Source organism: Drosophila pseudoobscura, chromosome 4 (genome assembly GCF_009870125.1).
Source record: "Drosophila pseudoobscura strain MV-25-SWS-2005 chromosome 4, UCI_Dpse_MV25, whole genome shotgun sequence".
NCBI lineage: Eukaryota > Metazoa > Arthropoda > Insecta > Diptera > Drosophilidae > Drosophila > Drosophila pseudoobscura.
In genome coordinates, this window is record NC_046681.1 from 3987264 (window position 1) to 4131132 (window position 143869).

The 143869-nt window shown below is 45.8% G+C and overlaps 5 protein-coding genes across 8 annotated transcripts in view; 1 reads left to right on the top strand and 4 right to left on the bottom strand.

Annotated features, from left to right (window-relative positions):
- The first annotated feature begins 2203 nt into the window (after positions 1 to 2203).
- Positions 2204 to 65244, top strand: LOC4816659 (mucin-17). 3 transcript variants are annotated; one of them, XM_033380003.1, is made up of 9 exons: positions 2204 to 2475; positions 3198 to 3816; positions 3893 to 4155; positions 4250 to 5491; positions 61476 to 62030; positions 62184 to 62399; positions 63274 to 63708; positions 64172 to 64385; positions 64452 to 65244. In XM_033380003.1, the coding sequence occupies exons 2-9, from the start codon at positions 3387 to 3389 to the stop codon at positions 64913 to 64915; spliced, it is 3819 nt and encodes a 1272-aa protein (XP_033235894.1). In that variant the 5' UTR covers positions 2204 to 2475; positions 3198 to 3386; the 3' UTR covers positions 64916 to 65244. The 3 variants fall into 3 exon arrangements, with proteins under 3 accessions (XP_033235894.1, XP_033235895.1, XP_033235896.1); XM_033380004.1 differs by having other exon boundaries at positions 62184 to 62384; XM_033380005.1 differs by lacking the exons at positions 2204 to 2475; positions 3198 to 3816; positions 3893 to 4155; positions 4250 to 5491 and adding an exon at positions 37284 to 38022.
- On the bottom strand, positions 7151 to 8509 carry LOC4816460 (WAS/WASL-interacting protein family member 3). The gene is made up of 2 exons (XM_001356172.4): positions 8373 to 8509; positions 7151 to 8310 (listed from the first exon to the last, which is right to left on the bottom strand). Exons 1-2 carry the CDS (start codon positions 8427 to 8429, stop codon positions 7240 to 7242), a joined length of 1128 nt encoding a protein of 375 aa, XP_001356208.4. The 5' UTR covers positions 8430 to 8509; the 3' UTR covers positions 7151 to 7239.
- A 7436-nt stretch (positions 65245 to 72680) lies between the features above and the next one.
- On the bottom strand, positions 72681 to 74642 carry LOC117184162 (cell wall protein DAN4). The gene is made up of 2 exons (XM_033380638.1): positions 74538 to 74642; positions 72681 to 74481 (listed from the first exon to the last, which is right to left on the bottom strand). The coding sequence occupies exons 1-2, from the start codon at positions 74538 to 74540 to the stop codon at positions 72727 to 72729; spliced, it is 1758 nt and encodes a 585-aa protein (XP_033236529.1). The 5' UTR covers positions 74541 to 74642; the 3' UTR covers positions 72681 to 72726.
- A 1063-nt stretch (positions 74643 to 75705) lies between these two features.
- On the bottom strand, positions 75706 to 94919 carry LOC4816476 (uncharacterized). The gene is made up of 6 exons (XM_001356170.4): positions 94215 to 94919; positions 79715 to 80171; positions 77005 to 79370; positions 76815 to 76952; positions 76543 to 76750; positions 75706 to 76475 (listed from the first exon to the last, which is right to left on the bottom strand). Exons 1-6 carry the CDS (start codon positions 94314 to 94316, stop codon positions 76165 to 76167), a joined length of 3582 nt encoding a protein of 1193 aa, XP_001356206.3. The 5' UTR covers positions 94317 to 94919; the 3' UTR covers positions 75706 to 76164.
- Positions 94920 to 100444: 5525 nt separating this feature from the next.
- Dyrk2 (Dual-specificity tyrosine phosphorylation-regulated kinase 2) overlaps positions 100445 to 143869 on the bottom strand; it is a 55769-nt gene continuing 12344 nt past the window's right edge. Inside the window, exons 2-10 of one of the 2 annotated variants that reach the window (XM_033379382.1) lie at positions 143382 to 143448; positions 137316 to 137355; positions 114702 to 114917; positions 113970 to 114333; positions 113327 to 113499; positions 112977 to 113254; positions 105149 to 105287; positions 104910 to 105081; positions 100445 to 103466 (exon numbers count right to left, since the gene is read on the bottom strand). In XM_033379382.1, coding sequence (XP_033235273.1) covers positions 102424 to 103466; positions 104910 to 105081; positions 105149 to 105287; positions 112977 to 113254; positions 113327 to 113499; positions 113970 to 114333; positions 114702 to 114725 — 2193 coding nt within the window. In that variant the 5' untranslated portion in view covers positions 114726 to 114917; positions 137316 to 137355; positions 143382 to 143448 and the 3' untranslated portion in view covers positions 100445 to 102423. The remainder of the gene's footprint in view (positions 103467 to 104909; positions 105082 to 105148; positions 105288 to 112976; positions 113255 to 113326; positions 113500 to 113969; positions 114334 to 114701; positions 114918 to 137315; positions 137356 to 143381; positions 143449 to 143869) is intronic. The other variant, XM_001356169.4, reaches the window with a different exon arrangement.

Here is a 143869-nt window from a genome sequence, read left to right on the forward strand (position 1 = left end):
CGCTGGAGTTCTGGGCTCGAATCTGTTGAAATTTTGATGTGAAAGTTCAACAAAACGGTCAAGGGATTTCTTATAAAAGTTCCATGTCCTGCCACAGATGCGGATGCTGATGCTGAGATCGAGCGTGAGAAAGTTTTCTTCGCCTACCGGCCCCGGACCCGGGGACGAACGAAACTTGTTTGTATTTAATGTCCTGCCGCAGATGCTGCACTGTTGGTCCTCCTCCTTGCGGATGGAACCAGGCGCACTCCTTGGATCAACTACTCAGCCGACGAGTCGATTTATTCATGCTATTTGGCCAGTTGCTTAATTGCTAACCAAATGCCAAATGCCACGGAGCAGCTCCATTCCCATTCGAATTCCAGCAAGCCAGGCGACCAAACATTAGCTCACGAAATGGCCAAAAGCCATCCATTGTTTGTCTATAAGTTGCTTCGGTAATTGTCCTCGAAGGGAGTCACCGTTTAGCTTCATCTGGCTGCCGATGAGTGGCCATGGCCTCACCGCCGAGTATTAGCTTAGATATTCCATTAGGACATCGATTACTCAGACATGCATTGATTTTTTTACAAGTGACTGCCAATTTCAATGCATAAGCGATGAGAGCACGTCCACTAATGAGCTGCTGGACGGTCACACATTTGTGGAGAGAGTTGGAGGAGTTAACAGCCGAATCGGTCACTAAGGCAGCTAAGTTTCTATTAAATGTAACAGTGGTTTAGCTCATTGCCTCGATTTGGAATTAACTTTTATCTATGTATATTTTATATATTTTCAATGATATCCCATGGAACTATGACATTCCGCTCTAGGAACTAGAAGCTAGAGAGGACACTTCGGAAAAGCAATGGGTTGTCGTTTGTTTTATATTCAGTTTTATTCCTAGGAAATTCAATGAAACTATTAAACACTATTATTATTACTACCAAATTATTTGTTACCCGTTAAAACTACTGTTTGTTATTTTTAGCTACATCTTGCAGAAAATCCATGAATCTTAAAGGTCTCCAGATGGAGGTATAGAGATAGAGGTGTTCTTAATGAACGAATAATTCAGAAAAATGACAGGCGACAGTTGCCCATTTTGGCGGGCTAAAATCAACCAGTTTTTTGTAGTTTCGGCAGCTTTTCGGGTCGGGTCCAGTAATTAAGCTGAACTCTCGGACTTCGGGATCTCAGATACTGAGATGCAGGGAGAAGTCACAGGAAAGGAGGCAGGGAAGGGGCGGCACAGCAAACACTCAGGAAAAGCCGGTTCTGGGACAGTGATAGCCAATAGCGAGACAAGATACTTTTGGACAATACCAAGATAAGCAACAATGCAATGAAATTCAAAAGAATTCAAACTAACCCTTAAATAGATAATAGAACCACCACCACCTAAGACAATCCAATCCAATCCAGGAGTCCCAGACGCGAATATAAATATGTGAAACTTTTTAATGCCTGCTTTTGGGCAGATTTGCTTAATTTACTATTAGCGAGGACTACTTTTTATCTAATCTCGTTTACAACCAAACACATTTGGACAGACGAAGCTATTTCCTGCTTTTCCTTTTTACTGAAGAGATGTACACAACTCGTATTTTCCAACAACACTTTTATTGTGCGGCGCAACGTGTTACGCTAAGCCCCAGAACTAAGCTAACAAAACAATGCATACTTCAAGGCGAAAAGGCGCAACAGGCGGCCGTTTGGGATGGGTTGACAGGGGAGAGCCGGCATCTAAACGTCATCATCGTGTTCTACTGAGCGCGGGCGTGCGAGAAATATGAGCGAAAATGTTTTGCCGCCAAGCCGGCTCTCGCGCGCTCCGGAGCAGCCGGAAAATATGCTACGTAAAAATGCAAAACATCCGTGGCCCGAGTTAGGGGTGGCTCTGGCCCAGGCGTCGGGTTGGACAAAGCTGCTCGACATTCGTCGGGTTGGTTGCCCTTCGATTGCGCCACATATTGAGGTAGGCACTTGGATATTTGCTCGACCGATTTTTGAGATACTCGTACCACAAGATACATGCTAAAAGCCAGTTCCCGTTCCCTACCCTTTTTGGCAGTCTGACCCTGTCCTCCGTTGACTTGGCCGTGCAAAGTTCAAAGATGCCCGAAGATGCAACCGGTTTGTATCTGGCAGCCTGTCTTCGACTGGACCTCAAGTCGTTCCGTTCTCGCTTGGTCAGCAGCATCCATCCTTTCGAGACGTGTTCGGGAGGACCACGATCACTTGGGCCCTCAGTTTAGTTTGAACTTTCATTCGGTCGCGTCGCGTTCGCTGTTGTTGAGTTGATCCTTTTCGGCTTTGGTTATTTGTTGAGCCGATAAGTTTCGACTTTTGTTTTTCGTTTTTGTGGGATTTCTGTTAAATTTGATATTGTTAAACCATCATTTTCGTTAACTCTTTGTTAAAACGCTTTCGTTACAAGCAAATTCGATTTAGGCTGATGTTGTGTGGAGACTCAAATACAAAACTACATCAGAAGTACGGTGACAAGTGACTAATACAAGTACAATATAAAATACAAATCTTAAGAGTGTGCAACTGTTCCATAAAGTGCTGTATACTCCAGGTTTATTGATGTGCTGTCTAATATATTGGCAGATTAAATATTTTACAAGACTATAATAACTATAATGTGTTTTTACACTCCCAAAGCTTGGTCAGATTTTTGCAGCACACAGAGAAATCGCCTCCGTCCTCACAAAGGGACCGATTCGATTCGTAAATCGATGGTTTCCATACATAGTATAGAGTCCAATTTTGTTTGCCATTGGAAAATTGAAAAAATATCTATTTAAAGAACACCTTTATTTAGTAGCATCATAAAATGTCCAACATTATCTTAAATTTTTATTTTTTAATCAGTTTATATATATTTTTTATAAATTCGTTTGAAAGTTGTAACTGCAAACAATTCATCAGACGATTAGCACCATAATGGATTTTACATATTTTTTATTTTGAATAGAAAGAAAATACACATAAAACCATGCTGCAAGTTACATTTGGATGCCACGCAGTTTACAAATTCAAGCTAAACTCATCTTTACTTTTGGCAATACAAAGAAAAGTCCTTTCATAGTTATTTGAACAAATTACGAATGGTATCAATGGATTAAACTGGACTGCTCGCCTTTGACGAATGTGTTTCTAAGCCGAAATGGAAATGATTTAAAATTTATTTGTGACCTTCTCCCTTTCAGAACCCCCACGAAATCCCACTAAACGAAGAATAGAACACAACTTAGCAGAGCCCAACTTCAAAAATTCTAATTACACTTCCCTGCTTACCCATCCTGACCCAATGCTATCCATTATCTCTTGGCCTTTGATCTGATTGTGCGAGTCTTGCCAAAATATTTATTAGTTTTGATTAAGCTAGTCCGCTGTGCATGCCGATCATGGAAAAGTCTAATGGAAGTCGCAAGCACAGCCTAGACCAGCTCGAGCCTCCTCCGCCTCCGCCTCAGTCCCAGCCGCAGTCTTCGGTGGCCTCGCCGATGCCTGCCTTGGTGGAGAACTGGAGTGGAAAGCGGAAGCTCTATGCCATCGATGAGCGCGAAGAGAGCTCGCCGGTGACTGTGGGCGAGGTGGAGGCGGAGACGGCCTATGATGCGGATGTGGACGAGTTGGAGCAGCCCGTGGGTCAGCGTGAGATCATCTACGAGCTGTTCCAGCCCTGGGCCCTCTCCACCTACGGCGATCAGGCAAAGACCAAGACGATAACGCTGCGCAAGAAGGCGCGCATTCTCAAGGCGCTGGAAGGCAAGGAGCACAGTCGCCCGGATAGCTCAAAATTTCGCTTCTGGGTGAAGACAAAGGGTAAGAATCGAAAGAGCTACTTTCTGCGAAAAATCCACAGTTGACCCACTTCCTTTTTGTTTGCTTTTGTAAGCAGGTTTCACCACAAATCGTCCCGACGGCTATGAAGAGGCTGCCGGCAGTCGACGACGCCTGAAGCCTCTTCCCATTTCCGCAGTTCTCTCGGACAATCCTGGCGATGTGGATCTTTTCGCCGCATCGACCAGCAAGGGATTCGGTCGTCGGATCTACCGCAAGGTGGCCTGTGTAGAGGAGTTCTTCGACATCATCTATAACGTGCACATGGAGCTGGGCGGACGCAGTGGGATGCATGCTGGCCAAAAGCGCACCTACCGAATTGTGAGTGTAGTGTATGGGAAGAACACAATTCTGAAATCGGAGAACTTATAATGATTAGCCAACTAAAACACTTCGCTTCTGTTCCTCCCCCCAGATAACGGAGACCTACGCTTTCCTGCCCCGCGAGGCGGTCACCCGCTTCCTTACCATCTGCCCCGAGTGCAAGAAGAACCTCAGACCCTCCTCGCCGACGGGGGGATGCAAGGACTCAGAGCTGGCCGGCAATGAGAGCTCCTCGGAAGTGGAGAACTATCTGAATTATTCATCGCACACGGAGAGCTCCTTGGAGGCGGGACCCACGGCCAAGCGGCGGCGCCACTCAAGTGCCGATCTCAAGGGTTCAGTGCCCGTGGCCGGGGTGGGCGTTGGCGCCGCTGCCAGCAGTGCCAGTGCCACACAACTCGATGTTCTCGGAGCCCCTCCACCCAGTCCCACCGCGATACAACCCCGCGCCCTGGCGGCTGTCGAGACCACTCCGGTTAGCGTGCCCAAGATACGGGTCAAGACACAGTTGCAGCGTCCGTTGAGTCCACCGGGGGGAGTTCCAATCACAGGGCCAGGTGTTTCGGCTTCTGAGCTGCCCACCCCCAACCAGGGACAGCCCCAGAGCTTCAACATGCAGCTTCTCAAGTCGCGGGATAATCTCCTCAAGTACTACGACTTTATGCGACGCTTCTATGCCGGTGGCTCGGTGCTTCATGAACCGGTCCTAGCGCCGCCCCTCTACGGCAGCAGCCTACTGCAAAGCCTCAGCTATCCAACCACCAACACGACAAGCAGCACTACTACACCAACCCCTTCTACTACCCCTGCTCCTATCTCTACCCCTACCCCTAACCCTACCACTAGCCTTACCACAAGCCCAGCAACCACCGCAGCACAGAGCAAGAGCTCGGCACCTCCCAGGGCTTCCTCCCCAGTGCCGACGACGACTCCGTCCGCTTCCTTTACCACCTTCAAGACCTCCCCAGATAGTTTGTCTCGGGCACGCTCACCGATACCGATGGCCTCGGTAGCCACGCCTTCCGATCCCCAAGTGTCCCATACGCCGATCAATTTAACGAAATCTCTATTTTGCAGCCCGAAGAACGGGAGTCCTGCCTCGACCTCGACACCAGTTGCCGTGCAGGCCCCGCTCAAGTTGGAGCTACCCAGTCCGCCCAGGTCGCTGCCAGAGCTTCGCATTCCCCAGATACGTGGCATGCCGCATGTGGAGCTGTCCTTGCCGCTGCCTCCACTCGACTTGGAACGATTGAAGCCCATTACCTCCACGTACTTGCAGTTGACACGCAGCATGGGACTGAGCGACGAAGATGCCTTGCGCTTTGATAACCTGGTGAGTAAAGACTTCAAGTACTCGCTGTAGACCTAAGAGATGAAACAGCAACCGTCTTTGGGAATTACCTCCAACATACGAGTATTCTTCATAACGTTTCCGTCCCATTTAATATTGCAAAGAGAAGCATTTCGGTTTGAGGGAGTTGATCTCAAATCATGTTGGATGTTCTCATTATTATATTATAAAACTTCAAACTTATATTATAAAACTATCTACCCTTCTATATTTTCAATAAAATGTCCTCTATTAGAATAATAATGACATGTTTACAATTTGATAGTTTTCGTTTTTTGACGATAAAAACTATTTGTTATGACCAAACATTGCCGATTCCGGCAACAAATCACATATTATTATTCTATCCAATTTGATATATATTTTATTTTATACAGTATTAAATTTGAATGCCTTTGGCGATTTACAACGTTTATTAATAACTTATATTAAAACTGCAAAAATTACAAAAAATTCCAAAAAAGGAAAAAGGAAAAAGAAAAAACAAATATAACATGCTTTTTAGTTGCACAAAAAACAATCATGCAAATGCAAAACAAAAGTGATGCACACGAAATGCACAAATTTTTCAAATATTTATTCCCTTTGTAATTGTTTTTATGCTTTGTTGAATTTGCCAACGCTTTTAATTAGTTCCGACTACCGTCGGGCCGGGCTTTGCTTCATTTTCCATTCAATTGTACCGCCTACACTAGACTTAAGACACCCACCTATTGCGAATCTCACACTTTTGATTTACAAACAATTTTTTACTAATCTAGTTTCTCTTTTCTCTGACATGCTTGGCTTATAAATGTAACGCAACTAATGCAATGCTAACGAGCGAAAGAGACACTGACAGCGAGAGAGTTCTGTCAGATCAACAATCACTACTCTGAAAAAACACAACAACCACAACCACCTCTGCAACACCAACACGCACCCGTTTCGGCCACACCAATGCTTTATGCACAAAATTATGCAATATTTTTTGTTTGTTAATAATTTGCTTTGAAATTCAAATTGAATTTCTCGTTCCGTTTCGTTTCGCTTTTATTTTTATAATTTTTGATCTCTTTATGCTTGAATTATTTTTGCTGCAATTTATGTATATGTTTTCCGCTTTAATTATGTTGTTAACATGCCTAATCTATTAATTTGTATTATTATTTTTATTTTAATACTATTTTAGTTGAATTTTGATTATTGAAATTATATTTTTTCTTTCGTTCGATTCTTTACAGCTCAGTTGCTAGCGCAAGACAAAAGAAATTGTTTGTAATAAACTAGATTAACAAAACCATTCCATCTATGCTTTTTAATGACTTTGGCAAGGAATCTAAACAATGCAAATTATTTAGTATGCTTATTTAGGAATAATAATTATTAGCTTGCCTGCAATTCTGAATATTTTAGAGCTCTTTGTAGTTGCCTAACTTTAAAGATGCGAGACGCGTTACAGGTAAGATATTATAATAAGCTTGAAAATGCTTGATATTCTTATATTCATCATTAAAGCACAATATTAAATAATTTACACCGACACAGATTGACATTGACCCTTACTTACTTCCCTCGCCATCATTAATCACCGTGTTAGTTGAAGTGGAGGTCAGTTGCTGGCCCACTAAATATTCCCGCAAAGCCCCTACTGATAAGCACTTTCATTTGTATTATTATTTATTAATTTATGCTCAATGTATTTCCGCGAAGACATACTTCTCATTAAGTTAATCGGTCTCAAAATTAGGTCACTTGGTGGGCTGAGGCTCCTGGCGGATTTGCTCCTCCTCTCTGACAGTGCTAAGGACAAATCTGGCACTCAGGACGCGTCCATCCTTATCCACAATGGTCTTGACCACTTCTCCATTCTGGGCTAATATATCCGACGGGCTGAGATTCACCTTCGATAGGTAGTCCTCGATCGACTTGTCCCCTTCTTGTGGAGCATTCGCCGTTGGTCGTCTGGTGGGCAATGGAGGCGGAATGCTCTCATCTGTATTCCCATCTATTCTGGGGGTCGTCCTCTGCTGCAAAAAATCGTCGAGAGGTGGAAGAGGCGTGGTCGTTAACATGTCCAGCCCGAAGCTAGGAGCCAGTGCGGGTAGAGGTGTAGTCGAACGGGGACTAGGCATTGCAGGAAGGGGAAAGCCCAATGAAGGCCGATTGGGATTGGGTGGCGGTGCTTGTCCCGGGAAGGGTTGGTGGGGCAGGACTGGGAGAGAAGCAGGAACGGCGGGCCTGGGTGCTGCTGAATTTGGAAACTGCGACTCGAATAGATTAGTTCCCGGATGCAGCGGGCCGCTGTAGAAGCTGGACACACTCGTGACGGTCCGTCCTTGATCATCCGTCTCGGTCTTGGTGGTGGTGCGTGGCGTTACCCCGGGTGGCAAATTGAATGATGGCCAATGAGCTGGCCACTGGGGAAAACCGTTTGAGCTTCCGAAGCTGCCGAAGGTGCTGCCAAAGCCATTGCTCAATGAAAATCCGAAGTCCGTGCCAAGATTCGGGCTAAACTGTTGGCTCAGTCGATTGGGTAGTAGCTCCCAGTCCTCATTGGGCTTAGCCGCGTCTACATTCGCCTCCAGTCTTGCCGGGCGAGTCTCCCTCGTTGTAGTTCGCGAGATGCTCGTTCCGTCCGCCGACAGCTCGAAGGTCACTGAGAACATCTGACCCTCAGCGTCCGGCTTAGTGATAACCACCGGCTGCTTAGTGCGCCACAGCTCTCCCATAGTCACGTCATCGATTTGCAGCGCCCTGGCCTGTTCCATTAACCACTGGCTGGGTCCCTCGGCACTGGGATACGCTGTTGCTGTTCCCATCTGCGAAAACAAGTATATGACGTCATTTGTGGGCTTACTACAAGGCAAGTCGTCTGACCTACCACGCAACAGAGCAGCAGCAAGCTGGCGATGCTGGCCTGTAGTCTAGCGACCCTCATTCTCGATATTTGCGAGTCACTTGTGAACACTTTGGCGGTCTGAACTGCACTGAGCTGAGCTCCGTAGAAGTGTCTGATAATTACGCCTAAGTTGGCTAATCAGACTCGTATATACATCTGTATATATGATGTACGGGCATGCACGTAATACATATTCATTATTAGCTTAAAGGTTATCGCTCTGTGTGGTGGGGTTTGTAAGCAAATTGGGATTTTACAATCAGAATGGGAATACTTTCAATATTTTATTTAGTGTAAAAGCTCACCTGCAAAAACGCATATAACGAGTATTGAATTATTGCATAATTATCGTTACATTTCTGATTAGTATATCTTTTAAAAGCCACCAACGATTTCTCATATTTATTCTATATTATGGCCTTGTCTCAACGGTTCTCAACAACGGCCTGGCCGTCTAAATATAGACAAATATAAAAAGTTATATATACAGTTGAAAACTAAACACACTGATTGACCCAACCGTCACTTCACGAAGGCAAATGCTAGCAAGCTTTTATGCAAATGAAATAGCTCTTAGGGAAAAGAAGGGAATTTTCTGTCACACCAAACTGAGAATCCTCCACCTATTTTGAGCATTATTTGAAAGATGATACAGAATTGATCCAAGCAGCTTATATAATTTTGATATCATATTGTTAGTTCTTTAGGCGGGAGCGGTTCCCCTATTTTATGGCCGACAAGCCACACCAGGAACGCCAGCATCAGCATAACTGCCTCTAAAGGTTAGGCACTAAAAATAAAATCTGTCAAAAAATAACGAAAATAATATGGTACCCAAAAACGGGAGAACGACAAACACGTTATGATGAGACGACAGAAATAAAAATTTACCCGTACCCGGTGATGTGCCTCTTGGCTGCTCCGAGTGTGTGTGTGGGCTTGGGTGTGGCCTGAACGGGTGACCAGAAAGAGACTGAGAACTGAGGATATGGAAGATGCTGCCCCAGCGATAGGGGCAGGGAGCTAGCCTGGAATTGGTGTCGTGGTCCGGCAACGATCCCCAAAGGGTGCAACAGCAGGACCGGACTCCGGGCAATGCCATGCAGGATTTACGCTAAAAAGACGCCATAAACTTTGAATGCCAACAGAGAGCAGGAAAAAGGGACCAAAATTGGAATTTGATAGACGCCTGGGCTCTAGTCCTGGTTCTGGTCCTCGTCCTGGTCCCGGTCTTCGTCCGGCAACGTGTATTGGAAGGAGTACGGGTACGGCACGGGTTCGTGTCCGTTCACGTCTCCTTCCCATCCTGTTTCCGAGTTCAGAGGCCGTTGCACGCTTGCCTCTCGCCCTGTCCCAAGTATTGACGACTTTTTAAAAGGGTCGAACCAACGTCGACGCTGTCAAGGATAAAGACGGAGGGCTATAGAGGGACTATAGACGATAGACGAGGACGATGCAAACAAGGCTTAGAGGATGGGGATGAGGGCCAAGGGCTGCGTTGGCGCGTGCTATAAACCAACCGATTTGAACGCTTTCGAGGTGAGTCGAGCCGAAGGTGTCTGTGTTTGCGAGGAAGTATATGAGAGGGTGGGGGTGTGGGCGGTATGGGGCATAGAGCAGGAGCGAGTCTGGGGGTGGGACCACCCAAAGTTATAAAACTTTACAGTTAACTAGGCTTGGCAATCAAGCTAAAAGCAAAGGCGTCGTCCTCATCCGTGCATCCGTATCCCGCTTTCGCTGCTTCTGTTCGGTGTCGCGCGTCTCGTCTGGCGCCATCTAGCGACAGTCGTCGGTCTGCGTCTCCTTTCGGAGAGCCAGCCCCCAAAAATAGGGATGACAAGCCCAAGCCCCAAATGCGTCCGAGCACCTCTAAATGTGAGCGGGTCAACTGCCACTTGACCGTATGTGTGTGTGCCTGTGTCTGCCCTCTGTCCCAGGTGGGTGAGTCGGTGCGCGGGCTACCCTTAGACCCAGCTCTTGTCGCGACCCCCACTTCAGTGCCTTGGCTTGCCCAATGCGCCGTCTGTATATCCAAATCGGTTTCCATTGCCTTTTGTTTCAGCCATTTTGTATGGACATTTCACCAGTCTAGCAGATATGGAAGATATTGTCTTTGGACGTTTGAAATTTTTAAAAGAGTTTCTTACCCTCAGGCGAAGGGATCATATCGATGGGGATGTGAAATCTGGGGTGATATTTGTATTCAAATATATTGAAAATAGCTATGAAATTAGTTTAAAACGATAATAATAAACACCGGTTTATCTAAACAGTACTTCGTAATCCCATATTTCATTCGTCTTCAATTGATCTCTCTTCAGATCTTCTGATATTCCATTAAAATTAAGTCTTTAAATTTCCAATCCACCCCGACATTTCTGTGAGACGCATTCTTATGTTTAGGTACTTCTTTAAAAAGAGAATTCATAGCCAGCAGCGGACCGCACCCCTAGAAGAAGAACCACGACCGGTCCCGGTCCCGAGAACAGCCCTTCTCCTTGTCCCTGCCCAAATCGTAGCCAGAAGAAAGCCAGAGTGGTGGGTCGATGGGCGGTCGACGGAGTTTTAGTGCCTCTGGAACATGGGTCGGGCACTTCTTCATTAATTTTCATGGCGGCACAAGAACAATGCCCCGCCTGTCCCCGCCCCGCCCTGCCCCACGTGGAGAACAGAAATGTTGGAGCGAAAAAAAGTTTCGCCGGCTCGGACCAAGTTGTGGGTGTGTTTTGTGCAAATGAGTGAAGGTGGAGACGCTGTCCTCCTTCTTGTCCTCGTTCCGTCGCTGTGATCCAGAGTGTGTGTCTCTCTATCTCTATCTAGCGTTCTCTCTCTATCTCTCTTCCTCTCGTTGTATCTGTGTGAGTGTGGCTTGATTACTTTCTGTTTTAGGGTACCGTCCCAACCCTCCTTCTCGGCTGCCTTTCAGAAAGGGACTTCTGAGGCAAAAACGCATTTTTATGTTTGCTCGCCCGCCCGCCCAGCCAGCGGTCCTTATTCTCTCCCCCTTTTTTTTATCGCAAGCAGGATGCGAATCCCTTTTTTTGCCTAGCTACCCGGCCACACCCCCCGTGGCAGTCACGAGGATGGGGCAGGGAGAGGGCAAGGCGACTGAGACCAGAGACGCTGCCAGGCAGAGAAAATCGTCCCAACCTCAACCAGCCTTCGATGGAAAAAATTGCAAGTTTTGCTGGGGAAAAAGCCAAGACAACGTCTTGGAGTCACTTTGACATGGCCATGGCCAGGGACAGACCGGTAACCACTGGCCCAGACCCAGACCCAGCTTCTTCTCTTTTTCTTTCCCCCTGGGCTGCTCTAATGAATTCCCATCCAGGCAACTGGGCAGCATCTCCGGTGCAGAGAGCAGAGACGAGAGAGAAAAAACAATTAAAGTGGGATTTTGGTGGGGTGAAGATGGAGTTGGAGACGGTCCCGTAGCCGGAGGTGGAGATGGAGTCGAAGGTGGAGATGGCGATGGCCCAGGCAGACGCACCCATAATCATAATTGCGCGCCCGAAACTTGTCGATTCATCTCCCGACCACCCCCACTCCCCACCCCTTGGCAACCCCTTGCTGTCTTCTAATTCTCAATCCCCCTTCGCTTAATTGTTCACTGGGCTTCCAGCTTGTTTCCTTTTCAGATATCTTTACCCCGTTCCCCCTTTTTTCCTCTTCTCTTTTATTCTGAATTTTTTTTCTTCAAAATTTTCACTCGCCTGTATTTTGTCAATTTGCTTGGAGTTTTTCCTCATTTCTACATCTTTTTTCTTCAGCTTCTTGTGACCATTCTTGCACGATTTTTGTGTTTGCTGATGAGCTCTGAAAGTTGCCGAACAAGGTGGCAATTACTTATTTTGGCATTCGCCGAGACTTGTGTTTTAATTACTAGCGAGATTCGAATAGGTCCGGCGACTTTGGATAGGATTTGGGGGGATTTTATTTTGAAGCCGTCACATTTTCCCCTTGGATCTAGAAGATGGCTTTTTTTATTGAGTGTTGCCGGAGATCGTCCTTTGATTTTGAAGGAGCTGGAAGTTGGAGATACTTTTTTTTCGACTCTTTTTTTTTTGCAGTACAATGAACTCTTCGGTATTTCTGAGTGATACTTTGTAACGTAAGATTTTAATTGGTTTTTTTATATATTTTTGTTGACCATAGACTATGGTAAATACTCGTATTAAGGAACGTTTCAGTAGGGATAAAAGGCATATTTATATGTGACTTATTTGGTGGTTAGTTTTAGGATATCTCATGAATTTAAAATGCTTTAGGGGTCAAAATGTTCACAGTTTGGTTTAAGAACAGCTTCTGCTCCATCACTTAAACACAGTCCAGACAATTTCTTTCTCCAATCAATACTCCATCCATTCCAATAAACAATTTGACTTCAATTACCGAAACACTAAAAGAAGTACAAAACATGAGCAAAAAGGAAGAAAATTGCATTTCTGCCAATGGAGCTTCCGTTGAATGCAACAGCAGCAAACAGCAGGCAACAAGCAACACGATGTTGAGCGATGATGTTGATGACGAATAAACAAAAGATTAACCCCAGACAACAGCAAACAGAACTGATCAAAGAGTGTCCCAGAGAGAGCCAGGAGGGGGGTGGGGCACAGAGTCGGTAGAAAAAAAGAGTGGAACAATCAAATAATGAATTCCTTTGGCAAACGACAAATTGATAAATTAAACGCCACTTATGGCAGCAATCAAACAGAGCTGTTTATGTGTGTGCGTCTGTGTATGGGTTTCTCTACAAGTGTCTGTGTCAGCCGGAAGAAAGTGCAAAAAGAAATCAAAATAGCGGCAAGGACACGCAGGACAACAACAGGAGGAGAAACAGCCGCAAAGTGCACGCAAATTGAGGCAGCAATAAAAAACAGCATAAACAAGCGACGCCAACAAATAAAAGCAAAAATAAAAGTCAAAGGACTCTCTCCCTCTCTCTTACAAGCACTGCCACACTTGTATATACAACACACACACGCACGCATACACATGTACATGTACACGGTCATATACAGGCCAGACGAAAAAAATAGAAGCAAAACAATTAACGTCCTTGACGAAAATGTATTTTTATTTCATTTTATTTTGCGCTGCCATCGAAAAAAGCTAAAAAGAACATGCTGAAAAGTTGAGCCGTGTGCGGAATAATAAAAGTGCAAAAAATAAAAGCAGGCGACCAAGAAAATTATCCCCATGGAGGGGGCAGACAGGAGGTGGGAGAGACTGCTGAAGATACACAAAAGAAAGCAGGAAAAAAGTGGAAAGCGTAAAGTGTAAAGTAGAGGCAAAACAAACAAATAAGCAAACAAAACGAAGTTGAGAGCGAGACGAGAACGTCGTCGGGCTCTGGCAAAGAGAAGATGAAAAGCATAACCGGAAGGCGGATGATGGCAAGGCTTGGGGGCAGCACGCGCACAGACACAGACACGACGCACACACAGACACCCGGACACATGAAAAGCGGAAAGAAATGCGAAGGCAAAAGTGTTTGAAGCAACAAATAAAAAACAAGCAAGAAAGACAAACTAGAAAGCGAGCAGCAAAAAGAGACCTCAATGACAATGGAATCAACAGGGGCAGCGGCGGCAGCAACAGACACAACAACCTGTTGAGTCGCCCAAACACATTCATACGAAATCATGCTCAAAGAGAGAGAGAGAGAGTGAGAGAGAGAGAAAGAGAGAGTCCTGCAAGTCAAGCGGAAATGCAAATAAACAAACACGAGGCGCACACGAGAAACGAGGCCGAGGCAGTGGAACGATGAGTAGGAGAGACGAAAACCCGCGACAACGACAACGACAACGACAACGACAACGACGACGGTGACGAGGATGTCGAGCGGCCTTTCCATTGTAATGGTTACTTGCTCTCTCCGCCAAACACACATACACACACACGCACACACATACACGCATACACTCTCGGCTCTCGGTTGTATGACTTTGAATAACATTATGGAGGATACCGACTTTCAGCACGTTTTTTCCGATTTTGTTTGACCAAAAATACAGCAACAAAACAACTACGAAACGAAACGAAACAAAATAAAGTAAACGAAAGCCAAACAACAATAATTGAAAGCAACAGAAACAGCAAAAGCAGCAAAAAGGATACGATACGGCATCGAACGGGCGAAAGTTTCCAAAGGAATTTACGACTTTTGGCGAAATCAATTCAAAAGTGGAACAGCCATCATAGAGCAGGTCCTGCCAGCAAAGATACTCCTTTTGCCCTTTTTATTTGCATATTTGACGGGGGGAGCCGGGATTTACACATTATTATTTTTTCTGGTTTCTCGTTTGGTTAGTGGAATTTTTTTTTGATTTATCATTCGAGTCAGTTTTGCGGTCGAGCCAGGAGTTGTTTTTGTACTCGTAATTGATATGACCAATTGATTGGATTGTAATTGCTTTTTATTGGATGGAATCTTTAGGGAGAGGGCAAACGATGAGCCGCGGAAAGCAGGACCCTGATTCAAAGGGTCTTCGGCAGGTTAATGAAGTTCGAGCCATGAGAGGGATGTCAAAGAAAGATGCAAATCTCACACTCATCAAAACTATCACAATAATCTCGCACAACCTTTGGGCTTTCGCTGTCATCTCAATTACCGCATTTTAAATCAAAGGAAACTGCATAGATGTTGCTTAATTTAGAGGCCTACAAATGGTTCATAGCGGTTTCACCTTATACGTATGATCCTTACTACGGACAGACATTAGATATTTCATTTTCCTCAACAATTTCATTTATTTGTACTGGACGAAGCGAAGCTCTCATTTCCATTGGCAATAGGCAAAAGGGATTCCCCCAAAGACCCCACACAAACATACGAAAATACCAAGAACTTGAATTATATTTTGCAACTAATTTAGAAGCTGAACGCATACCACTCTTATACTCAAGCAGGCTTTCTCCATCTCTCTCTCTCTCCCTCTGTTTCTCTGCTTCTTTATCCTTTTCTGGCCTAGACATTTTGAAGAAAATGCATTGATTATGCATGCGTGAAGCCCAAAACTCAACTGTGAATGCACACATACCCAAACCCATACCCACACCCTGACCATGGAATGGACCCTTTCCCGGCTCTGATCTTACGACGTTCCTGCACGCCCACTCAACCTCAGAAGGAGGGGAGGCTTTCAAGTAAAAAGATAAGACAGAACGACTACAGACATGCTACTTTCTCTCGCTCTTTCTCTTTCGCTGTCTCTGTCTCCGTCTTTGTTTCTATCTCTGTTCCTCTCGGCATCCTATCCCTCGATTTCCGACCTTCTGGAGCTGGCCAAATGTCGTAAGATTTACTCAGACCCCAAAAAGCTTTCAGCTCGCTTACAACACTAGCTCCAGCTGGTATGCAGAATTTTCTTCAAAATTTTGCACTTCTAAGGTCCTTTTGTGCGTGCGTCCTGTGCAAATTAAAAGCATTTATATATATATATGTGAGCTACCTCCTGGGAGAAATTACCCCAGACTCAGTCCCTCCTCTACCTCTTCCTCTTCCTGGCCTCTCAGCCCCAGCAACACTCGCACACACCCCCGAAACGAATTATGCACAAACGACGTTCGTCCAACATTGCTTATACGTAACGTTGCCACAGCTCCTGCTCCGTTCGGCTCCCGTGCAGTTGCTGCTGTGTGTGTGTGTTGATTAGATTTTCTTGCAAGAAAACTGACCAAAGAGTTTCCCATACATCAGTTGACCACACACACAAACACACACAAGCACCCACACCCACAGATGCAACCTCCCAGCACCCAATCTACCCACACCTAAGCGCACACAAATACACATCCATCTTCGGCTACATAGGAAACCAGAGAGATTGAAAGACAGAAAGAGAGAAAGCGAGAGGTTTCTACTTTTACTTGTAAGAATTTTTGGACTCGTGCATGTGTATGCTTGTATTTTAAGAAGCTGACCACACTCTCACATACACACCCTCCCACGCATACGAGCATGCATCACACACACACACACACACACTGGCGAACCACATGCAGCTGCAACAGCTTCCGTTTCCTGCCCCTCCTGGCGACCGAAAAGTTTTCGTTGTGCTTTCTTGGACTTTGCCTAATGCACATTTTTGCATTTTGCTCTAGACAGAGCCAGCATGCAAACTGCCAGAGCGAGAGGGTTTAATTTGGAAATTTCTTATTAGTGACCCCCTCCGCAGCCCCCAGAGGGAGTAAGCGAGAGAGTGAAGGCGTCCTCGAGTGTGTGCATGCGAGTGTTAGAGCGAGCCAGGCATAGCTTCGAAGAAAGTGCAGCAAAGTTTCGGGCGCCAAGTGCCTGGCCAGGCATAATGTTTGAAGAATGGGCAGGCCATGGGATCCCAGGGAAGCACACAGGCGTGTGTATCAATTGCTGCCTGGGCACCAATTCGCATTCTTTTTTTTTGGGGGGAATTTGCGGGTTATTTTTAAGGTTTAATAGCAATAGCAATTGTAATTCCGATCAGAATTATACGTTCTTCTTTGAATACATTTAGATATGTTGTTTGTTTAGTTGTTCTTGATTTTGTTCGTTGGCACCTTTCTTAAATAGATACATAATTAGTGATATAATGGATTAATTTCACAAAAATGTGATCCAGCTATCTCATTACATTCTTTGCCATTTATTTAGTTTATTACGATTCAAGGCATTCCCTCAGACGAATTATCAAAAATTGGCAGATATATCTATCTCACATATTTAAGTTGCTAATGCTAATGCTATAACAACGTATTCAAATATTGTGCAAGTATATATTTATATACATAATTGGGAAAAAATATTTGTCAAAATATAGATTAATCGAAAATTTAGAATGAAAGCCAGAAAGCACCTATCAAAGAGCAAAGTAAATTGCTCATTTATGTATAAAGGATGCCACACCCCGAGCGCCCAATGAGCTGCCTTTATTTAGTTGCAACAAGAAAATGCAATTTCTTAAGACATTTGCCAGTTCCACTGCGTTTCATAGACCATCAACCTCCAGACTCCTCCCAATATCTCATCACCCGTTCAGGCCAAACAGGGTGAGATATACATAAGGAACGAGATAGATAGATAGATAGATAGATAGATAGAGAGATGGAGATAGAGAGAAAGAGAGATGGAAAAATCTCACGTGTGTGTTGGTCGAAAATTTTAATCAAAATTTATCTTAAGAAAAATGAAAATGCCCCTTAAGCCTTTTGGTGTATTTAAGTGTATGTGTTTTGTGGGTGGGTATGTGTGTAGGTGCGTAAGTGGTGCGTTTGCTAGAGCGAGATGTCGGCTGGAGCAACAAGGCCTACAAATCGATAACATTGCATACTTTTAGGCCTCAAGACGTGGGTATCTCAAGGTATTGGGCTCCGGACCACTTCTCTAGCAGACTTTTCCATAATAATAATTATAACAAGACAATGTTCAGGCTGGACTCGAGTCGTTTCGAAGTTGTCGGAGAGTCGGACTAAGAGAGTCGGGACATCCGAGGGCTTATTTTTCAAGGGGCCACTGCCACTGCTCCGTCTCACTCTGTGGCTAGGGCTCTGAAGCTGCAACAGGATGGGATGGCATCAGGATGAGATTTGTGTTTGAGCTGAACTGAAATAATTATGAAAGGGGCTCGGAACGATAATAGAGTTGGAAGGCAGCTTCTTGAGTAATCTCCATAGGTGTCGCCGCCTGCCAAGGGGCCCATTGTCACCCTCAGTCCTCCCACCAGGTCGCATCGATTGTCTGATTGGGACAGGCGCTGGCCCTGGCTCTATCCCTCCCCTCAAATAGTGTGTAACTCACACCTGTCCGACAATGGCACGGCCGCTCCCACAGAGGAATGGATAAAGGGTTGCCCTGTATAGGGATGGGTTTCGTACTACGTTCAGGGTTCGGTTCTGTTCTGGTTCTGGTTCTGTGCGTGTCGCCTTTGTTCTGCGATGATGCATCGTCGTCATTATGATTTTCTATATATTGTGTGTGTATGTGTGCCTGCGTGTGCGTGGTGTGGGAGAGAGGGTATCCGATGTGGAAAGAGAGTAGTGAGCGGGTAGCGGGGGAGTCCATGTGTGCGAATCGTGTGTTTGTGTTTGTATATAATTTTCCACATATAAATATGCACATGGGCCTCTGTCTCCTCCACGCATCGACAGAACATCCGTTCCAGCCTTCACAGTCTCTGCCTCTCTGTCTCCCTGACTCCCTGTCTCTCGCCGTCTCTTTTCCACTCCCCCGCTGATTGAGCGTGTCTGTGTGTGTAAGCAATTATGTGTGCTTTATGTTTGTGCACTCGATTTTTTTGTTGTTGCTGCTTAATGTTTTTATTGCATTTCTGTGTACAGGTTTTTAGCGCTGGTCCGCTGTCAACATATGCCTATACGGCTATTCAATTAAACGCATTAACTTGATTTTCAATTAACTTTCAATATGACCGCAACAGGAAATTTTCCGTTTGGCTATACGCTCTTATACGCAATTCGCGAGCCTATCATGCTTATGTGATATTAGGTCTGTGGGTCTCAGAGCATGTCTTCCTCTTTGAAACTCCCAATTGAATTCATTCCAATTAGAATATCTGTGGAATATTTCCAGAGTATGTAACACAAAGTAATCCCCCAAGCTCAGAGTACTCAGAGGCTTCCTTCGTCGTATTACCATTTGTTTCACAAATGACTTGGCACAAACTACATCCGAACATCCGCACATACGAGTATATCAAAGAACTTTGGAAAGCACAACACAACCCTACCCTTCTGTGGGCCACCCCCTGACTGTTCCCACCACCAAAAGCAGAGAACTTTCACTGATTTTCTGGCATTATTTCCATCAAATGCTCAAATGTTTTACTTAGAAGCGAAACACAATTAACTGAAATTAAACTAGGCACAATTTCTGTTGAAAACCACCCTTTTGGAGAGTGCCAGTGTTCCGTCCCGTCCCTCTACCATTAGCTTCAACCCTACCCCTGGCTTGTTCCTTGAGGATTTTACCTGCATCTTGGTCTCTTTGCTGCTGGGAACCCTCTCAAACCCTTTTCGCCACACTTTTTAATCACTTTGTCACCCCTTTGGCGAGAGATTCGGTGCCGAACCCTTTTCAGCCAACTGTCCTAACCCATCCGAAGCCAACCGAATCCCGGCTAGACCCAGACCCAGACCCAGACCCAAAGCCAGGGCAGCCCAAATGCAAATCAGACACATTTTCCAACCCAAAATGAGAAATTCCGAGCCCGACATGAATAAAAATGCGATGTTTTCTGGCAGTACTCACTTTTTTTTACCCTCCCACCCCCAGTACATCTCTGTTCCTGTCCCTGTCTTTTGGCCTTTGAAAAGTAAAATTTATTTTTGATTAGGAACACCCCGGACAGTATAGAGAGCTGGGTTCTGCTTCGGCATGGCAGTTTGTGCTCATCATTATCATCATCATCAGGCTTCATCGCACGAAATTACGAGAATCAACTGGGAGTCGAAGTCCACCCCTTCCTTTTTTCGTTCGTTGAGTAAGTTGGCGGCCCGAAGATTTTGTGCCTGGTTGTCATGACGGCCTGGCAGTGGGGCCTCCCAATCACCTCATCATCATCCCCTAGCCATCAGCCAGAGCCATGTGCCGTAAGCCTCCGTGCTAAGAGTAAACCGAGCTCGCGTCACCAGTCTCGTTAGCACCGCCAGAAGGGAGGGACATCTTTGTATTATTTTCAACATTTAATTTGTTGCCTGAGACGACGAAGATGTAGAGGGAGGATTGGGGAGGGGAGTGGGGATACGGCTGAGGACAGAGTAGGACGTCACCATAGCATGGTACCACTGGCCCGCCCTATCGTCTTTGCTACTTTGTTTCGCATTTTCGTGCCCAAAAATGAAAAAAAAAATTGTCAGGGAGGGAAGTGAGAGGTGGAGGGAGTCCCCAGAACCACATTCATGCCCGAACCCACATCCTTACCCTCACCATTACCCACGATCCGTCTGCTGCTGAGTATGTGTGTTCCCAATTTTGGACGCTCGTTTGCGCTTATGTAATAACCTCGAATCTAATTACTTTTTGACAATATCGAAGGGGTGTTGGTGCTGGGGCTCCACCCACGCCCAACCCCCAAATGCCTTCTGGGTCAGGGGATTTTTTCTTCCCCTTCGGCTTCTTTAATTCCATCCTTATTGAATGGAAAGCGGGAGTGGGACTCGGAGAGGGTGAGGTCTAAGGAGCATAATTGAAGAACTCTACATGGGAGAACTAACATAATATTGCTTTTGACACTGGATTCCGGTGAGTAAGTGGAGATGTGATCTGCTTGAGTTTGGTTGGGGGAAAGTTTCGATTTCGATTCGAGTTTCATTTTTGGCTTTTAAGCGAAAGTTGATGATGGATTGTTTGGGGCATCTATAGAGTGTAAAGAATCGTACAAGAAATAAACCTTTTGCGAAGGGGTTCCACAGATAACCTGTAAGGGTGGGACTTTCTTCTTCCATCTTCGTTTGTATCACTCCATTCTCCGTCCGTTCATTTACCGTTTTATGCTTTATTCACAATTTCACTGGCTTTTGTAGCTATAATTTTAGCATCGTCTTTGCCATTTTGGCAACTCAGCTCCAAGGTGACTGCTTTTCCTTTGGTTGTGTTCCGGGTTTGCCACTCCTTTCAAACTCTTTTTCTCTCGCCCGAAAACCCTCGTATTATGCAAAGCAGCTGCAGTGGCAGCGGGGGCCGCAGCAGAAGGAAGCACTTGATGAGAAGACCTGACAGAGGGGGGAGCAATGGGAGGGCGGACGGAGCCCGAAATCGGAATGAAAAACATGACGGACGTAGAAGGGTGGGTTTAGCACCAGCCCCAGCCCACTTTTAGGCCTAAAAGCAAACTTTTTTTTGTGTCGACCCCGGAGAAAAAGTTATGAAATATAGAAAGAAAGTTGAAGAAATGGGGTGGGAACTTGGGACTGGGATTGGGTGCTTAGAGGTGAGCCATGCGGCATATCCTTCATTAAATCGAAGAACAAACGAAGCAGACGAGCAGAGACGAAGCAGCATGGCGTCCAGGACCCAAGCCCAAGGAATAAGAGGTACGGTCTGGGGCACACATGTACCAGGTCCAATAACCCCTCTCCGGTCTGTCCCTGTACCCGTCTCCGTTTCCATCTCTATCCCCAGCCGGATTTCTTTCAGTTTAGTTTCCCATTTCTTTGCTTTTCCTTGCCCACACTTCTACTTCTGCCACCAACACCAGCTTTCGACTCCGGCGATGTGTGCCGATGTTAGCGACCCTCTTCAAATGTGTTGCCTCGGCCTGGCATGCGACGGGAACAGGGAACAGGGCAAAGAAAGGGACAGGGACGAAGAAGAGGACGTTGTGGATGTCGACTGACCTGACCCCCCCACAGACCGATACTCACTCACCCCAGGGCAGCAGCAACGTTTCAAATTCAACGACGACGACAATGATGATGAGGATAGGGATGGGGTGGTGTAACGATGTCGAAAAAAAAACTTTTTCTTGGCATTTGTTGAGCAGGAAACGACGAGGGGATGGGGTGGCGTTAGCGCCGTAATGGGGGCTGGGGTTGGCAGGAGGGTTCTCGACAAAAAGGCGGTGTGCCAGGGCTAGACGAGTGCTGCTCTGCTCTGTTCTGCTCTGCTCTGATGTGTGCGCCTGTAGTTGGGTTGGGCCAGGCCCTGGGCTCGCCCTTGTTCACTCTGCGAAGGGAACAGGATTGGAAGAAGGCCCTGACTGACGAGTCCCGCGTTTTCATTTTGTATCTGTATCTGTGTATGTGTGTGTTTTCTTTTCCTTTTTTTATATTTTGTGTGCAAGGGGGGGGGGGGAATGAGGTGGAGGTGGAGGTGGATGTGGAGCTGGAGGTTTTATTTAGGCAAGGCCGCAAGGATATGCCAGGGGACCCACAGGGGCTGGGTCCGGACAGGCATGTGTTAGTTTGAGTTAGACCCTTGGCTTGGATCGTTCGCTGGGGGTTCGCTGGGGGTTCACTGCGGTAACCATGTCGCCTGATAAGACACAATGGACATATCAAATTGTGGCTTAGCTCCATGTGTGAGTGCCGGCAACGGGAATGGGGAACAGGAAGGGGGGCTACACTTTAGGGCGCGGCATCCAGCTTAGGGTCCACAGGGGTCTAGGGACTGGGGACTGGGGACTGGGGACTGTGGACTGGCAAGTAAAAATATAAATGGAATTTATGTGCGACTCCCCGCCCCGGCCCACCCTCCAATTGGCTCAGGCGAATCGCTTTTGCTTTATGTGGGAACCCCGAACTGAGTCAGAAGCTCTGGCTTTAAAAACCTGTCCCGATTCGAAATGCTTTATGTACGGGTATATCAAATACAACTTTGACCAAACCAAAGCAGGGAGAGAGGTGATGGGAGATGGGGTGGTGCCTCCCCGATCCATCAACTGTCAGTCGGGGGACGCGAACTGCCGTGGAAAGCATAATGCGCGTTACATGAAATGAGTTTTGATGGGCGGCTCGGGTCCGGGGGCCGCCATGCCCATCGGCGCTGACTAACATAGTTATCCCATATGTATATGTCGGGGCCCTATCCCATTCCCCACTCTCTCTCTCTCGTTGTTCTCGCTCTCAGTGGATGTGTGTGCAACGAGGGACAATTTAATGGCCTAGGGTTATTTGGGAATAGGTTGGAAACAAAGCGCTGGTCAAACACTGCAACGAGCCCCGACAGCGGCCTGGGAGCGGGCCTGGAAGTGGAAGTGCGACTGGGAGTGGCAGTGGGCTCTAGGAGCGGGCGGAAGACCAGGCACCGGGCACAAAAATATCCAAAGCCAAAGAGGAGCTAGCTAAAAAACGAGGAGGAACGTTGTGAGTTGCTGCGGACACCGCAACTCTACGGTTATACCCGATACTAAGTCAGTATGGCTCTCCTCCGGCAGACGCCGCTAATATTTAACGACACGACAAAGAGTGCGTGCGAGAGAGACAGAAAATCAGTCTGAGCGTGACGTCGGGCGCTGCGTAGCCACTGAAAATTGATTTGTTCCTTTTGGCTATAAAAATGATCTGATCTGATCCAGATTCAGCAATCTGATAGATATGGTCATTATCTATGATTCTGCGTTTTTAGTTTTCTCAAATCTGCAATATTGTGGATGCAACAGATTTTCGTCCTTTGTGGGGGCGGAAGGGGGTGGGGTGAAATTCTGAGATATACGTTTTATAGTGACATCTTAAAGGAGTGTGTGTACCAAATTTGGTTACTCTAGCCTTAATAGTCTCTGAGATTTGTGGTTGCCTCAGATTTTCGTCCTTTGCGGGGGCGGAAGGGGGTGTGGCGAAATTTGGACAGGAAACGGTCAAGGTCCGATATCACAGGAGTGTGGATACCAAATTTGGTTGCTCTGGCTTTTATAGGTTCTGAGATCCTTGAACTCATATTTTGCAATTGGCAAAACCGACCATGAAACCTGTGTGTTAGAGTGAGACAGAGCGAGAAAGAGTGAAATTGTTTTCGTGATTCTGGCTGTAATAATTATACGATCTGGTTCAGATTTTGCACTCTAGAAGATATAGGCATCTTCTACGATTCTGCGTTTTTAGTTTTCTCGTATCGTTGAAATTGTGGATGCCACAGATTTTCGCCCTTTGTGGGGGCGGAAGTGGGCGGGGCAAAGTTTTGAAATATTTTTGGAGCAGTGACATATCACAGAAGTCTGGATCCAAAACATCGTTGCTCTAGCTCTTATAGTCTTTGAGCATTAGGCGCTGAAGGGGACGGACAGACGGACAGACGGACAGACGGACAGACGGACGGACGGACAGACGGACAGACAGACATGGCTCAATCGACTCGGCTATTGATGCTGATCAAGAATATATATACTTTATGGGGTCGGAAACGATTCCTTCTGGACGTTACACACATCCACTTTCACCACAAATCTAATATACCCCAATACTCATTTTGAGTATCGGGTATAAAAAAGGACAGGGGGAAAATATACGTTGCAGCACAAAGAGCAAATGGTAAAAATTAATGCAACAGAGAGAGTGTGAAGCGAGCAAGGGGAGAGGACAGGACCGTTGGCCAGAAGCCAGGGTAGACACAGAAGGGAATCGATAGGGACGCGCTGCCTGTAGCACCGCTTAGCCTTCAACTCTCTCTCTCTCTCTCTTGGCGGCTGTGGGGAGACTTTTCTTTACCCACACCCAAGACTAAACCACCCACACCCAACTCCACCCACACCGTCGAGAACTCCCCGACCGCAGCTCTGAATTATGCCAAGGGGAGTCCGGTAACGAAGTACTATGGAAAAGCAATGGATTTGATAGCGTAAAAAGTGGCCAAATAATTTATATAAGATTCAAATAAAGTACTTTATTAAATCTCGATGCCAACAATGGACGATATTGATCTGAAGGCTTTGAAGGACTGTTGTTGTTTTGCTTCCGATATTTTAAAGATATTTATGTGTGTGTGTGTTTTTTGTGACTGTGAAATTTTTGATCATTAAGAACATCAATTGAATCCATTTGTGTGTGTTACAGGGACATTGGGCATTCAAACAAATATATCAAGAAACATGCAAAATAGTAGAGCAGAAAGCAGAGACGAACGAATCCTACCAGATAACGAAAATGTGCGTGTGAGCATGTCGCAATTGAGTGAATCTTATTTACAAAATGCAAAAGATGAAATAAAACAACAAGGCGAACTAAAACGGACAAAAGCCATGTGACGGATATAATTTCAGACAACATTTAGTTACGCTTGGCTTTGCTATGAGCTAAATGTTGTATATTCCGCTCATCCGAAATGTCATGCGCTCAAATTCAAAGATTTGTCATATGGAGTGTGTTGCCCTTCAGGAAAAGTAAAACTACCTGGAAATGCGACGGCTTGCTTATCGGTACGGGTTCAAGTTCAAACCTGTTGCTGAAGTCCGTTTGCACATTCATTTCACATTCATTTAGGAAGCATGGATAGACATCGTTTGGAGCAACTAAAATAGTTCACAAGACTATGGCATATGATGCATAGAAGACATTAAAAGACATTGACCTGTCTCTCCCCAATGAGCGATAATTATTTCAGTAGCGTTTTGTTTACAATCATTGGGAGGAAAGACGTAAGTGAAACAGTTCCCACTGTTCGCACTGGGTGCACACCCACACCAAATCCCAGCCCGACTCACTCCTAAGCAACCACTCTCGTCCACCCACCCTTTTATGACGATTATTTTTATACCCTTTTCCCCCAGCCGACCCACTCCGAGAGGCACGGGCCGAGTAGCGACCCCAACCCTAAGGAACTTTTCCTGCTGCCGAAATTTCAGCCAGTGCTTTCTCCCCTCACACCGCGATGAACCCACTCTGCCCCACCTCCAACCACCAACCGACCACCCCGCTTTCCCCATCACCCTTGGAACATTTTCCAAGCTTAGCGCAATGGAAAAGGATTTTTGGTCTTTATTGCACGTCAGACTTTGGACCGCTCGCAGGACTTCTTCTTCGTTTCCGTCACCGTCTCTGTCCTTCTCCCCCCGTCCTTTCGTCCTGAGTTGTTGGGCAGGGGTACCGACTATGATGCTTGATGCTCGTTCCTCGTCTTCGTCCTTGTACTCCTACTCCTACTCTCTCCCACAGCTCCTGGCCATAATGCTGCAGCAGCAAGAAAAAATTTAACGTTTATTGCTTGCGCCAATGAGCTGGTTCTCCTTCTCCTCTACTCTCCTTTGCTGTACCCTCTTTCTGGCTCTGCCACTACTCCAAATTCCACTCCCGCTTCTGTTCTTTCCTTCTGCTTAGTCCATTCGACATCATGTTGGGCGCCAAGCTGTCCCCGTCCGTCTCCAGCGCGACCACGGCGATATCCTCAGCACTCTGGCGTTGCTTTTGGGGTTTTTCTTTGACTCCCTTTTCGCCCTCTCGGCTCTGGCTTGGTTCTGCTCTTGCTCCTGGTTCTGGCGCTGGTTCTGTCTCTGCTCTGGGAACCGCCATCTTGTTGTTTTGCTGAAATGCGAAGGACATTTGATGTAATGATGCCTGGAGGCAGCCAGCAGTGTCTGTGTGGGTGTGGGTGTGTTCGAGGGTGTTTGAGGGATCAGCAGTGAGGTCCTGCTTCCTTTTCTGCAGGAGCACCCCCGAGTCGCCTGCGCCTTTTGTTTGAGTTCACTTAAGTTCAACGCTTGGGCCCGGGTCCGGGTCCGAGTCCACAGTTCCCCGCTTTCACTCCGCTGCCACCAAACCCCATTCTACTCCGAAGTTTTGCTGCTGCTTTCATTATCCTTTTGGCGTATCCTTACCACTCGGGGGCCCCTGACTCATGTGGGCGTCTTGAGAAGCCGTCGCCAAGGCCCAGGAAAAAAAGGCAAAGGAATCCAGAGAGTAAAGAGAGATGGAGAGAGCAAAGAGGACTTAGAAGAAGGGAAAGATGGCAGAGGACGAAAGGAGGAGAAAAAATAAGATGAATTACTTCTTTTGGCCACAGCGCCAATGACCAAACCGGACAAACACCCCACTTCCTAAAGCAGCCCAGCCACCACCTTGGAACACTCCACCAGATCTAAGGACCCCTTTCCCGGACCCAACCGAAAAACAGGACAGCACAGGACAGGACAGGACTCGGACCACGAACAGGGCCCTGGCCCTGGCCGGTCATCAATTTTCGTTCTGGGCGGGAAAGGGCAAGAAGCATTCCAAGAAAGCTGTCCGTTTCGTTTTTCGAATGGATGGAGTTACTTGGCCCGGGGAGAAGGACGTTTTGGTTTCGAAGACGGGAAAGTGGTCAAAGTCCTAGGCAACCGATGTCCAGTGTCCTGCGAGCATCAGCAGCAGTCGCTGTGAGATTAGATTTGATGGGTTTTAGGTGCCCCAGCGCATGTGTCCCGTCCCGTAATGTCCCATCCTGTCCGGATCTCGCCAGTCCCTTTCCATCTCCCATTGGTCCGTCGCCCTACCCTGCTAGGAGATTTTCGAAGGATATGTCTTACGTTATTATGTGCTAGGTTTTTTTTTTTTTTTTTTTGCGTTACTCCCTTGCCCTTGCCCTAGGCATTGCATACTTATATGTCATTTCGGTCGCTTTTTGTTGATTCCCAAGTTGTTGGCTTAAAGAATGTGATAGGAAGTTGTATGTATCGAGCTTGAACCGAAAAAAAACGGATAAGAGATGAAACTGTACTGACTTAAAATATAAAAAGAAAATTAATCGAAAGTAGAAGGCTGCTCTGAAGGCTAATGAACTCTACCAAATAGATCGCACCTCTAAGGATCTCATGTGTAAACTGAGCTTAGTGAATCAGCTTTAATTGAAATATTTGTGTGGTGCTCCTTGCCCACTTATCCTTGCTGTCCCTGCCAACTGTCCACAGCACAGAACGTAAATATTAATTTATAATTTTCAGCATTTCGCTTTCCGCTCAACTGAATTCCACGGCCCACAGCCGGGATAGGCTTCTTAGCCGTCCTGGCCAGCATATGCATGAGTTGACCATTTGCCGAAGTATTTCTGTCTAATGTGCATGCATAAGCACATACCGAAATGACGAAAATCGGGCAGCTCTTTTTACTTCTCATCGACAGTTGCAAGTTTAATGCTGCCCCTGCCCCAGCCTTAGCCCCAGCCTCAGCCCCAAACTTAGTAGAAACCGTATTCATCATGCAATCGGACAAGGGACATCGGACATATACTACACTGTATACCACAGGATATGCTCGGCACAATCAATGGCCAACCAATCAAAAGTTGAACACAATTAGTCTAAATGGTTTTTGCCTGGTCTAAGCGTTGCCAGGGTGAGGTCTACTTAAGAGACGAACTTTAATAAACATATATTAAAATTTTAGTTATTTATGTAAATCTCAAGCGAGTTGACAAAAGGCAACGGCAAAGGCAAAGACAAATGCAAATTTCAAATTGCAAAATATATTTCCTATATTATGTACTCAAGATACGAGATATTCCTCCCCTCTCAAACTCCGTGACATTCGTCTTGGAAAACGAAATACCTTGCACATAGGCTCAACCAAGCCCAAACCTTTTGCAATTATTCACATATTTGAACAAAATTTTAAGAAAATGCAGCAGCAACAAATTTCCGAAGCCCAAAGACGTCGCAATGCCAGTCTTGTGTGAGTGCAAGCGAGAAGGTGAGCCAGAGAGACCAGAGAGGCCGGAGCGAGCAGTGCGGAATGCTCTGGGAAAATCTTAAGAAAATCCACAAGAAAATGGAAGATGCAGTTGCAGTTGCAGTGGCAGTTGCACTAGGCAGAAGCCTGTAAGGAGTGTTTGTGGGCAGGGGCTTACCGAGAGGGCAACCGTGCGTATGCGTAATGTGTTGGACGGCGCCTAAAACTATCCAAAAGTCGGCCTTATACTGTGATGGTGTGTGCTGGGTATGACTGTGTGTGTGTGAGAGCTGTCCGAAGTGCACTGCCGAAAATGCAGACGAAGAACCCGGCATGCACTTTGCGGGGTTGCAGGGTGTGGACATGGTGCCGGTTTGGTTTCTGTTTACTTGACATTAAGTGCATGGAAAACTTATTATTGCAGGCTCCTGACAAGCACAAAATGCAACAACACCCACATTTGTATATATATAGCCGTACAAGGGGGGTATATAAAAAGATTCGGCCTGCCAGTAGGCCCAAGGATTTGCTTTCCAAAAGGAGTTTTCGGGTTTGGGTTATTGCGTTTTGTAGGAGTAAGTGCAGCTCTCTCTCTCTATCTCTCTCTCGTTCTCTCTCTCTCCGTCTTTCTTCTTCTCGGTACTGGGAGTTTCATTAAATTTTAAGACGCTTGTGAGCCGACTTGGGTTTTTTGTTGTACATAAGTAGAAAGCAATAGGCGTACATGGCCATGTATTGGCCAAGGAAAAGGCCCAAGAAAACTCACACTTTGGTTTTGGTCGGGCGTCATAAATTGCCAGAGTTCGGCTTAGTTGAAAATCTGAGCATGCCCAGGGAGGACAGATGCGGGGGAGGGGTTGTGTTACGAATGCACTTTGTTAGGGCTTGGTGGGGTGCGCTCCTAAGGGGGTTGCACTGGCAGTTGTCCTAGGCCATCCTCCCTCCTATTCAGGCTTTCTCTTGTAGCAACCTCTCGAATGTGCAGTCAACGCAACTGCATCTGCTGTCGTTGTGCTGTGTCCTGTGTCCTCTTCCCCTGTCGTCTTTAATGCATTATTTTGTGTGGCAACACTCAGCGGTAATAACCTCAAGATAAACCCACCACCACCTGCACCTGCACCCCGCAACACATCGCATTGGCTTCGGAAAATGAAGGGCCCGACTCGAAGAAGAGGTCGAGAAGGGTGTGTGAGATGCGATGAGTGTGCGAAGTTGAGAATGTCCTCTGTGTCCTGGCATTTTCGGGCTAGCCTGTGTCTGTGCTCCCCACCTCCCCGTGGGCATCCTGCGACTGGACTTGATTAAAACTGATTGAAGCAAATAAATGGAATTGGATTTTTATAATCACTGACGGCTCTTAAGAGTTACACTTCCAATGAAATTGAGCAAACATTATCCGTGAAAGATTTCTAATTACTCCTTGAGACTGTGCTTGCAATACTCTCCAGGATTTCCGATCAAGATTAATGATAGATTAACAAAAATTCAGCCAAGAATATTCCGTATCCTTGTTGGAGCCCCTATAAATGGATACTTGCATTGATTCATTTTTTTCAGTACCGTTTTTTACGAGTATGTCTTTCAATTCGCTTCTTTTCTGCAACCAACCAACAACCAATACCTTTTACAACTTGCAACTCGAGACCACACCCACATTTGAGTTTAGTGATTAACTAAATATTTCCATCGTATAAATGAGTAAATATATGTGCATATAGTTCATATCCCGGTGTATATATTCTGTATTTCAGCCAGAAACTCCACTGCTCCACTGTTTAGCCTACCTCAACAAACCGGGCCGTAGAGCTCCAACAAGGTATGCCCACAAAAAACAAACAAGAGCAGCCAATGGAACACAAGCGGGCCATCATACCACAATCATAACCATAACCGTCGTCTAAGCGGGGGCTCTACCGGGGGACTCCCCTCCATACATCCCTCTCCAATCCGTTATCCTTTGGTCCCTGTTCCCTGCCCCCTATACCCTGCACCATGCCTGGACAAAGCCCATTGGCAATTTTTGGTCGACGCGTCAAAGCAGAAAAAACATCGTCGGGCACAATAAAAGTTTTGTAGGGGTCGCCGTCGCCACTGCCTACATAGAGGGATTGCAGTTGGAGTGGGTCCTGGGATTGTCTGCCTATGCGTTTGACTTTTTTCTATAGCCTCACCTCCAGCATGGCGCAAAATATTTCGATCAGGCGTAAAATGTGCGCAAAATTCAAACAGCATTTCCACGTTTTTTCACGTCCCAGCGCGGCCCTGCCTGAGCAAATACCCCAAAAACGGTGGGAGGGGGCTTACCCCATTTTTTGTGCATGTGTATGTGTCTATATTTTATTATTTATTATGACCACACACACACACACCTACACCCCGACACACATGTATCGTGTAGTTTGATGTTGTAGTTGTCGCTGCATTTGGTGACGCGCACAAAAAAAAAGGAAAAGTACAAAATGCGTTCGGACCTCTGTCCGCCCCGCGAAACAAATGCGAAAAAACACTAAAAATAAATTCCAATAAAATTTGTGTTATATACAAAAATGTTGGGCCTGTGTGAGTGCGAGGGGGGGGGGGGGGGGGGGGGGCATTGCATTTTAGTTTGCTGCTCCAGTGAAGCCGCCAAAAGGGATGGAGATCGGTCTTCGGCGGAACCAGTTCGGGATGCGAACAGATGGAACTTTCGGTGCATCTAACGTATTGTCCCAATTGGTGAATTCCCTTTAACGTTCGTAAATTTGACGAGCGAATATTGAAAATGTAATGATTGAGCTAGATACATATATTACATATAATTATCGTTTCTTATTTGAAGCTATCATGATACAAGTGCAGAGTACAATATCGTTAAGTCATTTTATTCCTTTTATATTCCTTGGAATAATATTTTAAAGTCGCTTGCATTCAGAATAAGTATTAGTTTATTTCAACCATTCATAATCCAGATGAAGAGATGTGTTATACATTAAAGATATACTTTTCATCAAAGCTTCTGCAACACATTCATATTTTTGAGCTAGCAAATTAATTGTCCGGGTCACAGCTGTCATCCAATACAAACTCGGTATAAATGAACTAGTTCTATTCTCAGCTATTTTACTGTGCCAGTCAATGGCAGCATTGCATTCCTGGTCGGGCCGACCCGCGTCAATCCTTTTTCGGGGGGCTTAAGTGGCAGATTTTTAATTGAATTGGCTGCAGTTGCTGTTGCTGCTGCTGCTGCTGCTGCATTTTGGCCCCATGGCTCCTCTCACCTCGCTAGCCACATTTTTTTAGCATATTACTAACCATTTGTTTTTTGCATTAGTTTTTTGCCAGCAGCAGTCGGCTGGGAGAGGCAGGGGAGCGAGCGAACAAACAAATCATTTGACATTTTATACATATTCCATTATATATGTATCTGATGCAGATGGATATACATATGTATATATCATATATGTATAGAGATATGTACCCATGTAGCCGCTGGTGGCCGCCTACCACGCCCACCAAATAGAAAAATAGAGGCGACTGCGCATTTAGCATTTTACGCTGCTTTTTTTTTTTTATGCGGAGCTGCGCATTTTTGCAATTTATATAAATATTTTATATATTATTTATTTTACACATAAAATATTTTTTTAGCCAGCTTTTTTTATTGTCCGCTTTCATTTCGTGCGCTTTATAAATATTGCATTAATTTTGCTTTTTCTGCTCCTGTTTCTCTGGGTTTTTTTCTGCTCGTTTTTATTATTATTATTTTATGCATTTTTGATGAAATAGTTTTTGGATTTTGTGCAACTAATTTTATGGAAATTTTTTTTTTGTTTATTTTTTGTTATTTGACAGCAATAAAAGTGTGGGAAGGGAAGGGTGAGCATCGGAGGTAAAATCGCTTGAATTTATGCGGTAGCCAGTAGCTGATAGTTTTAAAAGATTTACGGCATTTACGAGGCGATCCTGGCATCGGGTTTATTATTTTATAAATGCGTTTTGATTTGTTCCTCCCTTCCTCACTATTCCTACCCGCATATTGGGGAGGCGTAGTAAGGGATGGTGGCTTGGGTGACAATCAATTACCTGCTCGCTTATTCGATTGCCATATTTCTCTTTCAATTTCAATCAACTTTATTGTCATTCAATATAATTCAAAGCAAACAATCCTTTTTTTATATATTTTATTAATTCATAATTGCTCAATGTTCGGGGCGCGGGACCTGGCAGCACAAAAAACATAAAAGATAATATGTTTTGCATAATCAAATCTATTGGATGGATATGGAAATATTAGTTTTGATGGATACTCCCCAAATTGCCTTTGTTTGTTGTAATTTTCTCTGATTTATAGAGAAGTTTCAGCTTTTGAATTTTAAAAACGTGGTTGTAATTGGACTGTTCAAAGCTGTTCAAGACTGTTGGAATGCAATAACCATTTCAAAGGTCGCCAAAAAACGCTAAATTTCAGAAAGAACAAATTCTACCCTTCCCGCAGATAGTATGGGATTGATCCGACCAGGACTGCACTATCCTATGTATTCATGTGTGCACTGCGTGGAGTAAAAAGTAAAATTTCATATCGCTTATAACAGTTTATCCACTGGAAGTCCTTTCAATACTTTTTGTATCATACTCGTACCTTCTCGAAGTCTGATTTATTACCAGGAACAATCTTTAACATCCAACGCAGACCGCGATCTCTCTCCTTTGCAATCATGAGAGATGGGAAAAACTCTATAATTACCGGGTATAAAAACAAGTTCCAAATTAAATGGTTTCATTAGAAACCTAAGCTTACAGTCTTATTCCCGGCGCACCTGTCGATGCGAAGCTGCCAACGGTGGCTATTTAATTAGCTCGATTACAAGCCGATTTGAAGCAAGGTCACTTGACTTTCCACGGAATGCACATACGCACAAGCATATGCATGTACAAATGTCTATGTGCTTATATTAATAGCTTTGACGCCCAATCCATTGAACAATGAGACAATGGGAGAATAATCAAATTTAACCTATTTACACGCAAAGGCTTGATCCACTTCACCACAGTCCATGCGATGGCGGCGAGCGGCGAGCGGCCTTTAATTATGCATTAGCCAAATGGTCCGTTCAACGAAACACTTTGACTTTCCAAAATCACAGACGCAGACACAAGGATACCTAATGCATGCACGATTATGTGCACTTCCTACGAGTAGAAAGGGAAATGGCTATGTCTCTAAGTTGAAACTTGTTCAACTTAGTTGAGAATGTGGCCACCGCGTCAATCTGGTTGGCTCCATCATAGGCTTATACCCTTTATATCGTGGAGTCCAGCTCTGGAGCCTATTCTTTATGTTGTCGCCGGCAAAATCAAGTATTTTCGATATTTTTATATTCTTGGTCAGCATAAACCTGTCTGTCGATTACTATTAGAGCTTAGGGATGTATACCAGTTATTCCATAAGTTCAGTACTAGATCTAGTTGGTAAAACAGAGGGTATCTGTTAGTCGGATTACTCGACCACGAGGAGGATATGCCGATGCCGTCTTCAGGATTGTTGTTGCAGGAACGTGTTGAATGCTGTGAGCGAGTTGAGGCGACAACGACAAACATCATGATAGCCATAATAACTATAATAATCATCAGTCGTTCGCAGGGTGGGGTCTTTGGGTCGTGGCCACAAATGCTAAACAATGGCGATGCGATGGCTGTCCTTCGGTGTGGCTGGGCTTCCAAATTGAAGGCGACAGTTTTGCGGAGGGCGCACCCGAACTCGTGCTCGAACTCGAGCGTAATCACCAAGAGGCCGTTGAGGGATTTGAAAAGTGAAAATCATGCTGTTAGAGTGTTAAAGATGATTAGCCTCACCATGGGGGGCAAGCACTCTTAATAACATGACTCCCTCCTGCCCCTGAACAGAATTTTGTGGTTCCTCTCCTTAATTGTATCTAACATTTTTGATTGCCCCTACTTGAAAGTCCCCTCCGGCAAAAAACCAACCACATCCGCTCTAATTCCAGTACCTCAAACCACGTGCCCTTCCATCTCTCATCGCCCGTCACTTATCCCCCTCTGTCATACCACATTCTCCCTTTCGTTCCCCCTTCTTTTCGCTGTCTGTCCTTTGCCACAGCTATTTCGGTCAGAATGGTGTGACGTAGAAGCAACCGAAAGTAGAAAAGAGGAAAAAAGTAGCAGCGAATAACCGAAAAAATGAAAAGAACCGTTGTAGACAATCATCAAATAACTGACAGTCCAATCGACGCTTGAAAGAGTTTCCCCCGCGCTTCGCACTTCGCACGTCGAACTTAGGCAATCCCCCTCCCCCTCCCCCTCCCACTCCGCCTGAACTGTTCCCAGTTTTTCCTTATGTTGTTGTGTTTTTCCCTCGAAAATTCCAAGAAGGGTGATAAAAGCTGCTGGTTTTATGTATGTGTGTGTGTGTGTGTGTAGAGGATAAGAGAAGAATAAGGGTGAAGGTTTGCATGTAAGCTCAATATTTATTATGGAATTTCGACTGTTGCAGAAAAAAGAGAACAGTATATTTGAAAATTTTCACAAAAAAAAATGATCACGGCTTCTGGAATAGGGACTGTTGAAAATCAGTTCTTAAGTTTTTTGGTGTACGGTGGGATAAATTCCCTCCAGGATCTATTTTAAAATTCTGGCGATATTATTTATTTCCATCCCAGACGAAACAGCCATGAGATTTAAATATTTCTGCCATTTCAAAATAAAAATATTTTTTTTAAATATATAAATTAAATGTTTTTATATTCAAACTATATTCATTTAGTTATTAAACATTTTAATGTGAATTATATTCAATGTGATTAAATGTGAGACTCATGAAAAATAAGTTTTAACACATTCACCGTTATTTAAATCAAAGTAAATTCGATTTAATTTAAGTATGTTTGTTTACAAAAACTGAATATTTAATTTCAATTTGGATGGTTTTTCTTTTTACTATGGCATTTTTCTCTCAGTAGATCCAATATCGATAACATATATAAATTATAATACCTCTACTTGATTCTCTACACATCCATTTCTTTTAAAACCTATCCCTCTTTTGCTGTATCCAGTCCGAACCTCTAGAATCGGATCATAGCATAGCTCTCCATAAGAGGGACGGACTTGTTCACCTCTCCTAGCTGGTATAATCCCTTCTTCCCACTTCTTCAGCATTGCTTTCATTTGAGAAAAATTAAGAAGACAGCTCGAAGTAAAATCGAAAGAAAACCGCACACTGCTCTACTAATAAAATATACGTTTACCGCTGCCCCACCCCATCGGGAACTGCGAGATGGAATCAGTCAAATTTTATGATCGGCCATGGCCGGGAGACAGGAGCCGAAAGAAGAAGAGCTTTCCAAAACGTTGAAATAGCGACGGCAATGACGTTGACGCTTGCGACGGCTGCTCCGGATCTCTTCTTTCTCTCTCGCTCTCTTCGACATCAAGACCCAAACGCCACCCAACCACGCAAAGGTAGCCATCGCTCTTGACCCTTTTTCACCCAAACCAAAACCCACAAGACCCGGACCCCAACCCGAATGAGAAACAGACCCCCGCCGCTTTTTACCCTTTTATTCTTTTCAAAAACTTTACGCTGTCCATGCCCACACGGTCCACCTCCCACATGGTCCACCTCCCACCACGTTTCAGTCAAGCAGACAAGCGACAACAACGTTGTCCACTTTCGCACCCCTCCGCCCACACCCAGGATCGCATCGAACCCAAGAGCGAGCGAGAGCCAGCATAGAGCAGCACAGAGGGGACGACCGAGAGAGAGAGAGAGAGAAGGAGAGAGAGAGAGAGAGAGAGAGAAGAGCAACAACGTAGCCGGCTCATATATTTTTCTCATTTATTTTTCCCGACTCCGGTCCACAGGCCCGCACCCACTCCATCAGAACCCACGCTCCTGCCGACCGACCAGCCTTCTATATTTTTTGTGCGTTTTTCATATCCGAAACGCCGACAACGTCCCCCGCCCCCGCCCCCGCCCTCGCCCCATCCACCAATCCACCCATCCTCTAACCACCCATCCATTCCCATACCCCCTTTACGACACCCTCCCCCCCCAACCACCCGCTCTCTACAATGATGGCGATCCAGCCGGCCTTTTTTGCGCCATGCCGGCGAAAGAAAGACAAAAGCAACAGCAACAGCAACAAACGGTCCTCGAGCCCCTCCCCACCCTCTCGCCCACCCACTCATTTACTTACTCTCACTCACTCACATTCTCAACTCTCCCCTCCCCTACACCCCAACGGGGACGCTCGCTGGTTGTTGTTGCATTTTTGTCGGCGTCGCGTGCACACAAAAAAAGAGCCAAACCGAAACGAAAGAGCGAGAAACAAAAAAGGAGAAAAAAGCAACAAAAATAATTGCCGACCCAACCCCACTACCTACTACCCACTACCCACTACCCCTGCCCTTCCCGCCCCATTCCATTCACAAAACTCCGGCTCTCAGCTGTTTGTCAACTCATCTGCCGCGCCGCCATCCGGCTGGATGCCAGCTCCTGGCAGGGAGCCAGCCCCAACCCCTGGCGCTTGGTTCGTTGACGCCGAGCGAGCGTCGCGTTATCGGCGTTTCTCTGTTTTTGTACTCATATCCCTCGCTCTCGCTGGCGTGGGCACAGAGATGGAGAGAGAGGGCCATGCCCACTGCCCCTGCCACTGCTACTGCCCGCCTGGACACATTGTGTTGAATACTTTTTGGCGCTCGCCTTTCACACGCACGTTCGACGGCGTCCCACATTCCCGCTGGCGGCCACTGCGCAGGCGCTGCCACCTAGCGCCTCTCACTCGCTAGCGCTCTCACTCGACGCCGCAGTCGACGTCGCTGCCGGCAGCCAGCGAGGCCCAAAACCCATCTGTCTGTCTCTGTTTTGGTCAGTCAGCAGTTGGCTTTCGTCGTGTTTGGTTCACCCCTGGTGGAAGCGCTCTGAGCCGAGTACAAAAAAAAAAAAACAGAAAGCAAAAATCCAATCCAAAACCGTTGGGAAATACAAAGAATCAAAAAAAAAAATCACAGTAAACTCAAACAGGAACCGCCCTCCCGCCCAACAACTCTCGAATTTCGAAAACCACCCGATAAAAAGTGTGCCAAATATTAACAGTGTACCGCTTGTTGCATTCGTCGCGCCAAACCGCGCGCTCACTGGATACTCATACTCATACTCGCATAGATATTGACGAGGTCTCGTCAGCTGTTGTCAGTTGTTGTGCAAGAAAAAGAAGAAAAACCCGCCAAAAAGCCGAGAAATCCGTTCCGGTCATTGGGAACTCAAGCGGAAGTTACAAGTGTGTTTAGTGCTAAAGATCCAATCGAAACCAGTTGCCTGAACAGCAGCTTTGACATCGTCGCATTTTGGCACCGTTTCCGCCTGTTCAACGCCTTTGTCTTTGGCCGAATTCCTTATCCGACGCCGGCGTTAAAAAAATCTGCCAAAATTCCGAAGAATCCGAGAAAAACACCAAAAACATCGACACGTACCGCATCGGCAACCGGTGGCGGTGGCGGAGGTGCTGGCGGAGGCACCACCACCAGCACGAAAATGGCATCTAAAAGAAAAGCCTCGGTGTTGCTGCACAAGGTGAGTTTTCTTATGAAGGATGCGGGAAATGCGTTCTGTGAATAGGGATTCATATTCAAAGGATCTCTTCAATCAAGTGTATTCAAAAGGTTTTCCATCCCTTGTGCAAGGCAATGCAATTGAACTCTTTCGTTTTGTATATGAGAGTGAATCCGAAGTGGAAAATGTGTGAAATGAATTAAGGCAATTAAATAAGTTCTGGAACTTGTAAAAGTAACTTTCTTTGACTGCACAAATCATCTAATTAAACCTTTCCTAATGATTAATTCGTGAATGAAGTTTAATGCATTAGGATCTCAATTGTTCAGTAAAAATCATACGTTTTGACTGAAATGCTACTTATTTACTCTGTTGCATGTTCGGCATAAGCACACTCCCTTTAATTCCTACGAATTAAACCTATCATATAGCCCCAATATCTCCCCCTATAATCCGCACCCGGCCAGCACTTAGACCTGCCTGGGAGTCCTACGAAAGCATTTTCTCCCGCTCTCAACAAAACCTATATGAAATCAATTTTCCCCTTCCACTGAGCCAACCATCCTTTGCCTGCACCCTTCCCATGACACACCGCAGACCAGACACATTTACCCAGCCGCAGAATAAACAGTTCGAAAAAATACAAGGATACATCCGCGGGGAGAGAGTGTAAAAAGGAACGGAAGAGCCGTAGACAGTGGCAAAAATATTGCTAATACGCCGCGTAGGCAGCACTCGCAGAAGAAGACCTGCTCATAATGCCTTTTCGGATAAAAAGGCGCCTAGGTGGTTCTCAGAGGGTGATGGAATACACAGGGCGAAGAAGATGTAGAGATGGCATAGGAAGAGGCACCCTAATGATATACGTCGGTACGGTGACTCTGTCTGAGTGTGGGCCTGCTCCGTGTCTGTGCGGGCTCCTTGGTATATAGAAGCGCGAATTGAGGCTGGGGCAAGACTTGGCTAAGGGTGCGTGTGTCTCTGTCTACTCAGGGGTAAGGGCGGAGGCGGTGGCGGTGGCGGTGGCAACGGGTGTCTGGCTTAGGAGAAGGGCACGACTGGGGGGCTAGCCGCCGAAAATGAAACGAAGCGTACACCCACACACACACACAGACACACACACACCAAGAGCAACACTCACCGTAACAGCCCCATCCTCCTCATCAACCTCATACCCATGCCCATACCCATACCACCCCTAGCGAAGGGCGCACATTTGCTCTGCACGGTAATTCATCAAATGACGAAGATGAAGGCGAAGTGGAAGAGGGCGATGGCGATGGCAACGGCTACGGAAAGTGGGTGCGACAGTGGGGGAAACTTGGGCGCTAGCATTGCCGCCACAAAAGAAGTTGCTTCTTGGTCCCAACCGCACCCCAACCCCAAGACATTCACACCCCACGCCCACGCCCACGCCCACTCCCACTCCCACACGCACACAGGCAAAGACACAAAGAGAGTCCAGAGACTGACCAGCACTCCCCTAAAGTTGCTCTCTATGTGTACATCTGTGTCTGTGTGTGCGTTTGTGGTAGGGTGTTTGTCCTAATGCTGTTGAAGAGGGTAACTTGGACTTGGTATCTGGGCTCCTCAAAGATCCCTGAAGAAGAGAGTTCTATTTGTGCAGCATACTTCTATAATTTGAAAGACAAGCTACTGAAGATTGTGTAAAAATTTGTCATTTTTGAAACATATGAAATTATATCAACATCATTACATTTCCAACAGTCATTTCGAAGAGCATCCAAACTTCACTTGACACCAAAAAAATTTCTCATTTCTTACTTGTTTATGGGGTGGTCTAATCCTCCATCGCAGCTCGACAGCACCCCCATAACCGGGGCGAGCCCCCAAGCCCACCGTCAAAGCAACAAAAGCATTGACTTTCGTATATAGTCAGCGGCATTTGTATATAAATAGTTGAACCACCATGTATGTGCTCACGTTTGTCAAAGGAAACCTCACTCCACCTCCAGCATCAACCCTTTGTGGGTGGGTCAAGATTTACGCTTAAGCGCACATAAGCCGCCACAGGACATCCTCGTGTGTGGGGCAGGCGCCCAGGGCCAGCGTCTTTGTGTTTAATTTGAGTCTCAAAATTCTCCATGTGTGTGGGCCGAAACTTAAAGATTTTGTAGAAAGTTCGAAGCCTCCACGGACGCCCATTCCGGGCATAAATTGTTATGCCGCTCAGCTGTAATCAAACATGATTTGGTATCGGGTGCCGGCAAAGCCAGGACTAGAGTCAGAGTAAGAATGGGAGTCAGTCATCGGCCCATCATCGGAGGAAGGAACGTTCCAGGTTTGGGTCCGGGCCTCGTCACCGTTACACATCTCAGCATTAGTGTCGCAGGCAGACAACGTGCCAAGCGAATCGAAGCAGACGACGGCCCTGGATGGGAGGGGAGGGAGAATGAGAATCTGAACTAGAACCAGTCAATGTCGTCAACAACAGGCGGCGGGGGAGATGGAGATTCAGCTGGAGCTCTAGCAGAGGATATGGCAGCACCACGGGATGGAGCAACTTTTCGCCACGACGGAGACGTCTTTCGACTGTCTTGACTGGGGCTTGGCTCTCTACCTCGGTTAGATGTTACGGAAAATTGCTTACGGTTTTTTGCGGACAGACACACACACACACACAGCGACACACACGGGCGCACATGTGGAGTGGGTGGTACACACATGAATGGAGAATGGAATGGAGGCGGTGTTATGGTGGGGCAGGGAGTGGTTATATGGCTGCGTCGCATCATACAAACAGACAAGTTAGACAGCCCAAGACCCTCATCTGCTCATCCATTGCTCGAAAATAGAAATAGATGACAAGAACACCAAAGACGACATGGCAGAGGGGGGACAGGACATTGGGTGGATGATCTAGGCGGTGCACGGAGTGGCGGTAGGGCGCCAGCAATGGGACGGAGTAGGCGAAATGGGAGTCGAGTCGGTTGCAGCAACGACTTTGGCTAAGGGCAAGCGACAATCACGACGGGTTATGCTCGAACACTGAGCACTTGTCAGTGGAAAATCGTGGAGTATTGAAATCCGTTTATACTAACATACCTTTTTACATTATCTTTTACTGATCAATGAGGTGCATCGATCTATTTCCGATGAGTAATATGGACTACAAAAGATAAAGACAATGGAGCATATTTTGTGTATTATTTTATTTATAGACTATCGACAGCATTCAATCGTATGCGATAGGCAGCTTTAAATTATCGATTCTACATCGATACTTATATTTTCTTGTACTAAGCATTTATGTCAGTGCCTTGGTTCCTCAGTGTACCAATTGCTCACACCCAACGTTTGCGCCCACCCACCAAGAGAAGTAACAACCATCAGGACTGAGTGCCCCTCCCCGAACACTTCTTCCCGCAACAAAACCCCAAAACGGGAAAAAAAGAACCCGAGAATACCACCCACCTAAGGCCTTGACGTACGGGGAAACCCGGTAACCTTTTCACCCACCCATCATCACACACACACTCACACACACACTCACACACACACAGAACCACCCACACCCACAGCAAAACCAACACCAACAGGGCCGCACAAGCAATCTGCCAACTCAACTCCATCTTGGCCTGGCCAAAAAAGAGACGAAGACTGGCGCAGGCACAGGCAGAGGTTGAGGTGGAGGCGTTGATGGAGGTGGATGCAGAAGGAAATGAAGAAGGCAACGATGTATTTCAGCTTCAGCCACAATCAAAGTCGCTTCAGAGAATGGGCTGGTGCCTAGTGGCTTGAGGCTGGAGGAGGAGCTGCTGCCAGACTTGGCTCATCCCCAACCCGGGGCACACACAGAGATAGAGAAGAGATAGAAAGAGAACTGAGAGATGGGGGACAGAGAAACGAATCCCACTCACACACATACAGGCACAAAAGGATGCCCCGACAAGCGACGCCGCCGCCTTCAATCTACTAACACACACACATACACACATCCGAGCACACTGACACACAGGGACAGAATCTGAAGCACAAAAACAATGCCGAAAGTTTCTACACAAGCGCCTCGACCTCACCTTCATGTGCCAGCTTTCCTTCTCCTTCTTCTTTTGCCTCTACCCATTTGCCCTTACTCCCCTCAGTGTCTCCGTGTTGCCGAGCCAAAGACAATCGCCCCCATATATGCCCCAAATTTTGTGCTACACTTTTGGTAGGCACAAGCCTCAGACCCACCCTTGCCATGCCTCTCCAACCCCTAACCCTCTCATGTCCCCATGTGTGTGTGCGTCTTCGACTTTGGCTTAGTATTTTTGGTTAATTTTCTTGCAGTTTTAGGTTACGTTTTTGGCTTTTACCACTGATGTCTGCTCGTGCTCCTGATCCGCCTCCCCCATCCATCCAAACATCTACCCCTCGGGCCTTTCACTTGGGAAAGACGTTTGCTTAAAAGCCACCACACTACATACACACACTCTCCCGCACACCCCACTCGTATTTAGTTAGTTTGTGATGCTTTTTAGTGCCGGGGACTCGAGACCCGAGACATCTTAAAGGGGTGCCGGCACACACACACACTCCCACATGAAGTCCCCCTACCTCCTGTCGCCGCCAGGCAGCATACAAATGAAACCCACATCATGTTGTAGCATGGTCCTGGTCCTGAACTAGCTCGACATCCACCTCTCCCCGTCACAGCCTCAACCCCAGTCCCAGCCCCCTCTCCAATCTTCTGCTTACCCTTCATTATTTTCCATTTTGCTCCGGCTGCTGCTGCTCCTGTTCCTGCTTCTGGCTTTGGTTCTGGCTTGGGATCTGGCTGTGGCTGCTGATGAGCTAAGCCAACATCTACAAATTTTTATGCTCCCGTACCCCCGTGCCATCTTTGTGCAGTGTTTCATCAGCCACATTTTACATTTATTACTTGGGACAAAGTCTCCTAGCTCCCACCAAAGGGGGGTCTCCTTCTGCTTTTAATGAAAATGAGCGAATGCTTTTTGCCAGAGTCCAGCAAAGGCACCACGATTGATGTGTAGATGGAACACACTTAAAGCCTCTCTGCCTCCTGCCGCCGCTGCTTCCGATTCTGGCCCTCCCCTCCAGGCACAACTGTCGCTGGTAATAACCTTTAGCCAAGTCCTCCCCACGACTTCGCCCACTCGAGTGCTCAAAACGCCAAAACGAAACGATTCATCTTCTCGTGCTTTCGAGCGACACCCAATCCAAGACCCAGAACCCACCCAAAGTACCAGCCCCAGTCCCAGCCACAGCACAGAACCGTTGGACAGGCAACTTTCCGCTTAGCCAAAGCGTTCGTCTTCATTGTATTTTCCTTCTTTCCTTCTTGGGGGAGCTTTGGACTCGTATTTTTTGCTTGGCAAGATTTCGGCTGCCAGTTTTATACTTTGGGAATGGACAGGGGATTGCTTTCGCCTGCTCCTTGGCTGACTCACAACGATGCCGACGGTCCGCTCCTCCTGTCTCCACTTACAGTCCCTGTCCCTGGGCATCTGTGCCAGCTGGAGAAAGACGACAGGGAAGAGTAGGATGGAATGGAAAAAAAGGTTTCCGGTTGCGCCAATGTTCCTTGCTTCCTCTTCGGTCCCTCCTCGGACACAAGAAACTCAAACACAAATTAGAGAACTCTGCAGGGCTGCCAGCTCGAGTCGAGGACTCGGGGGTAAAAGTTTCGAGGCACAAAATATTGGAAAAAAATTTATGCATAGTCCGCCGTAATGAATAAATGAGGAAACGGCAAATGGAAGAAGATGGAAGGATGGAGGGTGGGAAGAAGGAAAGGATATTAGGGTACTTCCTTAAGCTTCAGTCGACTTTAAAATAGTGGCTCCATCTCTGGCGCTTCCTTTCTGGCTGGGGTAATCATATCAACCCTCGTCTAGCCGCTTGAAATAGACAATTAAGCCTTGCTCCGGCACACAGGTCACACCTACAACTACTATCTGGAGGAAGCCTACGAACGAAATTAGCTCGCGAGTGCCAGTACTCAGAGGTCCCCCTTCTCTGTCTCAGTCCCAGTCCCATTCGTAGTCCCATCCCCCCACCCCGCCTTCACAACTGCTAATGAAATACGCCACGTAGCGTGCGCCGGCAACTTTCTCCGGATGGTAGCTCCGATGGTAGCTCCGAGGGGCTCCGAGACACCGCTTCTCTCGGGCCCCCCTATTGAATTACTCAAGCCTCACAGTCGCAGTCGTTGCCGTGGTGCTTGTCCCAGGCCCTGGCCCGGGCACGGGCACAAGTCAGCAACATTTCTGCTGCGGACCACCGCTCAACGAGAACGCTGTCTTGTACCCTTTCAACGCCCTCATACTCATTCTCCTGCAGGCAGTCCTCCACTGTCCTCCTTCGGAACAGCCCACACGGTCCCCGGCCCAGGGAAGCACTCCGAAAAAAAGAGAGCAGAAAGTCCTATCCTGCAGGGGCTTTTATGAGAACGTGCGCTTTATTTTCCACTACGAAGACGTCGAAGAAGGCAGCTCTAAGTTGGACACCATGGACGGACGTCTAAGATTGGGAATGAGGATTGGGGCACAATGTGCTCTGCACAGTGGGCTGAATCGAGAGTACCGTGGGCTTTGTAGCTGTTCTCTCGTATACATCTATCTGAATGTAGGAAGGCTCCTCGGTCCATCCGAAGCTAACTGGGCGCGAAAAAAAAAAAAAAAAAAAATGTGATATGTGATGAAATGATATGATTTTTGATTGTATCATTCAGGAACATCTTATTTAGATGTATCTTGTCCATTGTCCAGCAGGGGTGAAGGTTCCTTCATTGCTCTGCCCTGTCTTTGATGCTTTCTGCTGACTCAGTTTTTTATTCGCCAGCCACTCCCTTTGGCTACCCTTAGTCGTCTGCCGCTTTGCTTGCTTTGGCAGTGCAATTTTTATACAAAAATTTCTTGCTCATCCGCCAGGCCCCCCCTCCACCGCCTCATACTTACCCGCCATCGCCAGTATCTATCCCCTTTTGTACATAAACTTGGGGGTGTGGGGTCTGAGGTGTGGGGTGTGGGGGAGTGGAACCCTCTTTCTCCGCGAGCACACAGCTGGAGTGGAGGGAGTCTCTTGGCTGCGGAAGAAGAGACTACAGCGGACTAGTTCACGCGAACGTTGTCCGCCAGGCTGCCTCCGTCCGCCCCTCATGCCTTCACTGCTGGCTCCGTCTGTGCTCTGACTGTACTCAACGTCGTCGTCGCCGGCGTCCTTGCTCATCAAGCTCCTTTTTCCGTGCCCCCCTCTCCAACTCCACGATGCCACACTCTTGGCCGTGGCCTCCCCTCGCATTCCCGCCCCCTGGTGCCTTTGGACGTTTGTCCATTTTAAGTTCGAGCTCTGCCCGTGGCACTCATCCAGCGACGAGTCCTTCAGCAGCCCCAGACCGAGACCGCTTTTCCATACCGCCCCCTACTCTGAACCGCCCCAGCCCATGCCATCCTATCCACTGTGCCATCCACACCCCTCCACAGCACCATTTGGCCCATTGCCGGTCGGTCCCTCATTTATTTTGTACCCACGCTGGCAGCAAAGTTTGTCTTGCGTTTCGTTTGGGTTTCCATTTTTTAGATTATTCCTTGCGCTTGCTGCCCAATGCTTCTTTTTTCCGCTCTCTCTCCCACACTATCTCTCTCTCTCTCTCTCTCTCTCTCTCTCTCTCTGGTAGTCTCTCTAGCTGGAGCTAACGAGCATGTTACTCCTTGCCTTCCCAATTCCACTCCTACTCCCATTCTCCAGCCATCATTCCTTTCGCTTTTATTATTATGCTTTGGCGCACATTCCAGGGGCAAAAAAATAAGAGGAAAATGGAACCTGCACCCCTAGCTGTCCGGTCCCTTCCCAGGCGTTGCCACGGCTACCATTCTGAGGGGAGAAGTGCGGGGGACGGAGCTGCTGAACGATGGACGATTTCTGGGCAAAAGTTGCAGTTGTCCGAGTCACAGGGCTCTGGCTCTGGCTCTGGCCATATAAAATAATAACAACTAACTAAAAATCCGTTCGCTTTAGCTGCAAAATCCTTTTGTTTTCCATTCCATCCCCCCACCCACAGCCATTCCCCGATCCGCCACACAGCCCCACCCCTCCACCCATCAACCAAAAGCTCTCTGTGCATAAAAAACAGAAAAAACTAGTCGCAAAAAAATAGAGAAATTGTTTGCCCCGCTCAAATTCAATGCAAAAGTTTCGCCTCGCCGTCTAGCTACCCACATAAATTTCTACCCCCCCTGCAACGCCAACCCCAGCGCCTTACCCACCCCTACATGGGCTTGCGAGCCCCCCCACAACCCGTTCCAATGGACAAGGCACTTTTTTGAGGCAGGGGTCGAAAGTTTATCAGCGCGTTTGTCTGCTGCCATCGCCGCACCAGTTCCAGTTACCCCAAAAAAACCCCCAACGCCCCGCAGCCCAAGCCCATGCTCGACCGCTTGTTTGTCTTACTTTTGACCTCTATAAGCGCGGTGCCGGAGGCCAGTGGAGGAGGAGTGAGGGCCGAGAAGACCCGATAATGATGAATGGGAGGGCAGATGAATGCAGTTCCTAACGGGAGCTCTGAGATGGCCCATGAAATGATGGAGAGCTCTGCGGGGATGGGAATGGGAGTAATCGTGTTATCATGGTAGATCGTGTATCATGTATACTCGTATCTTTCTGTAACTGAACTATCCTTAAATGTAGTTGATGTTCTTTTCTTCTGTATCAGAGTATGTTGGAAAACCCCTTCCCAATCATTGCATAGCAGTGGAATCCAGTTTGCATGACCTTAAAGATTCTCCTGTTCATGGATAATGATGTATTCCCACAATAAATATTACTTTAATACTGTTGCATATTTAGATGTACTCTAAACATATCCTTGACAATTATTGTTCTACTAGTAAACCATAAGTAGTAGCGTTACAAAGTTAGTTTTTTAATGTAGAAGACTTGCTTCTAGAACTACTTTCTAATTATTCCCGTTTCTCCGTTCTCTTTGCAGGTAAGGAAAAAACAAAACGGTTTACTTCTGTAAAAATGTAAGACATGTTTCCCTGGTTTGTTGCAAGTGAGTTTCGAGTGCGAAACTCTGGGCCCATTGTCTGGGCCGGTTTTGATAAGCCCTGGAACCGTGCACCGTTTTGGTGCATTTGGTGCAACAATTTCTCCATAATGTTGCAGCTGGGGGCAACTCCATGGCGATGAAAATGAAGTTTTGCTGCCACGCGCCGCACAAAACGAAATGAAAAATGTTCTCTTACCTTAAGCAGCTTAAAATTAATTTACATGGCCGAAGAGGGAGGCCTGCAGTGGGAGCAGGGGCTTAGGTCTGAAAGTGGGGCTGGGAGATTGGGGGAGTGGGAGAAAAAACTTCAGTGCAGTGGCATAGAATTATACATTTGCCGGCGGAAGTTGAAAGTGGCAGCCACGGCCCTCACCGCCTCACCCACACATCCATCCGACACACTCTCGCAGTAAGGACGGGTATGGGGGTGCACCGTGCAGTCTAACCCCAAAACCCAACCCGAACCCCAACCCCAACCCCAACCCCCGCCCAGCCCCGACCAAGCACTTAATAATACGGTTTATTAGCGACATAAGCACATCCGACGCTGCCTCGCCCGCCGCCGCTGCCGTTGCCGTTGCAGACATTTTAATTGGTAGGCGAGTGCATGGGTAACATAAAAATTATAGTCCTGCGGTGGCAGGGTGGCCCTGCTAGTGCTAGTCCTTCGGCCAGGGGTGTGTCCCTATAAACAGTGACAGACAACAGCCAGGAGTAAGGGCATAGGCAGGGGCATGCCGCAGGGGCAGTTGCAGCAGCCTCCAAGGCTGGGGCAATTGAAAAGTAGGATATACACTTCAATCATTGGCTGCCTGCCTTTGTCTCTGCCAAAGGATCGCCAAGTGGAAGGGGAGAGAGTACGGGCATGTGGTGAGGGGAGCAGGGGAGAGCTCACCATTGCCACAAATTAAAAACTGCTGCGTTTTTTAATCAAAGCAGCATTAGGAGGCAGCCACGACTTTGCGGATGTGCCGGTGAAAGGGGTGCCGCCCAGCACTGTGCAACATCAACTTTGCAACCGGGAAATGTTTGGAGAAATTCTATTTCAATTCTATTCTCATATGAGTCCTGCTCCCTCACTGGATTCCAAAATTTAGTTGGAATAGAACTCGACTTCTAATTACCATCCCCACATTGTAATAGATTAGATAAAGGAAAGGTATCCCCAGCGATAATATTCCATAGGAGCACACCAAGTAAATGACAGATCTCCAATTCACTTGAGTGGTAAATGATAAACACATAGAACATAGACAAAGAAATATAACATTTTCCTAATAGTACTATCAGGTACTATTCCATTACGAAGTTTTAATGCTAAAAAATAGATACACTATCTATTTATATGTAGCCCTGCGTCTCAGAGCCATATTGCTCCCCTGGGGATCTTCAGTTTCGTGCTTTTAGACACGTTACCTTTCTGATTGAACGTTGATAACTATAAGGATTTAGTTCTCCAAATATATGAATACCTTTTCTTTCTCTTAGAAAGTACACTCAGATTCGAGTGTAAGTAGTTTCGGTTGGTCTTAAATGCAAAGTTCTGTGAATACAGAGGGTCTTTGGGCAGAGCGCTCCTACAGCAACTGTTAAAATGATTCAGAAATTGTTGCCTTAGTGGTTGCACCAGCTTAGCGCTTGCCCTTCGTTGCAAGTCTCTCGAAACAGTTCCCGACGCTTACTCTGGAACCCCTTTCATCGCGTTATAGCCGTCGCCGTTGGTGCTCGTGGTGCTCGTACTTAAATAAGGAGTTGGGTAAAGGGTGGCAGACGTACGAATTTTCCACATCCCTAAATCGCTAATCTGCTACGCATTTTTACCGTGCCACACACTCCGGAAGAACGGAGAAACGAAGAGAAATCTACTTCCCTTACCCTTACCAACGACCCTCCAACTTTTCTGCCTTTTTGTAATAATTTCATCCCCTTCCAACCATCGGGTGGGAGGTCTTTTTTCCGCTCTTTTTTTTGCACCCAGGCGCAAATCGGTAACTTTGAGCTGTAAAGTTTGGTGGAGCCCAAGAGGGTTTCGGGATGTGCTAGGCTTTGGGCATGGGTCCGAGACCGGGTCCGGGTCCGTGCTTGGGTCTGGGTCTGGTTGTGGGTCCGGGCTTCCTTCTACACATATGTGCGAGGGTGCGATAAGGCGGCTGCAGAGAAATTGAAATTGTTTCCATTTGTGAAGGTTGCCGCTGCTAGACGACGTCGAGGACGTCGCGGCTAGGTGTGCAAAACTCCCAGCAGGGAATGGCGGTGGGGATGGGACCGGCAAGGAGATGGAGGACACGCGAAGGTTGTAAAACCGCCAAAGCCGCCGCTGGTGGAAATTTCGTGTTGCCAACTTTCAGGCGCTGGGGCACAGCTCAAGTGCGCTTCGGGGATGCAGCGCGTGTGGAAGGAACCTCTTCGTTGAGGAGAAGAGTAGAGTGTAGTGGAGACTGGAAAAAAGGAAGCTTTGCTTCCTGCCTTGGCTAGAAGGCGTTGCTGATTATGATGGCGCCGACCATCGACTACAGCCCCGAAGAGGAGTTTGGGTTATTTCTCGCAGACAGGCGGCACTGTGGAGATGCTCTTCGAGCTAGTCTTTTAATCACCAAAATATAGAGAGACAAAAGAACTGCATGAACATCATCAGTATTGGGAAAAGGCTTGATTGAATGCCAGAATAAAGCTAAGAAATTCGACTTGGCCTCCGTTTAGACGAAACACCAAAACAACTATTACTTTCTACTCTCTTCAAAGGATTTTGAATGGATAAATGCTTTCATTTTCGACGAGCAAATGCTCGTGTAAACCTTTCTACTAAATGAATTCTCATTTGGAAAGTAACCTAGCCCCTTCCGGATACTAGCTGCTATCTAGCTCTCCGCACCCTGAAGGGCCAGCTAACCCAAAACTCTCTTTCAAATTAAGTCTCAGACCTAGCACCCAAGCCCCGAACCCCGGAACGGAACCCTTTTGCAGCTTCTGCCCTCCTTTCTATCGATGGTGGGAGCCAAAAAAATAAAAAACTTTTTTATTTCGCTGGCTACAGCCAGAATATTTGTTGTATTATCTGCTGCCTGGGGGGTGACAAAGGAAGGGAAGGACGGGGTTTGGAAACTGGCCGTAAAGGACGCCCGTTTTTACGAAAAATATCACCAGACAAACGAAAAAAAGGAAAAATAAGAGCCAAAAGAGAGGGAGGGGACTGAAAACCCACGTGAACTCCTGCCAACAAAACGTTTGCCGCATCTTTTGGGATTTCTTGCCTCGTTTAAAAATCATTCAAGCAGCAGACACCACCAAACCCAATCCAGTTGGCCCCGGCCCCGGCACCTGCCCCTGCCGCTTCCCCGGCCCCCATCTTCCAGCCGTCTATTCTATCCCACAGTCTCGCCCAGGTCCGCCCACATTCAGACAGTGGCCCAAATTGTGTCAAAAGCATTTGCGAGTGGTTGGCTGGGGGCGAGGGCAGGATGGGTCCATTGGTTCCACCTTCGTGAAGCGTTTGCTTGGGCTCCGCGTTCATTTTTATGTTTTTCCGGAGGCCCCATTTGAAAAGCCACCTCCCTCCCCATCCCCTCCTGATGCCAAAATACGATCCGTGCCCCGCATCCACCGAAACTTTGACGCCTAACGTAAGAGGCAGCAAATAATTCATCATTCTGCCTTCAGACTTCGGAGCATTTCCTCTGCCAAAATCTGGGGCCTTGGAGTTTGGAATGCCACGCAGCATTTGCTTCGGTGTCTGAGAAGAGAACCCTCTTCCACCTTCCACCTTCCGCCTTCCCAGACATCACCTCCTTGGATGCTTGGCCCAAAGCGTCAAAGAAGAAAATATTATTTGGAACGGTTTATCATCAATTTTATGTGCGATTTTTCCTTTCTTCTTTTTGTTTGCGCTTTCCTTTTACTGCTTCCCCCCACTATCCAATCCCATCCCACTAAGTTTTCCGGGAAATGAGTCCTGTCCCGTCCCGGCTCTCATACCCTAGTTTTTGGGGAGGATGGAGAAGGCCACTGAGCCACTATGACTGTCTTTGCGAGTGAAAATCAACTGAAATTCGATTTGATTATGATTTGTTTCGATTGAAGGCAGTGCCTGAGATGAGGGCACGATGGGGGAACTCTACTTCGAGGACTCCTCTCCCCACCGATTGCAATGAGAATCGTGATGGCTGACTGCCAGTAGAAGTTGAATTTGATTTCTCACATTGCTTGGCACTGCCGGGGATACCGGATGGGCTGGGAAAGACGGCAGGAGAGACGAGTTGCGACTCTGCTCGGCGCTTTAATGGGTTTCCCTAACAAGGTTTTCTTTTAATGGGGAATGCTGCTGGGGGCTCTATTCCCCAGACAGAAAATCTACGTATAGGTTATTGAAGGTTCAAAAAAACATACAACTTTACACATACAGGTTACGTTTTATACTATGTATATTAGCCAGTAGTTATATTAATTCTCCAAAAAGGTTTCTGTGTAAAAAAACTCAGCACTTTCAACCTCATAAACATCTGTTTGTCTCCCACTGACTGAGCTCTCAATGGAATCTCCCGAACATTGATTTATTTTAGGAATGCGTCAGATCGATAGTATACAAATGCCTATAATTTCCAATTGAGTTTTAAAGTATGGGCAGAGTATTTGACAATTTTCCCAATTTTAAAGATTTCTTGGCGATATATGACATTGAAACCCTACTTTCTTTGAACTTTCATTTGTTGACATCCCTTGTTTAGCTAAGGACTTTATATTTCAAATATAGTTCGCTTTAATATTAAAATCTTTCAATTCATGAACTCAAAATTGCATACATTCGTACAAACGATAAACGATATATTTGTTTTCGCAGCATATTATTTTTTTCAATCTGCCTCGTGTTTTTTCTGGCATTATATGGGCGTCGCGTTCTATTCTTTAGTTTTTTATAAATACATTTATTGCTACATGCATGTCATGCCTGGTACTGTCAAAGACAGCGAACCGCATCAATCAGCGTCCAGTCCGGCAGCAGCGGATATTTTTTATACATTTATCCACACACATATTTGTGTATATAATATTTTATTTGAACTCTTTGTTTATTTGGAATTTTGTTTAATTTGGCATTTGTATTTGTTATGATTTTTTGGCAGCGCAGCAACGTTTTTAGTTTGTTTTAATGCATATTTCATGCGTTCAATATTTAATGGTGCTGCACAGAGCTCCCTTCTGCTTCTATTCCATTGTACGCGTACAGTTGGTTACATAAGTCCCTGTACAGCGTGCACATTATTTTTTATCCCGGCCACGCCACGCAGCGGAAAAGGATTCCGCACGAGAATGAAATCAAAATGAATTAAAAAGGTAAAATGCTCAGTGGGGGAAAAAAATATTAAATGCCTGGCCAGGCGATTCTTTTTCTGGCATTTGCATATTCAAATAATTTTTTATAAAATATATACACACTCACAAACGTATAGCCAGGTGCACGTAAATAATCAAAAAAAAAGCCAGGATTCTGGGAGAGAAGAGAGAGTGCAGCATAGAAAAATCAGGACCTGCATTAATATACAACGAACCGACCGACTAGTCCTACCGACTATCCGAGCTATTTTGATGATATTCTGGAATAAAATCGAAGCCAAAAATTCTATTTCAATCAATTTTTCCAGCATAGTTTGCCTATGCAAAAAAAAAAGATTGTCAATACAAATTTTCTATGAATTAAAGCTTCAACACTCGTTCTAATCACCATGATCTTTAAGGACTAACTTCATGAGCCCAAGCTAATATTAGGAATGTCTACGACCTCCCCCTCCATTACACTAATAAGCGCAAAATGGGTCACACACACACTGCCCTGGATTTGTCTTGAGCCAACCCTCGCACAGGACTTAGGGGCAGTCGATCGGATGCCGCTCCCTCGACTCCCACTCCGTGTGCAGTGACTCATTCCTTGACTGCCGCTTGGCTTTCCCTCACACCTGAAGTGGCAAAGCCCTGGCATCTCGTATGCCCAAAACGATGCTCTTGGCTGCCAACACACACGGCGTATGCGTAATGTGCGTGCGTGGAGGAACTACGAGGGAGCTCAGGTTCTGCCATAGATTTCAGTTAAATGCAGTGCCGCCGTGCTGTCGTCAGCAGCATCCTGCTCATCGCCATCGTTCTCATCCTCGACATCATCATCATCATCGCCGATGCCATCTTCATCAACTTCATGATGAGAATTCATATGCAAATCCAAAACGCAAATAAGCATCGGAACTTGCGCTCTCGGCTCTCGGCTCCCTGCGTGAGGCAGCAACTTGTGCCGGCTTAGTTCTAGGCCTCAAAGAATGCCAACTGGTTTGGCAGATGAGGCATGCAACAGGGTGCGCCCACACAGGCGAGGCGGCGCATGGCGAGGCACAAAGGGCTTCAAAGTAGCTCAGCAAACAATAAGCGGCAGTTAATGTACTTTTCATAGACCCAATAGAACAAAGCTGTTCGAGTGGCAAAAGGCACCGTAAGCGTTTTTAGTGATAATGTGGACTGTTAGGGTATCGTATACCAATTATTTACGATATCTTCAGCCGAAGAAGAACAATTTATTGAATCCAATGAAGTATCATCAATTTTCAGTAGAAACATATACATATATGTATATGTAGCTCACAGCTAATCCAATCCTCATTACAATATTAATCACTTATCCCCAACGTTAATTGGGAATACCATGTTTTTTTTCTAAGGCATACAAAATTCGGGTTTTTAACTGTAGACGGTTTAAACTAAAGGCACATTTTATTCTTATTGTAATCCTTGTTTCTTCTGGAAATCACATATTTTTCAAATAATTTGTAAATAATGTGTTCGACAATTCGGACTCCATCAATCGGAGCAGAAAACTTCCATTATCGCCCTGATTACAGCCAAAAAACAAAAACCAATGCAGCCTATTTACAGGGGGGAAACATTTGCCTACTTTCAGGCGATTTCACGCTGCCCTTTCCCTATTCATCCATCCATTGTCCTGTCCCACCGAGGGGCAGACGGCTTGGCTTGTTCAGCTAATGCATTGACTAACGGGGCCCATCATGTGTGCGGCACAGAGGCTGGGAAGAGGGAGAAAAAAAGGAGTGGGATACAGAGGGTGAAAGAGTGATTTGTAGGGGTTGCAAAAAAAAGAGCGCGGGCGCACGGAAATGTGTTCGGTGGGCGGCGGCAAAAACCAAAAATAAAATGCAATTTTTGTTTGCTGTCCAAAAAGGGGTGTAGAAATTATTGCGAGTGCTGGGCGGTATGACGGTACGAGTAGTTAGTAGGTAGTATAATGGTAGTAGGATAGTAGTAAGTGGGGTGGCTGGGTGGCCGAGTGGGTGGCATTAACTGGGCAACAGCCCGTTGCCCCTACGCAGCACCACCATGCAGCGTGCGTGCGTTTTCGTGTGGGCCGTGCGGCATTAATTGTGATGTCTGGCGTGGTCGGGATTCAGGCTGATGAGTAAGTAGATTTCCTTGTATGAGCATTCCAGCCTGCATTTTTTCAACCCATACCCCTACCCCAACCCCTACCCATGCCAGCGTCAGATTGTTGTTGCAACTACGCCTACTTTGGGGGAAGAGGTTGAATTGATGGCACGGCCGCCTCATTGATAATAATGCCCCTCGCTCGCTGCATTCGCTGCCTCGCTCTTTGTCGGGCCACGTTCTTTTTTCTCCTTTATATGTATATTTTCGTATGCGTAATATTTTTACACACGGACACGGACATGGAGTGGCTCTGCTGCTGCCGCTGTCCAGTGAGAGCCGAGCCGAGCCAGCCGAGCGCCGTGTTGCACGGTGCGTGCCGCGTGTCCGGAGCAGAGCGCGAAAAAAGGACCAAAAAAGCTCCGCCTTTAAAAATATGTGCGCACCAATTGCCATTTGTGTCTGTGTTTTTCTCTTTTTTACTCTCGCATCGGGCACGCATCCTGCAATCGTTGATCAGCACGGTTCTGCCCCTGCCCCTGGCCCATACAGAGCTCCAACCCCAGCTCCAGTCCCCATCCACCTAGGTGTTTGTTGTAAATAGGAAATACAAAAAATAAGGGAAAAAGTTGGGAAGGCCGTTGAACAAATGGCAAGTGCAAAAAGCGTTAAAAATCGCTGCAGAGCCAGATGAAGACTTCCCCACCGACCTGCCCCTTCTAGCCGCTGTTGTTCGTTTACTGGTCCATATGGGGCATCCCCGAGCATATGCGGGGTATTCTTTACATACTTGTAGGCGTCCTCTTTTTATTTTATTTACGCACCTCTGTGCCAGATTGAGGAGTATGGGGCATGCCGCCGAGGTGTTGCCAATTCAGGGCATGGGAGAGCATGGGGGTCAGGCGATGTGGTTAAGTGGCGAAAGAGAGAGACAGACCATAAGAGCGGAAGAGAGACAGAAAAAGAGCGAGAGAGGGGCATATGTGGTTGCGGTTGCTGAAGGAAACGGGCATCAATGTCTGACAATATTATGTTTCAATTTCGGAACGTGATGCGGGGAGAGTCATATAGGGGGCACGGACACGGGCAGGGGCACGGCCAAGAGGATAAATTACAAATGAGCCGCGACAAAGGACAGAGTAGAGCAGCGGTCCTTTTGGGTCTTTCATTGCGAGAAATTTGACTTTCTGATCGAACAATAAAAAAGTTTTCCCCAGGGAAGGAGAAAATAAAACCTAAAAAAAGGGGAGTAAATTAATAATAAGGAGCATAGTTTTTTGAATGCAGAAAAGATAAATATTCAATTCACAGCAGAATATTTATTAAATCTTCTACCAGTCAGACTCAAGATAGAGTCATCAAATGGAAAGAGCATGACTTAAACATTAGCCTATCATATTCCTAAGCTTCGTTTAACTTTCTCATTTTGTTAGCTACTTAAAAAAATTCCCGCCAGACCTAACTTCCACCCATGGAAACAACGGAAAAAAGGATAAAACAGTCATATTTATTCGCCCCGTTCTTGCCACATCATAAACTAATCAGTCCAGACAAGGAGCGGTAGCGGTCCTTTCAGCGACTAGCTTCGCGATGGTCAACAAAATGTTGCATACTTTATGGCGCTCTGAAAATAAAATTCGCGTGCTGCATAAAAAGCAAACCGCTAACGCTTCCCCGTTCCGCTCCGCATGTCTGACGGCGTGTTGTTTTTGTGCGATTGAGTGGCATGTACCGTTAGTTACAGTGGCATCGAAATGTATGTAACAGGCGAAACGATTACACGCCCCCCTCCCACCCAAAATCGGTCGCAGGTCTGAGCCTGAGTGTGTGTGCGCGCGATGTGAGTAACTTTGACCCGTTTTGTGGCCAGCAGTAGGTGTAGGCAGGGGGCCGTTCCTCAAAAAAAAGAGAATCAGGTGCGGAGTGAGAGAGGGAGTGAGTTTTCCTTTTTTATTTTCATTAAATAATGCTGCCTACCGTCGGGTGGCAAATGGAAAACCAAAACATCATCAATGCTATCAAATACGAAGGGCGGAAGAGCGGCCTGACTAAGGGCTGTGCTTGGATGTAGCGCACAGCCTCACTCCCCCATGAACACACCCACTCCCACTTCCACACGCCCAGCAACATTCACATAGAGCCGTTCCCTAAGCCTTGATGCCATTTCATGTTCCGTTTGTTGTTGGCTGCAAAATGCAGTTGATGATACCCTTTCAAAGGGTATCTCTGAAGAAGGATATGCTAAATGTTTCATATATTTTCGAGAACGAATAGTTGTGTCATCAGGATTCCCATTGCTTATGCTGTATGCTCACCGGAGGAATCATTTCAATTCATATTTCCTGCAAAGAATGGCACCCATTAATATTTGTTTTCCAATTTTAAAGGGCATGCCAGAGAATTCCTTCTCAAACATAGCATTTCTCCTTGCCCTGTTCTGCATTTTTTGTTGCCAATTGTTGTTGCACTTTTGTTCATTTCTCGCGGAAAAGGCAATGCATAAAAATAAGTACAGTCCACTCCCCACTCCTCATTCCCAACATCCCTTACCCTGTAGCTGCACCTGCACCAGCACCTACGTACGCATTCGCTTTTTAGTTGCAACAAACATCGGCAACAACAGCAAAGTTTCGACTGGCCACTCGTGCTACCCTCCACACCCCTCGCTACTGTGCGTATGGTGCAAAAAATAAAATAGAAATTTCAGCGGAAACGCTAAAATTTTATAATAGCGCACACGGGGCGTATGACTGTTGCCAGTTGCCAGTTGCCATGGCCAGCGGCGGCTTCAGCTGCAGCTACAGCACAAACTGACGATGGTGGAACATTTAGGTGGAAAATATGCAGATGATGAAAGAACAATGGAGTGCCACATTTACTGGGAAAATAAAAAAAAGATGCTCACCGGGGAAGATATCGGCAAGGATCAAGGATTTGGATTTAGGTGAAAAAAGCTCCATTGGGGTAATGCTAACGCAACCATTTCCCAGCTCTTGCCGTTCTTATGGTTCTCATCAGTTCAATGACAATAGTGATAACCATCAGGGATGGGATCTATAAATCTATGCACAGCTTACCTAGCCATAATCCCCATTTTGGACCATCGCACTAAGCCTGTTATTACCTGATTCATCACACGCCCTTTGGTGAGCCTTTTTCGAGCGCCGAACATATATATATCATGCCCACGCACTCCCCACAAGTACCAGAGTCATATACAAATCCTATGTAAATAGATACCAGGCACAAATATCACCTATGTATATCCCTTTCAATATTTCATATATACGCTCTTATTTGCTGAGAGCTATACCACCCGAGCACACCACTGCCCCCTGTCCCCAGGCTAAAGCCGTGACTGGTAACTAATTTGACACTACCCCGTCGGGTCCAACCCATACCCAAACTGATTCTACAGATTTTTTCTATGTTTCAATTTATTTTTTTCACTGGAACATGTCCCCCACCCAGACGCAGTGTATGGGAAAGGCTGCAACGCCACCCAAAAAATTCAACATCCATTTTGTCCCGTTCTCTTTTGTAATTGCTTTGACCAGCGCGGTGCAGCGTGAATGTAATTTTTTTAGGGGGCTGTTTTTCTATATATTCTATAGTTGTGCATGCATTTAGTGCATGCGAGGGATGATGCCAGTGGAAAATGCATTGGAAATGTCCCTTTTCTGTGGTAGAGGAAAGTGTCTGGATTCCACTGGAATGCTAGTAGAAATTCGACGTAATGTGTGGGACAGTGCTCTACCAGTGACCAGGTGCAAGACTTAAGGTTACCCCAGGGCTATCCTACTCTCCTCCGTCTGTCCTTGCAGTGTCTCTTTCTCCTATCGCAATTTACCTGCAATCCACAATCTACGGACACAACTCCCCAGTCAACTTTCTAATCAAATGGAGAAAACCAAATGGCAATTTGTAGCAGCTCAAGACAACTCCTCAGCTCCTGTGGCGGCGTCTTTCAGTTTCTTTTAGCCAAGCCCCTTGGCCAGTGGTAGTGGCAGTCAGCATTGGCTATTGAAAAGACAACCACATGAATAAGAGGAAAACGTACAAATTTTCCATTAATTAAAACGATACAAGGCAAAGATGGAGATGGAAATGGAGATGGAGGGAGACAGTTACTGGACGGAGTCCAGTGGACAAAGACATTTTTGTGAGTCCAAAGCTGAGACGCAACCGGAACTACTCCGTCGGGAGTCTTTCGGTTTTAACATGGGGTCTGGGGATGTGTGTTGCTCTCGAGCTTCACTCCCGCTCCCGCTGCTAGTATCGTCTCAGCTCCTTTTGCATGAGTTAAGCTCGGGGCTCATCCAGGGCAACCTTGACTTTGCCCGCAGCTGCCATGGGGGGAAGGTCCTTGCTTTGCGAATAATTTGTTCTGAGGCTGACAGCAGAGCAGCCCACAAGGCGTATGAGTAACACCTGCAAGGCAGAGCAGCTCTCACACCCACCCGAATGCATGGGGTTATAAATCCTAGCATTTATTTCCATTTGCCACAACATTTTCTCGACTCGACTCGTTTCGTCTCGTCTCCGAAATGGGGAAAGTTGCTTTTGAAGTCTCACACAAATTTGTAACCCTTTTGCGGCAGTGGGCCTGAAAGTATTAGAGGAGGGCCGTGAAGGAGTATGGTGTAGGTGGGGAGTCTCTCTGAATGTCAGAAATATGCGGGCTTGTGGCATCTTACAAGTAAAGGCTTTGGCATCAGGACAGGAGCAGGAGCAGGATCGGGAGGAGGAGAATGGAGTTCAATGCAAAAGGCAACCCAAAACTAACAAACGTGAGGTGATGGGATGGAGGATGAACATGTGCCTGCCGCAGCTCCTTCCCGTGCCCCTGCCGGTGACTGCGCCTAAAAGCAGACTCGACTCTGACTTCGACGGCGTCTGGGGCACACCACTACAATGCCAACAGCCTCTAAGCACACGCATAATGAATTACCACCGAGCCAGGAATCGTCCTTCTCTGTCTCCTTTCCGCCTGGGCTTGTGCTTGTGCTTGTGGCTGAGCTAGTGCCTCTGCTTCTGCTTCTACCAACTGCCGATGACATATTTCTCCAGACGAGGCTGCATCTCCATCCCCTCCACAAAAGCTGCGCCTAAAAGGCAGCTAAGAAAATTTGCGTTTAACTCATAAGTGCGTGAAAGGGTTGCCGTTGCCAGACCCCAGACCCCGACTCTAGCAGCCCCCATCCCCATCCCCATTCCCATCCCAAGCCCAGAGTAGAGTCCCAAGTCTCAGCCAAGCAACATCCTTTGCCATGGTGCTGCCTCTGTTCCCTGTCAAGGAAATTGTAGTTTAAATGAAATGGAAGTTGCTTTTATCAACGGGGTAGGAGGAAGGTTGCGGGGGCTTAAGGTCTCGGATTGGGGCTGTCTTGGGGTTGAGGATTGGGGAAGGGGAAGGCAGGTGGGGTTAGTATGTGTGAGCTTTCTTAGAAGTTCGCTTTCTGTGTGTGCCATGTGTGTGCTTGTGTGTGTGTGTGGTTGTCGTATATAAATTAAAATGCCTAAACATATGCATTAGTTTTTGTCTCGCTCCCACTCTCTCCCCAATATCAAGCAGTCCTTGGCTTGGCTATGTGCAGGGGTTTGGGGTAGCTCCAAAGTTTTTGTGGTTACGACATTGGTTTTCGGGGGAGGTGGATGCTTGAGACAGGCCCAGAAAGGGTATGGGCGGGTGGCAACTGTCAGTCTCGAGTCTCGACTCTCGAGTCTCCAGCCCCGAGTCTCGGGCTCGAGCTGTGGCCTGACAACTTAGTCTAATGAGAATTCAAATTCGAAACCCAGCTACGCAATCGTGCTGAAGAAATTAAAAGAAATTGCACATGATGTGTTACGACAAGTGCTCTCTCTCTCTCTCTCTCTCTGTCTTTCTCTGAGTGTGGCTGTATGTGTGTGTCTACTGAACAGCACAATATATAGGTGTGTGTGTGTACGAGAAATAGAACAAATATTTGATTCACTCTCCGAGTGAGGAGGGAACCCTGGCAGCAGACTCAAAAATATTTGCTCAAATTCGGGTCCAGGCCCGCTCCCAAAGAAGTTCAAAAGTGCAATGAAATTTTATGAGGCCTGATGCAAGCGACCTCGGTAAGTTGTCATATGAAAATTAACTTATAAATAAACTGGAACTCAACTCCGAGAGAGTACAGTTGTCGAAGAAAGGTTGTGGATGTCTATCCCCAAGCCCTTTCCTTCCTCGGAAACCCTCCACAAATCATTCTCTCGAGCTGACCTCCCATACGGCCCCCAGAGATTCTGCAAATTAATGTTAATTAAGAGCTGGTGCCGATGCTATGCTTTTCCTTCCTGTCCCAGACCATTCTACATTTCAGGGAAAAAGAAAGCTGCCTCAATCTCGACGGCCATCCGCACGGAACGCAGCTTCATTTGCGATTGTAGTCCGAGCCCCCCTCCCTCTCCCAACCCACCTAACCAGTGTCCTTCAACCACAAGCCAAAGGAGTGTGCGGGAAAAAAACCTGGGCTTTGCCGGTGCCGGACGACTAACGTCTTGGGCCAGCTAGCGAAATGTTTCATTAGAGGCAAGTTAGCCGCAAATGGCAGGGACACCACCCAGCAGCAGCAGCCCCTTGCCGGACCTTGCCAGATCTTGCCCCATCCCTCGACTAATTTACAGTACACAAAAGGCAGGCAGTGAAAAAAGGCAACCCCAATATTGGACAGCAAAGGAAAAAGGAAAGGAGACAGAAAACAACTGGCCCCCTGCCTGAAGATGAAAGTCCAGAAAACTTTCCCTCAATGCTGGGTTGGATTGGGTCTTGGTCTGGGTCTGGTCTGGGCCTGGGCCTGGGTTTTGGTTGGGTTGCCCGACTCCGAAAGCTTTCTTTGACGTTTCTTCTTTTTCCGCATTCTTTTGAATGGTCTAACGAACTTCAAACTGGTTCTTCTTCTAATCATTGGGATTTGGCATATCGAACGCAGTCCCAAAACTTTGTGCGGTCTCTCGAAAGTTCCCCAAAAAACGAACTTCCACTCATCTTTCTCTTCCCATCTTTTCGTTCCCACAGGAAACCATACCAGCAACACCGGCCACGAACACCGACACAACCAGCACGGTGGTCGGTGTGGGCGGCGGCGTCGGCGCAGGTCTCGCTGGAGGAGGAGCAGGTGGCGGTGGAGGCCTCCTTGGCACCGGCGGGATCCTCGGCGAAGTCGTCAGCGGCCTGGGCGGAGGAGGCGGCAGCGAGTCGGAGGCCTATGCGGGCCTAATGAAGGACGCAGACAAGCTGAAGCTGATGCTCCTGGCCTGGAACTACCAGAACTCGACGGCGGTGCGTAACGGGACCGAAGGGCCAGACCTCAGTGTTGTGGGTGGGCTGTGGGCCCAGTACCAGAACGCGCTCGCCCAGAATGCGGCTGCAGCCGCGGCGGCCAGTGCCAAGATGGACAGCTCGCTGTCCCCAGTGCCCCGACAGGACACACACTCGCCCATGGAGACGCAGGACGAGACAAACTCCTCCGGGCAGAAGGAGGAGGATGAGGTTTCCGAAGACGACTCCGATGACAAGCTGGACGAGAAGCTGGCCACCACACACGATCCCGAGCGCCTCAAGGCCTTCAATGTGAGTAAAGCGAGAGCTAGAGCGAAAGAGAGACTTTTCTCTTTCTCTCCGCGTGAGCAGCGAATGTAAAGCAAAGCGTTGCCAAGAAGTCGCCAGAGAACTGGTCACCGAGAACGATATAGATTTGCTGGAACGGCTCTTTGTTGCTTTCAGATGTTTGTGCGGCTCTTTGTGGACGAGAACCTGGACCGCATCATCCCCATCTCGAAGCAGCCAAAGGAGAAGATCCAAGCCATCATCGATTCGTGTGCGCGACAGTTCCCCGAGTTCAGCGACCGCTCCCGCAAACGCATCCGCACCTATCTCAAGTCGTGCAGACGCAATAAGAAGACCCGCGACGGATGGGAGAATACGGTAAGCTTAATCGAAGTAAGTTTATACCCGGAAATCGCAGGGTATCAGATTTTCCTCTAAAATTATGCAAACTATTTTACTGATCGAGTGTTCTCAATCTGTACTCCCGTCCGTCTGTTTGTTCACGGAGAGGATCCCGGACCCAATAGAACATGTGAAATCAGCCATGCTCCGGTTATCGCAAATAGCCAAATCGCAAGATTCTTACGATTAAAATCCGGTTGGTTGAGCTTGCGAACGATTTCAAGAATGAATTGCACACAGCACATAACATAAATACAAATTTGTATGAGCGCGAAAAAGATAGAAGCATATTTTTATAACTGTACACTTATTTACGTAAATCATCATATATATTAAACATAGTTAATAAATGCATTTCTAATCACATCTCAAATTTAACTTCACCCAAAATAAACCAATACTACATATAATTGCGAATTACCGTTGACAGATAAAATATTGATATCAATAGTTGGCATGGGCTACCGACGTTGTTCCATAATTGTCGAGTTTCTTGTTTTCTTTTGGTTTAATTTAACGCGATAAGATATTTCAATCTGCAAAAAAACAGCCTTTTTCAAGTAAAATCCAAACAGTTTGGGAACACTATCGATAGCAAAAATTTGCGAAAACCGGAGCATGACCGAATGTATTTATATGGTAATTTTTGAGATTTATGTATATGGTAGCTGATTCAAAATGTAATGGGTTGATTTACTCATCATTGAATTCCAAATTTCGAATTGATACAGTTTTGAGTCCGAAATACCCAGAACTCTTTTCCAAAGAATTTCTACTGATATTGTTTCAAATAGGCTACTGATAGATAAGGAAAGCTGCTCAAAAAGTCACCGAACGTAACCCTTTTGCACTGTTTTTGTTACAGACCAGACCAACCCCTGCACATCTCACGTCCGTGCAGGCGGAACAAATCCTGGCCATTGCCTGCGAGAACGAATCGATGAATGCCAAGAGGATGCGCATCGGCCTGGAGCCCATCACCCACGCGGTGCCGGCTCCGGGTAGCGCCGTTGCGGCAGCGGCTGCGGCAGCTGCGGCTGCTGCCGTTGTGGCTGCTACCAGCTCTGGTGCCGGCGGAACGAGCACCACGTCCGCGGGCAATGCCACCGTCACCTGCGGAGGAGCAGGAGTCGCGGATGCCACCGGCCTCACAAATGTGGCGGCCGCTGCTCTGCCCTTTGTCAGCGCCGTGGGCTTTGCCCGCTCCACACCGAACTCGGAGCATGCGGAGGCGCTGCCCTTCGGTGGGGCAAGCAATGTGGGTGGGAGTGCGGGAGGCGGCAGTACCAGTGGAGCGGAGGTAAGCTGTTTTCCAACACTTTTCCCCAGTTAGGGATATAGTATATGTAAAAAATATAATTTTTAAGCAATAGCCAGTCAGGTTAAGCCGCAGAAGCGCATAGATCCATGCATAGATCCTCGCATAATGTATCTTGGCCCAAAGCCGTGATCTACCAGCCTCTGGCCATTTGGAAATATAAAATCTTAAAAAAACGTCTAAATCGTCAAGAAAATCTTGATGATGCCACGTTTGACGTACCCTCTATGTAGGGTATATCCTATTCCGTTTTATCCCGTTCCATTATTGTCAGTTTAGATGTAAAAAATTTCGAAGGTTTCTGGCAATTCGTGAAATTTGGTTGGCTGTAAATGAATATGAAAGTATTTTAAGTTGGAATAGCAATCCATTCTTGATAGCGGCTTGCTGTATTGCCTTATACATGACTTATACAGATTACTTATATCAGAATACATCATTTCAGAGCCAGCACCATCACATTCATGGACAGCCGCTGATGCAGAGCAACTGTTCAGCGCGCAGCTCTCCATTGGCCCTCAGCTCGAATGCCAGCGTGAGCGGCGGGGCAAGCGTGACCGGCCTGACACTGGCCAATGGGGCTGTGGCCTCGAATGGGGCTGGCCTCCCGCCCACCAGCTACCCCGGCTACTTTCCCGGGGTGGCTTCCCTGGGTAATGGTGAGTAGCAGATTGAGTAAATTGAAGGAATCAAACCAGAGTCTCATTTCGTCCATTCCGTTGCAGTGACGCCCACCGATCTCTCGATGAAACCGACCTCCCTGGGCTCCGGTGTCAGCGGCAACCTTCTCAGCAGCAACAACGGAAATATCTCCGTGGGCGGTGCCATCAACTCCCAGCTGAGTGCCGCCAACCTGGCCACCCTAAGCAACGCCAACACCAATAGCGCTCTGGTGACCGCAACCCAGCAACTGCAGCAGCTCCAACAGCAACAGCAACAACAACAGCAGCAGCAACAGCAACAACAACAGCAGCAGCAGCAACAACAGCAGCAGCAGCAACAGCTCCTGGCCAGCTCCGGGGGCGGTCTCGATGGGCAATCCTCCCGAGCGCCGCCTATTCTTCCGCACAAGCTGAGTCCCAACGAGGTGTCCGCGGCCCGCCAGGTGATATCCGCATACCGTGAGAGCGCGGCCTTTCTCCTGCGCACCGCCGACCAGGTGGAGCAGCTGCTGGTCCAGCAGCAGTAGGCGTGGCCGGGGGCGCACTCACATTTCCAGGACCCAAGCGATGCCAGGCGCGCACGGGTTGTTCCTATTTAAAATTAAATTTAAATTCAATTACACAAAAAACTGACCCACTCACCCCACACACTCTCGCGCCAAACTAAACGAAATAGTCAAAGCATAGAGCAAAACGAAGGAGCAACACAGGAGTAGAAGGAAGAGGATCAGGAGAACAGGAGAGCAGGAAATAGCCAAAGGAAGTTCGTTTAAACAAAACATTTTAAGTGTTTTTTCCTCCAACTACGTACAGAATATTAAAATAGAATTAAACGATAAACAAAAACCAAAACAAATATTGAAAATATCACAACAGTAAAAATAGCAGAGCTGCTCCAGCCATCTGATTGCGTCTTATACGAAGCTCCCATCTTGGAATATGTATTTCAGAACTGTAAAATCTCAGGCTTGGCGATCGTCTTAAATAGCATGAAATAGCCCCATTTACTATTCCATTCGATACTCCCGAATAAATTTGACCGGCAAAACAGATATATTATTTCATGGTGAATATACTGACATTTGCTTTAGGCACTTAAGAATCGATTACAATATTATAACTTCCAAGCGTTTTTCTTTTTACATGCTGCATGTTTAGTTCGTTACTCTCAGTAAAGGTTTTTTGACAGCCATATTTAAGACCAGTCCTAGAGCAGATTTATTATCGTCATTTAGTCGTCCGTTCTTTATCTCGATATCGACCTAAGTTTCGAGAAACGGACATAGATGATCCACTACCAGCGAGACTCATGCATATAAGAGGCATATCAGCTAGCTGGGCAGCTCTAGTAAAATAAACCCAAGCAACAGTTCAACGTACTACAGTGTCTACTAAAAGTAAAACTACAATAGCCACACACAAACACTCGCATTGATTTTGTTTAAACTTTTGATTTTTGAATATTTTTCGGACTCTTCCCGGTGGGGAGCCGCGATTTCCGGGCCCGTTTTCGATGAGCGCGATTTGTTAAAAATGAAAAAAAAATAATTAATAAGTTGAAGTATTGTTGTACATTTTAAGGATACAAAAAACATTTTAAGGAAAACAAACAAAAAAAATACGAAAAACTATGAGAAAACACAGGGTGATACTTTGAAAAATTATTACAATGCATAAGCTAAAAATTAAAGAAATGAAAAGGGAAAAAAGAAAATGTAAAAAATGAACTCGAAACAATTGAATAGAAGTTGGTAAATGTGTATTTAAAGTTTAGCTATGTTTCCAGTTTCTTGACTAATAATGTCCCTCAGTTCGACTGGTTTACCTTCCATTAGGTGTATATATTTTGAAATTTTAACCTTTTGAGTTTTGCTGTTGCTTTTTACTCACATTCGATTATGGAAGTATATATACCAAATAAAGTAATTAAATAAAAAATAGCCATTCATGTTTTTTGCAACTATAAATGTGCATGTAAAAAAACCACACACACAAAAACACAGTGGAACATCGGAATGTGAGGAAACGGAAACCCTCAATGGAAGATCGCTATGGAAGGCAGATTATAGAATTTAATAATATAAATAAATTGCTACAATTATTTAACCAACAGATAATTATTGACTAAACCAAACTAAATAAATATCCAAAGAACTTGATCAAGGCGCGGGATATTTATGAAGAGTACTTAAACGTAAAACAATGAGCGGCATTCGCTGAGAAGAGTAAACTAATTAAACCAGCCCGAACAGAGGAATCACGAGTGGAAACAAGACAACATTTTAAAAATCGATTTAATAAAGAATTTATGAGAATTATATGTACATTAAAAACCAATGTATTTGTTGTATCCAGAAATATCATACGGTTATGGTGACAGTATTTTAAACCTAAACAAATTTACTTTACACTTACTGGTCAATTTTATTTGCCTTTTGAAAGGACATTGAAAAGGGTATGAAGTTTTTTGAATATTATCTCATCATCAGAATGTGTTTCAATCACAAAAAGAGAAGCTGAGAAGAATCAAGACTCTTCATAAGACGCGTGGATGGATATAGGGCCGGATTAAAGGCGAGGATCGTCCACGACGCTGGCTGCCTTTCAAACGCCAGAAGGCGTGTAAAAATATGTAACTTCAATTTCTAGTGTGTAATACTTTAGTTACAAAAAATTTTGTTTACATTTTTGCAGCCTCCAGCAAAACCGTTCTTTCTTACCATTTTCTTTTCCTCATCGTGTTCCAATCAACAGGCTCGAGAGAGATGCTCTCTTATGCCCTCTCTCCGAAAACCGTCTCTCAATTATACAATTTTCGAATTGCAAATAAAGGTATTTTATATTTCGTTGCCAATTGAAAAAAAAAATATCTATAATTTACAAGACATATAGGAAAAACAGAACGGTATGTTTTTAACAGCTAGATTGACCCTTGTCCGTTGGGCAGCGACTTTATAAAGGTTTCAAAGTCGTCGTTCTGGCTATTTGCAACTTCGACTCTACAAGGCCAATTCGCGACTGCTACAGTATGTGGCCAACAAATTCCCAATGCTTTGGGACATAGTTCCATTACAGTGTACTACAAAATATTTATGATACAAAAGCTAAGCATCTTTGGCAAAATTAATTAATAATCGAATCTGGATCTGTACCGATAAGTAAACCATGCAATAGTTCAGGTGGTGTTTTAAATTAATTTTTTAAATAATTTAATTAATTTAATCTAATTTGTACATTTCCTGATGAGCAACACATCCCAACTGGCTCATTTTTAAGTTTAAGTGTATGTAATACCAATACCCTCTTTAGAATGAGCATAATATACAACATCAGGGTCATGGAATGCTAGTCGAAGAAATAAATTTGATGTAAATGCTCGATTAAATTGTTAGCGTTTTTGGTCAATTCTCCACGTTTGTTGCGTTGTTGTTCAATTCCTCTACGTCTGTCGACCATGTATGTACATATCTGCGCGTTACACTCCGTTCTAGTAGCCTTTGTTGATTTCGTTCATCTCGGGCCTCTTGCGATTGTGATTCACGAAATCGCGCCATGCTCACACGCTCATTTGCTCATCGTTTGACGACTCAAATTGACCCCTCTGCTTCTTATTGGCATTGCTTAAATATATTAAATTCTCGGATTACTTTCTGTGCTTTCGATTATAAGTAGTTTATATTTACATGTTTTCGCTTCCGAGATGAAACGAATAATGATTCCATATTCAAACCCCAGGATGAATTTGTATTTCGGCCTACGGGAAAAAAAAATTTATTCAATTTAATATTTTGTATAACTTTTTTTTATTTTAATAACGCCACAGTAAATGCGATCAGCTCAGAATGGCGAGATTACCGTTGTAATCGTAGTTAAAACTTTCTGGGTTTTACAGGTGCTACAGCTCCAGATTTAGTATTTTCAATTCTAACTACAGCCATATCACTACCTTTATTCACAACGATGCCTTAAAACTAATCAATCAGACCACTCCATCGGGTACATAAGTGTTTGGGAGGTACCCAAAGGATCATTCTGATCGTGATGAAAAATAGATGTTGGCCGATGCGCAGACCTCACCGATAAGCACACACGAAAATCGGTCGAGCCATTTCGAAAGAGGTAAGCTACAAAATTTGTGACACGAGATTTTATATATTAGATATAAATGTATATGAAACATGGAAATCAGCTATTTTTAAAATGGGAATTACTGTTAAGCGGACTACCCTTGCTGTCCACTTGAACAAGATTCGTATACAGAATTGTATATGGTGCACGTCTTCATACCATGTTTAGAAGACCTAAAATACAATAAAGTAGAACTTGGCAGTGCCAGCAGTGCCATTTTCTTAGCGACGTTAATCCCAGTGAGAGGTAGATCTGTGTATAGCACACCTTGGCTATGTTGGACAAGGCCAAGCACACGAACATATCAATAAGGTAGGTAGTGTCGTATCCTGCCAAACAATGTCAGCGAGGACATCTACGAAACCCTCAGGAATCGGGCCAATTTGCAGCCCACCACCTAAGAAATCGGTGGCTTCCAACAAACAGTGTTGCCAGTTGTAGGCATATTTGCATAACTTTCCCATGTAGGTGCATAGATGGGGGCAACTATCGGCAGGTAGAGGTCCAAGCAGGTGTCGCCAAAGATCAAGTGGCACATGAGAAAGCGCGGCACTGAAAAGGCAACGCCGCGGCGTTAGCAATAAGGTTCGAAATTTGCTGCTTCTGGAATTTGTGTAATTTTTACCTAATCAATAGTATTACTGTCAGCTCCACCACGTTACCCACGACCACTATCCAAACCCCATTATATCCGGCCATTAGGCGTTGTGTTTGACTACAAAGATCAGCTCGAGCTTTCGTGGACTGCGGTGTCGCAGTGTTTTCAACTGGAAGGCGCAACCGTCGCCGCCCCCAAGTGAACGAGCGGAACTCAGCTCCAATCGAACACCTCTCTCAGTCGCAGAGGATCATCGCAGGTTTGTGGGGGGTGGCCATGGGGTGGCACTCTACCACACAACCACTAACTCAAAAAATATACAGTAAATATAGTGACGAATTCAAATACACATATTCCTCGTTTTTGATATTCCGTCGAATATTACTAACTAGATATAACCCTGCCTAACCCTAGATCAGCCCTGCCCACATAGTTTTATCTCATTGATGAATACATTTTCTACAAGATTAACTACTTTCAAATACTCCCATATATTGTATTTGAACTATTTTAAAGCTGTTTTAAAACGTATTTAATAAATAAATGTTCTCAATTTGATATTTTATTCATATATGTATATATTTACATATATGTATTCCATTCTTGGTCTTTGTAAGAAGACAATAAGCTCCAACATATCGTTTAAGCAGCTTTAAAACAGAGAGTGACTAGTTTCTGCACATATTGGAGCTTGAGATGACAAAGATTTTCTCAATTCTATAATATCCTTATCTTATGGTATGCCGAATGTTAGTAAAGGACGTGAATGTGAATATGAACGCGCCGTAAAGGAGTATGGAATGTTGGGACATTGTTGAGCTGAAAAGGGACACTGAAAATCACGTCACGGAGAGAGAACATCCCATCACGAAATATAGAGCAAATCCCAAAACAAAGAGAGCAAGTCCCACCAAACTTGAACGCCAGATATAAATTGTTTGAAAATGAATGAGCGAAAAGGATTTAAATGAAATTCATTTGAATAAATGATGCATGTAAGTAAGATTTGAGAGCTAAACTTCAAAAAACTTGCTTGTGGAAGTTTCTATACCTTTTGTTCTTAAATATTCCTCTGAAAACTAAATGACCGTCGTTCGATATAGTGGTGATGTCTTTTTCTTCGATAGAAAATGTGCATGTAGATTGCGATGTAGATCTAATTTTAGTTAATGTAGAGTCCCATCGATACCTAATGAAAGTTACATTTAAGTTCCATGTAGAAGTGCATTTTTCACAGTGGCGCTTTCAGAGTGGATACTGTATGTTTTTCATTTAACTGTTATGTAATACTACATAACAACTACATCTTCACCATTCTGTGGTCATTTACAGTGCAATAACAGTTCGGATGAACAGCAATTCGAAAAGTTTCGGGATAGATGTACAGTAGAACTTCCATAAGTTGAACCTCTGTAATCCAAAAAATCGTGAGACTTATGGAGACTTCGACTAACAGACTTGGAGGTAATGTGTACCCTCAACGAAGTTGCCACCCGTTTCAGTTCGAAAATATAGAAAATTCATGTTACAGTCGTTCGAGTTATGAAAGTTCAACTATAATAATTTTGTGGTGCATGTTGATGTGTATAACATCCAGAAGAAAGCGTAGTTAAGGCGTTCGCACGTTATAGTTGGTTGCTCTCCTAGACAGACGGACTGCTGATGAAGAATATTTATATCTTATGGGGTCGGAAACGTTTCCATCTGGTTGTTACACACATACACTCAATGCTAATGTGGAATATAAACAAAGAAAAGATGAGGAATTTTTCGAACGGAATCGATAATATCTGGAAACTTTTTGGTAGTGAGGAGACCAGACACAGGACTTCCTTTGACTTTATTCGAGAAAGTGGATATATGGATATAAGGGAATTAAGTCATAAATTGGGTACAAAGAGAAAGCCCTCGGGACTCGGGTTATCTGTAGGAAAAACCTAGCTTGACTTCATCAGCATATGTATGTATATGAGGCCCCGGATTTCCGTTAGTTATACTTTAGTCCAGGACACCAGGTTTTATTATAATTAGTCTTTACTTATGAATATTATTTAAGATTAGTTATGATTGCAATGGTCGCTGATACCAATAATTGGCGTGTGTCTGGAGTAAGACTTTGGCACCGAATTAAATGGCGTCGATCGTTGAGGCTGTGTTCTCTCCTCTCTTTGTTCGACGGCCGCTTCTAGTCTCCTCTCTCTGTTACTTGCTCGTTATCTCAACAGACTCTGTTGCTCTCTGTGGCTTCCTACCAAATCGCACATATATTAGACCTCTGGAACAAATTAAGACTTGGGGGAGATCATTTAAAAAAGCAATAAACTCCAAGAGACCTAGAGGGTTACCTTGAGGTACCCGGGACGAGACAAAACGCGGTTTAGAAAAAGAGGAATTAAAGAAAACACGCTGAGAACAATTGCTAAGATAGGCTTTAATACAGAAAAATTGTTTAGTCGGAAACCAAAGAAGAGAAAGTGTATGGATAAAAAGATTATGATTTACTCAGTCAAAAACTTTACTGTATAGCCTGTATATTATCTGTATAGCCTAATTCAATTTACTGGAACTTTTTAATGGGATAAGGTATGGATGGATATTGGTAGATGAAGTAAGAACAGAGGGAAAGGTTTTGAAAGGAACAGACTCGCATACTAGTGCAGAATAAAATGTGACGAATTACGTTTGGAGCTAACAATCCTAAAGAATTGCTTACGGTCACTCTTGAAATTGGGCTTACATTTGGTCAAGTAATTATTATTCAATAAACAAAATCTAGTCTTGGAAATGAAAATTTTAGAAATCCGATTGCCAACCCGATCTTTTATCTTCTTACATACATATAAACGAAATTATTTATTCCGTATTCTATTAAACACGGTTTTTTATATGTATATTTATACGTGGGGTTTTTATTTACTTTAGGTTTAATAATTAACTTGTGTTTAATGTTTTAGGTTAAATGTATTCTTTATTTTGCGTCGTTTAGCGGCCGTCGTCGTTTTTGCGTTTTTTTTTCTCCGTTGTCTCTTCCTTGCTCGTCGTCTTCTTAGTGATGACATAATCGTTGTTCGTTGTTCTTTTGGTGATGGGATCATGTTGTTCGTCGTTCTTTTGGTGATGGGCTCATCGTTGCTCGTCGTCTGGGGACGACGGTCTCATTTGGGATTTTGGTACGCCAATCCACATACATACATATGTACATATATGTGATTCAATTTCAAACTTTTAAATCAATCTTTCTCGGATCAAGAAAATTATTTTTTCTCCAAAAGAAAAATGTGATAAATCAAAATATCTAACTCTATTAATTTAATTAATTCATATTTTGATACTTTATTTAATATTTAGTTTTAAAAACATTACTATTTCAAGGAAATTAACGGGAACCTGATTTTGAGGAGGGTTGCTAAGCTACTATTATGATACTGTTCAAAAAGGAAAGCATTTTGTCATTTTGAGCTTAGATTTCTGTTATAACCTTGCAGACATTGTCGAAGTTTCAAAACGAAGTACCTGGAAACGTATGAGCACCAGTAACCAAACACCAGTTTTAAAAAAACTATTTCTTTGATGATTTATGTATGTATTTATTGTATTTATATGAATTGTTATTTATTTCCCGAAAATGTTGAAAAACGGGAGCGGTGGTGGCGGTCTTGGGGGTCTTGGCAGACGTGGCGGTAAAGGCGGAGGAGGAATAGGAAAAATGCCAAGTATGGAAGCATCAGCTTCTGTTAGTGGCAAGGTAGGTCCGGGAAATATCAAGGGTGGAAGTGGAAGTCCTGGCAAAGGCAGTGCAAAGCCCGGCGGCCCAAATATCTCGTGATAATGAATGTGTTGCTCTAGATTCGGTTGAGAATTGGTTGCTGAAGTCGTGGTCTCCGTGCTTCTGTCTGATGAAGTGCTGGAAGTTGTGGATGCCTCTTCCGTTGTTGTCGCTCCAGTGGTGGTTGTTTCTTCAATAGTTGTAGGTGCATCGGTGGTTGTTGTTTCTTCTATAGTTGTTGGTGCATCGGTGGTTGTTGTTTCTTCTATAGTTGTAGGTGCATCGGTTGTTGTTGTTTCTTCAGTAGTTGTTGGTGCATCGGTGGTTGTTGTTTCTTCTATGGTTGTAGGTGTATCGGTGGTTGTTGTTTCTTCAATAGTTGTTGGTGAATCGGTGGGTGTTGTTTCTTCAGTAGTTGTAGGTGCATCGGTGGCTGTTGTTTCTTCAGTAGTTGTTGGTGCATCGGTTGTTGTTGTTTCTTCAGTAGTTGATGGTGCATCGGTGGTTGTCTTTTCGTCTAAAGTTGTGGGTGCATCGGTGGTTGTTGTTTCTTCTATAGTTGTAGGTGCATCGGTTGTTGTTGTTTCTTCAGTAGTTGTAGGTGCATCGGTTGTTGTTGTTTCTTCAGTAGTTGTAGGTGCATCGGTGGTTGTTGTTTCTTCAATAGTTGTTGGTGAATCGGTGGGTGTTGTTTCTTCAGTAGTTGTTGGTGCATCGGTGGTTGTTGTTTCTTCTATAGTTGTAGGTGCATCCTTGGTTGTTGATTCTTCAGTGGTTGTAGGTGCATCGGTGGTTGTTGTTTCTTCTATAGTTGTAGGTGCATCGGTTGATGTTGTTTCTTCAGTAGTTGTTGGTGCATCGGGGGTTGTTGTTTCTTCTATAGTTGTAGGTGCATCGTTGGTTGTTGATTCTTCAGTGGTTGTAGGTGCATCGGTGGTTGTTGTTTCTTCTATAGTTGTAGGTGCATCGGTGGCTGTTGTTTCTTCAGTAGTTGTTGGTGCATCGGTGGTTGTTGTTTCTTCTATAGTTGTAGGTGCATCGTTGGTTGTTGATTCTTCAGTGGTTGTAGGTGCATCGGTGGTTGTTGTTTCTTCTATAGTTGTAGGTGCATCGGTTGTTGTTGTTTCTTCAGTAGTTGTTGGTGCATCGGTGGTTGTTGTTTCTTCAGTAGTTGTTGGTGAATCGGTGGGTGTTGTTTCTTCAGTAGTTGTAGGTGCATCGGTGGCTGTTGTTTCTTTAGTAGTTGTTGGTGCATCGGTTGTTGTTGTTTCGTCTAAAGTTGTGGGTGCCTCGGTTGTTGTTGTTTCTTCTATAGTTGTAGGTGCTTCGGTTGTTGTTGTTTCTTCAGTAGTTGTTGGTGCATCGGTTGTTGTTGTTTCTTCTATAGTTGTAGGTGCATCGGTGGTTGTTGTTTCTTCAATAGTTGCAGTTGTTGTTTGGCACACTGGTAAATGTGGAAATATAGTGCATAAAGTGGATTCTCTTTCATTTTTGGGATCTATTGTTGTTGCTTCTGCTATTGCTTCTTGTGTTGATTGAGTTCTACTGTTCGTTACCGTAAGCGCAGCCCACAGTACAAAAATAGCAAAGAAACGCCAGATCTGTAATAAGAAGTTCGTTTAGTATTAAGAGCACTTCCTGACCAGTCAGATCTTACCATCTTGGCCTCCCAAAATACACTGATGCAATGCGGCTGGGCAAACTATTTATGTACTCGCTTTCTAGATAGTTTGGTTGTGTTAATTCGAGTAAATGCACGAAAATATTTGGGAAAAGCGCTTGGTGAGGAAATCGAGATAAGAGACTTGCAGCACCTTAATTTACGTCAAGAGCATGAGGATAATGAACATATTGGGTTCAAAAGTTTGTGCACTTAGCTTCATGGGTCTGAAATGTAATTATCAAAAGAACCCACTAATGATGAAGCTTATCTTATGGTGTTCATACTCAACTTTGTTTTATCTGCGGACGTTTTACGAAAGTAGGAGGAACCCAAAGATACACATTCCTGGGGAAACTTGAGTAAATGCCGAAGTTTCATAGTATACCGGAATAGCCTACTGTCAACCAAAGTGCTGTCATTCGTTTTCGTAGATTGCCCCCTTAATCCCGCGCAGGTAACAGAGAGGAAATGGAAATGTCGAGAAAATGCTCTAAGTAAACACAGTAAACTTATTATTGTATAACTTGAAGGTCTTGAAAATCAATTGGGAAACTATAAAAAATCTTTTTTTCTGTCGCTGCAGTCTTATTTTTACGATGTGCATGAAGGCATTTTCTGCTTCTTGACAAGGAGAAATTGTAAGCTCGGAATCAACTACCGCTGAAAAGGCGGTACAAGGCTACGAGTACAAGGAGTACAAGTAAATGTATTATCATCAGAAAATAAGACTATCGCCTCTCTTAACCAGAATTTTCAAAGCGGTGTAGAACAAACAAAATAAATATCTGTTTTAAATTAAATAAATATTTCTTTTATGATTTATTTTTTACATTTTTGTAATTTTTTTTTTGTAAAACACCCATTTTTTTATATTTATGCATATACCATTCCATCATATTGCTTTCAACGATTATCGAGTGAATTATCTTTCAAAGAAAAACGCAAATATGTTTTGATGGCAAGAGTGTTTGCAATGTCAGTGGAAAGCAACGAAGGAAAATATTGTGAAACAGATCTAACATTTTATTTTTAAATAAAACGATCATTGGTTTTAACATGGCGACCGTCCAACAGCCTTTGTATCCGTCATGCAACATAAGATAGTCTTTGATGCTACTTACTTTTGCATCTGAAAAATACTCTTGAATACTCTGCTCAATAATTTGTTAATACGAAAAGAGTATACTTAACTATATTTTGTTTATTTTACATAATTTTGTAAATTAATTTGCATTTAATGTAATGCCAAAATAATAAATTAGATATGAACTTAGATTAGATCCCATTCTTTTTCCATACTCTTGGTTTTTTACACATTTCTTCTCTTAAATTGAACTATTTGTAATGACTGTTTGATGAAGGCGAAAAAGATACAATACAGGAAAGTTGATGAAAGCACCAAATCTTTGTGTACATCTCTGTCTAATTGCGGATTTGCACCTGTTTTCGAAAGACGGCAATTTGTTTCGGCCCTCCCAAGGCGTTGGCAAGATTTCACTAACAATTTTGGATGTGGTTGATGAAGACTCCTTCTCCTCCTCGCTTAATCTAACTCTTAAGGCTACACGAAAAACTGCGATAACAAGGCCGATATAATCTCCTCAGACAGCTTTTAATCTCTTCACGCAAGAACGCCGTCCAAGGCATGGATCACTCCATTGGTGGCAGGGATGTTGGATGTGACCATCTGGGCATCATTCACCTTGATCTTTCCAGCAGAGGTCTTCTGCAGAATCACGGTCTTGCCCGTGTACAGCGAGTCCTTAACCTGGTAGAAACGCATACCAGCGGAGAAGAGAGCTCCAGGTACTATGTGCTTCATGGCAAACTGCTCGGCGGCTTCCTTATCATTGTATAGCTTCTCCAGCGTGTCCGAGTCCAGTTCACTGAAGCTCTTGTCCACTGGGGCAAAAACAGTGTACGTTTTTACACCTAACATTAAGGATGATATTCAATGCCAATTAGAGAGAAAATTTAATTAAGTCAAGCCATTCCCTACCCTTGCTCTGCAGCTTCTCGGACAGTCCAGAGGTGTAAAGAATCTTGAGGAAGTTGCTAAAGCGACCCTCGCGATCGGATTGCAGAGTCTGCAGAAGATCTCCTACGGGCAGTGGGAACATGACACGATCCACGGCATGGGCCACTCCCTGAGGGATCTTGATGTCCTTCTTATTCAGCACAACCATGGCTCCATTGATGGTAGTGAGCTGCATTGGGAGATGTGATTGTTAAAGCTAACCAGCCTAGGGAAAGATTGTTGGGTTTTCTTACAGTGACATCGTTCCACTCCTGGTCGTGCATATTGTACTGATTGACACGGAGCTGGGTTCCAGCCAGGGACACGCCCGTCATCTCGTCTTGCAACGTGGCAATTTCAAAGGCTCCAGGGATCACGTGGTGAAGTAATAACTACAAAAGAGCATATGAGTAACTTGCATGGGCATGAAGTGCACACACTTACCCCACTCAGCAGTCTTGGATTGGACTGGAACTTCTCCTCTGCGCGCTCGGGTCCACCCAATTGTACCAGGAGATTTTTGAAGGCCTTGTCAGTGGGCACAAATATGGTGTAGGGTCCTGTCTCATTAAGAATGCTGTCCAATCCCGACTGGCGGAGGTACTTGGCCATAGCAAAGAGCCCATTCGACTTCAATATCTGCAGCAAATCCTCGCTCGGATTGGACAGAACGGAGGTAACACCCGGACCAGCCTGGGCTGCCTTCTCTGTATTCTCGGTTTCCTGGACAAGAGCGTCAGCATACTGAGGCGCAGGTGGCAGCAGCTCCGGTGTGTGGGCTAGATCCGAGAGACGTTCGGTAACCACTGGCAGGTGGGTGGAGACAGAGACTCCTCCCAGGTACGAAGAGGCTGTCACCGGCGAAGAGCTATACACTGGAGCGGGCGTGGTGCGGATCAGGCTCGCAGCTGCCGCGTTGGAGGTGCTGCTTTCATAGATGGGGCTGTAGCGAGGAGTGTAGGGCGGACTAGTCGTTGTGCTGGTGGTCGATGTCCGGGAGGGATGATACTGACGATGATTGCTGGGCGTGCCGCGAGAAACAAATGGAGCTGGTGTGGTCGTTGTGGTGGTTGTTGTGCTACTGGTCGTTGTCAGTGGGGCCCGGGTGGTCTGGATGATCTTTCCGCTTTTGATCTCCACGAGCTCATCGTTGGGAAGGGTCAGACGGGACACAGAAGGGGGCAGCTTGATCTCACCATTCCTGATCCTCTCCAGAATGCTCTCGACTTCCGCGCCAGTCTGCTTGGTTTCCTTCTCGCCATTGGCCTTCACTCCCTGGATCTTGAAGCTGCCATCGGCCTGTTCTTCGAGGTACACGTAGGTGGCCTTCTTCTTGGCCGGTACCGCCGGTGCTGGCGTTGCCTGTGTCTCGGACTTTGGGCTTAGACCCTCGATCTCATAGCCATCGGGAATAAGTCCACGCTTGGCCAGCTCTTCCAGGGAGGGTGGTTCATCCGAATCTGAAGTGATGACGGCCGAGCTGGCGATGCTGTTGGCTCCACTGCTAATGCCCTGTATGTCGCCGGCTCCACCACCATATAGAGCTGCCAGGCTGGATAGATCTACACCTCCCGGCAGCGATCCGGTTGGGAGGGTGTCGGACTCCTGGGGATCTGGGGACCGCAGGATTTGCACTTTACCACCACCGGGCAGTTCCAGGTCCTTACTCTTGCTGGGAGCCACATCGCTGAGGCTCAACTTGGCCTCTGATCCCAGCGCTTGTTGGGCCAGCAGGGTCTGCAGCTGCTCCTGGGAATAAGCTTTCTGACCCTGCACAAGGTTGGGATCCGTGGTGCGTATCACCTGGACTCTCTGGCCATTGGGCAGCAAAAGATCCATTTCGTCGTAGGTCTTGTTGCCAGTCAAGGGCTGCTGCGGGGCTTCTGAGAGGGCTGCCTTCAGCTGCTTCAATAGATCATCCCGGGCAAAGGTCTTGACAGGCTTCTTGCCAGCGCCCTTCTGGCTGGGATACTTTCCGAGCTCCGACTTGACCTGGGCATAGATGTTCTTCTTGGGCGTGGTGGTGGCCTCAGTGGTGGTTGTCGTTGTCGTGGTCGTCGTCGTGGTTGGGTGCTCCTTGTAGTACTGCTGTAGGGCGCTGTTGAACTGGTTGTAATCGGTGGGATGGGCCACCGGGCGTCCACGTGGCGGTCCTACGCCATAGGGCGAGTGCTGGTAGTTTCCATTATGCTGGGTGATGATCGTCGGCAGGATGTGCTGCTTAATCTGGTGCTGCTTAACCAGGAACTCCTCATGCTGCTGGCGCACCTTGTGCTGTGACTTCTCGTACTGCTTGGCCACAAACTGCTCGTGTTTCTGGATGAGCTTCTGCTTGTACTCCTGATCTGCTGGCTGGTGCTGAGCGGGAGCATTCACAAATTGGTGCTGGAATTGCTGACCTTGGGGTTGCTGTTGCTGCTGCTGTTGTTGCTGCTGCTGCTGCTGGAAAGCTTCTCTCGTGGGCTGCGCTGGAAAGGGTGTGGACTGCAAAGTGCTGAAGAGTGGAGGCACAGGCAGACCCAGCTGGGGTGTCAATTGGTACTGCGGAAGGGCTGGCTGAGGCTGATAGTTGAATTGGCCATGCTGCTGTTGCTGCTGTTGCTGGTGCTGGATGGGATGCGGAGTCTGTTGTGGAATAGTCTGGAAGGTGGGCACAGGCGCCTGGCTGGGCAACTTCTGTGTGGTCTGAGGCAGAACTTGAGATCCGAATTGCTGGGGCTGCTGGTAGGAAAACTGCTGCTGGGTTTGCTGTTGCTGGTAGGTTTCCCTCGAGGGTTGTGGTGGGAAAGCGGTCGACTGCAAGCGGGAGTCTGAAAGATAAACCATAAATTCCGACAAGAATTAACTAGGGATGACCGCAAAACTACCTTGTAGGTGCCTTCTACAATGGTTGCGTTCACGTTTGCGTCCAAAGGTTACCAATGAATACTGATACATCAGATGGGATGTACCCTGAGGATGACTGCAAGAAGAGTGTTCAGCCACTGCGTTGTATTTGCTTTGCTTTAATATTGGAATAATCGAATTCCAGCCGAAATGAGGTATACTTGAGGTAAGCAACCTCAGATGTTTGGACGCTAACGTGTACGCTGATTTTACTATATTTTTACTTTATTCGACAGAAAGATTCAGGATAGTGGATGCCAGATATTACCAAATTGCTTGTGGCGTTGGGGCAACTGTTGTTGCTGTTGCTGCTGTTGATGGGGGTGCTGTTGCTGCTGGGAGCCTGCGTAGTTACGCAAGTCCAAGAAGTTCTGATGATGCAGATCCAGATTGCTGGAAGCCGAGGGCAGCTGCTGCTGCGTCTGTTGTTGTTGATGCTGCTGCTGAGGGAATTGAGGAGCCGTTTGCAACTGGCTTTGGGTGGACCGTTGGAACTGCTGATTGCCGTGGGGTTGCTGCTGGGTGGGCGCCAGCGGCTGCTGCTGCTGCTGGTGCTGTGGGAACTGGCCGAACCGATGCTGCTGCGGTGCCTGGTGGTGCAGATGGGTGTGTTGCGCCTGCTGCTGCTGGCGGTGGGGAATGGGCAGCTCGACGCCTGCCTGGACAAAGTTTTGCTGATTGTACTGCTGCAGATTCAGCTGGCGACGATGCGAGTTGTGAAAGGGCTGCAATGAGAGCAAGAGACGGCAAAACATGAGATTACTCGTACAACTTTCCATCACCATTGCATCATCGTGCATTGCAGAAAACCAGCTTCAGATCCATCATCAGCGTGTTTCACCTTCGCTGGCATGAAATGAAAACTGACACAGAAAAAAGAAAAAACCCCTCGACTCGCCCCAAAATAGACATGAACCAGTTTCAAGCGGCGGTAACAGCAATCTCTGCTGCTGCTCCATTTTCGATGCCAAAAACGAGATAATGCGTATCGGGATTGGTTGGAGGCTAATGCTCTGGGGTCCTTTATGGAGGCCAGTCGGTCAAGTTGAAGTCCACAAAAGTGGCACGGTGGCGGAACTTGCTTGCACAGAGATGACGTAATGATAGATCACAAATCAGGTTGACCTTAATATACGTTTTTATCGCTAGTTTAAAAGATAAATCGCTTTGAATTTGTCCTAATATGAAGGTTTTTTTACCCGCAAATCAACTCTTTCCTATTTCCATTGTCTGGCATCTCCAATTGGCATTAGCGAAAGCTTCTCCCATAGAGCAATCGCTTATACAATCTCTCAGGCAAGCACACCCCTTGAACAGCCTGTCATACTTATACTGCGTATACGCATTGCGCTTGGCCAAGTCGGACATCGGGCATCGACCAGAAGTTGTACAACAATGATTATCCAACACAGTTCCAAGAGAGTTGCGGAGAAGCAGAAAGAGAAGCCGAGACGCGACTAGATGCTGCACAGCGGCAGGCTTAGATCTTGTTTGTTTCTCTGTTTGGTTTATGGCTAAAGTGCTGTATGTACAAATTAATTGCCCGGCTCATAAATCTTATTTTTTGCTGGGCTCCGTCTCCGTCGATGCAAGATTGAGGCGTTATCAGGCTCTCCCCAGACCATCCACAGATCTTTCTTTTCGCATGGTAATTATGTTGTTGCGGCTAATGCCGAGCCTCATCATGCCGCTGCTGATGGCTCAGCAGATGTTGTGCATGATGATGAAGCTGTCAGTGGGACGGCGTTTGATTATGCAACCTAATCGAGGAAAAGTTCAATGTGTTTGTTTGGTGGAGGAAACAGGTGAACAAGGGGGTTTGGCTCTGACATGGTAAAAATCTCTCAATTGGGAAAACATTTCGTTCAACAAGTGTTGGAAACAACTGGCCAGCAAGTATTTTCTTTCGCACCACTGTCCTCGTGGCTTATCCCATCCAACCTTCGTTGGCAAGTTTTTCAGCTCGTACAATGGCTTGTCATGCATCTGTATCATCAATTTGGGTTTTTCTGAAATCACAATTTTCTTTCTCTTGAAACATGACTTTTCTCTACAAATTGCTCGTCTGGTGAAAACCTCAATCAATCATCAATCAACTGCCAATGGCGCTGCGAAGGCAGTCAACATCCCAGCCCCAAAGCCACTGAACCCTGTCCTCATAGGGTTTGTCATATTCATTTTCCCTTTCTTTCAATCCCAGCCTCCTCTTGTGGGTCCGCCTGTGTTCGACATGTCAATTTCATGGTTTAGCGTGCTCATTCAACATTTTCACGGCACTTGTGCTCGTATGCAAAACGCTTTCGTTTTTAAATGCCAGTGCGAGCCACCAATCAATGACCAGCTAATGTGCTGCGCATGCGCAGTGTAGCTCTTCGGCAGACCGGCAGTCGGCAGGTTTTGTGGTTGTCGCTGTCACCAAATGCCACCACAGCCCACGCCTCACTGATGCCTCACTCTTCACTACTGTGGTTGAAAGTGTCAAGTGATTGACAACTCGAGTGTTGGCGTTGTAAAATCTGAGTGTCAGATATCAAAAGATAGTATCCTAACATTGGACTGGGCAAAACTATTAATCATAATAGCCTAAATTTATTGTATATTTCGGGATTGGTCTTCGAAGGGGTTTCCCACGATCCAATGGGACAAGTCTCATTGATAAGACAATTTTTGCAATTCTGAATGCAATTTTCAAGTTTTTGGCACACAACCACCATCTCTTCTCAAAACTTACATTACAATCCGTGGAACGCCAAAAATTGATTAACAGCTCATATTTTTCTTTGGATGTACGAAGAAAGTTCCCAAGATGCAGCTAAAAGGGGTTTGGTCAGCAGTCAGTTAGCCGTCTACAAACTCTATTTCATGTCAAATAAGTTTTCATTAGAGGGCCGTCAAGTCAAATGGGCATTATGCTAATGAGAGAAGATACGGCGTGAGATTGCCGGCATCAGGTAGAAGAGGTAGTGATAGCAAACCAGTTCGAAGATAGATCCCGCCGAAAGCAACAGTTTTCACGAGTTTGATGGGGCGTTGTGATCCGTGATGTATCTGTCAGTTACGTGACTCGAACTCCCAGCTAATTTGTTAATAATTCATAATTGATTTCACATAGCACATCGGGTTCCATGTATTACGAGAGACAGCCCCGTCTGGATGGGATACAAAATGAAAGCGAATTTGGAAATTTTTTTTCGTTTTCAGTCTCGGTTTTGGTTTTGTTTTCGGTTTCGGTTTCGTTTCGCAGTGAAAGTGATTTGTTAGACATTTAGCCAGCAGCTAAGTTGTGTATGCTAATTAGAATTTAATAGTTGAAATCAGAAGATCTGCCACATGCGCCCCAAGAGATGTTTTGCTTACTTAAGAGCTACCCAAAAGCCGATGCCACAAATTCTTCAAGTCCCCAGTTGCGCAACGGTTCGCGGCCTCTTAAAACTTGCAGGTTTTCCAGTTTTTTCGGTCGTGTCGATGGCCAATGGCATCCGATTTGGCCCCGTTTTCCCCATTGCCTTTCGGATTTCCTGCCTGCCCCGCATGCACAAGCAGCATTTGCTTCTACGTCTTGCACTACATTTTGGTTTATAGAGTTTTTCCCCTGGCTGTTTGTGTTGCATATTTTTTGTCTGCTTTGAGAATTTTGGTGGTTTGTGAAGTTTCAAGGTTGTTTTTAGTGAGTCGGCTCTGAAGATCTGAGGATCTCTTTGGAGGCGCTTGCAGGCATGTTGTGCAATTTGTGTTCTGGCCATAAAAAGAGGTGCACATGTCAGATGTCAGTTTTGGCATCAATTCCAACTGCTCGCTAATGGGGCACTAAAAAGAGTACTCTACTCATGTGCAGTTGTGGGAAACGAAGCTGCTGTTGCATTTATAGATTCAACTATTTTGTTTGCCATCAGTTTGGACAAGGGGGCCAATTATAACGTACTTTTTATGGTGACAATTGTTCGCGGTATATTCGAAAAATAAGAATCTACTTTATCCTTAGTGATTGCCCCTGCAGATGGTCTATCAATAGCTATCAGTAAACTGTTGTTCAAATAATATCAGTCCTCTGTCACATTTCAACATCTACATAAGTAGGCAATCGTTTCCCAAATCTAGGCCAGATCGTTTCCAAAATTGATTTATTGTTGTGCTGCAATCGGCACTTAACGGCTCATTAAATTGTCTTGCTTATCATCGCAGGGCATCATCTCAATCTAAGTCAAATCAGCGAGATCGTGCTCACATCATTTCAACATCGGCTTCAGCCTCTCATCGATCCCATCTGAATACAGTTCAGAACTGACTGTGCAATATGGGCATGGGTCCACAGTGCACCGTCCAGAGTCCACAGCTTCGGTCTTCTAGCAACTGCCAGAACTGGTTAGCCCCTCGACAGTGTCTGTTGACAGTTTCCACACGGCATAAAATGTGCATAATAAGCACGAGTTGATGGCATTTGATGGCTTAGTTTTTTGAAAATTGCTGCCTCGTTTCGGGTTCCATTCAGACTGTTGGTCAATCCGAAAATTTGGCAATTCCCTTTCACTTTTCCCGACAATCGACAAATGCCTGCAGTTGGCTCAGAGATGCCCCGAAAAAGAAACAAATATTTTTGTGGATTTCCTAAAGGAATTTTAATTGCCAACACAATTGTTGGCGGCTAAGCAAATAAGTAATTAATTTGCGGCCGAACAAAAGAATGCCCAGCAACAAAAGCCCCAGAAAAAGCAGCAGCAGCAGCAGCAACAGCAACAGCAACAGGAAAAAGTGAAATTTACATAAAATTGTGTAATTAACTGAGGTAAGTTAGAAATTGCCTCAAGCGAGGCTTTGGCCAACACCTACAACTATGGTATAGTGTGTATCCACTGGCCGCATGAACGCGAAAGAAGCCACCCGGCAGCAACAATGAAAGGTTCCAAGCAAATGCCGCCAGCACCACAAAATAAAGGCAGAAACAAGCACAAATGTTATTTAACAATCGCTTTGCACAAACAAGAAGGGGCCAAAAGAAACTTGGTCAGCTCCCCGTACTCGCACTCGCACTCGCACTCGTACTCCTCGCTTATACTGGAGATGCTATCGCTGCCCCAACTCCCAACCCTACTCACAAAAAGAGAGGGAAACTGCTTGTAAAACTGTTTATAAATTAGCGCGATTTGTCTGCCAGACCCCGAAATTGTTCGAGTATGAGATTGTGTGTGATTGTGAATGCTATTTTGGTCATTTTAAAGCTTTAAGATCTCAGATACTTGACAATTGAGGGCTAATAAAATAGTTATGTTGTATAATGTTCTTGGCTGGAAGAATTGGAAGGAACTCAAATGGAATCTTGTAGAAGATGGCGTTATAAAATTATTATTGATGTTGATGATGATATAAAATGGTTATTCAATTGAATAAAAAAATTAACACGACTTGAAAGTATATATTTACAGACCCACGAGTGTAAATTACTGATAGAAATGCATTCGGTCTGGTATTAAAAAAATAGTGCTTAAAATGATTTAAGGATGGGAGCCTACAAATTGCACAGAGAACTCGGTTCGAGTCTTGTGGAAACTTGTTTAATCATTGCCATATTTCTTGTTTCCCAACGTGTGCTACCGTTAGATCCTCCGCCAACAGTGCCATTCGCAGTTAATTGCATCTCTTGCATCCACAAATCTCCGCCAAGATTGCATAATCACCTGCAAATCCAACAAAGTTGAGAGTTAATGCCATCTCGACTGTTTTCTCGCCTCAAAGTCGAGTGACATACAAATTTAACGCGCGAGTAATTGAATGAGAGGCAGCCAAATGAGTTCGCGAATTAGGCAGAGTGCCAATGGCAAAAGTTGCACAAACTTGCTTCCTGGCAGATGCACATACATCTCAACACCCACGCGGCCCACACAGGTAGCTGCAATTTGGGCCACGCTCCACCTGCAGCGGGCTGTCGACTCGCGAGAAGATTTGTGCATGGAAGCTATTCTCATATGCGTTTAATTTGACACACTCTGACACTTTTTACCAGCTTTGAAGATTTATTATATCATTAGCACTGTCAGTGGCTGCATCGTCAGAGCCGTGATGCTGTGTCTCGCAGATACTCGAGATACTAAACTGAGTCGAGCAATTGTAGTTTGTAATTTGAATAAACCCACTTCGTTTTTCGGCTTTGGCTTCGTTTTGGACATGGGCATGGGAAATTTGGGTTTATGGGCCAGCTGTTTTGGGCAATTAACATGTTCATATGGCTAATTGCAAAGTGTTTTTTAAGTCAATACTTAAACTGGGCATCGTTATGAATGTTAGTTCGGATGTTAGTCTCGAAATGAGAAATCTGTCCGAGAAGAGGAAGGTCAGCACTTGACTAGAGAACTTCAAATAGAAAGTGAGTGAAGAAAAGAAGTCTAATGGGTTTTGTTCGAACAAATCTACGAACAATACACACGTCTCAACCATTATTCAAACCAATCCATCACTAACAAAACCATAATCATCTTCCCAAACAAACGACTCAATTTTCAACCTCAACACACTTTCAATTTCCAAACCACACTAAGAGTATCGGCCAAATAATATCATAACAAAATTATTATTTCGCCGACAATCGCCTGAAAGATACTCATAATTATTAGATCCAAATTGCGTGTCAGTACCGCATAAAATACAAACCTCCAAAAATTATATTATTGCTGGAAATAAATTTAAATACGCTGCAATTTTACTTTCCAATTCAATAAATTTGGCGCACGCAGCTAAGCGAATTGCGTGCCACAATGTATCTTTGTATCTGTGGCTGGTCTGGTCTTCGGTGCCTCCTCAAGTAGCTGTCGGAATCGGAGACCGCTGGCGCCCACATCGAGATCGAGCCGGAGATTTATTTGCTTGGCTCTGTTGATGGACAGTAGTGAACAATCGGGAGAACCGTCAAAAATATTGTAATTTCGCTTTCATTGCAATTTGGCCTTGCTCAAGAGATGCCCGAAAGTGCCCCAAAGATTTGCATTCATCGGATTTCGTAACTTAATTTCGCAGTGAAACTCCATTGACAGAGCCCCGACACGCCCAGTCCTTTCCACGCTCATCAGCGTCCAACGTCTAAGTTTCGGACCTTTGTTATGCGAGTGCTGTGCTCATCATTCCAGTCGCTTGGAATTTCTGTGCAATTTTTCTCTCCATTCATCTCTCTGCCTGCCTTGTCACTGGGAATCTCAATGGCACCGAAACCTTAGATATTTCTTCAACACCAGCACCAACTCGAAATCGAACTCGAACTCGAACTCGTATTTACTTTAGTGACTTCACAGCCATTGAGCTGGGATTGTTTGTCTACTCATTTTCATGGGCTGTCACTTGAATTGAAGCCACTCGATTGCAATTGATGCGAAGCATTAAGCTTTTGTCGCGTTCGTCTTTCGGCTGTTTGAGATATATGGGTCAGGTCAGGCAATTGTTTCGCTAGGGGTCTCCATATATGTGGGCTTCGACCTTGGATAACACTTCGACTTGGCGAATTGTGGGAAAAGTGTGAAGGTGTAAGGTCGAGGTGTGTGTGTGATGATTATGATGGTAGCAGGTCTCTCGCGAGGTCTTCGTAGTAAAGTATTTTTCACAAAGTTCCGTTCGTCCTAGAAATAATGGCACAGACTCTCTGATACTTCTCAGTCCAAGCAATCTGCTTTGGTTAGCTTGCATATCTCCACTCCAATAAATCCAATTAGGCATTCCTCGATTCAACAGTTTCACCCACTCTCAACTATACGTTCAGATGTTTCTTGGGAGTCCGTTTTAAAGTCTGTCTAATGCATTAATTACGTATTAGCATTGCCTCAGCAATGCTCTCAGGCATGCAACTGCATTTGGAAATATGCCCCCTCCGGGCATATCATTTGTCAAATGGCCCGCCATTGTTCGGAGTGGAGTGGAGCGGAGTCGAATGAACAACTTTTTCATATTCAACTGGAATTCATAATTTATGGGTTAGCAGTGCGCCAGCACCGACTGACTGGGATTCGAAAGTGAAGTTCTTTTAATTACACTCATTCCACTCCCGCCCCGCTCCCTGGATTTCAGAGGAACCAATTAAGTCATTTTGAGATTATATCGGTTACCCTATCGGCGGAGCTGCCTCGTTGGTCTTGATTCGCCAAATGCTCACATTGCTGGCTTTCAGCTTGGTCTCGTGCCCGTTTCTGTTGCTGGTCACGCAAGCTCCGCCGCGCCAGGTCTGCCGTTCCTCTCGGAGGTCTGTACATGCAAATTTCGGAGGGTCTCCGGTCTCCGGCCTCCGGTCCCTGGTCTAGGGTCTTGGGGTCTATGGTCTGACAAATGTTTCGAGTTGCCACCGCGGTACCCAGGGCTCGGAACGGGAGTCGAGTCAAAGTCGAAGTCAGTAAACTGTTTTGCTGCAGTTCGTGACAGTTTTTAGCAATTACCCGGATGGGACGGATGGGATGGAGCGCGACAATGTCGTTAGACCCATCTGGCCGGCTTGCTGACCATTGTTCAGCGGTTACTCACCTTAGCCGGCGCTGGAACTTCAAGCTGGATGGGAGCTCCGGACATATGTCAGTAATCTGAGAAAATTGCTAAGCGTTTATCCGTTTCGGGAATCGCCGCAGGTCCGTAGTTCTCCGGCTAGTCGGCTAGTCGGCTAGCGGCTTTTGCGGAGCTCTGCTCCACTCTGTCGATCGATACACATTCGAAATTTCTTCACCCCAGACTCATTTGAGTTTATGAAATCGAAAGCCTAATGCATCTAGCATCTTCCATCTTGCCTCGCATGCCCAAGTGATGCACTCAAGTGCGCAGCCGAAGCCGCGGCAAAATGGGAAGAAGAGGAGAACCGCACAGCAAATTAAATTTTATTATTTGCAACAAAACGAAACACTTTGGGTGCCGAAGAAGAAACACGCCGCCAGCGAATGGAAACGAAAATGCAACTGAAATGCCAGCTCTGGAACTTCTGCGGTGCTCAAAATCAGCGAAGCTTGCGAAAAGTGTTTTTCTTTTGATTTTTCCTTTGCTTTTGTTGTGTTTTCTTCACTCCACGCCACGCCACTCCACTCCAGTGCAACAATAAACTGAAAGTGGCGGACTGAGGCTGCGGGAGTGGGGCCAAAGTTTTGGGGTATTCGGTCGGCCGCTGGCGATAATGTGCCATGAAGGAGCAGCGAGGGCAGACGGACGCTGGCTGCACTAGAGTGTGAAGTGGGTTGCAGCTTGTTGCAAGTTGGGGGCGTGTTTGCATCTGACAGGTACTAACCAGAGTATCTCCTCTCGAGTGCTTTGACTTCTCCGATTCGAAGTTGGATGTGCAGTTGCATCAGCAATGTGGTTTCCACTGTTGATATGGTCCTTCAGGTATAACTATCATTTTGCCCTTTTATCCATACATTTTTAAACCCATGAAATGTCCTGTCAGTGCGGTTTTCAAGGATTCCAAAGTACAATGCAATTCCCATAACTTTTAACCTATTCGTGCCCAACCCGAAATCGAAATGCGATACTGTTCAATTCATTTTTTCACAATTCAGAGACGAAAGTTCGTACTGCTTTCCGCCAGTTTTCCATTGCACCACGAAAACCACAAAAATTCCATTAAATAATTTCTTTGTACGCTCATAACAGAAATAAAGTGCAAATCAATGGACAAGTTTTTAGTGTTTTCAGGCACGGCGAACGAACCCCTCCAAACTTCGACTCCCACCAGATAGCCAAGAGGAAAACACACAAATTATGCAACTCGTCGTCGACTTGCAACATCTCTCGGCAGACCAGGCCAGACCAGGCCCCGGCCCCAGCCCCAGCCCCAGCCCCAGTCCCAGCAGCAGTTGCAGATGCCATTGCAGTTGGGTTGGAGGCTGCCAGTGCCACACCATCATCATCAGCAGCAACAGCAGCAACAGCAGCAGCGGGTTATTTCAAATCTTGTTTTGGAACTCTGTGCCAGCAACAAACGCTTCTTCATTTTCGCGCAATAAACTTTTCACCCAGACAAAAGGCAGAGCCACAACAAGAAAAACGAAAGTGCAACAGCATCGGGCAATAACGGGTTGCCAGCTTCAGCTTGAACTGCCTCGGGAGGCTCGGAGGTCCCTGTCCCGACCAGATCTTTGGGCTTGGCTATTGCATTACGTGTGGGGTAGGCGAAGCCTCGGCGAGGATCGTTTGACTTTTGGCCATAGTCGTGTTGAGTTATTGCGAGAAAGAAGATGCAGCTGAGGCTGCAGTACACTGCCGCCAAACCCGTTTCACGTGGCGTATGAGTAATGCGGAAGTTGACACTTGCTGCACTTGGTACTGGGTACTGGGTACTGGGTACTGGTTACTGGGTACTGCTGCCGCTGCCGCTGCCGATGCCTGCTCCATGGTGGGTGAAAATTGCCTTGATATATTTACTGCACATACCACATTTAATTGCGGCATTCATCAGGCGACTCCAACTTCCAATTCCTAATTGTCGTATTTTGTAATTTGTAAGGCAAAAATAACTATGAGAAACCCGATTTTCCTCGAACATTATCTGACATTGCTGTTTTTTGGGAAATCCAAGCGACTTTTAATGATCTCACAGATGAGATGCCACTCGGCCGCCGCCTGTCAATAACAGGCGATGAGTTATGTCGCCGAGCCCTTTTACTTTCTTTTCCCGTTTCCCCCTCTGACAGACGCTGTGCGTCATTTAAATGGCCAAAAGGTTTGCCCGCAATTGGCATGTGAAATTATTGTTTCCTCAGATAATGCCTCCGATCGTTTCCATTAAATTATACGGAACAGACGCTCCTCTGCACGGGAGAGATCACAGTTCATGTTAATGACTTAATAATTGAGAAGTCGGAAGAGTAATGAGGAACCATCGAAAGCGGAAGACGCCCCCATACACGTGTCCCCGAGTCTGCCGGCGTAAGATCCGCGATTCTTGGAAGTAATTTGTCTTCAACTTTTACTCAGCCAACATCGCGACGTTCTACTTAGGCTGAAATGTGGGTCACAGACTGGAGAAACTCAACTGAACAGGGTATTTCATAATCCAAGTTATATCACAACTGCATTTAGAGCTTACATTCGTTTCCTGGGCAGCACTCTTACTCCATTTCCATTACCATTTCCATTCCCATTTCCATTTCCATTTACTCCTCTGCCCAATCAGGCATGACACTTCGGTTTCATTTACTTTTCGAGCAATTTTCCCCTCATTCAAAAGCGAAATTGATTTAATTCTCAATCAGATGAAAACTGAAAACCAGTTGGAAGCAAAGCAAATCAAATTAAATCAGACCGCACGGCGTCCAACGAAAATAAACAAAATTGAGAAAGAAGTAACTAATGGTGGGGCAGGCCCACTCCCAGACCCACCAGACCCCAATTGGGTCCCTCCTCCCCTCCTCTCAGTGTGTGATTAGCGTTCAATTATTTTATTTGTTTGTGGTTAGCAGCCGAAAGGCGATCGCAATGGGATTTGTTTGATGCGAATCGATTTAGTGTGGCGCCTGGCTAATGGCAGCTTGTTACTTTCCTCAAGTGGAAAACTGGGGAGACAGAGACTTCATCAAAGACGATCGGGGTGCGATGATTGGGCCCTAAGCTTGATTAGCTCTTCGGCCCTAGCAAGTGCCATCATCCTCTCTCTTTCTCTCGAGTGGACACCTTCCTGTGGCTCGACAAAACAACTTTCATTTTTCAAGCCAAATCCATTAACAGTTTGTCACTTTACTGAAATATCTTTCAGATAAATATGCAACCGAACAACAATACTTATAAAGATCTCTCGATTGACCCACTTTCCATGCCATGAAAACGACCAGAACCAAACTCGCGAAAAGAAATTACAATGAAATGTGCGGCGAGTTGTTATGATTGTTGCTGTGGATGTTAGTGGTGCTGTTTCTGGTGCTGCTGAGGCAACAAAAGCCAACCGACAATGAACAGGTTGTAGGGCCGGCCGAGACCGAGGGCATGTCTGTCAGATATATACAATTATTGCCAACCAGTTTTAATGAATGCCACAGGTAAATCAATGGGAAATGTCTGTCATATTTTCAGCTTCGGCAACATTTAATCGAAAATGATAAGCTATACCATAAATAAGAAACATTTTAAATGTAAGATCGATTGTATAATATCACGGATGGCTTTTTCGGCTTATGGGTATGTGAAAAGCCTTCCATTATGATCGGTTATCAATTAAAGATCATAAAATAATTAATGTTTTAAATGTTACTACTAGAAGTTACTATCCCCAAATGGCGATAGTTCTTCTTCTTCTGGTTAAGAATTTATGTCTTCTTCTATATATACATATATATATATCATCTTATATATTGCTGAAATCCGCAAAAGTGAAAGCCCAAGAAGAAATATATAAATAAACATATTGAATAAAAGCAAAAACAAAAAGGTTTTGCAAACAATTTTGCAGGCAGGCGGGCAGGCCCAGCAAAACATGTTCGACGACAGACAGCAAACTGTTGTATCTGTCGGGATGGATGGGGATTTCTGTTTTGGGGACTGGGACTGGAGCGCACTCGCAGTGAACTCTGGACTGGATGGACGTGGAAGCTGGGCAACAGATGTTTCTGTTGCTTAGCAGCCGATTGCCATTGCCTGCCTGGCTGCTAGCTGCCAAGTTGGCGGCAATTTCTGAATACACGACACAGCAGCCCAACTGCAAATGCTACGTGAGGCAATATAAATGTACAAAATAATAAAAGTTAAAATAAAATTAAGCAATAGCAAAAACAAAAACCAAATCGCATAAAGGAAATTGCAGAGCCACCGAAAAGACGCCAAGTCCCAAAAACAAAACAAAATACAAAAAACTCTTAAGACATCCACTGCAACTTCGACTCCAACCTCGGCATCGGCATCAGCATCGGCTTCGACCAGTTCCTGTTTACTGCCAGACAAAAGGAAGATGATGATACGGCTGAAAAGCACTTTTTCCCTCTTTGTATTTGGCTAAGCCTTTGATGCTGCTGCTGTTGCTGCTGCTGCTTCTGTTGCAACCAAAATCGCAATCGCAGGCCATTGCCAAAGCAAACTTATGTCAATGCTGAGAGATGATGTTGGCAGCTATCGAGTGCAAGACACGTTTTTCCAACGCTTTGGTTGGAAAAATGGCTGAGCTTATTGAAAAGGAAATCGGCAAGTCAATGGCTGCGTCAATGGCTGCAAAGGTTAAGGACAATGCAGTGCGAGATGGGATTCATCTGAAGAAATTTGTGATTTGTGATGGGTAAAATGAATTCAAGGGACACATACGACTCTCTCTATACACGTATATCTCTTATACACGTATCTCCTTTTGTCTATCGTACACATCCAAAGCCGCACACACATCAGCTCTGATGATCAATGTCTCTTCATCACTTTTTCCCTCCAGTCCCCCAGTCCTCCAGTCCTCCAGCTCCAGCGCCAGCCCGTCATAATCCCGTATCAAAACATTGCCTGCAGCTTGAACAATATCGAAATTAATCTTTTTACGTAATCCAAGTCTCAATTATAGGCATTAGTTCATCCTACAATAAAGCTTAGGCAACCAAAAGAGAGGAGACAACAAAACTGATGATTTCACATCGTAAATTGTTGTGGCTTTTGGCCAAAAGTTTTTGGACTTAGCCATGAAAGTGAAAACTGTAACAGCGGATGCCAAACACGATCAGCTCACATCAACATGGGCTTGGAGCCGAGATCAACTCCAATCAAACTTAGAGATAATCAATTATCTAGGTGATAACATAAATATCTTTAGAGACCTTCAACTTTGCAAGCTCAATGCGTTACTCCATAGGAAATTCTCAAACATTCACATGACTCTGCAGTTTTGCGGCTCATCCGCAGTTGAAAGATGGTTTTCTTTTTGTATTCATTTTCTTGACCACTCCAAGCGAACAGGTTTGCGGCCTACAGCGGCCCGCAACGATGCCTTAAACGTTGTCTCATGCCTTTACCGATGCTCTTACTCTTGCCCCGATTCGTGGCGCTTTGCTTCCTTTGCATCTTCATTTAATCAAGATCCGTTCCCCACCCTCCGTAGCGCGCACCACCAGGCCGATCAAAATATTTTTGTGAAAAGGGAAAGTTCATTGAGGCGTTGAAAATCGTTTTTGTTTTCGTTTTCGTTTTCAATGCTGCCAGCACACACAATTCTTCCACAATTAATATTGAAATTTGAATACAAATATTTGAATAATTGAATTGTTAAATAGTCGCTTAAGATCGGACTTCAATCTGGGCCTCCGTTTGGTATTTGGATGCGGTTGCGTCTATTGGTAGAAAGTCTTATGCAAGTCTGTGGAATTTTCAGATTGGGATTTGCTTAAGATTTAGGCGCAGTCTCTGAAAACTTGTCCAACCAAAAAAGTGTGGTGTCTGACATATTTATGCGAGTACTACTCAGCGCCAGGGAACTTTCTTTGGGATTCCATTTTGGCCAAGGGCCTGAGCGAACAATCTAAAAACTGTGTCAATTTGGTGGCCACAATAAATATTTGCATAACATTCAATGGAAATGCAAATTGTGTGTTAAATATTTCTTTCTTTCATTTATATGATTGCTTGGCACACATTCGGGCTGGGGATTGTTTGGGATAGATGACGTTTATGAGGCACGGCCTTTGTCAGTAGGAATGTGGAACATCACCATCACATGTGGCCCACAATCTGAACTGGCATCGAATTAATGATGAATATTCGAGATTAACGATACTCGAAAACTGGTAAAAATGTTCAATTTCAAAATTACATAAACAAGGATGTACGAGCTGTTCCCCGAACACTTCGAAAGCAAGACTTACCGCATTATGAAGACCCGCGTTGGGTGGCGGAATAAATCCCTGTGCATTCGCCGTAACCACCCACAGGCACAGAGTGCCCCACAGTGCCAATGAGACTCGCATGATTCACCGAAACTCCGAATCCAATTTCGTATTTTTGTTGGTGGGTATTTCCCGATAGATCAATCCAATATCGTTGCACTATTTTCTTTTGAAACAAACACGATGGCGGGGCGCGCGAGAAATGTCAGGTATGTCAGATATGTCAGATAAGCGATAGGGAAACGATACACAAAATCAAAATCCAAGTCAAGTTTTGCCAGAGCTATTTTTGTTTCGTTTCGATTCGATTTCTATTTGCTTTATGCAAATGATGCAGGTTCTGCTTCTTTTTTCGAGTAGTGTTTAAAATTCCGTTAACGTTCGAGGCGCGGTGAGGAACTTGGAGCTGCAGGTGGAAGCCGCAGACACGACTGGTCCGGTAAAAGTTCGAAGACTAACTGAAGATCATTAAACGTTTGGTAACAATTTAAGCCAAGCTCGCGACGAAGATGCCAAAACGAAGACCGCGACTCAGACGCTGACGCTGACGCTGACGATGGGGCTCATCGTGGGGCTGCACCGATCGCACGCCGGCAACATGTTGCCAGAGTCGAAGAGGGACTGAGCCAAGCAACGTTTTGGCCAGGCCGCCAAATGCAAAGAGAAAGCAAAGAGCGCAGATGAGCGCTCGAAAGAGAAAGTGTTGCTGAGACGAGCCGGCAACATGAGGAAATGCCATGCAGAGAGCTTGGATTTTTCCCGTGAATCATTGTCGCAGTGTCTCCGCTTATCGAACCCAGAAGTAGTCGCCCATCCACATCTAAAAGCCATCTTCTGCGATTGCCATTGCGACTGGCAACTGCTCTAGCCATCACGTAGCCGACTCGGAAGTGCAGATAAGCTCTCGGATTGGGGGCGTCCGAGAATTCGAGTTCGCGCCAAAAGAATGGAATGGAATGGTGTACTATACTTACACCGTTTAAAGCATCATCGTGGCGCACAGACGTGTGTCTCTCGTCTCTGCTCGGCTGCTGTCCACAGTAGCCCCTGAAATTGGAATTCCATGTTCATTGCCGCATTAATTATGACTTTATGGCACTTTTGTTGAACAAACAATACATCTGCGGACTGATTCATATACTCATGATATGGCCATGATTAATACTCTGTTTCCCGTTCAGTTGTACGGGCGGGTATCCCGCTGCGATCGCAGAAGGCGATCACTGCTGGCTTACATCACATCAAGGTACATTTGGAAGGGGATCCGCATGTCATTATGCTTGATTTGATCTCTTAATGGACAGTCGCGCCATGAGTAGCTCGGGGATCTGTTTGCGGATGGAACTGTTTGAATAGGAACTAAATTAAATTTATTTCATCTGTTCTTTATTTACTCAATACTGTCAGCATTCACAAGAAGGAATAAATCATAATGATATCTGAGCCTTTATCATATGATATTTAATCCTAACGATCCCAAGTATCTACTGCATCCAACACTTTGACCTAAAATAAGCTTTAAGGCGATCTTTTCTTTGGTGATTTTGTTGAATGTCTCCATCATTTTTCCCTTTAACTCTGGCCTTTGATTTGGACATTTTCCCCGCAAGATAATCTCTGTACAACTTTCCCAATTCTTCCGACCTACCCAACCGATCGAGTTAGTTTAATTATTAAATTGATTTCCTCTTGTATAACAAGTCATTCATAGTTCCCGACACAAAAAAAAAAAACAACGCATTTCTTATCAGAAACAGTGGTACACCGTTCAACAAATTATTGCATTTCCAGCTTTCCACCCAATTATTGCATCAATTTTCCCAGACCCCAAACAATTCAGTGGCGGGTCTAACGACTAATCAACTAATCCATCAATCAGTTTATCAAGTGGGCATTTCAACGCCGGATTCAAGAAACATATTTTTGAACTTTCCGACTCCGAACAGCCAATTATCCGAAGCCCGAAATGCAATTCTAGAAAATACTCGCACCCGTACCAGTAACCGTTCCGCACCCGAGCTCCCTTCAAGTAGCGATTGCATAATCAGCAAGCAAGCGCCAGAGAGCTTATCAGGTTCGGCTTCGGCTTCGGCCTCGGCTTTGTGCCCTCACAGACAGTGATAATGGCCCATGATGATACTATGGTTCGGGGTTCGGGGTTCGGCTCGCTCGCCGGTTGTCCAAGTCATTGACTGCAGTCCGGCTCTCCTCGGGGTTTGGGTCTTTTGTTGCTTTTGTGTGCTTAAATTTTATTTGATGGCTTTCTTTGTTGACCGATCGGGCTGTGAGAAAAGCCTTTACACAATATCCAAATCGGTGGAAAATATATTTTCACCTGCTCGCTTGGAGGGTTGGATTGAATTGTTTGCACAATCCCAAGAGATGTACTCAAGAGAGTATTCAGGAAGTTAGCCCCTTGTCAAATCAATTTCTAATTACTCGATTTTTAATTGCTTTTTTCATAGTTTCTGCGTGTTTCTCTCACTCTCCTCAATCTCTCTGTCTTTTGGACTCGTGTTTTTGTAATTACTTCCCACACACAGAGCCAGTTTTGATTGGTAATTGCCAATTTCGCTACATTGTTAATAGGATGCCATCAAAATGTAGCTCCCAGGGTCATGCCCAAATTTATAAAAATGTCCAGTGGCAGTTGGGATCTTGTCTTCGATCAATTACATCCAGCCGAGGGTGTAACTGTTTGTGTCTCCGAATTGGTAGTGGGATCGTTGCTCACTGTATCGCTCTGCCCTTGTTGATAGTCATCTAAGTTTCTTTATATGATCCACAAAGCCTTGCCCTCGCTGTATCCTAAACTGCCGAGCTGGCCTCTGACAAAGACATTTATATCTAGCTGCAATTTATTTTATGGCAAACGATATAACAGCCGCTCCCCCACAAAAAGCGAGGATAAGTGCCATGAATGACATCATGGCTAGTCCCAAGAAAGAAAGGAAATCTCATAGATGTAAGCCGCTAAAAAACCATAAGCGAGATCATAGATCAGCGAGAAAAGTTCTGAAGCGGCAGATAAACGACCTTAGAGCATGAATAATTTGCACTTTCAAAGACCAGCTCCAAATCATGATGAATGGGTAACCAATAACCAATGGACAGTCATATATCTGCCGAAGATTAACAGAAAAACAAAAGCCATTGCCAGACAGCCAGACAGACAGAAAGCAAAAACTGAAACACCGAAAGAGACTAAATGCTTTACAAATAGCAACAACAAACTGCTTGAGGGAGAAAGACTTTCACCTTGCGACGAATAATCACAAGAAGAAAGAAGCAAAGATATAAAAACACAAACCGGAGAAAAAAGGCAGACAAAGTCGAAGCAGAAGCGGCCTTCGAGAGAGCCTCCATGCCACGGACCCGAAACTCCCAACCAAACCGAACCGAACCGAACCGATCCGAGCCCGATCTGCGATGGCCTCACCTGGCAACAAGTGGGCACCATTCAACGACAAGCATGAGGGGATCATGATCGCCGGCAGGAGAAGAGGACAGGCGCTGAAGAAGCCACCGCAGCCGTACGTCAATAAACCTTTGACTCAATGACGCTTATCACTGCTCGGCCCGAACGATTCCCCTCATGGGGAATCGGCTCGGCGGTGTGAACGATCATCGCTGGATCGTGAGCTGGCAACTTTTACTTTTCATTCAAGAATGAGGCGGGCGCTTCGACGCATCTGGGGATCTGGGAATCCGGGCGTCTTGGATTAAGTCATATGGCTGATCCGCAGCCCGTACTTAGAATTCTACTTTCCCCGACATCTTGCGCCTTGTCAATGCCCACGCACCACACCACTTACGAGCCAAAAGTGAAAACAAAACGCAGTGCATTTGAAGCTGTCAAGCTGATGACAGGCCGAAGATCTTCAGATACGCTATAGTACAGCACAGTGCAGTACAGTACAGCAGTGTTGTGTGTTTCTAGTTGGTCTGAACCCTTTTTGGATAATTGTCTAATTGCTGAAGTTTATTAAATATCTTGTGAAACGATCCCCTCAAGTAATTACCAAGTGCCGCTTTAAATGCAAACACAAATTTGTACAAACATACAAATCTTAACTCCACACTGAAATTGGCAATTCTGTTTAAACGCTGTCGGAAATTGCATAATAGTTCACGCAAACAGAAAGATACAAAAAAAAAAAACACTAAAAACACGAATCAATAAAATAAACTAAATTAACCAACGCGAAGAGCCCTCAAGGCATCCCAAATGGTGTCACGTGGAATCATTATTACCGACACCATCACCATCGTTGGGAAAGAAGAAGTGGAGCCGACAAAAGTAGACTGGAAGGAAAATTAATACATTTTGATAGATTGCCTATTATTGCTTCCGTTCGAATTTGATGGTTTGACAAATCAGTGAAGGCCGGCACTCACCATAAGCTCCCACGCATCGCGAAAAACTTTCCTGGTGGTCTTTCGAGCATGTTCGGCCTGGGCACTCTGGAGTCGCCTGCCTGCCTGCTTGCACCGCGCTGCTAGCGACTGCAGGTCGAGCGGTGCCACTCCTCGAGGCACTGCGTTATCTGGATGTGCAGAATGCCGGCCATCTTCGTTCGTTATGTATCTGGCTCAGTATAGATCTGTCTGTATTTACTGTAGCTGCGTTGTGCTTTTCCACACTGGAATCGATGGCAAAGAGAACGTACAACCGAACGACCCTCGAACGAATCCCCTTTTGGAAGCTCGTATCAGTTCGAAATCGGGCGTGTATTATATAGAAATACACGTGAAATACACTTGTTACAGTGAAATCTAACAGAAGTATGGGTACACAATTTGGGTGCTCTAGCTCTGATAGTCTGCGATTTGTGGATGCCACAGATTTTCGTCCATTGCGGGGCCTTAAAGAGGTGGGGCAAAATTTTGAAGTGCACATGTGCAGGTTCGATATCACAGGAGTGTGGATCCCAAATTTGCTTACTCTAGCTCTTATAGTATCTGAGATCTACGCGCTCACTTTTTGCGAAAGGTAAAGCCGACCATGAAACGTGTGTGTTACAAAATACAGAGCGAAAGAAAATTAAATTTTTTCATAATTCTGGCAATAATTATGATACGATCTGGTTCAGATTTTGCAGCCTAGAAGATATTGTAATCTACGACGTTTTTGGTTTTCTCGTATCTTTAAAATTGTGGATGCCACAGATGTTCGCCCTTGTGGGCGCGGAAAGGGGCGGGGCGATGTTTTAAAATACACTTGTAACAGTGACATATCACAGAAGTCTGGATACAAAATGTCGTTGCTCTAGCTCTTATAGTCTCTGAGCACTAGGCGCTCGTAGGGACGGACAGGCAGACATGGATCAATCGACTCGGCTATTGATGCCGATCAAGAATATATATGTATGTATACTTTATGGGGTCCGAAACGCTTTCTTCTGGACGTTACACACATCCACTTTCATCACAAATATACTCATTTATACTAACTCTATACTCATTTTGATTATCGGGTATAATTACGCTTTTTTGGGAGATTAAGATGCCTTTTTAGTCATAAAAGAAAAAAACAAATATTCAAGTAACGCAAATTTTGGTGATTTTTTTGTTAAACTATATTTATCTTTCAATTTAAAACATAATCACTAATCCCTCTCTGAAAAGGTAATCTTGAAAGCTTTATTCTACCATCAACATTTTTTTATTTTTTATAGTTTTATACATTTTATTCGCGTTTGAAGTTGAGCAAAAGAAAACGGAATATTAAAGTTACTCCCTATATGTTCAACTGGAACTGAGAACTGTATAATAGACTGATATAATATAAATATATATTATTAATGGACAAATTTTAGAGACACTGAGAATCGGGGTAATTTTACACGTCGTTATACACGTATTTGACAGAAGATTTCCTACATGAGCAAGCCGAATAGTATGCTAAGGAAACGGATGTATTTTGTGCGCAGAATTCGTGTAGAATGTATCATGTACTTGTACATCTACATTCTGAGCAATGCACTGTGGGCGGAAATGCCCTTGATTAGGAATATTAGGAACTTCTCAACATAAGAAAGATTTTTAGCGGTTACTCTATTTCGTTGGCCACTCATCTAGATCAGGTGGATTCATAACGTGTTTATACATATGGGTGCTCATATTAAAAGATCTGCATTAATCGTTTCTAGGCATTCAATTAAAAGTCGAATTTTTGAGTACATAATTTTTCATTTATTCCTTTTTTTTTGTAATTCTTGTAGTTGTAATTGATTACATGTCGTTTTCTCGATTTATACAATTAATATGGTTCATTAATTTAAAATTGATATATACGTATATATGTATTTTGTAATTATAAGTCGGTTTCCTTTTATATGGTTTCCTTCATTTAGTTTAATTTAATTTAAATACTAAACGTTAAATTCGAACACACTTTGTAAATCAAGTTTTGTTTTGCTGTGGTTTTGTTTCTGTATTTGTCAAAATCCATAATAAAACATACATTGAAGAAAGTATTGGATATACATAATACATATGTACGAGTTACGACGAGTGGCAGAGAACAAATTTATAAATAATACAAAACAAGCTCCAAGGATCGCAGCTGTGGGTATGGTATACATACTATACGAGTCGAGTACATACTATTCATATTGTAAATATTAGATATTGTAGTCTAGTCTAGTGCAATGCGATATATCCAAAAGTCATGAGCAAAAGTTGCAATTTGTTTACAGTGTTATCTAAACTTACGGTATTACGGTATTACGGGTTAGGCTACAAACATCGTTCTAACGACAGTCTAGACTCGGTAAAGACACACTTTTACCCAGCTCGAGTGGTTTTGTTTTCTTTGTTTAGTGTCTGTCTATTTTAAAATGAACAAACTGTAATTTGAATAAAATTTTATTTATTTGCTTGATTTTCTTCCACTAATACGGTTTACATAGATGTGGCCGGCGCTCTATAATTATTGTACGGCTATTCTGTTCTGTTCTGTTCTGTTATGTTCTCATCTTCTGAATTTTCTAATTATTGTGGTATTGGCCGTTTTGGTTGGCTTATCTGCACAAATGATTATAGAGCTTAGAGTTATGCTAAATCTAATGTTTATTAAATATGTGTTTTCGTTAAATTATGACATGTATTCCGTGCAGATGGGGGCAAAGGGGCGTGGGTCCTCATACTCGTTCTGTGTGGGTATTTTTTCATTCATTCTCATGCAAATCGATCATGCAACTTCACGCTGATTGGGGGCTAGCTTGCTGTGATGTGTGGGTTGGCCATTGAACGCACCCCCGACCCGAGCTCTTAACTTACGAATACAGTTACAGTAACAGTTACAATTACAGTTAAAGATATATAGATACATTTCATTTCTGTTTTGCATATGTAACTAATAACAGCCTTGATACTGTTGCAAAAGACATGGAAGCTGTATGAAATTGTTACAGATTTGAGTCGCCCGTGTACACACGTGACCCTAAAAATACGAGTATGTATATGTATGTATGTGTGTGAGAGTGGGGCAGTTGGGGAGTTGGAGATGCGTTGGGTGAGTCGTTACAAATGTTGTCTACATCTATGTTTAGTATATGCCATATCTTATACACTATATCTAGGGTATGTTGTTCCTTTGAGCTGGCTTCTGATTTCGTTTTATCTGACGGTTTCTTTTGTTCATGCTGAAGAGTACACTTTTCGTGTAGATGACACCGTGCAACACCTTGTCACGGGTCTGTTCAAAAATGGAGGGAAGAGAATACTTTCGGGGGGGGTTTGGAGAATACGATTGGGAATACCTTTGGCTATGGCAGTAGCGAAATAAGATAGTTTGGGGAAACTTAGAGAATACTGCAAAGTGCTGCAAGAACCAGAACCGCAAGGGGACTGACTATCCTAGATGGACCTACATACATATTTCGAGTGGGGGTGGATGGTGTTTGGGAGCAAGTTGGAGTACAACAGCATTGCGCTCACAGCGTCGCACAATTATATCTTCCTATGTAGCTTATATGACAGATACTACAACTAGGCAGGGACTGGATGAATCAGAGTCCCTTTCCTACTCCTGCTTCTGCTCCTGCTCCTGCTACCGCTACTGCTCCTCCTCGCGCTCCTTGACGGCAGCGCACTGCTGTGGACGCCACTTCTAGCTCCAGAAGTCCATCATGTTGACCAGCTTGCACTTTTTGAGCTCCAGTTTGGTGGGGCGGGCTCGGAGTCAAGCCCTCCCAAAGATGGCTCTGTCGGAGACATCGCCAGTGGACTGAGAGTGCGACATGGCGCCACTGGCCGCACCATTGCTCACCGGCTGGCCGACTGCTGCGTGGTGATGGTGATGGTGGGTGGCCGTGGCAAGCGTGGCCGTCGACGCGTTGTGGTGGTTCACATTGTGATGGTTGTGCGCCAGTGTCGAGCTGCCGTATTTGGAAGACGCGCCCACGTTGCTGACCCCGTTCAGATGCTTCCTGGTGGCCGCCGAGGAGACGTGGTGGGTGCTGCCGGTGCCCACGCCCCCGTATATGCGGTGCAGCGAGTACTGCTGCACGGACTCCAGGTCGGAGACGCTCGAGGTGATCTTGGAGCGCACCGCCACCTTCTGCATGCTGTTGTACTTATCGCCGGCGCTCAGCTTGATGTCGGGCAGGTGTCCATTCGACTGGGCGTGACTGTGGCTCGTGTGGTTGATGTGGTTGCTGTGGCTGTGACTCTGCTGCTGCTGCTGTTGCTGCGGCTGTCTAGACTTGGTGGTGGTGATGGCCGCATTGCTTACTGCAGTGGTGCTGGTGATGGACGCGACCACGGGCCCTCCGCTGCCTGGTGAGATCTCTGCGAAGTTGTAGCAGGAGGACTTCTGGGAGACGCTGTTCAGGCCCGAGCTGGAGGAGCTGCTCGACATGCGGCAGCTGCGATGGCGACTGGAGGTGGAGGGCTGTAGGAATTCGTGGTGGGCCGCCTCGTCGGGCGTCATCCGCTCCGCGGGATCCCACTCCAGGCAGCGCTGCAGGAAGTCAATGAAGTACCGATCCTGGCAGTGCAAGATCTGGGCCAGTGACTTGCTACCCGGGGCCCTCTTCCGCCCCTTGGTGTTTGTGATGCAGCGCGGCGCATCCCTCGAGTCGAAGAACAGACGCCGACGCCTGGCCACCGAAATGAGCACCTTCGGCGGCAGCCCCAGCACCTCCATGATGCAGGCCAGCTGCTCCACCTCGTTCTCGCCGGGGAAGAGCGGGAATCCCGTGTACAGCTCGGCCAGTATGCAGCCTGCAAGAAAGAAAGAGCGGAAGGGGGGAAAATTAGTATTGATTTTGAGTGCAGGCCATTCTCTGCGGGGGTCTGTCGCAGTTCGCCGTTTTGGGCCGGTCAGACAAGCGCATTGACCTTGACTCTGTGCCGGCCACGTGTCCTGTCTCTGGCCCTGTCCCTGGCCTGGCCAGGCCCACTATGACATTATTTATTTCCACTGCACTTTCTAATGGACTGCCTCGGACGACTCATTGACGGAGGCTGCTGACTCATGGGGCGAGATGTCACAGCAAATTGCTAAATGAACTTTCTGCTGATTCAAGCAATTTCCTTTGAGCTGGTATTTCAATTTATTGAAGCGCCTACTAAAGCTCCACCCTGTTTAAACAGAGCAGCATTATCTGTTAGCTTACCTCAGCCTGCGACCTCATTTATCTAATGAAGCTCAAAGCAATCAAACCCGCACGCCCGCACGCCCACACGCCCACACGCCCACACCCACTCGCAGTATCTGTTGCAGTCTGAGACCCCTTGGAATTTGTTAAGAGCTGGCATTATTCAACACGTAACCCATTTCCCTACTCCGCTCCGCTCTTCTTGTGTGCTCGTGTGCTAGTGTGTATGCTCAGTGCACAGCAACTCAAATAGGCAAGCACACGGACGACGGCACACACACGTGAAGAAGCCCAAGACAGCGGATAAAAATAAACCGAGCTGGCTTTTATTAGGCCCCGGCTTCTCCTGCCCTCGGCCCACGGCCCACGACCCACGTCCTGCGCACATTTAATGAGTCTTTTGTTGTCGGTCTCTCTCTCTCTCTCCCTCTCTCTGTCTCTTTCTCTCTGGCAGGAGCCCACGATATTTTGTAACGCTGACCGGACGTGGTTGTGGTCGGAAATGGGCGCTAAAAGGATGTGCGGGGTGGCCAGGAAGTGCCATTCCAAGTGGCTAAAAGCGGGCCAGAGCTGGGCAAAATTATTGTATACATAAACTTCAAGTGGGGCACTTGTTGAGTGTCCATGTGGCCCCTTCATCCGCCACCTTTGAACCGATATCTCTTTGTTCCTTCTGGGCCTTTACTGCTGCCTTGCCTGTTGCTGCTAATTGGCATAGTGCGTGTTTTTACACTCGACTGAGTTCTGGGCTCTTGGTTTTGGCCAGGTCAATTGAACGAACGGGAATCGGCAGTGGTCGTGGGAGTGGAAGTGGGAGCCAGCTCGTGACCCACAAGCCCGCAGCCATTGAAGCTCTCAGCCACGTTCAGCGGCAGTTGGACCATAGAATGCTTAATGCGTTTTCCACAATATCCAAGGATATTTACAGGACCGGAGTGTGTGCACTAAATTTGACTGCCAAATGCAGAGCAGCGCTTAAAATTTCATGGCGTTCCTCCCTCGATGCACGACAGCATGGCCGCTTGTTTTTAATTAAAAGTGGGCTCTGAAAATCCCACACACTCACCCAGGCTCCACATGTCGATGGCCGTGCCATACTGCAGGCCCAGAATCACCTCCGGGGAGCGATAGAACCTCGACTGGATGTAGGTATAGATCTTGCGATCCACATAGCAGGAGCTGCCGAAGTCGATCACTTTGATGGAGCTGCTGCCGCGCTGTTTGAGCAAGATGTTTTCCTGCGGGAAGGGAAGCCAGTCGGTGATATCCAAGTGATGGTATGGCAGTATATCAGTATATACTTACCGGCTTGAGATCACAGTGAATGATGTTTTCCTTGTAGAGCAGTCGCAGGCACTTTACAATCGAGTTGCAGAAGCGTCGGATCAGACTCATGCTGAATCCATTGTAGTTGTTCTTCTTGATCAGCTCGTAAAGGTTCAAGCTGCAAAGACAGAGAGAGAGTGAGACAGGGAGATTGTTAGTGGAGTCCGTGCAGTATAATGGTGCACGCCGAGCACGGAGGCAAGTCAAATGCCGGCTGTGCCGCTTAAAGCTCGTCCCGGAGCACCGGCAACACGGGGCAACATGCATCGAATTAATTTCCATTGCATGTCGGGCACAAATTTAGGCATTCAACGTTCAGCCGTTCAGCCCTTCAACGTCAGCAGGTGAGGCAGGAGCAACCTTATGGACAATGTCGGAGCAGCCAGCAGACAACGACAAAAAAACCAACAACGAGCCAAAAGGAGCTGCCAGAATACCGACGGCTCAGGCACAGTGGCACAAGCAGTCGATTGCAGATTTCATTCTGCATAAATTGGGCAAAACAAAGATTAAGAAATCACAAAATTAAACATCTCCTCCTTCAGAAATAAATTATTGCCAGAACACCATAGTCCCCCCGAATATGTCCCAAGAATATTAAAGAATACTCTAAAATGTTCCACGGTACAGCCCCTCCCCTCAGGGCCAGAAATGTATCTTGTTTTGTCAACCCATTAGCTGGGCTTTTCCCCTCTGTTGTCTGAATAGGTTTTGCATTCGCAGTTTCGGCGATTTTTGGCGATTAATTAACTGATAACAAAGCAGTCTTTTGTCCCTCAATGTCAATGTAACCACCAAATAGACAACCAAGCCGGCACCCACCACCCAATGGGGGGGAGGGATAACGATAACCAAAGTTGATCAATGCGAAAGTTTGGTCAATTGATGGCATACAGTGGGTACGGTGCGGGTAGCACGGATGATTGATGAGTTTCTGTGGCAGCCCCAGGACTCATCCCTTCGCATATTGCTACAGATTTTCCTTCATTCATCCTCCTGCAAATCCGAACTTATGAAGTCGCCACCATTTCCGTTTCCTCTCGAGCCTGCTATCAATAACTTCATCGCCTGTTCGTGAGTGCTCCTTTGACAGGCTTGACCCATATACGTATACTATGTAGAGATGGAGAATGCCGAAAGCAATAACTGGCGATGGCATGAGACGACAGAAAGGCGGATGTGTGTGTAAGTGTGCGTGTGTGTGTGTGTAGGAGGGAGGTCAAAGGTTAAAGCTGCTGTTAAAGAAAAGGAACATGAAAGTGTTCATCCCACGCAAGGAATACCACATATATTTACATGAGGCTTAAAGGCCCATGTTCTACAGGCTGGTTCATGGGGTAATCCAATTAAAATTTATGTCGGCTGAGGCAGAGGCGCTTTTCCCTTTTCCCCGACCTCACACAACCATCTACATACGAGCTGCTAAGTGCTCCGAAAGGCCCGCTAAGCTGATTGGGCCTGGGCTTAAAAGAGGCGTCAAGGCCGCGTGTCTTCGCCCCTTCAGGCCACATAATGGCATGGCATAGATGACTGTCGAGGCTTTGAGGGGAGCGGAGAGAGTAGCGAGAGCGCAGTCCAGACCGCAAAGGTCACGGGGCTTTTAATTTGAAAACTTTTCCAATGCACCGACTGGCGCCCGAAAGCAGGCAGCGCGAAATACCAAAATGGCAAGGCTTTAAGTGCCGCCGCGGCGGCTTTAAAGCACGAATTTCCGAGGGACTGCCATTGATTTTACGAGGACCCAATTATTGGCAGACAGACGGCAGAGGGTCTATAACAAACCAATAAGGAAATCATCAAAATGTCATAATTTCAATCGGCAAATCGGCCCAGTGGCGCATACTCGTCTGTGTGTAGGGGCATGCTCGGTGGAATGCACCTTATAACTGCATTATGACATGCCACATAGAACCAATGTCAAAAGTCCACGAGTCTGCAGTCTGCAGTCTGCCCTGAACTTGAGAATTGCTGGGGCCCCGGCTGTGGCGGTCTGGGCGCTTTTTTCCGTGCCGAAATTCCGTTGGTAATTTGATTGATTTGCTCCAGCGCCCTGCGCCCCGCCCTGCTCCTTCTGCAGCTGCAACATGCAACTGTAACGAGCCACTAATGCCTGCATTTAGCACACCGAAAAGGGGCAGAAAGGAGAGTGCCCCCACATGAGGGGCAAAGAGACAGAGAGAGAGAGAGAGAGAGAGTGAAAGTGAACGGAATGGATAATACGCCCACCATAAACAACATCAACTTCGAAGGTCTACTATTCTACTATATCTCCAGCTCAGATCTGTACGTCGAGTATCCGTGTATCTGTCACCGACTGCCGGCTGGGTCTGGGGATATTCGCAGGACCATAACACATTTTTCATGGCTTATTTCAGGGCTGTCAATTGGCCACAAATGAACTTGTCGCCGCACCGAGAACTGTGTCACCTCGGCTCAACTTGGCTCGGCTCGGAAGGAAAAACTTTTTTTTGGCAAGTTTCAGCATAAATTCGAAATTGGTTTTCTTGGGGAAAGTGAAAAGAGCGCCTTGAAATTGATTGACAAGCGACTGGGACCGGACGAGGCGCCTCAATCTCTGCTGTTGTCCTGATTTGCATAGCAAATTCCACCGCGTCACCGTTTGGTGGAGCAGTGGGTGGATTGGGGGTATCGATTGCCAGGCGAAAGTTCATTAAATATTAAGGAGTGTTCCTGGAAAGATTGAAAATAAATCCTTTTTCAGTGGATTCCCTCTTAAATATCCATAAATATTCGAGTTAAGCAGCTTAAGTACTGAACCGCCAGCAGAAAGCCTCTTGAATTAATGATGCCCAGTCCCTGGGACTGTGGGACGACTCTGGGCCGGGGCTCGACCTTGGCTCGACCGCCCAAGGCCCTAATCCCAAACAAAATATCTCTCTCGTTTCTATTCGTTGTGTGGCACATTTTAATTAGTCGTCGACGGTCCTGTGACAGTCGGCAGAACCGAACCATTAATAATCACGGAAACAGTTCTATATGAGATGTTCCACCAGAGACAGAGAGAGGGAGTCTTCTTCACCTTTCACCAGATGGCAAATAACTTGGCCTTGGCCCTGCTGCTGCCTCCTGGTCCCCTCCTGACGGACCGTCAAACAAACGCAATGCTCGGGAAATGTCAATAAGCAGTAATTACTGTGTCCTGGCACGGCATAATAATAACCTACATCAACGTTTTCAGCACGGCTCGGAGGAATGTTTACTCTCTTGGTAACTCAATCCACAGGATCCCCCTGATCCCCCTCTCTCTGCGGTCCTTGCTGCTCCTCAGTCTCCTTAAATTGCAATTTACACGCGCGCTAAGTGCAAAAATTAATTTAAAAAATAGACTTGCAGGACTCTGCTCATTTGCAAGACCACGCCCCTGCACACCGCTCGCCGCATGTTGCATTTTAATTAAAAATCATTTCAGCTCGTACATTTCTTTTTCCTTGGCCAGCAGGAGTGCTCCAGTGCCGGCGATGACGCGTCCTCGTCTCCTGTCAGTCGTGGATGTCACTGCCACACGCAGCGAGGCAGCGAGGCAGCCTGTCAGAAATAGTCAATTACATGGCCGACGGGAGGACCAGGACCAGAAACAGGACCAGACCACATGCTGCATCTGTTTTCTATTGATCGGCTCTGAGGCGGCTGGACTGGCCGTGGCAGAGGGTGTGGCTGTTTGTGTGGGACTCGTAGTGTGAGTACGAGTAGGAATCCGGCGCCCATAAAGTGGGTCACAAAACGCATAAAAAAGGGACATTTTCAATTTAATTTCAATGTTCACTTTGATTCTGCATATGGTGCATATATGCACATGCGATGAACGGGCAAGCGCAGGTGTTGTCAGCACTTTGGACAGGACCCCATTCCGTCCGGTTGTTGAAAGCTTTTCAATCGTTTAATTAACTTTGATTTATGCGATGAGCTTAAGGAAAGTTTTCAATGAATTCGTAATTTAATTATCATTTCCACTTAAATGAAAATGTTTCACTGCTTCTGTTCCATTCCGGAATAAATTCCACGTAAATGCTCGTACGAGCAATATTCAAGGCCTGAAAGGTCTTACGCGAAGTCCAAGAACCCTCTGTTTATGCGCGAAGGATCCTTTTCTGATGTAGTGCTACGCTAAGCAAAGACTTGCTCCGCGTCATGAACATGACATGTATGTTGTTCTTGCCATTATCGGGCATTCTGTTTTGCAGAATTTTGAGCATCGATGCGCCGCATCAGGTGGGATCCATGGGAGCAATCTTTTAGGAATGTACTCATCTGTTTCGACTCCAGAATCGGTCTCCTCAAGGCAGATACCTTTCGACATACCTTTAGCTGTATTTAAATTTCATTCCGCGGCTAAACTGACTTTCAAACCAAATTAATTCCCCGATCATTATCGCTGTCCCCATCTCGTTATGGGTCATAAAAATTGAAATTAAATCCTGACATATGACATGGCCAGCAACCGCTGAGAGAGTGGAAGTGGGTTCCTCCCTTGTCCCGCCCAGGGAGGGGGAGCCCAGGCAGCACTAGACTGCAATTTATGTGCCTTCAGGCACACACCCACACAGGGCCAGAGCCAGAAACTTGGCCGCATCCACAGGGCAGCTGAGGCATGTTCTTGGCCAGAAACGAGAAAGCGAAGCTGCGTCATCGTCATTGGGGCAATATGCTGCACAGCTATGGGCGCTCCGTGTGGTGTGTGTGTCGCTATATCTTCCGCCCTCTGCTCGCTGTCTTTGGCACTTTGGCAGCTCCCATTTTATAGCCGTCGCTGTGAATTATGTGGCTCATAATGCTAAAACAAGTCCCAGACGAGCCTGAAGCTGCCACCTGCCAGGGTCGAATGGAGGGAAAACCATCCAAATGTTTCCCAGACATTCTCTTTGTGTATTTGTGTGTGTGTGTGTGTGTTCTTGCGAAAATGTGTCACTTGGCGTCAATTTAGTTTTTACCATCCTTCGCTGCGGTGCGGTGCGGTGCGGTGCTGCTCTTCATGACACTCTCTGTCCTTTTTGCGAAATTAAGTCCTTGAATGAGTGGGCGTGTGTGTGCCACTTTGGGGACACAGACACAGATTAGGTTTCATATTTGCAGACACAGTAAGGGCAGTCTGCTAATTAGTTAATCAGCTTGGCGGACCTTCCTTGCCATTTAGGGACTTCCACAAAATGAGAATTAACTTTCGTTAGCCGAAAAAAAATGTCCAAGCCCAGTTCTTGCAGAGTACAGGGAGGTATACTATTAAATTCATGGAGATCAGCAGTTAAAAACAAACGAAAAACTCTCACCAGGGAAACTTGAGTCGTGTCGAGATACACTGTGCGTATTTTGTTTTTGCATTCTCGGCAACTGCAGCATTAGAGAGTCTGAGACAGATAACAGCCAAAAGGAACCGTTACGCATCCCATAAAGTATGCATGTATTTTCTAGATCAGCACCAATAGCCGAGCTATAGCAATCCGATTTTGTGTCCAGACTATCTGGAATCTATCTTTGCCACGGCCCGCTACCAAAAAGAAAAATCATGAAGATGATTCGAAGATTTGAATCAAAATCATACAAATTATCATATTTGAATGCAGAAACATTGTGATCGGTCCATTATTGTAGCCAGAAATCAGTTGAAGCGAAGCTTCCGTTTCGCTCTTTGAACACGAAATTCCAAAGTTCGCCGCTTTCGAGTGCATACTTTTGGGCTGCATACGCAGGATATGTGCCGATGTATGTGAAAATAGTAGAAACTGAGTTCCACGACTACTATTTATGTACACAAGTGTCACTGCCTTAGCTCAAGTGAACCTTGAAGAGAAATGTTCCAATTAGTCATTGCTATCCTACTGTCATCCAACCCCAAGAATTGTTTCTTAGACCTAAACCACTAATCCAATCACCCAAACTCAATCTCATTTTGCCTCTGCCCCCCGGTGGAGCAGGCCCCGTGGAGGGGCCATGCAGATTAAATTGCGTGCACGTAAATTTAATTACGGTAAACTTACCATACAATTTGTTTACTCGTTCAAAACAAACTTTAAAACTTGCCACCGGGTTGTCAATGCGGTTCCCTGCCATCCAGCCCGCCCCTTCCCATGTGCTGCCCCTCGGACCGCACTCGGACAAAGTTTTCCCATTGCGGGCAAACTTCTTCAGGGCAAGAGCAAAGTAGAAAAAAAGAAAAAGAACAAGTGCGCCCTCGAAGAAACAAACAAAAACAGCGATTTTGCGGCTAATTAGTCGCAGGGCAAATAATTAATTAAATTTCCGTCCGGGGGATGGATGATGTTGGATTAACGATTCAATTCGGCTTCTCCATCGACTGCCGAGCGTTGTCTGCAATTAGGGAGGAGCACAGACGAGAGGGAGGAGAGGGAGGAGGCCGCTTCTCCGATGGCGTGCCACTAGCCCATTCAAATCCCCCAAATCCCCCAAATCAGTGCTCAAAAATGTCAACTGGATGGAGCCTCAAAATGCAAAAAAGCGAAAAACTTTCGTAGGCTGGCAATTAAGACAAATTAGTCACCGGCGACTGACGGAAATGTCAGAGGCACCGGAGAGGGAAACACAACAGCAACAAAAACAACACCAACACCACCACCAACAACAACAACAACAACAACAAAAGGACGACCTTCGACATTCGCTTTCCACCAACTATGGCTGTGTTGCATCGCGTGCTGCTCACGATGTAGCATTTGCAACGAGTCTTATTTTTACCATATTTGCGTTGCTCGCTGTCTAAACTTTGACATAGCCGTATGCAGCGGGTTCCGGTCTCAGTCCCCGTTCCCCGGACATACCCTCTACTATATCAACACCTGAGGTTCCCTGCTCAGGTCGAGGCATGCCAATCAATTAGATTTCTACGCCACGGCTGCAAGGATATACATATGTTCCCCTGCTCCATCTGGGATCCATCTGATCCCACGGCAAGGGTGCCACGAACAACAGGTCGGGCCTAAGCATGGCACACACACTCGCATGACGAGAGGAGGCGTGCCACACGTTGCTGCGCCTGCAAGTAGGCCACACACTCAACACACAACATTCAACATTCAAATTGAAATTGATAGCCGAGCGCCGCCTGCGGTGGGTGCACTTGATTCAGATTGTGTCTGCGTCGGGCGCTTGTTTGCGCTTTTGTGGCATGTAAAATTACAGTCGGCTGCAGGAGCAGGAGCAGGAGCAGGGGCAGGGGCAGGGGCAGGACCAGGGCCAGGAAATTAAATAGAAATTTATATTGTTTGGCCGGAAAATGGGTGGAAGGAAAACGCATTAGAGCCGGGATTGATGGCAGGGTGAAGCCAAATCTAGTGATCAAGTGAAAACACTCGTAAAACGAATTATGAATGCCACTTAAGAGCATTTATAAGGAGGCCATAAACAAGCAGTCAGAATTTATGGGCCTAACAAAACCGAACCGAACCGAACCGAACCGAAACCCAACCATATGATACGTCCACCAATAAAACCAAACTGGAGAACAATCAAAATGGGTAGACATCGCACATATGTGAGTATGTTGGAGGCACCAGGACTTTGGTAATGCGTGCTAGGCACTTGGAAGCATGGAAATTAATAATAGCCACAATTTTATGGCCAGCCAACACGCAACACGAAAGTTGGCACAAATAATTGGCAGAATGTTAATAGAAATGCGAGTTATACGCGCTTTTAATTGAAGCGGAGCCAGAGACGGAGCCAGAGTCTATATATTGTGTGGCGTTTCGTGACTGGCAGCCGAATCCAAGGCTTACTTAATCTGCATTGACGTCACAGATGAGTGTCTCCCCAAGCATAAACCGCGAGGACTCACCTCATCAGCTCGAAGGTAATGCACAAATGTTTGCGGAAATATGTGTAGTCCAGCATGTGGATGACATTGTGAGATCCATCCGCGTCCTTTTCGCGCAGCTCGTCGAGGATATTCAGCTCGACGACGGCCTGGTTGAGGAAGCGCTTCTTGTTCCTTATGATCTTGATGGCCACGTGTGTGTTGGTCTTGTGGTCTAGGGCCCTGATCACCTGCCCGAAGCTGCCCTTGCCAATCACCTCCAGAATCTCGTAACGGAAGGCTATGTGATCGTGTTCGATCTGAAAACAAATACAAATCCAGTCAGTAATGTCAGTAATATATGGGTGGGGGGGATCCAGCGATCCACTTACGATCTTGTAGTTGCCATTATCGTCGTCATAGCCCAGATTCGTGGTGTTGGCTGTGGGGGCGGGCTTGTTGTAGTTCTTGCTGGCGTGCTGGCCAAAGTACCAGACCTCCTTGTACACCTTGAGCTCCTCGAACTCCAGATCGGTCAGGTAGTTGCGGAACTTCTTCACCAGCTCTGTGATTGCGTGGCGAAATCCATCAAGGGAACAAAAATATGGAAACATTAGGAAAATATATATGAAATGTGCAAAGTGAGCTTTGATTTAGTCAAAAATGTAACTGTTTTGCCATGAATTTTTGGGCCGAAACAGAATTTCTCTTTTTGCATTTACAACCAACTGAAAAGCAAAAGTAATTGAGAATTTTCCCATGTGGCAAACGCCGCACTCTAGAGTCCCCCATTGACCCTGACCTCAATGGCTGTTTTATTTTCTAACAATTTGTATAAAATTAATTAGTGAGCAGGAGAGGAGAGGCGGAAAGACGAGAGCGGATCAAATGGCTGTGGGGCATCCTCATCCTTCTCTAATTGGCATTGAGCTTCAGCCAGGCATTCCAGGCAGCCCCCAGAGTCCCATCCCTATCCCCATCCCTATCCCCTCTCGCACTCCCGTTTTGAGGGTCTTTGGTTTTGGTTTTCCTTACCAGATGGCGTCATGGGCGTGTTGCACTTAAGCTCGCCGCTGCCTGTGCTGCTGGCCGAGTTGCCGGAGCTGCCGCTGCCGCTGCTACTGTTGGACTTGGTGGAGGAGCCGCGCTCGTTGCCACCGTTGCTGCTGCTGTTGGTGGTCGACGAGGAGACGGGGGAGCCAATGTTGTTGTTGTTGTTGTTGTGGCTGCTGTTGCTGTTGCCATTGAGGGACGTCGTTGTGGTGACGGCCTCATTCACTGCCACATGGTTGTTGTGGCCATCCAGGCCGCGCCGCGACCCATTGCAGAGCTGAGGCAGGTCCAGGCGGGAGCTGGAGAGCCGCACATCTCGTCGCAGCTTCTCATTGTCCAGCTGGATCTGTGGAGCAGACGAAGCGATACCCATGAAACATTTGCAATCCCTCGAACAGCAGGTATTATGATCCTCCTCCTGGAGGGGACTGTAGCCCGAGAATCGATGCCCCAAAAAGAGGCTGAAAAAGCGCCTGCCTTTCATATATTTTCGATTCGTGCTCCACTTCATATTGTTTACAATTTGAATGAATAAATTTGTTGTACATATTTATCAAAGAATTTAGAAAAACATTTCCATTTTTTGCATGGTTGGATCTGTTCGAAAACGATCTTCGATCAGGGGAACTGAGGATCATACCCTCTTGAATTTTTAACAATTAAGAAAAAGATGCGGAAAAGAAGATCTGTTATACCGGATGCTGAATGACTTACCGGCATTTCGCATCGATCCAACATTTTGGCGACTTTTGTGTATTGTCGATTCTATCCAGAAGAAGATATTTATCCAAGGAGATTTGTCCGCTTAACCGGTTGAGTTCTCGCCACTCTCCACTCTTCTCCACTCCTCCAACGTTTTACGATTGATAACTTTCGGGGTGGCACGTCTCTGGGGCGCACATTTGCATTTGTTTTGGTTGTTGGGGCCAACTGTAAATAAGGAAAAAAAAAGGTACAAATACATTAAAATACGTTAGCAAAACAAAAGGTTTTTGTTGTATAAGCCCTTGACTTTTAACCCTTTAACCGCCGCAGGGGGTGTGGTAACCAACGAACCACAACGAGAAGTCAAAGAAATATCATTATAATAAATAATAAAGCATCGGCGAGCAGTGCGCATTCCAAGTGCACACCATAAATAAAACCCAAATCGCTGTACGATAAATGGTGGAGAGAAACGCCCCCGAAACGACAATATCAATGACATGTCAGGGAGCACAGCACAGCACAGACCATAAACCAAACCCAGTCCGTCAGTCGGAGCGACAGCCAGAGTCCATGGCAGTTAGCAGTTTTCATTGTCAAGGCGGCGACGACAAGCGGCGTCATCAAAAGCCCAAAACTTTGTTCATATTTTCTTCAAAAGGGGTCGTAAAAGGTCTTCCCGGTACTACGTACCCCCTCTGGAACCAGACCCCAACCCAACCCAACCAATTCCCGGCTATCCCATTCCTCCAAGTGCAGCGGCTGACAGGCATAAAACTTGGAAACCAAAGTCACGGCCAATTATGAACCCTTTCCCTGTGCCTCACCTTTCTGACTCGTTGTGCATTTGCCAGTCGCCTGTCGCCAGTCGCCTCGCACTCCCACTCGCACACGGACTCGCATTCAATATGCATAATAATCCTCCCTAAACCCTTTCGACAGACTACACTCGCGAAGCCAGCCCCCTTCGGGAGGGTAAGTGCAGCGAAATGTTAAGTTTGTTCGAAAAGTTCCCTCATGAATAGAGGCATAATGAAAGCGTACACTAAATGGATCGTGGGTATTACTCCTTCGCTCCAGTTGTGGTCGATAGTTGACTTGTTTCTCTCAGTGCATCTCGAACAGGTCCCCACATTTCAAGGTACCATCGACAATCTTTTCCAATAGTTTTCCGCCATATTTCTTGGCCTGCTGGCCTCGGGGTTTTCCATCCCAGGTACAAATTTATTGGCTTTTAAAACTTTTCTGTCATAAAATTATAATTTACAGCATTCGCTCTCGTCATCAAACTCTCGACAGTTCCCTGTTCGCCACGACAGTGGGAGTGGAATTGGAGTTCGGGTTTGGGTCGGGGCTTTCCTAAAGGGTTTTCCTATATATATTCCGAGTTGTATTGTCTGCTTGTTAAGTCGTTAGTTATGCCCGCGTTTTGCCCTTCTTTTTGCTGCAGGCTCGGCCGAAGTTAGCTCTTAGCTCGGTTTCTGAGTTGTGTTTCTCGTTGTTTGGATTTAGCCAGTCTGTCATTCAGTCAGTCAGTCAGTCAGTCAGACTGTCTTGTCTGGCTGTCATTAAATGCACTTTTTGGGCTTGCCATTTCTCTTGCAATTTGTGTAGAAAGCCAAGAGAGCTGAGAGACAAAGACCCAAAAGAGTGGGGCCACGTCTCGGGTTAAGTCTGGGCATGGGCATGGGTCTGGGCGTAGGTAATTTGATAAGCGAAAGTTTTTTGAACCCCCCAAAGCCGACTGCAAGGCTGTGGCTGTGGCTGTGGCTGTGCCTAAATTTAGATCGTACCGTTGCAAAGGTGTCGCTGCTGACGGCCACAACTGCGCATTGTTCTCTTTTCAGATTCAAATGACAAATCAATTGAGACTGAGACCCAGACTGTGCCACTGGCGTCAATTGTAATTCATTCCAACAATTACACGCCTCGGAAACCGATTGCTTGGTTTTGCATTGATTTCAATTGAAATGGAAGAAAAAAAACCCCAAGATCTTTTGGATCGTTTGTCATTGCTGCGACACCCACCCCATATCTGAGATATCTCAGAGATATCTGCAATTTCTATTAACGACATTGAAACTCAAATGTCAGACTCAATGCTGTGTGTGTCTGTCTGTCTTTTGGCTCTCAAGTTTACGAAGATGTCTTTGGCCGAGCTCTGTTTGGGTCTGTCTTTGGCCTCGAGATGGCTTTCGTGATTTTTTCTTCTTGCCCTGAATAATTGTGCTGTGGGTACTGGAAAACCTCCAAATCGCAACTCAATATCAGATCGCATTTCAAATCGAAGTCTCATTTGGGTTCCCGCTGACTCACGGGCGCGAGCCAGAGATGATTTTGGACCAATCCGAGGGTATTGGACCAATATTGTCGTTTCAAGAACCTATCAATACAAAACCGTAGTTAAATCTTTTGGATGTGCGGAGGACATGTTAATTTTATTTTAGATCACTTTAATTTATTTAAAAACCGAATATTTAATTTAATTCTGGAAGTGCATTCTTTGGTATCCCCCTTTTCTACGAGTGTATGATCGTCGGTTCTGCTTTTGAGATTTGCTACTTTGCTGGCCGTTCTTTTTTTCCATTTGCCTATTGCGTTGTTGTTGCTGGAGTGCAGCGTTGGTGAGAGAGTGCGTAAACGAGAGACTCTCTCAGAGAGAGCATCGATCGTAAGATCGTAAGGCGATAAGAGCTGGCTCGTGGTGGACAGTGGCCTTTGCTGTTGCCATGTGCGAGCGAGAAGGAAATGTGCGCCCATGAATTGCGTTGCCGAAAAAAGAGGACGGTGGAAGATGGTAAGCGAAAAGAGCAATGTATGAGGCAAAGGGCTAGGGTTATATTTATTCAATAAACATAGTCGCGCTGGCCAACGTAAATCCCTTTAATTGTTCGCTACTTGCACTGCCCACTGTAGATGAACCGCACTGTTAACCGCATATGCTTACGCACGGCAGCGGCCGTTCTTTCTTCTTTCTATTCAGTCTTCCTCGCTTCGTTTCTACAGCTATAGCCCATAGCATCCAGTTGTTCTCTCGCGCTCTATCGTTCGTGCTCGGCTTGGCAGCAGCCACGAGCTGCTCTGACGCTCGCCTTCTCTCTCTTTTCTAAGACTCTCTGCGTAGGGCACGGGCAGTTCGGCCCGCCAGCCCTAGCAATGAGTTTTGGTCATGCACTGTACACGCTTTCGCGTTCCCTTAGCAATAAATGCATATACCTTCTCGATTTTTTATTGTAATTAGCAACAGCTAGTGAAAAAGCTCATTATCGTAACAATTAGAAAGCCCACAAAAATGTTGTTATATTAAAGACCCATCTTTATATAATCTGTTCCTATTAAAATTAAAATGTTCTACTTGGGGGGGAGGGGGTCCTCATAAAAATGAACTCAAACAAAAATGGCACTTTTTCGCACATACATACATTGTTGAATGTCGAAAAGCCCTCGGTGCTTTTTTTCTCCCGACGGTTTTGGGGTCCCATTAACTAATTTCGGTTCACTAAACAACCAGCGCCGTTTTCAAGGATTCCTTTGATGAAGTTTTGCGTATTCCCGTATAAATTGTTCCCAAAATTCCCTACAAGAGTGTTCTGCTCTCAGACTCTGATCACGTTACGTCGCATTACGTCTGAGGTCCGAATGAAAGTTGACCCACACTGAACTTTAAAAACCAGTCATTTAGTTAGCATTTTTTATTGCTCCCCATTGCATAATCCAGGGCTCCGCTGACCCTCCGCATTAAAACACACAAAATATGATGGCATTAATTTGAAATTTCTACGTCAAGTGTCGGCAGAAGGAGAAGAAAATTGGCCACTCAAAGTAATTGAGTTGCACTAAACAGAAATTTCGTTGCTTGTCTTCGGATTTAACGATCCCCCAGATGCGAGTAGAGGAGTGGAGTGGAGGGGAGTGGAGAGGAGTGGGGGGGGAGATGCGACTGCGACTGCGATGGCAATGGCAATAAAAGTGTCGAGAAATTTATGGGAATAATTTGTCAATTTATGGGCCAGAGGCTGTGTCTTATTTTGACAAGCGCGAGAAAAATGATTTCAATCGCCCGAAAGACCGAATTTGTGCATTTACTCCGTCAAGTGCACCCTGCTCCCTCTCCCCGTCCCGCTCCCTCTCCCTCTCCCCGTCCCGCTCCCTCTCCCTCTCCTCCGACGGTTTTTTAAGGTCTGATCTGTCTTTTTTGTTGTTTAATAAATGTCAATTGCTTACCGAGGCGGCGAATTTGTTTGTGCTTCTCGTTTCGTTATTGAAGAGGGGCAGGAGGGGCGCAGTACAGAAATAAATAAAATAAAAACAAAACAACAAAACGTGACATTTGGTTGTTGACTTTTGACACTTGCCATCATTTTGGGCAGACCCGATGCAAGATTTATGTACGAGAGCCGCTCGAGCTGACTCGACAGATCTTCGTGTAAATAAACTTATATTTTTCCCGCTTTTTGTTTATTTTCATTCGGATATGTATGTTTTTGCATAGGAAAATGCACCCTCGACTCGACTCGACTCGACTCCAGCTGCAAAATGTCAGACATTGTCGAACGAGAAGGAGTGCCATCTCCTCTCCGAATCGGAATCCGAGTCCCAAATTTGGGCATTCCCCGGCGAAAGGCCAAGAGGAGAGATTCGCGAGAGTCTCCCCTCCATTTGGCATTCTCGATGGCCTCAACGATGGTCAAAAAGCTGTCCAGAACTCGATTGGGCAACACTGCCTCGGCTTGATTTATTATTGAAATGTTATAATTGTTTCCCTTTGATTGCTTGATTGCTTGACGCCTCAAGTGCCTGTCGCCTGTCGCCAGCCAAAGATCCGAAACTCCGAAATCGTACGAATCGTTAAAATTATTCATATTTCATATTTCTCGATCGCACGTCTATGGGGCCTTCATTCGATAGATTTACAGGCGGCACATGCATGAAATTGAAAACGATTCCAGACTATTGTTCGATCGGTTTTATTGATTTGCTGTCTGCCTGTGGCCCAAAAACGCCAAACAATTTTTGACACTTTGAAGCGTCTGGGGGGTGGAAAAACACATTATAGAGCTTTGATCTTTCGATCATATAAGGCTGAGGAATACCAGGCATAATCGGAATTCGATGGGGGATCGGCAGAACAGACGAGAGCCGGGCTCGTTGTACTGCCATCCGTGAGATGCGATTCCACTTGCAACACGAGTGTCTACCCAGCCATAACCAATTTCATAATCGCTTCACACATAAAGAGAGCCCCAACCATTTGCATGCTTTCTTCGCCCTCTCCACCCTCTCCACCCTCCACATAATATGCAGTAATTTCGGAGCTATTTCAGCGAGCACTGACAGAGATATGCATGTTGGGGGCATATTTCTCATGCAAATGGCACCGCTTCGATTCGTGGGTCGGGGGGCTGGGGACACATTTGGCACACGTGACCCCCTTTCGACGGGCGGGACTCCATTTAATTATAGGGCATGGCACCACACCCGAGAAAGGGGCAAATAAAGCATCATTTGTCACAAAATTTCGGTTAACAATTACCTCGCGTGGCCCAGAAAGAGCGAGCCCCCACGAAAATAGAAAATAAATAGAAAATGGGCACAAAGAGCCGAGCCGGGGAGCAGTCGAGCAGCCAGGCGACATGCTATAAACATTTTTGCTACATTTAATTTCGCGCAGACATGAAACATAAGTGAAATTCATTTAGTTTTCATTGCTACGATTATTTTCGTATGCCAAAAGCCGCCATTCAGAAGCAGGCCACCAACCACCCAATCGACGGGACGGGAGAGGGCATCAACCAGCTAACTAAATGCACGATCCGAATCGCCACCCCCTCAGAACGTGACCCCATAAACCATTGACCCACTAACCCCCCAACCCTAAGTAATGACCTCAGGCACAAAATGTCAGCTAATCCCCCCTCCTATATGTGCATATATTCCAGCAAGCGGGCGCCCGAAATGAGGAGCGGAAGTGGCCAACGGTCGGCTGTGGATTGGTCACCGCGAAAAGTGTTGAGCATGTTGGGGCATGCCACAGTTGGGCTAGGTCGATGCCAGACGGCATTCGTGTAGGCCAGTGCTCAGGTGTTTTTCAGCTAAAGAAAATATGAACCCAGGGGCACTCCTAGGGAAGAGCATCCAGGGAACCAACAACAGCAACAGATGTCACTGGATCGCCTGACATATAAACCCTAATACCGCGAAAAGTGCTGGCCATCCCCCAGCTGTGCCTCTGGGATGGTGGTCAATGCACTGGCCAAGTCCGAGTGGGAGAATGGGAGCCGCTCCCCCCAGCCGTAGCCCCCATCTGGCATTGGCCCAGGGGGGGGAAAAACAATAACAAATTTAATAACTTCCGTTCTAGAAACACTTTTCACTGTCTATCGAGTCGAGCGTTTGTTCGGTTCGGATGCACAAAGACAATGGGGAGAGATGGCTCGAGTGGGGAGAGAAGGGAGAGAGGGGAGCCTTTGCCTGTTGTAACAAGTGCAGCAGGTTAACGGTTGCTGTTGGTATATACATTATCGTCCCTAACTGGAACAGCAATAGTCGTATAAAAATCGTAAAATAGCAGTCAAGTGCCTGCTTCCCCGTCCCCCCACCACCCACTACCCGCCCCCCACACGCTTCGGGTGAAATGAAGTGGAGTCGAGTTGTCGCTTTTGTTGTCGGAAAATGACAATTAGCTTTTAGTCTTTTCCCCTGCTTCGGCTCACGGCTCACTCATTTGACAGTTGACTGCATTTCTCTTTGCCCACAAACACAAACACAAACACAACACACAAACACAGACGCAAGCAAATGGAAAACACACAAACGTAACCGTAAATGGAAATGGAAAACACAAAGGAAACAAGCTCAAATATAGATGCCTCGTCGCGGAAGTCTTCCACTGTGATTCCAGATTGAGTAATAAATACCCAAAGTACTCGCAGTAGTACTCGTACTTGCGTCTCTGCAACAGCTGCAGGCTGCAGGCAGGCAGGCAGGCAGGCAGGCGCACTGCATTTGCAAATTTTGGTTAATGGGTCTGTCGACTGAGTGTCTGACTGTCTGTCTGTCTGACTGTCTGTCTGTCGGGAAATGCAGGAAGCAAACCCAAACGAAACTGTTACGATCTGCCCCGAAATTAGCCCCCGGGGGCTCCTATTTGTTTTCGAAATAGAGTCAACAACAATGATGAGCGTCAGTCGCGCAGTGCCACGGGAGAGACGGGGAGACGCTTAGAGGGTGGACTGGGGGCGGAGATCCCAAGCAAACTTTCGACTTTGATTGATACGAAGGCAGGTGAGAGGTGAGGTGCGGCCCCTCTCCCTCCAGTATAGTCGGCTGACGTTCCTTTTGCTCTCTGGATCTTCCGCTCACTTTGATTGATACGAAGGCTTGTGAGAGGTGGGGTGCGGCCTCTCTCCCTCTCTCTCGCTTCGATGAACGGCCAGCGTCGGCTGACGTTCCTTTGCTCTCTGGATCTCTCGCTCTCGGCTTTCTGCCATCGCTACTCGCTATTCAGGAGAAGGATCGCATCGAATAGCTTGATTAAAACTCCCTTCTGCTATATAAATACCAGATTCTACATACTTCGATGATATGGATTCGATATGTAACTGGTTTCCAAATTTTTGCAGCTAATAAACATATTTCTAATAGTAAAATGAATATCAAGAATCAAAAGAAGAAGAATTCTAAACTGGTATTTATTGTTACTTTTGAAATATCGGAAAAGTCAACCTTTGCTGCTAAGCCACACTGGGGGATGGAGAGAGAGGGAGGGTTCAGCCACTTATCGGATAGCAGCTATACGATGTGTCATATGTATATCAAACGATTAAGCATATGATACATGTACCTATAGTAGTAGATCGTTTAAACCTGGGAAATAAGTAGATATGTTACAGACGGACAGAGAAACCAACGAAGGGATCCATATCTGTCCAAGTTCGAGCTGTCGCCCTAGAAACTCTACCCAAAGTATATTTTTTGATATACCCTCTGGAAGGGTAGTAGAAACAAGTTCAAGGGATACTTGGAAACTAAAGCAAGTAAATTGAACACCATTCTTGTCGGATCACAATATTTGTATAGCCCTTTTATAGCACACACACAGACTCTTTATTACATTCTTCAGTTACACTGCCCCATACCTATGTACATACATACATACATATGTACAAAATCTTTTCCACTTATTCAATTGGCGGTTAATGGTCTGCGCAACCTTGATGTTCATTAACCCACCAGAGCCAGAGCGCCTCAAGTTCAATCACAAAAGTGCCAGGGCACAGCAACAGCAACAGCAACAACTACGAAAAAGTATCAACTAATCAAAATGTCACACTTTCCATACAGAAAACGGAGAAAAAACACACGACGAAATCTGCTGACAGCTGACAAAACCAAAGCATCCAAAAGCAAAACCAAAACCAAAACCAAAGCCATACAAGAAATAAAAGTCACACTTCGAGAGCCGAATCATGGGATACTCTTACAGATCGATATTATTCGCAGTAGTTCCATCAAATTCCGCATTAAAAGAAGCGGAGGGAGTCGTCGACTGGACATGTTGGACATATTGTGTATGTTCGTTCCTTCTGTCCGGTCCGTAGCAAAAAGCTTGTCAAATCATGAATAGCCTCTTGGAGGGTATGGCCACAACGAGCCACCGAAAGGGGTGTGGAAGGGGCGTTGGCACTTTACAATGAGCCATGGAATACGTATACCCGGAGCAATTGCCAGCTACAACGTGGGGCAGCCACGCCACTCAGATTACACCAGAAAGCGGAGGAGCAGGGCAGAGCAGGCAGGCAGGCAGGCGCAGAGCGACGTTGACGACTCGCGCGACAATTGCCTCAACGTTGGCGTTAATGAACATGAGCACACTTTGCCACAGCCGAGACGAGACGAGATGAGATGAGAGCTTTTCACGGCTCAAGTCCCAGCCCCATTCCCCATTCCAGGCCGATTCGAAGGCGGCATAATGAATTGATGTGGCCACTGATGGGAAGCGATGGCAGGGGGCAGGAGGAAGTCGTACATAAATTGTGAAAGAAGCGAACAAAAAGCATTTTAACATATAATAATATGAAAATAATTGAAGCAATTATCAAGAGAGCGACACACTCTGGCGCAGAGTGTCAGAGTGACAGAGCGAAGGCACGATCAAGGCAATTAATGATATTATAGTTTCTTTATGAGCATCTACGGGTATGTGACAATAGTTATATAAAGCCTAGAAATACAGACACAAGGAGTGACAGAGAGGGTTCTACCAAAGACACCAACGACTGCTGGAATTGTAATATTTGGGACTTCCTACATTTTATTATTTTTTTAAATGTTTCGTATATTTTTAGTTTATGTTAAATGTATTTTTTGTATAGATATTTCAAGTGAATGCTTCGTATAATATTAATTTTTAATTTAATTTTTTTTGGTATTTTTTATATTACAAGTATTTTTTATTTTTGACATATATCATAAATCTTGGTATATTTTTAGTATTTCTCTGGGTTATTAATTTGGTTAAACTTTTGATATTTTTTTTAGTATATTTCTGGTATATTTAAGTTCATTATTTATTTATTTTTGGTATATCTTAGATCTTGGTATATTTGTAGAATTTTTCTGGGTTATTAATTTGGTTAAATTTTTGTTTTTTTTTTTTAGTATATTTAAGCTTAATATTTGTTTATTTTTGGTATATCTTAAATCTTGGTATATTTTTAGTATTTTTCTGGGTTATTAATTTGGTTACATTTTTGATATTTTTTTAGTATGTTTCTAGTATATTTAAGTTCATTATTTGTTTTATTTCTGGTAAATTTGTAGAATATTTATTATATTGTCTCTGGCTCTGCCTTCTGCTTATCCATTACCACTAATTTGTCTCATTAATTTTATCGATCAATGTCTCCTGCACACGCTTAACCGTTTCCTCTTCTGTCTCTTATAGATTATTCCCTGCTGTAATTGATATGCCCATACCTATACCCATAGTTCTAGCTCAGCTTTCTGTTCCTCTTCGGTTAATAATACTCAATACTCTTGGCTATTCTCGGCACTTGCTTTTGCGGTCGATTGGTGACCCTACTCGTCTTACCTTTCATTAACTACGAGTACACTCTCAGCTGGCTTCCAGACTGTTGCCCTCTGGTGTCTGCACCGCAGAGAAGTCAATGGATGTAGGGAGAAAACCAACAGCTGGGTGAAACAATTGACATTTGATTGACTGACAGTTGCTTGTCAGTTTTTTGACAATTAGGCGGCAAAGTGAAATTGCTTTCGATTTCATACGAATTCGAATAAGAGTTCGAGTACGAGTACGAGTACGAGTATGTGACCCATTGATTGAGCCAGAGACAAATGCCCCACAATTGCCTTGAAAATTGATTGGGAAATTGTGGGGGACAACAAAACAGACGAGCCCTCATTGGCCATGGAACTATTTTTAACACGAGACAGATAGACGAGACAGTTTAATACTATTTTTGCTTCAAGCTTGCTCCGAGCTGAACAGAAGTCGATTCGAGGGAGAAAGACATTTCGGAGAGAATGCTTGCCGAAATTGGGTCAAAACTCTCCCACTCGACATGTGAAATGATGGGGCAGAAACCCCAGCGAAGGAGAGGGAGCAAATGCCTTCAATTTGAATATCAAACTAATTAGAGGGTTGCGCAAAAAAGATTTCTAATGAAAATTATCAAGTGGCATCCCTTCCGTCATCATCGCAGATCACTCTTTGTCGATGTGGATGTGGCTGTGGCAGTGGCTGTGGCTGTGGATGCCCCACGTTTGATGGCACAGCGGGCGACGGTCGGAGCGAGCAGCAGGGCCTCTCGTGAGTCTACTTTTCATGTAAATTTCTATGGCTTTGAACCAGTTTTTGTTGCTGTATCTGGGACGGAAGATAAACACATCAATTGGCCAGGTTTTATGGCATTCATTTGGTCATCGCAAGCATATTTTTATTGCTAATTTTCACAGCTTGGTCTCGGATGACACACAACAATTTGGGGTTCACTGAACTCCCCTCCCCCATGGAGGGAGGGGGTAATTATTGATGGACTGTAGAATGAATCGATCTAGATCCAATCAAGCCGAGAGCCTCACTCAATAAATGAGATACAGATACATATCCCCCCATGAGACTCCACTTCGAATCCAAATCCATCGACTACGTGCCCGGCATACAATCCACAGTCAAAGTAGAAGCCACAAATTGCACTAAAACCCATTCACTGCACACTGAACGCTGAACACTGAACACTGCACTCTGCGCCCGGCAACACAGAGGAACTCTCAAGTGGTTTTGGGTGGTTTCGGTGGGTGTTGCGGCGGTTTGTGGCACCTCCACATCTTCTCGAGTGTTGCTCGTACCTGAACAAAATCCCCCCCACCCCATGGAAAACTGTTTGGAAATGTATTTTATTACACTCTTCAAGGCACACACCACACCACATCGCTCCTTCTACTAAGCTCAGGGACAAATAAAATTGCTTTTAAGGGTCTTTATTTCGGGGCTGGCTTCGCGGCTTCGCGGCTTCTTGGGGCATGGCATCCATTGTTTCGGATGTGTATTTGCCACCATTAAAAATGCTCTTTTTATCGCGCTTTTTTACGGTTTAGTGTTTGGTGTCTGAATATCTGGACCATTGCGAGACGAGAGGCTCTTGGCGTTGAGGCTGGGCAAGGTTTCTACTCAGCTCAGTGGGAGAGAGAACAAGCGCACTTCTTTGTTTGCCCAGGGAATCATTAAAAACTTGACCCACTTTTGGGCGAGTCGAACGCGTGCCAATTTCTTGAACTTTGGCTCTTGCATAAGTCGCACCTGGCGCGCACCACTCGCGCGATTACCGATGCCGATAACCGCCTTGGCGATTTCCATTTTTCTATTCCGATTCCGATGACCAAGCCCCCAAGTGCTGTACTGGTTTTGTACGGCAGCTGGAAAAACGCTGGCCAAGCCAAGGCTGTGGCAAATCCATTCACTCGTCTTGACTCCAGCTACAGTTGCAGTCTCGGTTTCGGCTTCGGTTTCTGTTTCGCCTTTTCGTTCATCTCTTGAACAATGAAAAATTGCCAATAGTCATGAAAACTAAAAGCCAAATAAAAACCGAGCACAGAAACACCGAAAGCACCCAAGAGCACAGCGGCAATTAGACATGCAATTCTCGAAAGTACAAGTAATGTCAAAGTTGTAATTAAAGCACGTCGTTCCGTCCATAAAGCTGTTCGCTCTTCGACAGCAGGGAGGGGGAGTCTTGGCCGAGATTCATCTCCGTTACACAACCCCATCGCATCCAGCAAAGTGACACTCATATGCCGCATTATGTATGCAAACTATCCATCCGTTTATCCATTCATCCACTCATCCATTCAGCCATTCAGCCATTTTCGGGGGCCCATATATCATTTTAAGCGACTAAACAGCAGCAGCATCAAAACCGAAAGCACCGACAAAATAGACCAACAAAAGAAATGGGAAACTCGTAAATAAGAAATGTCACACAGCATTTCCATATGAAAGGCTTTTTCCGTCGCGAGCAGAAAGTGGAAGTCAAGGTCTGTTTGGATGGAAGTCTCTTTCCTCATGGAGCTCTTGCGAGGCAAATAAATAAATTATAAACCAATTGAAAGAAAAGCTGGACGAAAATGGAAAGTAAGTGACTCAGAAATGACAGTCCACTGCATGGAAAGTGCAAGTCTTTTCCCCGATCGTCGAGTCAAGATCTATCAAATTTTTCCAGATTTCTTCCAACCAAATCTCATTATGAAGTTGTCAATCAATGCGGGGGGTATGGGGTACACGGAAAGTAACAGAGAGAAACCTTTCCAAACCTGGCAAATGGTAAATCAACTATGGCTCCACTAATTGTACTTGAGACACGGCTAAAAACCCTAACAAGCCGCCAAGTCGGACCCCGGCTGGAGTCGGGAGTCTTGAGTCTTGAGTCTTGAGTCTGGGTCTGTCTGGGGTCCGTCCGAAACTTGCTAAACTGGCTTTCGAGGCTTTTGCTTCTTTCACATGGAATGGACATGGCCTGGACCTGGACCTGGACCTGGACCTGGGCCTGGGCACTCTTCGGTTGCAGGTTTTTGAAGATCATGGTCCATGGTCCATGGTCCAGCTTGTTGCTGATGCTGCTGCTGCTGTTGCTGTCGCCAAACGCATGCCTGCCTCGTTTCTGGTGTTGGCGATGCACTTAGCCTGGCTAAAGATTGCCAGGGTGAATGCCCCCGAGTTCGTTGTCGCTTCTTTCCTGACCAAACATGGTCGCACTGTTGCCGTGGCCGTAGCTGTTGCTGCCACTGTTGCTGTTGCTGTTGCTGTTGCTGTTGCTATCGTGATCTTGTCGCAATTTACATTTTCATGCACCAATAAATGCGTAAATAATAATTACCCGTTAGGCTCTGCTCTGCACATAAATTGCCATCAATTTGCTTTGGTTTGGTTTCTTTTGCGGTTTTCACTTTGCTCTCCCTCTCTTCCTCTCTCCCCTACCACTCTGTCTGCATCTCTCTTCATCTCTCATTTTTGAGATGCTTTTTTTTGTGGATTTTGACAAAATATTACGCATACGCAGCGATGCACGCCGCGACATCTGCAGCTTGCAGTCTGCCACTTTCACTTTCCCCACCTCGGATGCTTAATTTAGGAGACAGATTACCTAACTGACTAATTCGTTACGGCTCTCTGGCTCTCTGGCTCTCTGGCCAGCGGGCGCTGGAAAGTTGAGCCAAGTTTATCGACTTGGGCCGCACTTAGATGCAGATTCAAAACATCTGCGGGGCAGGTATCTCTGTATCTTTATTGTGACTCAGTAAATAATAATAATAAGACGACCATATAGGAGATTAATATTTTCGAGTGTAAGTCTCGCTGGGAAAGAGCAAGCCGCGAAGAGAACGAAAGAACGAGAGGACTGACAACTCTCTCCTTCGCTGCCAAGCTACTCCGAGAGAGAGACGTAGGAGACGTGCCATTTATTTATCCCGAACTATGTTTAATTGACTTTTTTATATAAATTTCCTGCTTCTAGAGGTTTTATTCATGATGTCACAGAGAAATCTTTCGTCTGAATTCCTGATGATTTCCGATTGTTTATTCATAGATAGAAAACCACCAAAACGTGAATAAAAATGCGTTGAATTTTCCGTGGCCGATTGGCCAAATGGGTCAGTGCTGTCGACAAGGCGTTTACCGATTTGGGTCAAATGTGCCCGGAGTACAAACAAGCCAGCCCAAACCGAGGAGAGAGGAGAAGAGAATAAGCGGCAGAAGTAATGATGATAATAATTATTACCATTCGCATGGCAATAAAAAGCAAAACACAAGAAGTCTAAAGGCAGCAGCGCGAGAGGCGAGGCCCGAGAGGAAGTCGTTAATTAATACCCGAGACACGAGAGCTGGAAAAACTTCTGGCGATCTCGAGTCTGGTTTTTTCTTCTGCTTTTTTTTTCTAATTAAAAACTGGTAGCCGTGGCCATCCGTTCTACGGTTTTATGTCTGGGCCACAATTCTTTTTTATGCACGAGTGCTCCGTCGAGGGTCATCTTCGGGGCTGAATGGGGCTAACCCTTGGGTGACCCGAACAAATACATATATCTTTGTCGCTTACTTGCCGCTCAGGAAATCATTCAAAGCTCATTCCTTCTGCCCGATTTGCTTACCTGAAAAGAAGAGATAATTGGGATTACTTTAGTGTTCAATCGAAAGACTTTCTTTTACAATGGGACACAAGATGCGGAATCTGCCAACTACTTCCTCGTCTCGAACCATTGGGAAGTCGTTTTTCGAGCTGCTTTCTATTGATTAGCCCGAAGTGCGGCCAAACTTCCGCCCATTTCCTGTCTTGTGGCATCTCTTATCTGGCGAATGTCTCCCCATCGCGATGGTCTGTCTGTGTGCCGATTAGGGGCCGGTCCCGGCCCGGTCCCGGCCCGGTCCCTGCCTAACTGTCTGGCCGCATAACTCGAACACCTTCGAGAAGCCAGCCAGAGCGCACTGCCTGCCGGCAGCGTTTTAAGGGCAGCCAGGGTCGGTCGTCTTGGCTATTTATAGGAAACAGTGCTCTGCGGTGCGTGTGCTCTTTTGTTTGATTTGGGTTTTTTGGCACGCAATAAATTTGTGTTTTCTGGTCACTTGCAGAGGCCTGACAGCTGTCAGAGTCTGCATTTGTGTCTGTATCGCAGAGATGGCCCAAGCGAAAGATACACACTTTGAGCAGCAGATACTTCAGTGATCTCCCTGCTTTTCCAGCAAAGGCGACACTTTCCATTTCAGAGAAGAAACAATCCCATGGGCAATGCAGTTAACAGGCACGCCCCTTCCTTGCCAATCAGCTCCGGCTTCAATCTCAATTGATTGATTGCCTGGGACCGGGATAATCAATTACTTATTAACTGCCATTGTCAATCAGAGGCACTTACATCATCGTACAGCGGGACATCGGGACAGCGGGACATCGGGACAGGGGGACAGAGCTGCATTAATTACCAAGACGAGCCGTCAATCAGGTTGCAGCCGTTGCATGTTGCATCAGTACGCACGCCCGCCCCAGAGTCAATGAACCAGCCGGACACCCAACCAGGCCCCCAACCGGGCCCCCAACCAATGACAGACCCAATTTCCCATCAATTGGTTGGCTCTGATTGTTTTCCTCCGACAAGAAACTCTTTTAATAAACAACGAGCCGAACCAGAGATCGGCTTGGGACACACAAAAAACCGAATGGAAAAAACTGAAGCTTTTGACTTAACAATCGCCAGCCTGCAGCCACAAAACACAACAACACAAGAGCCATGGCCAATCAATTCAAGTTTTTATTTTTTTTTTAAGCTCGAGTTGGGGCTGGGGCTCGAGTTGGGGTTGGGGTTGGGGCTGACCATTGACCAGCACCTCGACATCATCGATTTGGAATCGCTGCCTAATCATAGTGGAGCAGAGCACAGTCCAAGGCGAAGGAGGCCAGGCAGGCACCTTTCCCCATAATCCTCCGCTATCCATCCATCTTTCCATGCATCTACCTGGGTGTATCTGTGTGGTTCGATACGCTGTCTCTGACCTACGATAGGTCTCGCTCTCCGCCTGATTATACCCCCAAGAGACCAAAGAGACCCAAGAGACCCAAGAGCTGGCGTTTTGGGCAGAAGAAAAAGGTCTCTCTTTCTCTGGGGGGTCGCTGTGGTCGAGTGCTTGAGATGTGGCTGATATTTCTCGAATTTCTAATTGCAATCGAATGCAAATCATTGCCTGAACAACGGATCGTTAAGTCTTCACTGCTGCATCCACTTGTGAAATTTATAGCACACTCACACACACCTCTAAAACCGTCGGCAGCAGCCGCAATTGGCCCACTTTGGCTCTGCCACCTGTTGGCCACAAGCCACACACAAATATTTCCCAATAATCAGAATAAATTGCTTGAAGAATCCACGGAATGCATGGACTAAGAGGCGAGGCATCTCCGGATAAGCACAAACAGATACAAATCAGGGGCGGACTGGATTTTCCAGCGAGAAAGGCAATAGAATTAGGCAACAATCAGAGGAGCAGTGGGGTTACCTGATGTCTAAGTAAATAAATAAACGATCGGGGAAAAGCGGCAGCGAGAACCAGCAGGGAATCGCCGCAGTCTGCTGATCGTGCGGCGGTGGCCCCCGAAAGATCAGATCGCAGATCCAGACAGAACCAGACGCCATCGAGACCGACCCAGTGACCAAGATATGGCAGACGACCGGAGGATGATGATGAAGACGATGATGTGGAGAAAGGAATTCACATGCCCCGCAGAGGCAGCGACGAAGAGAGGCTGGAATTTATGAGAACACGTAATGCGAATATAATGGAACGATCATCGCTCATACCAGACCCGGGGAGAGTGATGCAGAGACACATACATGTAGATAGATATGCTAGATTTATTAGATACTAGATGAGAGAATCCTCCAACTAGAACGATCGCCAAATGGGAAATGGGAACGGAGCCCGGGGCATGGGGTATGGGCGGCAGCACCTGGGGGCCGAATTGTCATTGCATTGAAAATGAAAAGCGCAGAAGCGCGCGAACCAGTTTCCACCACAGCTTTTCCTATTTTCGCAGTGAAATCGATATCATCGATGTGGATGTGGATGGGGATGGGGATGGAGATGGAGGTGTGTGGTGCACGTTTTATATATTTTTTCGCTATGTGTTTGTTGTTTTCCCAGTGAAATTTCCCTCGCTGCAGATACGAGATACGAGATACATACGACCAGTAGTAGATGCATCTTCGAATCGTTCATATTTCGCTTTGTTTTCGCTCTGTTCGTTAATTAGCGCTTCTTCAGTATATCTGTCCGTCCGTCTCTCTGTATCTGAACTGCTTTCCAATTGAATCTTATTTCGCTATTTTTTCTCTTCATCAAACGAAACAATTTTCACGCGCCAATTCCTGGCATATCTTCGGTTCGTTTCGAGTCGCCTTAATCGGCACGTAAGTAAAAAGTGCTTTGTATTTTTAGAAAACACAAACGGAAGAAGTATTCAGGCACTTAAGGTACATTCAGACACCCATCCCATCCCAAAATAATCCATTAAAATTCATGATATTTAGTCCAACAACAGCAACAACAAAAACCACCCTAATCGCGCTCGAGTCGGGCGTCATGCACACAACATGTATGTGGATTTTTCAGCATTCGCTTGCGCGTCGAGCATCTGTACTCCTCGGACAGAAATGGGAGAAATGGAGCGAAAGGCCTGCCCACCGCTGCTTTAGAGGAAGTTCTGTTTCTCTTCAATGATTGAACACCATGCCATCAGCAGCTCCGCTTCCTTTCGGGGAGGGGGTTGTCCAAACATCTGGTCTTTGTGTTTCCACAAAATGTTCAACAAGAGTTCCATCCATCAGCAAGTCGTTCCATCAATTTACAACGAATTTGTCCAGAATGCCGTTAAATTATTTAAGACACCCGAAACACACACACACCACATCGCACATCGCACATCGGGAGGGAGGGAACAGCCCAAAAAGCAAAAGAAATCTCTGAGCAGAAACATTCGAGTGAACGAGTAAACGAAATCGCCGCCAATTTATGACACTCCATAAAGCGGAAAGCGAGGGGGGGGGGGAAGTGGGGGAAAGAAGCAGGGAACCCCCCCACAACTAATTGCATTTCCTGTCGTCGGCGGAGGGGCGGGGAGCAAAGCGCATAAATTAACAACAACAAAAATACAACTTCCGATCGGCAATAGAATACAGCTCGGAGCATGGAATAAAACAGAACAAATGAAGCGTACAATGGTAATGGTAGGGGCGGGGGCGGGGCGGGGCGGGGACAGGGTGCGGGTCAGGGTAGGGGACAGCCCAAAGATAGCTTTGTCAAAGGGTCCAACTTGAGTTCCATTCATCCCAAAGTGGAGGGGGGCCCTGGAGTACTGGGGAGTTCTATTGGGAACAAATTCCATTCTACTCGCGGTCTGGTGGGGGGAGAGGGGTCGGGAGTAGAGTGGAGAGCCGTCAAAGCGTAGCGGGGCTGCAGCTCCCTTTCCATCACTGCCCAGTGGCCAGTCAGTGGCGTAGTCGGGAGGGGTACCCAAGGGGGTTCGGCACCCCCTCTCCACCGATTATTCCGGCTGCGCTCTTGCCACAGAGTCGCCACCAACTCCTCTGGACTCGAAAGAGGGCTTGGCAGGCAGGGGGGAGGAGAGGAGGGAATGTTAATTAGTTCTGCTGGCTGCTGTGGCTTGTTTATGCTGTTGTCTGTTGTCTGCAGTTTATGTTCCCTAATTTTTATGCCCAGTGTAATTAAATTCCTGGACACTGCAGTGTGGAGCCTCTGACAGCTGGCCTCCTCCTTCGCGGCAATAAAAAGAAAGTCGAAAGTCCCAGGAAAACTCCAACCAAATCCAGCATACATTCGTTTATGGCTCTGGCGGGGCTAATCAACGGCATCCAGGAAGGAGAGGGCCCTTAAGGGGATGTATTTCTAGCTAAAAACCCGTAAAGTGGAATATCATTTCGGGTTCGAGGCTAGAACGTCGCTGAAGCGTATAAAAATTAGAATTTTGCATAAATTACAGCTATTAATAGGGGGAGGGGAGGGAGTTTCATTAAGATCTGGTTATGCGCTTACTCAACCGCATCCCCCGATGGCCATGGCGTGAGGAAGGAACTGGGGAGTTTTCATCTTTATGGCAGTATTTAATAGACGTATCTTTATGGCTAAACATCACTCTGTGGCGGCATTCAACAAGTTTCCCTCTCTAATATGCAAACATATCCATCCGTGTCACCGCCACCGCGCAAAGACCTTCGAGTGCAAGTGCAACGTCACTTTAGCAACTATTAGCTAACAATTGCATCTCTGTATCTGTATCTGTATCTGCATCTGTATCTGTCTCTGTATCTCTTCTGCTCTGCGCTTACCTAATCTCGGGTCCCTCACATCTGTTCTATATAGAATTACGCGTGCCACACAGATCCACAGCAGCCGTAACGTACGAATACGAATACGAATACGAATACGAAGACGAGTATTTCGTAATCTTCTGACAATAGACCCAGCCGCAGGGGGAGGGCAATTGGGTACGCCTTCTGCCTTCTGCCTTCTATCTTCTATCTTTTGTTCAGTGTGTCAGTCTAAATATATACCTACCATATATTCGCCTTCATTCGTTCCTTCATTGTTTCGTTGCATTTCAATTGTAAATTTCATTAGAGCATCACAATCTCAAGAGATCTATGCCAATTGATCAAGTGTTGGCGTTGTCGCTGTCGCTGCGACTGTCGTTGGTGCAACCAGTGCAACCTCAGACAAACGTCGAACTCTTTGAGTAATGTGTCTCTATGGGGGGGGAGATGGCCTCACGGGGACTTAGATCAACTTGTGGGAATACAACTGATCCATTTCGATTATTTCTGGCCCTCATGGTATTTAAATCTTGCTTTCAGCTTCCACGCGTACGCACATATCGTAATAAAGAGAAGACCCCGCATGAGGATAGATATCTTTGGCTTAATTGTTGCTACGTGTATTTCCAGATAAATGTTTGCTGTCTTGGAGATAATTGTTGCTTATTTGCCTGCCAGCCTGCCAGCCTGCCTGCCTGCCTGCCCGTTTGACCGATTCTCTGAAGTACACTGCCGTCCCGTCCCGTCCCGGCCCGCTCCTTTCCGCTCCGTTCTGTTGTATAATGTCAATTACTTGTGATTTACGACAGTTTAATGATAGACGGCGATGCCTTTAGGTTGACTTCACTGTCTTCTGGCATGCATGCGTTGTCGATGTCGATGTCGATGTCGACGGCGGGGAAGGAGGGGGCACTGCATTCACATAATAGTCGGCGGTACATGATGCGGACTTCGCATGTGATGGATGTGATATTTGAGGCTCAATGTTCTCGGGCCCACTCTTGCATGTAATTGGCTCATAAAACTTTGCCAATTTGCCAACTTAAGAGCAGGGCATCTCTACTATTGAGAAAAGGGCACGTCAACATCGATTCTCAAGAACTTTCCTCATTACTGTGTGACGTAACCTGAACCTGAACTTGCAACAACTTGTGGATGTGGTCCACCATTTGATTATTCATGAGTGAGGTCCAAAAATGCAGGTGTTTGGTGTTGGTGGCTCTTTCGGTCCCACTAAATAACAATTAGCCACATAAGGCAAAATGATGATTTCGGTTGGATATCTCTTCTTTCTTCTGTGTTTTACTCGAGTTTTCTTTGTGTGTATTTTGTTTGTTTGTCGGCTGAGAGCTTGGCCATTGAAAGCCATTCATTTGGATAACGAGTTTCTGAACACGGGGGCGCCGACGCATTTCACTTCGCTGAGGGGAGGTGCGAGACGGGGAGGAGGCAGGGACAGGTCAAGACGATAAATAATCGAAAAAGTTTGGTTGCTAATCAAGTGGAAAATTAAATGGCAATTCGGATAGAACAACGATCGTAATCAACATTAAATTAGGGAAGAGGAAAGTAAAAGATTGACGGTGGATGAATTATCGACATTAAAAACTCGATAAATATCGATATGGCCAGAAATGTAAAAGTTCTAATGAAAATATAGAGCATCCTATTTGGCGAGCACAGCGATATGAATAAAATCGAATAATTATCGGTATTCTTTCGATTAATTTGCGATATATTATCAAAATATATTCTATATTTTAAACAGTAAAATATATCTGGATTTTTATCATAGAATTACGAATTTCTTGCCAATAGTTTTGCAGTTTTCGCCCATAGTGCAATAGTTAAAGCTCCATTTTTTGTAGATCGCAACGGAATGAGTAACCCAACAGGTTCTGCTTTAAATGTCTGCATGATATTCTCACTCTTTTGTGGTTGTCTGTGTGTGGTTTCGGTTCTAAGCTGAGACACCGCCACCGACACCGCCACCGACGGAGCAGAGCAGAGCGAGAACCGACCACCGAATGACTACCGAAAGGGAAACGAACTCATTGAAATTCTTGACAGGTTAGGCCCGCGAATTGTGTGGAATAACAAAAGAAATACATAAAATAGAGATAGAACAGATGGGGAATGAGCGGAGAGGCGAAGAAAGACGTCAGTTGTTCCCTGTTCGGGGGAGGTTTCTGGGGACTGGGGTGGGGGAGGAAGACCACTTCTAGGGCTTTCCCTGTTTTCCGTCTAGGGCTTTCCCTGCTTTCCGTTTAAGGCGGCGCCAAGCCAAGTTCATTTCCCACTGGCCCCACAGTGGGCTACTAATAAACACGGAATACTACTGTTGATACCACGAATCCCGGGCGGGAAAAGGCTTTAAAGGACAAGGACCTGGAACAAAGGCAGGGCTCAATGACAGCGCGGCCATAGAAGCAAGTACAAGTACGAGTATCTCCAGTTAGGAGACAATACTCGCAAAGTTGACACATATTGGAGTGCCACAGCCATTGTTTATCGCCTCGCATACAGGAAGCCGGCCGGGAAGAAACCGTCTCGGGGTTATTACACTCCCCAGCAGACAGCTTCTGTCAGGGAGTGCGGAGGGCACTGATTTGCGGTTGTTTCTGCTCTTCAATCTGTTCTGTTTTGTGTGTGTTTTTTTTTGTTTTTGTTTTTGTTTTTGTTCATGCATTCGGCATTTATCAAGCCGCAAAGTTAATGGCTGATTAGAGAGTCGCGTCGCGTTGTCGGTGCCACTGTTTGTGGAAGTGGGTCACAGAGCAGTTTGTTGACTCAAAAGGCGGCACTATGCTAGCACAGAGGCACATATTGATAAGTGTTTCTGTTGCAGTGGCGGTTGCATTATGCATTTGGCCACCGATCGAGTGTTGGCGGATGGTTTTGTGAAAGAATTTACGACAGTTGTGGGTGCGGCCACTATCAATCAGGGGTTTTGGGATAGCAAGAAGTGGGCTAGTGGAGCAGCACTTCGGGCTAGATATTCCCCGATGAAGCCATTCGCTTGTAAATCTCTGAGCTTTCCGTCCAATGACCTGTGACTGCTGCTGGCCGCTGCTGGTCATTTCGAAACACGATGTTGCATAAGAACACTTATCCGGCATTCGACACGCCCCGAAGCAGAAACAGAAACCAAAGCTCAATTAATTATTATTTCGATGCTACCTTTCGGTTTCGGCTGGTAACATGAGACGGAACGGAGGGAGTTCGACTACTCACCTTTTCCAAAACAGAAATGTTTGCGCAACTCTGGGGACGTCTGCAAAGACCAGAGACAATGAACGGTTAGATAAATGCCAGACACAGGACAGGGACAGGTACAATAATAATAATTATTAATTATAGCCAGGGAGACACACAACTTGTTCCGCGGGGCAGGGGGCAGGGGGCAGGGCAGGGGGAAGGCTATTAAAATTAATCAAAGTCGTTCCATTACAACCCATTGCCATGTAGGAGCCAATAAATTGAGGTACTTATTCTACCTGAACCACATAAATACTCGCAAAACAGCCGCAGAACACCCACTATACACTATCCACTATCCACCATCCACTACCCAGCAGCAGAACCAGAACCAGAACCAGAACTTGTCAACTGTAACGCAGACAATCAACAAAAAATGCATAAATTAATAACAATAAGAGAAAATGGTGCAAAGCAAAGGAGGCAAAAGTAACAAACTGTAATCGAATGCGATGACGGGCACAACAACTGCACTACAGTCACGGCTAGTCCACAAGGGGGGGTGGGGGGTGGTGAGCACATGTGCGTAGAGGGAGAGGGAGACCAGGGCCAGGGACAGGGACAGAGACGGGGGTTTTTTGTCTACTGCACGCAGCTAATTTCATGCCCAGTGGCGCAGTACCTCTTATAATTGATAGTCCCTCCCCAACCGTCCGTCCGACCGACCCACGGACTGGAGTCTGAAGTGGTTACACGATACGAGCGAGTACCACAACAAAGCATACCAAAGCCGACTCTCTGCCGAAGGACAAGGGAACAATCACGAAGAGGCACCAGCAAGAACCAGGAGCAAGGTTTCAAAACTTCTACCAATTAACTTTGGAACTTAAAAGCGCACATTACAGACGGTTACCCACGACATGGGTTGGTGGCTAGGCAATGGATATGTCGGGATCGCAAGATTATTCTCAGTGTATGATCTGCTGTTCTTCTGTTGTTCTCCGTTACGTTGCTGGCCGTTCGTTTTGTCATTTGCCTATTGCCTTGTTGTTGCTGTACTCCGTGGCGGTGTGAGAGTGCGTAAGCGAGAGCCTCGCTCAGAGAGCGAGCCGATTAGAGCTCCATGGTGCCGCTGAGTGCGAGTGAGAGGGAAGTGCCTGCCTTCGAATTGCATTGCGAAAACATTCGGCAAATAAAGCAGGCGTAAAATCAAGTCGGAAGAGGGTGCAAAGGAAAACAAATGATGAGACCCTGAAAATTTCTGGTTTAAGCCTGACAGATACCCTGTGAAAACCAATATATCCTTAGAATTAAATCGTTTCTTCTCTTAAGAAAAGTGCAACCACTTTAAATACATATGTATGTATCCCCGATTCCTGAGTAGCTACAATTTTCAGTGTAATAAATATTATATCATAGTTTACCCCTTTACTTATTCTCTCTCTTTGCAGAACACACCCAAAGCCCATTCCCATCAAGATATCTACTTTATGGACTCCATAACAATTTCTTGCGCATTATCACTCCCCTCCCACCACACGCCGTCCCCGGCATCTATCACCATCCATATCCTCAGGTTCATTAGCACCCAGAGACCCGTAGAGTGGACCCCTCCCTCCGCCGCTATCCAACTGCTGGCTGGCAAACCCTGGCAGTTACTACAACAAATTGCCAATCAACATTCAGTCTTTGTCGCTTGTCGTCTGCCGTCTGTCGTCTATGACGTTGTAGTTGTCCTCGTCGTAGTCGTTGGCGTTGCCGTTCGTTGGCCCCATCCAGGCGCGGGACATAACCCCTGGCCCCCTGCGACCGGCGCTGGTGTAACAGCTGATGACACGCACTTTGCGTGTTTATTTAATAAATAAAAATTTGCATAAATTTGCCAATGTGCGCTGCGCGGCACAAATTGAAGAAACTCTCTGCTTGAGCAGAATCTGCCTCTGGGAGGAGGCGTCGAGGCGTGATGTCGAGTGGAAATGCAAAGAAATTTATTCAGCCATTTGTTACGGGCGTCCTGGCAGAAGGATTCGCTCGATGTGGCAGAAAATCAAAGGATAAAGGAATTGCGTCATAAATGCACACTCTTGTTATCCTTTGGGTGAGAGTCAAGGTCCTCCATGGTTTAGTATACCCTTGAACTACTCATTCTGTGGCGTGCCCCAAAGTACTGTGGAATTATCCATTAACTCAGCTTAGTGGAGCACTTCCCACAATCTCCAAGCTGTTCTCGAGCACTCCCCGAATCGACGCGGCGTTTGCCTTGAACCCAATCCCCAGTCCAAGCCCCCAGCCCCAGCCCCAGCCCAGTCTTATGTCAGACACTCATCATGTAAGCCATCCATCCATCCATCCATCTCTGGGCAAACTAATAACCCGACATCAGATTTCTGGGCGCCCCGCTAAAGTGTAACTAATATGCGAGCGGAACCCCGAGAGAGAGAGAGAGAGAGAGAGACAGAGAGAGAGGGACAGATGTTGGAGTGCCTTTTGATTAATGGATGCCGCTACTGTTTCGGTGGGAGAGGAGGGGGAAGATTTACAAAAGCATAGAAATTTATGCGCGTTTTGATTCGAGACGCACGACGATCGGATAGCATCGTATCGCATCGTATCGCATCGTATCACATCGGATCGGATCGGAATCAGAGCCACAGAGCCAGAGGCGCATAGTACGAAAATTATAGAAGTCGCGATCTTCGACTCTCGGGGCTCGTTCGGTGTGGGCTTCCATTTGGCTGTGGAGTTAAGCGACTTTAAGTGATTGGTCAGCGGTCTACTGGCCTCAGCATTGAGCATATCATTTATCTTTTCTCGATATCTAAACATAGAACAAAGCGGGCTGGCTTCCTTCTGTGCCTCTCCTGCTCCTACTCCATCTCCCTCCATGCTCTCCGACTCTGCGACTCTGCGACCAGTCGCCAGCAATTAGCGGCAATCATTTTTCATTTGTCAGCCATAACATGCACAGAAAGGCACACATAGTATCTGTGTATCTGTATCTTAAGTGCAACTGGTTATCCGCGACTCTCAATGTCAGCTCTCGGTCCGAGCTTCGAGCCACTTCCCAAGTTTTAGTTTTGCCTTATTTTTTGGGCCGATTCTCAGTGCATTCTCGCGCTGCTACAAGCCATAATTTGCGTTTGTCCGCTTGTGAAATATACGTTATTATATTTCAGGGGGGAGGGAGGGGGCTACTTTTTGTTGTTCTTTTGGGATAATTATGCCAAATATTCAAATAAATTATCAAGCAGAGCAAACTACTGGCGGAGTCGAGGGGGCGGGGAGCAGTGTCGAACAGCTGCACAGTAGCCGCGATTTTCAGGCTTTTGTTCGCTGCGCTTCGAAATGTTGCACAAAAGTTTTCCATGATAATAAATTTGTGTGTTCTACTGCCACACACACACAGAGAGAGAGAGAGAGAGATAGTATATGTATGTATCTGTGTGCTTCTGGAGGGGGGCTTGAGATTCTTTTGTTTGGATGCTTTGGCTTGCAACAGAGTTGCAATGCGGAGGGTGTTCAGGGCTTGTCAACCCAAACAAAAGCGTAAAATGTGGAAATGGATATAAATTAGATTCTAGTAAAAGCTGGGGGGGGTGGCTTTAGAAAGATGCATTTCTTTTCATTTTGAGTCAGTTTCATACCCTACTACCTCCCAGTGTGGCTTAGCAATCGAGAGCTACATCCCAGTTTTAGGTTGGAGGATACAAGGGTATGTATCTCGAAGATACTAAGCAGCTCAGTATAAATAACCGACTCATCTATGTAATGGTGTCTAACTTTTTCTAATTATTCCTTATAGGCATAACGAACAGAAAGCCCCCGTGTAAAGATGTTCAACTCATGGCCATTTCCGCACAAAATGTATCTCTTGCCTTCCAGGCGGGACATTAGCGATGATAATTATGCATATTCATTATGGTCATTAGCCACAAAGCTGGTGGAATGGAATAGTTTGCTCTTGCGCCGTGTCTATCCCCACTCGTGGCCAGGCATTTTCCGAGTGCGACCAAAAGAAAATGCAACGCATTCGAATGCAAATGCCAGCCTTGGGACTGGCGGGGAATTGTTGTCTTGGAACGGATTTAATATGCAAAGTGTGGCCAGAAGTGCGACTGCAACTACGCTTTATCAGAGGTGTACTTGCAATATATCTTAAAGCAGGAAGTTTCACTTTACTTAACACTCTACTCTGCATGGCGGAGATGGAGAACGAGAAGGAGAACGAGAAGGAGAACGAGAAGGGTGTGGTCCACTGTCACGGCTCTGAGAAATCTACCCCTCGTTGCAGCCAAACCCCACTCTGTGGTCCTGCCTTTTGTAGATTGCCGACCAGCTGACATATCAAATATTTAATCATCGCATGTTGTTTTTTCTGCCTTAAAATTATAATTCTTTGCGGTTTGTTTTGTGTGTTTGCGGGCACTTCTCGTGTGCCAGAGCCACAGAGCAAAAGCTCAACAAACTTGACATGGAAGCCTTTTACATACGGCCAAAAAACACACCAAAAAGTACATATCGCAGTACCTCCACAAGCACAAAAACGGAGCGCAACATCTTAGATAAGTCGGAACTGAAGGCTTTTTTGGGCAGTCTTCGCGTCAGGCATTAAAAGTGGCTCATTGAATGCGCCGTTTTGGCTTGATTTTATATCGCATACATCGCATACATACATCGCATATAGTATATAGCATTCCATGTGCAAATGTACTTTATGATGTTTACATTTCACTTTGTTTGCTCGCTTGTGATTTATTTCACTTCCTTCCTTCCCCACAGCCCAAGGCTGAGGCTGGGACTGAGGTCGACTTTCACGCATCATGACGGCGGCGTCTCCTCCATTCGCTGTTCTGTAATATTTTGTAATTGGAAATCGATGTCGATTCATGATTCGCGATTCGCGATTCGTGATTCGTGTGCAAGTGGCGGAGCAGCAGCAAGGTTGTCCGTCCACTCATCGGGTGGTTTTTCAGCTTTGTTTTCTGCCACAAAAGTATCTTATCGCGCAGAGGGGATCGGATCGAGTGACACAACCGGGAAATGGCGTATCCAATGGTTACAGATAATTTAGAGCCTCTCCATGTGAATCTCATGAAATGTACTTCAGATTGGGGCGAATCTCTGGGCTCAGACGTTGGATTCTACTCATCATGCACATGACATGTATTTTGTTGTTGTTTTTTGGATTCGTGGCACCAAATTTAGGTCCCAGTCTAGAGTAAAGCCAAAATGAGCATCGTCATGAACACGATATGCATTTTGTTTTTGAATTATCGGAGCAATGAGAACAGTTGCTTGCCGCCAGATCAGGATATGATCAGATGTATGATCAGTATGATCTGGTTAACGATAGTTAATTAGGTATGCAGGAGGAGCTGTTCAATGTAGCTTCTTGGAGTCTGGTTAGGAACCGGTTTTATAAATACAGAATAGAGGGTGGTCATGGGAGGGCGGGAACACTTTCTGTGACTCCCTATCCATAAACGTGACATTTCATCATCTTAATCTCTTTCAAGGGTCGGTTTCTATTTTGAATTGAATGTTTAAGCACTCATATTTATTCGTGCAAATTCACACTTTTCCGTCTTATATATCTTCACGGAAACTCGATGAAAAACTTGAAAAAAAAACAGATTTGCGCACGAGTCGAGAGCACGAGCCGCTGCCTTATCAAAGCGGATTCCTCTGAAAGTCTTCACTGGGGGATATCCAGAAATAGCCGCAGTGGAAAAGCATTTACAAAGCTGTGATTCAAGCCCCTCCAAGGGTGCTGTTATCCGAGAACCGAGAACTGCGACGCAGTCTGAACGAACCATGGAAATGCGTCTCTAATTTAATATTCCAGCGGATTATTCATAAACATTTGAGCGAATGAGATAAATGAGTGTAGAGGGACTGCAGTTCACTTGTTATTCAATTGCACAGCTGTTTGCATTTCATTATGGAGTGCATCTTAATGTGTTGTTCAGGAATTTGCATAAGGAATGTGGAAACGCACACGCACTAGAAACATTCATAAATTCCATTGGAATGGTAAATAAAATTGCAATTCTCTGCTGAATCATTGGGCTTAACGATGGTACACCAAAGGCTGAGGCTTACCTAGAATTCCGTGATGTTTAGGAGCTCCAGTTTCTTCGATTTGTTCTGCTGACGAACATAAAGATCTCTGCAATGAAATAGATTGATACAGAATATAATTAGAGCTGTCAGAGTCGATCGGAATCGTAAGATCGTAAGACATCGGAGGTATTCATCGATAAAGGAAAACTATGATCGATAGTTAAACAGAGCTACTTGAATATTGCAAAATCAATCACATCGAAATCTCTATAAATACCTCTCGGAGTCGTAGCCTCAATATTTGACCTACATTGCGGACCACCTTCCCCTCACACGATACGACCCATTTCCCACACTACGAACCCCTCCATCTTATCTATAATTTACACAATTTAACAACCATTGTCCCTCATCTAGCCGATGGTAAGCAACAGGCGAAGGAATCCTAACATTCAGAACGCAAATATCGCTCGCTTTCCACATTCTGGCCCTCTGGATCCATCTCCTTATCGCGATGCGTGTCTGCA

Excerpts from the sequence above, each read along its gene's own strand:
- LOC4816659 (XM_033380003.1), top strand. The coding sequence starts at position 3,387 with ATGCCGATCATGGAAAAGTCTAATGGAAGTCGCAAGCACAGCCTAGAC. Across the intron at positions 62,031-62,183 it reads AGCGCCTCAAGGCCTTCAAT|ATGTTTGTGCGGCTCTTTGT; the intron begins GTGAGTAAAGCG and ends TGTTGCTTTCAG. Across the intron at positions 63,709-64,171 it reads GCAGTACCAGTGGAGCGGAG|AGCCAGCACCATCACATTCA; the intron begins GTAAGCTGTTTT and ends ACATCATTTCAG.
- LOC4816460 (XM_001356172.4), bottom strand. The coding sequence starts at position 8,429 with ATGAGGGTCGCTAGACTACAGGCCAGCATCGCCAGCTTGCTGCTGCTC. Across the intron at positions 8,311-8,372 it reads TGCTGCTGCTCTGTTGCGTG|ATGGGAACAGCAACAGCGTA; the intron begins GTAGGTCAGACG and ends TTGTTTTCGCAG.
- LOC4816476 (XM_001356170.4), bottom strand. The coding sequence starts at position 94,316 with ATGCGAGTCTCATTGGCACTGTGGGGCACTCTGTGCCTGTGGGTGGTT. Across the intron at positions 76,953-77,004 it reads ATCCAAGACTGCTGAGTGGG|TTATTACTTCACCACGTGAT; the intron begins GTAAGTGTGTGC and ends GCTCTTTTGTAG. Across the intron at positions 76,751-76,814 it reads AGGAGTGGAACGATGTCACT|CTCACTACCATCAATGGAGC; the intron begins GTAAGAAAACCC and ends CTCCCAATGCAG.